Source organism: Oncorhynchus keta, unplaced genomic scaffold (genome assembly GCF_023373465.1).
Source record: "Oncorhynchus keta strain PuntledgeMale-10-30-2019 unplaced genomic scaffold, Oket_V2 Un_scaffold_17573_pilon_pilon, whole genome shotgun sequence".
In the NCBI taxonomy this organism is placed as follows: domain Eukaryota; kingdom Metazoa; phylum Chordata; class Actinopteri; order Salmoniformes; family Salmonidae; genus Oncorhynchus; species Oncorhynchus keta.
Genome location: NW_026290825.1, coordinates 242,237 through 385,337, shown reverse-complemented (window position 1 = coordinate 385,337; position 143,101 = coordinate 242,237). Strand labels below are relative to the sequence as shown.

The 143,101-nt window shown below is 42.0% G+C and overlaps 5 protein-coding genes and 10 long non-coding RNA genes across 29 annotated transcripts in view; 6 read left to right on the top strand and 9 right to left on the bottom strand.

Annotated features, from left to right (window-relative positions):
- Window positions 1-33,864: 33,864 nt before the first annotated feature.
- LOC118383851 (beta-2-microglobulin-like) lies at window positions 33,865-40,975 on the bottom strand. Its single transcript, XM_052514439.1, has 5 exons — window positions 40,785-40,975; window positions 39,902-40,197; window positions 38,061-38,097; window positions 34,718-35,799; window positions 33,865-34,681 (listed from the first exon to the last, which is right to left on the bottom strand). The coding sequence occupies exons 1-3, from the start codon at window positions 40,973-40,975 to the stop codon at window positions 38,084-38,086; spliced, it is 501 nt and encodes a 166-aa protein (XP_052370399.1). The 3' UTR covers window positions 33,865-34,681; window positions 34,718-35,799; window positions 38,061-38,083.
- Window positions 38,160-39,786, top strand: LOC127927717 (uncharacterized). Its single transcript, XR_008128738.1, has 4 exons — window positions 38,160-38,508; window positions 38,624-38,666; window positions 39,004-39,291; window positions 39,763-39,786. It is a non-coding gene; the product is annotated as an uncharacterized LOC127927717 (long non-coding RNA).
- Window positions 40,976-60,073: 19,098 nt separating the features above from the next.
- On the bottom strand, window positions 60,074-63,833 carry LOC118381595 (beta-2-microglobulin-like). The gene is made up of 4 exons (XM_035768520.2): window positions 63,427-63,833; window positions 62,239-62,511; window positions 60,972-61,007; window positions 60,074-60,850 (listed from the first exon to the last, which is right to left on the bottom strand). Exons 1-3 carry the CDS (start codon window positions 63,488-63,490, stop codon window positions 60,994-60,996), a joined length of 351 nt encoding a protein of 116 aa, XP_035624413.2. The 5' UTR covers window positions 63,491-63,833; the 3' UTR covers window positions 60,074-60,850; window positions 60,972-60,993.
- LOC127927718 (uncharacterized) lies at window positions 61,014-62,431 on the top strand. Of its 4 annotated transcripts, none has more exons than XR_008128739.1 (5): window positions 61,014-61,276; window positions 61,356-61,398; window positions 61,440-61,583; window positions 61,824-61,934; window positions 62,172-62,431. It is a non-coding gene; the product is annotated as an uncharacterized LOC127927718 (long non-coding RNA). The 4 variants fall into 4 exon arrangements; XR_008128740.1 differs by having other exon boundaries at window positions 61,320-61,398; XR_008128742.1 differs by having other exon boundaries at window positions 61,223-61,319.
- A 936-nt stretch (window positions 63,834-64,769) lies between the features above and the next one.
- Window positions 64,770-90,936, top strand: tmbim4 (transmembrane BAX inhibitor motif containing 4). The gene is made up of 7 exons (XM_052514429.1): window positions 64,770-65,013; window positions 65,267-65,375; window positions 66,354-66,459; window positions 67,635-67,668; window positions 70,411-70,528; window positions 88,023-88,068; window positions 89,486-90,936. The coding sequence occupies exons 1-7, from the start codon at window positions 64,920-64,922 to the stop codon at window positions 89,690-89,692; spliced, it is 714 nt and encodes a 237-aa protein (XP_052370389.1). The 5' UTR covers window positions 64,770-64,919; the 3' UTR covers window positions 89,693-90,936.
- LOC127927720 (uncharacterized) lies at window positions 70,797-74,956 on the bottom strand. 2 transcript variants are annotated; one of them, XR_008128746.1, is made up of 3 exons: window positions 73,108-73,390; window positions 72,658-72,890; window positions 70,797-70,835 (listed from the first exon to the last, which is right to left on the bottom strand). It is a non-coding gene; the product is annotated as an uncharacterized LOC127927720 (long non-coding RNA). The 2 variants fall into 2 exon arrangements; XR_008128745.1 differs by lacking the exon at window positions 70,797-70,835 and adding an exon at window positions 74,916-74,956 and having other exon boundaries at window positions 72,530-72,890; window positions 73,108-73,262.
- LOC127927722 (uncharacterized) lies at window positions 75,337-82,877 on the bottom strand. Its single transcript, XR_008128748.1, has 3 exons — window positions 82,858-82,877; window positions 81,856-81,948; window positions 75,337-75,598 (listed from the first exon to the last, which is right to left on the bottom strand). It is a non-coding gene; the product is annotated as an uncharacterized LOC127927722 (long non-coding RNA).
- Window positions 83,714-87,422, bottom strand: LOC127927721 (uncharacterized). The gene is made up of 3 exons (XR_008128747.1): window positions 87,035-87,422; window positions 85,932-86,001; window positions 83,714-84,486 (listed from the first exon to the last, which is right to left on the bottom strand). It is a non-coding gene; the product is annotated as an uncharacterized LOC127927721 (long non-coding RNA).
- Window positions 88,130-89,475, top strand: LOC127927719 (uncharacterized). Of its 2 annotated transcripts, none has more exons than XR_008128743.1 (4): window positions 88,130-88,236; window positions 88,273-88,488; window positions 88,561-88,812; window positions 88,875-89,475. It is a non-coding gene; the product is annotated as an uncharacterized LOC127927719 (long non-coding RNA). The 2 variants fall into 2 exon arrangements; XR_008128744.1 differs by having other exon boundaries at window positions 88,143-88,254; window positions 88,309-88,488.
- Window positions 90,937-100,100: 9,164 nt separating the features above from the next.
- On the bottom strand, window positions 100,101-100,701 carry LOC127927729 (uncharacterized). Of its 2 annotated transcripts, none has more exons than XR_008128763.1 (3): window positions 100,551-100,701; window positions 100,335-100,463; window positions 100,101-100,204 (listed from the first exon to the last, which is right to left on the bottom strand). It is a non-coding gene; the product is annotated as an uncharacterized LOC127927729 (long non-coding RNA). The 2 variants fall into 2 exon arrangements; XR_008128762.1 differs by having other exon boundaries at window positions 100,187-100,290.
- A 2,971-nt stretch (window positions 100,702-103,672) lies between these two features.
- Window positions 103,673-110,517, bottom strand: vhll (von Hippel-Lindau tumor suppressor like). Its single transcript, XM_052514432.1, has 3 exons — window positions 110,290-110,517; window positions 109,892-110,032; window positions 103,673-104,164 (listed from the first exon to the last, which is right to left on the bottom strand). The coding sequence occupies exons 1-3, from the start codon at window positions 110,480-110,482 to the stop codon at window positions 104,001-104,003; spliced, it is 498 nt and encodes a 165-aa protein (XP_052370392.1). The 5' UTR covers window positions 110,483-110,517; the 3' UTR covers window positions 103,673-104,000.
- LOC127927726 (uncharacterized) lies at window positions 104,171-106,767 on the bottom strand. Its single transcript, XR_008128755.1, has 3 exons — window positions 106,733-106,767; window positions 104,920-105,930; window positions 104,171-104,733 (listed from the first exon to the last, which is right to left on the bottom strand). It is a non-coding gene; the product is annotated as an uncharacterized LOC127927726 (long non-coding RNA).
- LOC127927727 (uncharacterized) lies at window positions 104,960-106,130 on the top strand. Of its 6 annotated transcripts, XR_008128760.1 has the most exons (4): window positions 104,960-105,059; window positions 105,434-105,705; window positions 105,774-105,909; window positions 106,028-106,123. It is a non-coding gene; the product is annotated as an uncharacterized LOC127927727 (long non-coding RNA). The 6 variants fall into 6 exon arrangements; XR_008128757.1 differs by having other exon boundaries at window positions 105,434-105,875; window positions 106,028-106,130; XR_008128756.1 differs by having other exon boundaries at window positions 105,434-105,909; window positions 106,028-106,121.
- A 24,087-nt stretch (window positions 110,518-134,604) lies between the features above and the next one.
- Window positions 134,605-136,415, top strand: LOC127927724 (uncharacterized). 4 transcript variants are annotated; one of them, XR_008128750.1, is made up of 5 exons: window positions 134,605-134,624; window positions 134,758-134,784; window positions 135,140-135,189; window positions 135,730-135,814; window positions 135,923-136,415. It is a non-coding gene; the product is annotated as an uncharacterized LOC127927724 (long non-coding RNA). The 4 variants fall into 4 exon arrangements; XR_008128751.1 differs by lacking the exon at window positions 135,730-135,814 and adding an exon at window positions 135,599-135,706 and having other exon boundaries at window positions 134,758-134,811; window positions 135,140-135,193; window positions 135,896-136,415; XR_008128752.1 differs by lacking the exons at window positions 134,605-134,624; window positions 134,758-134,784; window positions 135,140-135,189; window positions 135,730-135,814 and adding exons at window positions 135,417-135,517; window positions 135,599-135,706 and having other exon boundaries at window positions 135,896-136,415.
- Window positions 136,416-136,433: 18 nt separating this feature from the next.
- Window positions 136,434-143,101, bottom strand: part of wif1 (wnt inhibitory factor 1) — a 66,651-nt gene continuing 59,983 nt past the window's right edge. Inside the window, exons 9-10 of the mRNA XM_052514431.1 lie at window positions 139,705-139,800; window positions 136,434-136,707 (exon numbers count right to left, since the gene is read on the bottom strand). Coding sequence (XP_052370391.1) covers window positions 136,568-136,707; window positions 139,705-139,800 — 236 coding nt within the window. The 3' untranslated portion in view covers window positions 136,434-136,567. The remainder of the gene's footprint in view (window positions 136,708-139,704; window positions 139,801-143,101) is intronic.

The following is a 143,101-nucleotide window of genomic DNA, read 5'->3' as shown; positions in this document are numbered from 1 at the left end:
AGGTCCTACTACTGTAGGTCCTACTGATAGATTAACACATTACATAGCCCAGGTCCTACTGTATAGATTAACACATTACATAACCCAGGTCCTACTGTATAGATTAACACATTACATAACCCAGGTCCTACTGTATAGATTAACACATTACATAACCCAGGTCCTACTGTATAGATTAACACATTACATAACCCAGGTCCTACTGTATAGATTAACACATTACATAACCCAGGTCCTACTGTATAGATTAACACATTACATAACCCAGGTCCTACTGTATAGATTAACTCATTACATAGCCCAGGTCCTACTGTATAGATTAACACATTACATAACCCAGGTCCTACTGTATAGATTAACACATTACATAACCCAGGTCCTACTGTATAGATTAACACATTACATAACCCAGGTCCTACTGTATAGATTAACACATTACATAACCCAGGTCCTACTGTATAGATTAACACATTACATAACCCAGGTCCTACTGTATAGATTAACACATTACATAACCCAGGTCCTACTGTATAGATTAACACATTACATAACCCAGGTCCTACTGTATTAGGTCCTACTTAACACATTACATAACCCAGGTCCTACTGTATAGATTAACACATTACATAACCCAGGTCCTACTGTATAGATTAACACATTACATAACCCAGGTCCTACTAATAGATTAACACATTACATAACCCAGGTCCTACTGTATAGATTAACACATTACATAACCCAGGTCCTACTGTATAGATTAACACATTACATAACCCAGGTCCTACTGTATAGATTAACACATTACATAACCCAGGTCCTACTGTATAGATTAACACATTACATAACCCAGGTCCTACTGTATAGATTAACACATTACATAACCCAGGTCCTACTGTATAGATTAACACATTACATAACCCAGGTCCTACTGTATAGATTAACACATTACATAACCCAGGTCCTACTGTATAGATTAACACATTACATAGCCCAGGTCCTACTGTATAGATTAACACATTACATAACCCAGGTCCTACTGTATAGATTAACACATTACATAGGTCCAGGTCCTACTGTCCTATGTAGATTAACACATTACATAACCCAGGTCCTACTGTATAGATTAACACATTACATAACCCAGGTCCTACTGTATAGATTAACACATTACATAACCCAGGTCCTACTGTATAGATTAACACATTACATAACCCAGGTCCTACTGTATAGATTAACACATTACATAACCCAGGTCCTACTGTATAGATTAACACATTACATAACCCAGGTCCTACTGTATAGATTAACACATTACATAACCCAGGTCCTACTGTATAGATTAACACATTACATAACCCAGGTCCTACTGTATAGATTAACACATTACATAGCCCAGGTCCTACTGTATAGATTAACACATTACATAACCCAGGTCCTACTGTATAGATTAACACATTACATAACCCAGGTCCTACTGTATAGATTAACACATTACATAACCCAGGTCCTACTGTATAGATTAACACATTACATAACCCAGGTCCTACTGTATAGATTAACACATTACATAGCCCAGGTCCTACTGTATAGATTAACACATTACATAACCCAGGTCCTACTGTATAGATTAACACATTACATAACCCAGGTCCTACTGTATAGATTAACACATTACATAGCCCAGGTCCTACTGTATAGATTAACACATTACTGTATAGATTAACCCAGGTCCTACTGTATAGATTAACACATTACATAACCCAGGTCCTACTGTATAGATTAACATTACATTCCTACAGATTAACCATTACATAACCCAGGTCCTACTGTATAGATTAACACATTACATAACCCAGGTCCTACTGTATAGATTAACACATTACATAACCCAGGTCCTACTGTATAGATTAACACATTACATAGCCCAGGTCCTACTGTATAGATTAACACATTACATAACCCAGGTCCTAGGTCCTACTGTATAGATTAACACATTACATAGCCCAGGTCCTACTGTATAGATTAACACATTACATAACCCAGGTCCTACTGTATAGATTAACACATTACATAACCCAGGTCCTACTGTATAGATTAACACATTACATAGCCCAGGTCCTACTGTATAGATTAACACATTACATAACCCAGGTCCTACTGTATAGATTAACACATTACATAACCCAGGTCCTACTGTATAGATTATTACATAACCCAGGTCCTACACATTACATAACCCAGGTCCTACTGTATAGATTAACACATTACATAACCCAGGTCCTACTGTATAGATTAACACATTACATAACCCAGGTCCTACTGTATAGATTAACACATTACATAACCCAGGTCCTACTGTATAGATTAACACATTACATAACCCAGGTCCTACTGTATAGATTAACACATTACATAACCCAGGTCCTACTGTATAGATTAACACATTACATAACCCAGGTCCTACTGTATAGATTAACACATTACATAACCCAGGTCCTACTGTATAGATTAACACATTACATAACCCAGGTCCTACTGTATAGATTAACACATTACATAACCCAGGTCCTACTGTATAGATTAACACATTACATAGCCCAGGTCCTACTGTATAGATTAACACATTACATAACCCAGGTCCTACTGTATAGATTAACACATTACATAACCCAGGTCCTACTGTATAGATTAACACATTACATAGCCCAGGTCCTACTGTATAGATTAACTCATTACATAGCCCAGGTCCTACTGTATAGATTAACACATTACATAACCCAGGTCCTACTGTATAGGTTAACACATTACATAACCCAGGTCCTACTGTATAGATTAACACATTACATAACCCAGGTCCTACTGTATAGATTAACACATTACATAACCCAGGTCCTACTGTATAGATTAACTCATTACATAGCCCAGGTCCTACTGTATAGATTAACTCATTACATAGCCCAGGTCCTACTGTATAGATTAACACATTACATAACCCAGGTCCTACTGTATAGGTTAACACATTACATAACCCAGGTCCTACTGTATAGATTAACACATTACATAACCCAGGTCCTACTGTATAGATTAACACATTACATAACCCAGGTCCTACTGTATAGGTTAACACATTACATAACCCAGGTCCTACTGTATAGATTAACACATTACATAACCCAGGTCCTACTGTATAGATTAACACATTACATAACCCAGGTCCTACTGTATAGATTAACACATTACATAACCCAGGTCCTACTGTATAGATTAACACATTACATAGCCCAGGTCCTACTGTATAGATTAACACATTACATAGCCCAGGTCCTACTGTATAGGTTAACACATTACATAACCCAGGTCCTACTGTATAGATTAACACATTACATAACCCAGGTCCTACTGTATAGATTAACACATTACATAGCCCAGGTCCTACTGTATAGATTAACACATTACATAACCCAGGTCCTACTGTATAGATTAACACATTACATAGCCCAGGTCCTACTGTATAGATTAACACATTACATAACCCAGGTCCTACTGTATAGATTGACACATTACATAACCCAGGTCCTACTGTATAGATTAACACATTACATAGCCCAGGTCCTACTGTATAGATTAACTCATTACATAGCCCAGGTCCTACTGTATAGATTAACACATTACATAACCCAGGTCCTACTGTATAGATTAACACATTACATAACCCAGGTCCTACTGTATAGATTGACACATTACATAACCCAGGTCCTACTGTATAGATTAACACATTACATAACCCAGGTCCTACTGTATAGGTTAACACATTACATAACCCAGGTCCTACTGTATAGATTAACACATTACATAACCCAGGTCCTACTGTATAGATTAACACATTACATAACCCAGGTCCTACTGTATAGATTAACACATTACCTTACCCAGGTCCTACTGTATAGGTTAACACATTACATAACCCAGGTCCTACTGTATAGATTAACACATTACATAACCCAGGTCCTACTGTATAGATTAACACATTACATAACCCAGGTCCTACTGTATAGATTAACACATTACATAGCCCAGGTCCTACTGTATAGATTAACACATTACATAGCCCAGGTCCTACTGTATAGATTAACACATTACCTAACCCAGGTCCTACTGTATAGATTAACACATTACATAACCCAGGTCCTACTGTATAGGTTAACACATTACATAGCCCAGGTCCTACTGTATAGGTTAACACATTACATAACCCAGGTCCTACTGTATAGGTTAACACATTACATAACCCAGGTCCTACTGTATAGATTAACACATTACATAACCCAGGTCCTACTGTATAGATTAACACATTACATAACCCAGGTCCTACTGTATAGATTAACACATTACCTTACCCAGGCCCTACTGTATAGGTTAACACATTACATAACCCAGGTCCTACTGTATAGATTAACACATTACATAACCCAGGTCCTACTGTATAGATTAACACATTACATAACCCAGGTCCTACTGTATAGATTAACACATTACATAGCCCAGGTCCTACTGTATAGATTAACACATTACATAGCCCAGGTCCTACTGTATAGATTAACACATTACATAGATTAACACATTACATAACCCAGGTCCTACTGTATAGGTTAACACATTACATAACCCAGGTCCTACTGTATAGATTAACACATTACATAACCCAGGTCCTACTGTATAGATTAACACATTACATAGCCCAGGTCCTACTGTATAGGTTAACACATTACATAACCCAGGTCCTACTGTATAGATTAACACATTACATAACCCAGGTCCTACTGTATAGATTAAAACATTACATAACCCAGGTCCTACTGTATAGGTTAACACATTACATAACCCATGTCCTACTGTATAGATTAACACATTACATAACCCAGGTCCTACTGTATAGATTGACACATTACATAGCCCAGGTCCTACTGTATAGGTTAACACATTACATAACCCAGGTCCTACTGTATAGATTAACACATTACATAACCCAGGTCCTACTGTATAGATTGACACATTACATAGCCCAGGACCTACTGTATAGATTAACACATTACATAACCCAGGTCCTACTGTATAGATTAACACATTACATAGCCCAGGTCCTACTGTATAGATTAACACATTACATAACCCAGGTCCTACTGTATAGATTGACACATTACATAACCCAGGTCCTACTGTATAGATTAACACATTACATAGCCCAGGTCCTACTGTATAGATTAACTCATTACATAGCCCAGGTCCTACTGTATAGATTAACACATTACATAACCCAGGTCCTACTGTATAGATTGACACATTACATAACCCAGGTCCTACTGTATAGATTGACACATTACATAACCCAGGTCCTACTGTATAGATTAACACATTACATAACCCAGGTCCTACTGTATAGGTTAACACATTACATAACCCAGGTCCTACTGTATAGATTAACACATTACATAACCCAGGTCCTACTGTATAGTTTAACACATTACATAACCCAGGTCCTACTGTATAGATTAACACATTACCTTACCCAGGTCCTACTGTATAGGTTAACACATTACATAACCCAGGTCCTACTGTATAGATTAACACATTACATAACCCAGGTCCTACTGTATAGATTAACACATTACATAACCCAGGTAATACTGTATAGATTAACACATTACATAGCCCAGGTCCTACTGTATAGATTAACACATTACATAGCCCAGGTCCTACTGTATAGATTAACACATTACCTAACCCAGGTCCTACTGTATAGATTAACACATTACATAACCCAGGTCCTACTGTATAGGTTAACACATTACATAGCCCAGGTCCTACTGTATAGGTTAACACATTACATAACCCAGGTCCTACTGTATAGGTTAACACATTACATAACCCAGGTCCTACTGTATAGATTAACACATTACATAACCCAGGTCCTACTGTATAGATTAACACATTACATAACCCAGGTCCTACTGTATAGATTAACACATTACATAGCCCAGGTCCTACTGTATAGATTAACACATTACATAGCCCAGGTCCTACTGTATAGATTAACACATTACATAGCCCAGGTCCTACTGTATAGGTTAACACATTACATAACCCAGGTCCTACTGTATAGATTAACACATTACATAACCCAGGTCCTACTGTATAGATTAACACATTACATAGCCCAGGTCCTACTGTATAGATTAACACATTACATAACCCAGGTCCTACTGTATAGATTGACACATTACATAACCCAGGTCCTACTGTATAGATTAACACATTACATAGCCCAGGTCCTACTGTATAGATTAACATTACATAGCCCAGGTCCTACTGTATAGATTAACACATTACATAACCCAGGTCCTACTGTATAGATTGACACATTACATAACCCAGGTCCTACTGTATAGATTAACACATTACATAACCCAGGTCCTACTGTATAGATTAACACATTACATAACCCAGGTCCTACTGTATAGGTTAACACATTACATAACCCAGGTCCTACTGTATAGATTAACACATTACATAACCCAGGTCCTACTGTATAGATTAACACATTACATAACCCAGGTCCTACTGTATAGATTAACACATTACATAACCCAGGTCCTACTGTATAGATTAACACATTACATAGCCCAGGTCCTACTGTATAGATTAACACATTACATAACCCAGGTCCTACTGTATAGATTAACACATTACATAACCCAGGTCCTACTGTATAGATTAACACATTACATAACCCAGGTCCTACTGTATAGGTTAACACATTACATAACCCAGGTCCTACTGTATAGATTAACACATTACATAACCCAGGTCCTACTGTATAGATTAACACATTACATAACCCAGGTCCTACTGTATAGATTAACACATTACATAACCCAGGTCCTACTGTATAGATTAACACATTACATAACCCAGGTCCTACTGTATAGATTAACACATTACATAACCCAGGTCCTACTGTATAGGTTAACACATTACATAACCCAGGTCCTACTGTATAGATTAACACATTACATAACCCAGGTCCTACTGTATAGATTAACACATTACATAACCCAGGTCCTACTGTATAGATTAACACATTACATAGCCCAGGTCCTACTGTATAGATTAACACATTACATAGCCCAGGTCCTACTGTATAGATTAACACATTACATAACCCAGGTCCTACTGTATAGATTAACACATTACATAACCCAGGTCCTACTGTATAGATTAACACATTACATAGCCCAGGTCCTACTGTATAGGTTAACACATTACATAACCCAGGTCCTACTGTATAGATTAACACATTACATAGCCCAGGTCCTACTGTATAGATTAACACATTACATAACCCAGGTCCTACTGTATAGATTAACACATTACATAACCCAGGTCCTACTGTATAGATTAACACATTACATAACCCAGGTCCTACTGTATAGGTTAACACATTACATAACCCAGGTCCTACTGTATAGATTAACACATTACATAACCCAGGTCCTACTGTATAGATTAACACATTACATAGCCCAGGTCCTACTGTATAGATTAACACATTACATAACCCAGGTCCTACTGTATAGATTAACACATTACATAACCCAGGTCCTACTGTATAGATTAACACATTACATAACCCAGGTCCTACTGTATAGATTAACACATTACATAACCCAGGTCCTACTGTATAGATTAACACATTACATAACCCAGGTCCTACTGTATAGATTAACACATTACATAACCCAGGTCCTACTGTATAGATTAACACATTACATAACCCAGGTCCTACTGTATAGATTAACACATTACATAACCCAGGTCCTACTGTATAGATTAACACATTACATAACCCAGGTCCTACTGTATAGATTAACACATTACATAGCCCAGGTCCTACTGTATAGATTAACACATTACATAACCCAGGTCCTACTGTATAGATTAACACATTACATAACCCAGGTCCTACTGTATAGGTTAACACATTACATAGCCCAGGTCCTACTGTATAGGTTAACACATTACATAACCCAGGTCCTACTGTATAGGTTAACACATTACATAACCCAGGTCCTACTGTATAGATTAACACATTACATAACCCAGGTCCTACTGTATAGATTAACACATTACATAACCCAGGTCCTACTGTATAGATTAACACATTACATAGCCCAGGTCCTACTGTATAGATTAACACATTACATAGCCCAGGTCCTACTGTATAGATTAACACATTACATAGCCCAGGTCCTACTGTATAGGTTAACACATTACATAACCCAGGTCCTACTGTATAGATTAACACATTACATAACCCAGGTCCTACTGTATAGATTAACACATTACATAGCCCAGGTCCTACTGTATAGATTAACACATTACATAACCCAGGTCCTACTGTATAGATTAACACATTACATAACCCAGGTCCTACTGTATAGATTAACACATTACATAGCCCAGGTCCTACTGTATAGATTAACACATTACATAGCCCAGGTCCTACTGTATAGATTAACACATTACATAACCCAGGTCCTACTGTATAGATTGACACATTACATAACCCAGGTCCTACTGTATAGATTAACTCATTACATAACCCAGGTCCTACTGTATAGATTAACTCATTACATAACCCAGGTCCTACTGTATAGGTTAACACATTACATAACCCAGGTCCTACTGTATAGATTAACACATTACATAACCCAGGTCCTACTGTATAGATTAACACATTACATAACCCAGGTACTACTGTATAGATTAACACATTACATAACCCAGGTCCTACTGTATAGATTAACACATTACATAGCCCAGGTCCTACTGTATATATTAACACATTACATAGCCCAGGTCCTACTGTATAGATTAACACATTACCTAACCCAGGTCCTACTGTATAGATTAACACATTACATAACCCAGGTCCTACTGTATAGGTTAACACATTACATAGCCCAGGTCCTACTGTATAGGTTAACACATTACATAACCCAGGTCCTACTGTATAGGTTAACACATTACATAACCCAGGTCCTACTGTATAGATTAACACATTACATAACCCAGGTCCTACTGTATAGATTAACACATTACATAACCCAGGTCCTACTGTATAGATTAACACATTACATAACCCAGGTCCTACTGTATAGGTTAACACATTACATAACCCAGGTCCTACTGTATAGATTAACACATTACATAACCCAGGTCCTACTGTATAGATTAACACATTACATAACCCAGGTCCTACTGTATAGATTAACACATTACATAGCCCAGGTCCTACTGTATAGATTAACACATTACATAGCCCAGGTCCTACTGTATAGATTAACACATTACCTAACCCAGGTCCTACTGTATAGATTAACACATTACATAACCCAGGTCCTACTGTATAGGTTAACACATTACATAGCCCAGGTCCTACTGTATAGGTTAACACATTACATAACCCAGGTCCTACTGTATAGATTAACACATTACATAGCCCAGGTCCTACTGTATAGGTTAACACATTACATAACCCAGGTCCTACTGTATAGATTAACACATTACATAACCCAGGTCCTACTGTATAGATTAACACATTACATAACCCAGGTCCTACTGTATAGGTTAACACATAACATAACCCATGTCCTACTGTATAGATTAACACATTACATAACCCAGGTCCTACTGTATAGATTAACACATTACATAGCCCAGGTCCTACTGTATAGGTTAACACATTACATAACCCAGGTCCTACTGTATAGATTAACACATTACATAACCCAGGTCCTACTGTATAGATTAACACATTACATAACCCAGGTCCTACTGTATAGATTAACACATTACATAACCCAGGTCCTAGTGTATAGATTAACACATTACATAGCCCAGGTCCTACTGTATAGATTAACACATTACATAACCCAGGTCCTACTGTATAGATTGAACATTACATAACCCAGGTCCTACTGTATAGATTAACACATTACATAACCCAGGTCCTACTGTATAGATTAACACATTACATAGCCCAGGTCCTACTGTATAGATTAACACATTACATAACCCAGGTCCTACTGTATAGATTAACACATTACATAACCCAGGTCCTACTGTATAGATTGACACATTACATAACCCAGGTCCTACTGTATAGATTAACACATTACATAACCCAGGTCCTACTGTATAGGTTAACACATTACATAACCCAGGTCCTACTGTATAGATTAACACATTACATAACCCAGGTCCTACTGTATAGATTAACACATTACATAACCCAGGTCCTACTGTATAGATTAACACATTACATAACCCAGGTCCTACTGTATAGGTTAACACATTACATAACCCAGGTCCTACTGTATAGATTAACACATTACATAACCCAGGTCCTACTGTATAGATTAACACATTACATAACCCAGGTCCTACTGTATAGATTAACACATTACATAGCCCAGGTCCTACTGTATAGATTAACACATTACATAGCCCAGGTCCTACTGTATAGATTAACACATTACATAGCCCAGGTCCTACTGTATAGATTAACACATTACATAACCCAGGACCTACTGTATAGGTTAACACATTACATAGCCCAGGTCCTACTGTATAGATTAACACATTACATAACCCAGGTCCTACTGTATAGATTAACACATTACATAACCCAGGACCTACTGTATAGATTAACACATTACATAACCCAGGTCCTACTGTATAGATTAACACATTACATAACCCAGGTCCTACTGTATAGATTAACACATTACATAGCCCAGGTCCTACTGTATAGATTAACATATTACATAGCCCAGGTCCTACTGTATAGATTAACACATTACATAGCCCAGGTCCTACTGTATAGGTTAACACATTACATAACCCAGGTCCTACTGTATAGATTAACACATTACATAACCCAGGTCCTACTGTATAGATTAACACATTACATAACCCAGGTCCTACTGTATAGGTTAACACATTACATAACCCAGGTCCTACTGTATAGATTAACACATTACATAACCCAGGTCCTACTGTATAGATTAACACATTACATAACCCAGGTCCTACTGTATAGATTAACACATTACATAGCCCAGGTCCTACTGTATAGATTAACACATTACATAGCCCAGGTCCTACTGTATAGATTAACACATTACATAGCCCAGGTCCTACTGTATAGGTTAACACATTACATAACCCAGGTCCTACTGTATAGATTAACACATTACATAACCCAGGTCCTACTGTATAGATTAACACATTACATAGCCCAGGACCTACTGTATAGATTAACACATTACATAACCCAGGTCCTACTGTATAGATTAACACATTACATAGCCCAGGTCCTACTGTATAGATTAACACATTACATAACCCAGGTCCTACTGTATAGATTGACACATTACATAACCCAGGTCCTACTGTATAGATTAACACATTACATAGCCCAGGTCCTACTGTATAGATTAACACATTACATAGCCCAGGTCCTACTGTATAGATTAACACATTACATAACCCAGGTCCTACTGTATAGATTAACACATTACATAACCCAGGTCCTACTGTATAGATTAACACATTACATAACCCAGGTCCTACTGTATAGGTTAACACATTACATAACCCAGGTCCTACTGTATAGATTAACACATTACATAACCCAGGTCCTACTGTATAGATTAACACATTACATAACCCAGGTCCTACTGTATAGATTAACACATTACATAACCCAGGTCCTACTGTATAGATTAACACATTACATAACCCAGGTCCTACTGTATAGATTAACACATTACATAACCCAGGTCCTACTGTATAGATTAACACATTACATAACCCAGGTCCTACTGTATAGATTAACACATTACATAGCCCAGGTCCTACTGTATAGATTAACACATTACATAGCCCAGGTCCTACTGTATAGATTAACACATTACATAACCCAGGTCCTACTGTATAGGTTAACACATTACATAACCCAGATCCTACTGTATAGGTTAACACATTACATAGCCCAGATCCTACTGTATAGGTTAACACATTACATAGCCCAGGTCCTACTGTATAGATTAACACATTACATAGCCCAGGTCCTACTGTATAGGTTAACACATTACATAACCCAGGTCCTACTGTATAGATTAACACATTACATAACCCAGGTCCTACTGTATAGATTAACACATTACATACCCAGGTCCTACTGTATAGGTTAACACATTACATAACCCAGGTCCTACTGTATAGATTAACACATTACATAACCCAGGTCCTACTGTATAGATTAACACATTACATAACCCAGGTCCTACTGTATAGATTAACACATTACATAGCCCAGGTCCTACTGTATAGATTAACACATTACATAGCCCAGGTCCTACTGTATAGATTAACACATTACATAACCCAGGTCCTACTGTATAGATTAACACATTACATAACCCAGGTCCTACTGTATAGATTAACACATTACATAGCCCAGGTCCTACTGTATAGATTAACACATTACATAACCCAGGTCCTACTGTATAGATTAACACATTACATAGCCCAGGTCCTACTGTATAGGTTAACACATTACATAACCCAGGTCCTACTGTATAGATTAACACATTACATAACCCAGGTCCTACTGTATAGATTAAAACATTACATAACCCAGGTCCTACTGTATAGGTTAACACATAACATAACCCATGTCCTACTGTATAGATTAACACATTACATAACCCAGGTCCTACTGTATAGATTGACACATTACATAGCCCAGGTCCTACTGTATAGGTTAACACATTACATAACCCAGGTCCTACTGTATAGATTAACACATTACATAACCCAGGTCCTACTGTATAGATTGACACATTACATAGCCCAGGACCTACTGTATAGATTAACACATTACATAACCCAGGTCCTAGTGTATAGATTAACACATTACATAGCCCAGGTCCTACTGTATAGATTAACACATTACATAACCCAGGTCCTACTGTATAGATTGACACATTACATAACCCAGGTCCTACTGTATAGATTAACACATTACATAGCCCAGGTCCTACTGTATAGATTAACTCATTACATAGCCCAGGTCCTACTGTATAGATTAACACATTACATAACCCAGGTCCTACTGTATAGATTGACACATTACATAACCCAGGTCCTACTGTATAGATGAACACATTACATAACCCAGGTCCTACTGTATAGGTTAACACATTACATAACCCAGGTCCTACTGTATAGATTAACACATTACATAACCCAGGTCCTACTGTATAGATTAACACATTACATAACCCAGGTCCTACTGTATAGATTAACACATTACATAACCCAGGTCCTACTTTATAGATTAACACATTACATAACCCAGGTCCTACTGTATAGGTTAACACATTACATAACCCAGGTCCTACTGTATAGATTAACACATTACATAACCCAGGTCCTACTGTATAGATTAACACATTACATAACCCAGGTCCTACTGTATAGGTTAACACATTACATAACCCAGGTCCTACTGTATAGATTAACACATTACATAACCCAGGTCCTACTGTATAGATTAACACATTAACAGGTCCTACTGTATAGATTAACACATTACATAACCCAGGACCTACTGTATAGGTTAACACATTACATAACCCAGGTCCTACTGTATAGATTAACACATTACATAACCCAGGACCTACTGTATAGGTTAACACATTACATAACCCAGGTCCTACTGTATAGATTAACACATTACATAACCCAGGTCCTACTGTATAGATTAACACATTACATAACCCAGGTCCTACTGTATAGATTAACACATTACATAACCCAGGTCCTACTGTATAGATTAACACATTACATAACCCAGGTCCTACTGTATAGATTAACACATTACATAACCCAGGTCCTACTGTATAGGTTAACACATTACATAACCCAGGTCCTACTGTATAGATTAACACATTACATAACCCAGGTCCTACTGTATAGATTAACACATTACATAACCCAGGTCCTACTGTATAGATTAACACATTACATAACCCAGGTCCTACTGTATAGATTAACACATTACATAGCCCAGGTCCTACTGTATAGATTAACACATTACCTAACCCAGGTCCTACTGTATAGATTAACACATTACATAGCCCAGGTCCTACTGTATAGGTTAACACATTACATAGCCCAGGTCCTACTGTATAGATTAACACATTACCTAACCCAGGTCCTACTGTATAGATTAACACATTACATAACCCAGGTCCTACTGTATAGGTTAACACATTACATAGCCCAGGTCCTACTGTATAGGTTAACACATTACATAACCCAGGTCCTACTGTATAGATTAACACATTACATAGCCCAGGTCCTACTGTATAGATTAACACATTACATAGCCCAGGTCCTACTGTATAGATTAACACATTACATAGCCCAGGTCCTACTGTATAGGTTAACACATTACATAACCCAGGTCCTACTGTATAGATTAACACATTACATAACCCAGGTCCTACTGTATAGATTAACACATTACATAACCCAGGTCCTACTGTATAGATTAACACATTACATAACCCAGGTCCTACTGTATAGATTAACACATTACATAGCCCAGGTCCTACTGTATAGATTAACACATTACATAACCCAGGTCCTACTGTATAGATTGACACATTACATAACCCAGGTCCTACTGTATAGATTGACACATTACATAGCCCAGGTCCTACTGTATAGGTTAACACATTACATAGCCCAGGTCCTACTGTATAGGTTAACACATTACATAACCCAGGTCCTACTGTATAGATTAACACATTACATAGCCCAGGTCCTACTGTATAGATTAACACATTACATAGCCCAGGTCCTACTGTATAGATTAACACATTACATAGCCCAGGTCCTACTGTATAGGTTAACACATTACATAACCCAGGTCCTACTGTATAGATTAACACATTACATAACCCAGGTCCTACTGTATAGATTAACACATTACATAGCCCAGGTCCTACTGTATAGATTAACACATTACATAACCCAGGTCCTACTGTATAGATTAACACATTACATAGCCCAGGTCCTACTGTATAGATTAACACATTACATAACCCAGGTCCTACTGTATAGATTAACACATTACATAACCCAGGTCCTACTGTATAGATTAACACATTACATAGCCCAGGTCCTACTGTATAGATTAACACATTACATAACCCAGGTCCTACTGTATAGATTAACACATTACATAACCCAGGTCCTACTGTATAGATTAACACATTACATAACCCAGGTCCTACTGTATAGATTAACACATTACATAGCCCAGGTCCTACTGTATAGATTAACACATTACATAACCCAGGTCCTACTGTATAGATTGACACATTACATAACCCAGGTCCTACTGTATAGATTGACACATTACATAACCCAGGTCCTACTGTATAGATTGATACATTACATAGCCCAGGTCCTACTGTATAGATTAACACATTACATAACCCAGGTCCTACTGTATAGATTAACACATTACATAACCCAGGTCCTACTGTATAGGTTAACACATTACATAGCCCAGGTCCTACTGTATAGATTAACTCATTACATAACCCAGGTCCTACTGTATAGATTAACACATTACATAGCCCAGGTCCTACTGTATAGATTAACACATTACATAGCCCAGGTCCTACTGTATAGATTAACACATTACATAGCCCAGGTCCTACTGTATAGATTAACACATTACATAGCCCAGGTCCTACTGTATAGATTAACACATTACATAGCCCAGGTCCTACTGTATAGGTTAACACATTACATAACCCAGGTCCTACTGTATAGATTAACACATTACATAACCCAGGTCCTACTGTATAGATTAACACATTACATAGCCCAGGACCTACTGTATAGATTAACACATTACATAACCCAGGTCCTACTGTATAGATTAACACATTACATAGCCCAGGTCCTACTGTATAGATTAACACATTACATAACCCAGGTCCTACTGTATAGATTGACACATTACATAACCCAGGTCCTACTGTATAGATTGACACATTACATAGCCCAGGTCCTACTGTATAGATTGACACATTACATAACCCAGGTCCTACTGTATAGATTGACACATTACATAACCCAGGTCCTACTGTATAGATTGACACATTACATAACCCAGGTCCTACTGTATAGATTAACACATTACATAGCCCAGGTCCTACTGTATAGATTAACACATTACATAACCCAGGTCCTACTGTATAGATTGACACATTACATAACCCAGGTCCTACTGTATAGATTGACACATTACATAACCCAGGTCCTACTGTATAGATTGATACATTACATAGCCCAGGTCCTACTGTATAGATTAACACATTACATAACCCAGGTCCTACTGTATAGATTAACACATTACATAACCCAGGTCCTACTGTATAGGTTAACACATTACATAGCCCAGGACCTACTGTATAGATTAACACATTACATAACCCAGGTCCTACTGTATAGATTAACACATTACATAGCCCAGGTCCTACTGTATAGATTAACACATTACATAACCCAGGTCCTACTGTATAGATTAACACATTACATAGCCCAGGTCCTACTGTATAGATTAACACATTACATAGCCCAGGTCCTACTGTATAGATTAACACATTACATAGCCCAGGTCCTACTGTATAGGTTGATACATTACATAGCCCAGGTCCTACTGTATAGGTAAACACATTACATAGCCCAGATCCTACTGTATAGATAAACACATTACATAGCCCAGGTCCTACTGTATAGATTAACACATTACATAGCCCAGATCCTACTGTATAGATTAACACATTACATAACCCAGGTCCTACTGTATAGATTAACACATTACATAGCCCAGGTCCTACTGTATAGATTAACACATTACATACATAGCCCAGGTCCTACTGTATAGATTAACACATTACCTAACCCAGGTCCTACTGTATAGATTGACACATTACATAGCCCAGGACCTACTGTATAGATTAACACATTACATAACCCAGGTCCTAGTGTATAGATTAACACATTACATAGCCCAGGTCCTACTGTATAGATTAACACATTACATAACCCAGGTCCTACTGTATAGATTGACACATTACATAACCCAGGTCCTACTGTATAGATTAACACATTACATAGCCCAGGTCCTACTGTATAGATTAACACATTACATAACCCAGGTCCTACTGTATAGATTAACACATTACATAACCCAGGTCCTACTGTATAGATTGACACATTACATAACCCAGGTCCTACTGTATAGATTAACACATTACATAACCCAGGTCCTACTGTATAGATTAACACATTACATAACCCAGGTCCTACTGTATAGATTAACACATTACATAACCCAGGTCCTACTGTATAGATTAACACATTACATAACCCAGGTCCTACTGTATAGATTAACACATTACATAACCCAGGTCCTACTTTATAGGTTAACACATTACATAACCCAGGACCTACTGTATAGGTTAACACATTACATAACCCAGGTCCTACTGTATAGATTAACACATTACATAACCCAGGTCCTACTGTATAGATTAACACATTACATAACCCAGGTCCTACTGTATAGGTTAACACATTACATAACCCAGGTCCTACTGTATAGATTAACACATTACATAACCCAGGTCCTACTGTATAGATTAACACATTACATAACCCAGGACCTACTGTATAGATTAACACATTACATAACCCAGGACCTACTGTATAGGTTAACACATTACATAACCCAGGTCCTACTGTATAGATTAACACATTACATAACCCAGGACCTACTGTATAGGTTAACACATTACATAACCCAGGTCCTACTGTATAGATTAACACATTACATAACCCAGGTCCTACTGTATAGATTAACACATTACATAGCCCAGGTCCTACTGTATAGATTAACACATTACATAACCCAGGTCCTACTGTATAGATTAACACATTACATAACCCAGGTCCTACTGTATAGATTAACACATTACCTAACCCAGGTCCTACTGTATAGATTAACACATTACATAACCCAGGTCCTACTGTATAGATTAACACATTACATAACCCAGGTCCTACTGTATAGATTAACACATTACATAGCCCAGGTCCTACTGTATAGATTAACACATTACATAGCCCAGGTCCTACTGTATAGATTAACACATTACATAACCCAGGTCCTACTGTATAGATTAACACATTACATAGCCCAGGTCCTACTGTATAGGTTAACACATTACATAGCCCAGGTCCTACTGTATAGATTAACACATTACCTAACCCAGGTCCTACTGTATAGATTAACACATTACATAACCCAGGTCCTACTGTATAGGTTAACACATTACATAGCCCAGGTCCTACTGTATAGGTTAACACATTACATAACCCAGGTCCTACTGTATAGATTAACACATTACATAGCCCAGGTCCTACTGTATAGATTAACACATTACATAGCCCAGGTCCTACTGTATAGATTAACACATTACATAACCCAGGTCCTACTGTATAGGTTAACACATTACATAACCCAGGTCCTACTGTATAGATTAACACATTACATAACCCAGGTCCTACTGTATAGATTAACACATTACATAACCCAGGTCCTACTGTATAGATTAACACATTACATAACCCAGGTCCTACTGTATAGATTAACACATTACATAACCCAGGTCCTACTGTATAGATTAACACATTACATAACCCAGGTCCTACTGTATAGATTAACACATTACATAACCCAGGTCCTACTGTATAGATTGACACATTACATAGCCCAGGTCCTACTGTATAGATTAACACATTACATAGCCCAGGTCCTACTGTATAGATTAACACATTACATAGCCCAGGTCCTACTGTAGATTAACACATAGATTAACACATTACATAACCCAGGTCCTACTGTATAGATTAACACATTACATAGCCCAGGTCCTACTGTATAGATTAACACATTACCTAACCCAGGTCCTACTGTATAGATTAACACATTACATAACCCAGGTCCTACTGTATAGATTAACACATTACATAGCCCAGGTCCTACTGTATAGATTAACACATTACATAACCCAGGTCCTACTGTATAGATTAACACATTACATAACCCAGGTCCTACTGTATAGATTAACACATTACATAGCCCAGGTCCTACTGTATAGATTAACACATTACATAACCCAGGTCCTACTGTATAGATTAACACATTACATAACCCAGGTCCTACTGTATAGATTAACACATTACATAACCCAGGTCCTACTGTATAGATTGACACATTACATAACCCAGGTCCTACTGTATAGATTAACACATTACATAGCCCAGGTCCTACTGTATAGATTAACACATTACATAGCCCAGGTCCTACTGTATAGATTAACACATTACATAACCCAGGTCCTACTGTATAGATTAACACATTACATAGCCCAGGTCCTACTGTATAGATTAACACATTACATAACCCAGGTCCTACTGTATAGATTAACACATTACATAGCCCAGGTCCTACTGTATAGATTAACACATTACATAACCCAGGTCCTACTGTATAGATTAACTCATTACATAGCCCAGGTCCTACTGTATAGATTAACACATTACATAACCCAGGTCCTACTGTATAGATTAACACATTACATAGCCCAGGTCCTACTGTATAGATTAACACATTACATAGCCCAGGACCTACTGTATAGATAACACACATTAACACATTACATAGCCCAGGTCCTACTGTATAGATTAACACATTACATAGCCCAGGTCCTACTGTATAGATTAACACATTACATAGCCCAGGTCCTACTGTATAGATTAACACATTACATAGCCCAGGTCCTACTGTATAGATTAACACATTACATAGCCCAGGTCCTACTGTATAGATTAACACATTACATAGCCCAGGTCCTACTGTATAGATTAACACATTACATAGCCCAGGTCCTACTGTATAGATTAACACATTACATAGCCCAGGTCCTACTGTATAGATTAACACATTACATAACCCAGGTCCTACTGTATAGATTAACACATTACATAGCCCAGGTCCTACTGTATAGATTAACACATTACATAGCCCAGGTCCTACTGTATAGATTAACACATTACACATTACATAACCCAGGTCCTACTGTATAGATTAACACATTACATAGATTAACACATTACCAGGTCCTACTGTATAGATTAACACATTACACATTACATAACACCCAGGGTCCTACTGTATAGATTAACACATTACATAGCCCAGGTCCTACTGTATAGATTAACACATTACATAACCCAGGTCCTACTGTATAGATTAACACATTACATAGCCCAGGTCCTACTGTATAGGTTAACACATTACATAGCCCAGGTCCTACTGTATAGATTAACACATTACATAACCCAGGTCCTACTGTATAGATTAACACATTACATAGCCCAGGTCCTACTGTATAGATTAACACATTACATAACCCAGGTCCTACTGTATAGATTAACACATTACATAGCCCAGGTCCTACTGTATAGGTTAACACATTACATAACCCAGGTCCTACTGTATAGATTAACACATTACATAACCCAGGTCCTACTGTATAGATTAACACATTACATAGCCCAGGACCTACTGTATAGATTAACACATTACATAACCCAGGTCCTACTGTATAGATTAACACATTACATAGCCCAGGTCCTACTGTATAGATTAACACATTACATAACCCAGGTCCTACTGTATAGATTGACACATTACATAACCCAGGTCCTACTGTATAGATTGACACATTACATAGCCCAGGTCCTACTGTATAGATTGACACATTACATAACCCAGGTCCTACTGTATAGATTGACACATTACATAACCCAGGTCCTACTGTATAGATTGACACATTACATAACCCAGGTCCTACTGTATAGATTAACACATTACATAGCCCAGGTCCTACTGTATAGATTAACACATTACATAGCCCAGGTCCTACTGTATAGATTAACACATTACATAACCCAGGTCCTACTGTATAGATTGACACATTACATAACCCAGGTCCTACTGTATAGATTGACACATTACATAGCCCAGGTCCTACTGTATAGATTAACACATTACATAACCCAGGTCCTACTGTATAGATTAACACATTACATAACCCAGGTCCTACTGTATAGATTAACACATTACATAGCCCAGGTCCTACTGTATAGATTAACACATTACATAACCCAGGTCCTACTGTATAGATTAACACATTACATAGCCCAGGTCCTACTGTATAGATTAACACATTACATAACCCAGGTCCTACTGTATAGATTAACACATTACATAGCCCAGGTCCTACTGTATAGATTAACACATTACATAGCCCAGGTCCTACTGTATAGATTAACACATTACATAGCCCAGGTCCTACTGTATAGATTAACACATTACATAGCCCAGGTCCTACTGTATAGATTAACACATTACATAGCCCAGATCCTACTGTATAGATAAACACATTACATAGCCCAGGTCCTACTGTATAGATTAACACATTACATAGCCCAGATCCTACTGTATAGATTAACACATTACATAGCCCAGGTCCTACTGTATAGATTAACACATTACATAGCCCAGGTCCTACTGTATAGATTAACACATTACATAGCCCAGGTCCTACTGTATAGATTAACACATTACATAGCCCAGGTCCTACTGTATAGATTAACACATTACATAGCCCTGGTTCTACTGTATAGATTAACACATTACATAACCCAGATCCTACTGTATAGGTTAACACATTACATAACCCAGATCCTACTGTATAGGTTAACACATTACATAGCCCAGGTCCTACTGTATAGGTTAACGCATTACATAACCCAGGTCATTACATAGCCCAGGTCCTACTGTATAGATTAACACATTACATATTAACACCAGGTCCTACTGTATAGATTAACACATTACATAGCCCAGGTCCTACTGTATAGATTAACACATTACATAGCCCAGGTCCTACTGTATAGATTAACACATTACATAGCCCAGGTCCTACTGTATAGATTAACACATTACAAACCCAGGTCAAATGTATAGATTGACACATTACATAGCATCCAGGTCCTACTGTAAGATTAACTCATTAAAAGGCCTAAAACCCCAGATTAACACATTACATAACCCAGGTCCTACTGTATAGATTAACACATTACATAACCCAGGTCCTACTGTATAGAAACACATTACATAAGCCCAGGTCCTACTGTATAGATTAACACATTACATAACCAGGTCCTACTGTTAAATTACATGTATAAATTAACACATTACATAGCCAGGTCCTACTGTATAGATTAACACATTACATAACCCAGGTCCTACTGTATAGGTTAGGCCCACACACATTACATAGTCCTATTTACATTAATAGCCCAGATCCTACTGTATAGGTTAACACATTACATAGCCCAGGTCCTACTGTATAGATTAACACATTACATAGCCCAGATCCTACTGTATAGATAAACACATTACATAAATCCTACTGTATAGCATTATATAGGTCCTATGTATAGGTAAGCCCAGGTCACTCAGTGATATTAACAAAGTGCTGTACAGAAACCCAGTATAAAACAGCCCAAACAGCAAGAAATGCAGGTTACATAGCCCAGGTCCTAGGTAGAAACACATTACCTGGGGAAGCAAACCATCATGTCAGGTAGTCCTGGGGCATGGTTAACACATTACATAGCCCAGGTCAAATGTTGAAACTGGTAATGACCAGCATGGCCAGGTGGACTGGGGGTCCTACAGGTTCAAATCAAATCAAATCAAACTGGAGCACATCAGCTGATATCTCAGGTGGACTGGGGACAGCCCAGGTGCATCATGTCAGGTAGTCCTGGGGCATGGTCCTCGGGCTCAGGTCAGTTGAAACTGGAGCAGCAGCATGGCCAGGTGGACTGGGGACAGCAAGGAGCCATCATGTCAGGTAGTCCTGGGGCATGGTCCTCGGGCTCAGGTCAGTTGAAACTGGAGCAGCAGCATGGCCAGGTGGACTGGGGACAGCAAGGAGTCATCATGTCAGGTAGTCCTGGGGCATGGTCATAGGGCTCAGGTCAGTTGAAACTGGAGCAGCAGCATGGCCAGGTGGACTGGGGACAGCAAGGAGTCATCATGTCAGGTAGTCCTGGGGCATGGTCATAGGGCTCCGGTCAGTTGAAACTGGAGCAGCAGCATGGCCAGGTGGACTGGGGACAGCAAGGAGTCATCATGTCAGGTAGTCCTGGGGCATGGTCCTCGGGCTCAGGTCAGTTGAAACTGGAGCAGCAGCATGGCCAGGTGGACTGGGGACAGCAAGGAGTCATCATGTCAGGTAGTCCTGGGGCATGGTCCTAGGGCTCAGGTCAGTTGAAACTGGAGCAGCAGCATGGCCAGGTGGACTGGGGACAGCAAGGAGTCATCATGTCAGGTAGTCCTGGGGCATGGTCCTAGGGCTCAGGTCAGTTGAAACTGGAGCAGCAGCATGGCCAGGTGGACTGGGGACAGCAAGGAGTCATCATGTCAGGTAGTCCTGGGGCACGGTCCTAGGGCTCAGGTCAGTTGAAACTGGAGCAGCAGCATGGCCAGGTGGACTGGGGACAGCAAGGAGTCATCATGTCAGGTAGTCCTGGGGCATGGTCCTAGGGCTCAGGTCAGTTGAAACTGGAGCAGCAGCATGGCCAGGTGGACTGGGGACAGCAAGGAGTCATCATGTCAGGTAGTCCTGGGGCATGGTCCTAGGGCTCAGGCCAGTTGAAACTGGAACAGCAGCACGGCCAGGTGGACTGGGGACAGCAAGGAGTCATCAAGTCAGGTAGTCCTGGGGCATGGTCCTAGGGCTCAGGTCAGTTGAAACTGGAGCAGCAGCATGGCCAGGTGGACTGGGGACAGCAAGGAGTCATCATGTCAGGTAGTCCTGGGGCATGGTCCTAGGGCTCAGGTCAGTTGAAACTGGAACAGCAGCATGGCCAGGTGGACTGGGGACAGCAAGGAGTCATCATGTCAGGTAGTCCTGGGGCATGGTCCTAGGGCTCAGGTCCTCCCGAGAGAGAGAAAGAAAGAGAGGAGAGAATTGGAGAACGCACACTTAGATTCACACAGGACACCGAATAGGACAAGAGAAGTACTCCAGATATAACAAACTGACAACAGCCCCCCGACACATAAACTACTGCAGCATAAATACTGGAGGTTGATACATTACATAGCCCAGGATCTACTGTATAGGTTGACACGTTATAAGCCTGGCTGCAATTAGGGTGTTTCTCCTCTGGTGCAGATTTACAATCCCACAGATATGAGCTTCATTCCTTACACTCATCAAATACCACACAAATCAAGCACTGGTCAAATAAAATACCATTTAAGTTCAATGATCAGTCACAATGTGCAGAGAGTCATTACAGATTTCACCTGCAGTGTTTAGACAGGACAGTGTTGTGGAGATGATTGACAGGACAGTGTTGTGGAGATGATTGACAGGACAGTGTTGTGGAGATGATTGACAGGACAGTGTTGTGGAGATGATTGACAGGACAGTGTTGTGGAGATGATTGACAGGACAGTGTTGTGGAGATGATTGACAGGACAGTGTTGTGGAGATGATTGACAGGACAGTGTTGTGGAGATGATTGACAGGACAGTGTTGTGGAGATGATTGACAGGACAGTGTTGTGGAGATGAGTTTGGACAGGACAGTGTTGTGGAGATGATTGACAGGACAGTGTTGTGGAGATGATTGACAGGACAGTGTTGTGGAGATGATTGACAGGACAGTGTTGTGGAGATGATTGACAGGACAGTGTTGTGGAGATGATTGACAGGACAGTGTTGTGGAGATGATTGACAGGACAGTGTTGTGGAGATGAGTTTGGACAGGACAGTGTTGTGGAGATGATTGACAGGACAGTGTTGTGGAGATGATTGACAGGACAGTGTTGTGGAGATGAGTTTGGACAGGACAGTGTTGTGGAGATGATTGACAGGACAGTGTTGTGGAGATGATTGACAGGACAGTGTTGTGGAGATGAGTTTGGACAGGACAGTGTTGTGGAGATGAGTTTGGACAGGACAGTGTTGTGGAGATGATTGACAGGACAGTGTTATGGAGATGATTTAGACAGGACAGTGTTGTGGAGATGATTGACAGGACAGTGTTGTGGAGATGATTTAGACAGGACAGTGTTGTGGAGATGATTGACAGGACAGTGTTGTGGAGATGATTTAGACAGGACAGTGTTGTGGAGATTATTTAGACAGGACAGTGTTGTGGAGATGATTGACAGGACAGTGTTGTGGAGATGATTCCCAGGACAGTGTTGTGGAGATGATTGACAGGACAGTGTTGTGGAGATGATTTAGACAGGACAGTGTTGTGGAGATGATTGACAGGACAGTGTTGTGGAGATGATTTAGACAGGACAGTGTTGTGGAGATGATTGACAGGACAGTGTTGTGGAGATGATAGACAGGACAGTGTTGTGGAGATGATTGACAGGACAGTGTTGTGGAGATGAGTTTGGACAGGACAGTGTTGTGGAGATGATTAACAGGACAGTGTTGTGGAGATGATTGACAGGACAGTGTTGTGGAGATGAGTTTGGACAGGACAGTGTTGTGGAGATGATTGACAGGACAGTGTTGTGGAGATGATTGACAGGACAGTGGTGTGGAGATGAGGTTGGACAGGACAGTGTTGTGGAGATGAGTTTGGACAGGACAGTGTTGTGGAGATGATTGACAGGACAGTGTTGTGGAGATGAGTTTGGACAGGACAGTGTTGTGGAGATGATTGACAGGACAGTGTTGTGGAGATGAGTTTAGACAGGACAGTGTTGTGGAGATGATTGACAGGACAGTGTTGTGGAGATGAGTTTAGACAGGACAGTGTTGTGGAGATGAGTTTGGACAGGACAGTGTTGAGTTTGGACAGGACAGTGTTGTGAGATGATTGACAGGACAGTGTTGTGGAGATGAGTTTAGACAGGACAGTGTTGTGGAGATGATTGACAGGACAGTGTTGTGGAGATGAGTTTGGACAGGATAGTGTTGTGGAGATGAGTTTAGACAGGACAGTGTTGTGGAGATGAGTTTAGACAGGACAGTGTTGTGGAGATGAGTTTGGACAGGACAGTGTTGTGGAGATGAGTTTGGACAGGATAGTGTTGTGGAGATGAGTTTGGACAGGACAGTGTTGTGGAGATGATTGACAGGACAGTGTTGTGGAGATGATTGACAGGACAGTGTTGTGGAGATGATTGACAGGACAGTGTTGTGGAGATGATTTAGACAGGACAGTGTTGTGGAGATGATTGACAGGACAGTGTTGTGGAGATGATTGACAGGACAGTGTTGTGGAGATGATTGACAGGACAGTGTTGTGGAGATGATTTAGACAGGACAGTGTTGTGGAGATGATTGACAGGACAGTGTTGTGGAGATGATTGACAGGACAGTGTTGTGGAGATGATTGACAGGACAGTGTTGTGGAGATGATTGACAGGACAGTGTTGTGGAGATGATTGACAGGACAGTGTTGTGGAGATGATAGACAGGACAGTGTTGTGGAGATGATTGACAGGACAGTGTTGTGGAGATGATAGACAGGACAGTGTTGTGGAGATGAGTTTGGACAGGACAGTGTTGTGGAGATGATTGACAGGACAGTGTTGTGGAGATGATTGACAGGACAGTGTTGTGGAGATGATTGACAGGACAGTGTTGTGGAGATGAGTTTGGACAGGACAGTGTTGTGGAGATGATTGACAGGACAGTGTTGTGGAGATGATTGACAGGACAGTGTTGTGGAGATGATTGACAGGACAGTGTTGTGGAGATGATTGACAGGACAGTGTTGTGGAGATGATTGACAGGACAGTGTTGTGGAGATGATTGACAGGACAGTGTTGTGGAGATGAGTTTGGACAGGACAGTGTTGTGGAGATGATTGACAGGACAGTGTTGTGGAGATGATTGACAGGACAGTGTTGTGGAGATGAGTTTGGACAGGACAGTGTTGTGGAGATGATTGACAGGACAGTGTTGTGGAGATGATTGACAGGACAGTGTTGTGGAGATGAGTTTGGACAGGACAGTGTTGTGGAGATGAGTTTGGACAGGACAGTGTTGTGGAGATGATTGACAGGACAGTGTTGTGGAGATGATTGACAGGACAGTGTTGTGGAGATGATTGACAGGACAGTGTTGTGGAGATGATTTAGACAGGACAGTGTTGTGGAGATGATTTAGACAGGACAGTGTTGTGGAGATGATTTAGACAGGACAGTGTTGTGGAGATGATTTAGACAGGACAGTGTTGTGGAGATGATTGACAGGACAGTGTTGTGGAGATGATTGACAGGACAGTATTGTGGAGATGATTGACAGGACAGTGTTGTGGAGATGAGTTTGGACAGGACAGTGTTGTGGAGATGATTGACAGGACAGTGTTGTGGAGATGATTGACAGGACAGTGTTGTGGAGATGATTGACAGGACAGTGTTGTGGAGATGATTGACAGGACAGTGTTGTGGAGATGATTGACAGGACAGTGTTGTGGAGATGAGTTTGGACAGGACAGTGTTGTGGAGATGATTGACAGGACAGTGTTGTGGAGATGAGTTTGGACAGGATAGTGTTGTGGAGATGAGTTTAGACAGGACAGTGTTGTGGAGATGATTGACAGGACAGTGTTGTGGAGATGATTGACAGGACAGTGTTGTGGAGATGAGTTTGGACAGGACAGTGTTGTGGAGATGAGTTTGGACAGGACAGTGTTGTGGAGATGATTGACAGGACAGTGTTGTGGAGATGAGTTTAGACAGGACAGTGTTGTGGAGATGATTGACAGGACAGTGTTGTGGAGATGAGTTTAGACAGGACAGTGTTGTGGAGATGATTGACAGGACAGTGTTGTGGAGATGAGTTTAGACAGGACAGTGTTGTGGAGATGAGTTTGGACAGGACAGTGTTGTGGAGATGAGTTTGGACAGGACAGTGTTGTGGAGATGATTGACAGGACAGTGTTGTGGAGATGAGTTTAGACAGGACAGTGTTGTGGAGATGATTGACAGGACAGTGTTGTGGAGATGAGTTTGGACAGGATAGTGTTGTGGAGATGAGTTTAGACAGGACAGTGTTGTGGAGATGAGTTTAGACAGGACAGTGTTGTGGAGATGAGTTTGGACAGGACAGTGTTGTGGAGATGAGTTTGGACAGGATAGTGTTGTGGAGATGAGTTTGGACAGGACAGTGTTGTGGAGATGATTGACAGGACAGTGTTGTGGAGATGATTGACAGGACAGTGTTGTGGAGATGAGTTTGGACAGGACAGTGTTGTGGAGATGATTGACAGGACAGTGTTGTGGAGATGATTGACAGGACAGTATTGTGGAGATGATTGACAGGACAGTGTTGTGGAGATGAGTTTGGACAGGACAGTGTTGTGGAGATGATTGACAGGACAGTGTTGTGGAGATGATTTAGACAGGACAGTGTTGTGGAGATGATTTAGACAGGACAGTGTTGTGGAGATGATTGACAGGACAGTGTTGTGGAGATGATTCCCAGGACAGTGTTGTGGAGATGATTTAGACAGGACAGTGTTGTGGAGATGATTGACAGGACAGTGTTGTGGAGATGATTTAGACAGGACAGTGTTGTGGAGATGATTGACAGGACAGTGTTGTGGAGATGATAGACAGGACAGTGTTGTGGAGATGATTGACAGGACAGTGTTGTGGAGATGAGTTTGGACAGGACAGTGTTGTGGAGATGATTGACAGGACAGTGTTGTGGAGATGATTGACAGGACAGTGTTGTGGAGATGAGTTTGGACAGGACAGTGTTGTGGAGATGATTAACAGGACAGTGTTGTGGAGATGATTGACAGGACAGTGTTGTGGAGATGAGTTTGGACAGGACAGTGTTGTGGAGATGATTGACAGGACAGTGTTGTGGAGATGATTGACAGGACAGTGTTGTGGAGATGAGTTTAGACAGGACAGTGTTGTGGAGATGATTGACAGGACAGTGTTGTGGAGATGAGTTTAGACAGGACAGTGTTGTGGAGATGATTGACAGGACAGTGTTGTGGAGATGAGTTTAGACAGGACAGTGTTGTGGAGATGAGTTTGGACAGGACAGTGTTGTGGAGATGAGTTTGGACAGGACAGTGTTGTGGAGATGATTGACAGGACAGTGTTGTGGAGATGAGTTTAGACAGGACAGTGTTGTGGAGATGATTGACAGGACAGTGTTGTGGAGATGAGTTTGGACAGGATAGTGTTGTGGAGATGAGTTTAGACAGGACAGTGTTGTGGAGATGAGTTTAGACAGGACAGTGTTGTGGAGATGAGTTTGGACAGGACAGTGTTGTGGAGATGAGTTTGGACAGGATAGTGTTGTGGAGATGAGTTTGGACAGGACAGTGTTGTGGAGATGATTGACAGGACAGTGTTGTGAGATGATTGACAGGACAGTGTTGTGGAGATGATTGACAGGACAGTGTTGTGGAGATGATTTAGACAGGACAGTGTTGTGGAGATGATTGACAGGACAGTGTTGTGGAGATGATTGACAGGACAGTGTTGTGGAGATGATTGACAGGACAGTGTTGTGGAGATGATTGACAGGACAGTGTTGTGGAGATGATTGACAGGACAGTGTTGTGGAGATGATAGACAGGACAGTGTTGTGGAGATGATTGACAGGACAGTGTTGTGGAGATGATTGACAGGACAGTGTTGTGGAGATGATTTAGACAGGACAGTGTTGTGGAGATGATTTAGACAGGACAGTGTTGTGGAGATGATTGACAGGACAGTGTTGTGGAGATGATTTAGACAGGACAGTGTTGTGGAGATGATTGACAGGACAGTGTTGTGGAGATGATTGACAGGACAGTGTTGTGGAGATGATTGACAGGACAGTGTTGTGGAGATGATTGACAGGACAGTGTTGTGGAGATGAGTTTGGACAGGACAGTGTTGTGGAGATGATTTGGACAGGACAGTGTTGTGGAGATGAGTTTGGACAGGACAGTGTTGTGGAGATGATTGACAGGACAGTGTTGTGGAGATGAGTTTGGACAGGACAGTGTTGTGGAGATGATTGACAGGACAGTGTTGTGGAGATGATTGACAGGACAGTGTTGTGGAGATGAGTTTGGACAGGACAGTGTTGTGGAGATGATTGACAGGACAGTGTTGTGGAGATGAGTTTGGACAGGACAGTGTTGTGGAGATGATTGACAGGACAGTGTTGTGGAGATGATTGACAGGACAGTGTTGTGGAGATGATTCCCAGGAATATTCGGAGTGGAGATTCTCGGAGGCTGGTGTATTCTGTGGTTGTCAACAACAACAACAACAACAACAACATCAACAAGAAGTCATTCATCTCATCCACATTTAATTTCCACAATGGTTCATGCTTACTCCAGTAAAGAGTATATATTACACAGTATGCAGTACTAGGGCTGGGCGATATACCATATTTGACTATACACCGGTATTGATGCATGGACCAGTTTGGGTTTTTACTTCACCTTCTATAAAAAGGTATTTCAATGTTAGGTTTGTTAAATTACACGCTACTCCGCTGTGTATAGCATCCGTTTTTATAGTTTACTCTGCTACTTGAGTCATCTCTCTCCTCTCCATGCCGCTTTCCACACAGATCTAGCCCCGCCCCCTGTCACTCGGGGAGCGATGTTTCAGATCTAGCCCCGCCCCCTGTCACTCGGGGAGCGATGTTTCAGATCTAGCCCCGCCCCCTGTCACTCGGGGAGCGATGTTTCAGATCTAGCCCCGCCCCCTGTCACTCGGGGAGTGATGTTTCAGATCTAGCCCCGCCCCCTGTCACTCGGGGAGCGATGTTTCAGATCTAGCCCCGCCCCCTGTCACTCGGGGAGCGATGTTTCAGATCTAGCCCCGCCCCCTGTCACTCGGGGAGTGATGTTTCAGATCTAGCCCCGCCCCCTGTCACTCGGGGAGCGATGTTTTGCTCGACCAGGAGACCACCACTTCACACTAGTCTTGTGTTCAAGACTTTGATGACAACTATGCAGCTGTTCTATAACTTTTCATTCATTGTCATGTCAAACAACACCGTAGGATGCCAAACAACACCGTAGGATGCCAAACAACACCGTAGGATGACAAACAACACCGTAGGATGCCAAACAACACCGTAGGATGTCAAACAACACCGTAGGATGCCAAACAACACCGTAGGATGTCAAACAACACCTTAGGATGTCAAACAACACCGTAGGATGCCAAACAACACCGTAGGATGTCAAACAACACCTTAGGATGTCAAACAGATGTCGAACAACACCGTAGGATGCCAAACAACACCGTAGGATGTCAAACAACACCGTAGGATGTCAAACAACACCGTAGGATGTCGAACAACACCGTAGGATGCCAAACAACACCGTAGGATGTCAAACAACACCTTAGGATGTCAAACAACACCGTAGGATGCCAAACAACACCGTAGGATGTCAAACAACACCGTAGGATGCCAAACAACACCGTAGGATGTCAAACAACACCGTAGGATGCCAAACAACACCGTAGGATGACAAACAACACCGTAGGATGTCGAACAACACCGTAGGATGCCAAACAACACCGTAGGATGTCAAACAACACCGTAGGATGCCAAACAACACCGTAGGATGCCAAACAACACCGTAGGATGTCAAACAACACCGTAGGATGCCAAACAACACCGTAGGATGCCAAACAACACCGTAGGATGTCAAACAACACCGTAGGATGTCAAACAACACCGTAGGATGCCAAACAACACCGTAGGATGTCAAACAACACCGTAGGATGTCAAACAACACCGTAGGATGCCAAACAACACCGTAGGATGTCAAACAACACCGTAGGATGCCAAACAACACCGTAGGATGTCAAACAACACCGTAGGATGCCAAACAACACCGTAGGATGCCAAACAACACCGTAGGATGTCAAACAACACCGTAGGATGCCAAACAACACCGTAGGATGTCAAACAACACCATAGGATGACAAACACCGTAGGATGCCAAACAACACCGTAGGATGTCAAACAACACCGTAGGATGCCAAACAACACCGTAGGATGTCAAACAACACCGTAGGATGTCAAACAACACTGTATTCAAAGTGCCCACTATTATATTCTAACTATAGAATTTGAATATTCATTCTAATTCCATGATTCTACCCCAGCCATAGGATGTCAAATCAAACATCACCGTATTAGAATATTCTGATTCTAACAGTTCACCCCAGGTGTTTTGATCTAAATCGCAATTGCAATATTTGGTTAAAAAAAAAACACGGCTGCGATTGTTCGCCCATATCGTGCTGCCCTATTGTGGCAGTGTGGAAATGATCTCAAATTGAGTGCAGGAAATGCAGAAACGTATGAACATGCTAAAGATGGTTATTTTGTTTGAAGTTTTATTGAACAGTTTATTAAACCAATCAGAATGGAGAATGGCCCCATTGAAATCATTTAGAATGTATGTGTTGCCACCCTATGGATGGGCATTTGACATTATTTCACTATTCAAATAATATCATGCTTTCTTTTCAGCTATCCAGATTGCGGTTCTTAGGGTGCTATTCAGATGTGTGTTTTTGGCTAACAGTAGCCTCGGCTAACAGCAACAGTGTTTGGGCTAACAGTAACCTAGGCTAACAGCAACAGTGTTTGGCTAACAGTAACCTGGGCTAACAGCAACAGTGTTTGGGCTAACAGTAACCTAGGCTAACAGCAACAGTGTTTGGCTAACAGTAGCCTAGGCTAACAGCAACAGTGTTTGGCTAACAGTAGCCTAGGCTAACAGCAACAGTGTTTGGGCTAACAGTAACCTAGGCTAACAGCAACAGTGTTTGGCTAACAGTAACCTGGGCTAACAGTAACAGTGTTTGGGCTAACAGTAGCCTAGGCTAACAGTAACAGTGTTTGGGCTAACAGTAGCCTAGGCTAACAGCAACAGTGTTTGGGCTAACAGTAACCTAGGCTAACAGCAACAGTGTTTGGCTAACAGTAACCTGGGCTAACAGCAACAGTGTTTGGGCTAACAGTAACCTAGGCTAACAGCAACAGTGTTTGGCTAACAGTATCCTAGGCTAACAGCAACAGTGTTTGGCTAACAGTAGCCTAGGCTAACAGCAACAGTGTTTGGCTAACAGTAGCCTAGGCTAACAGCAACAGTGTTTGGCTAACAGTAGCCTCGGCTAACAGCAACAGTGTTTGGGCTAACAGTAGCCTAGGCTAACAGCAACAGTGTTTGGGCTAACAGTAACCTAGGCCAACAGCAACAGTGTTTGGCTAACAGTAGCCTCGGCTAACAGCAACAGTGTTTGGCTAACAGTAACCTAGGCCAACAGCAACAGTGTTTGGCTAACAGTAGCCTCGGCTAACAGCAACAGTGTTTGGCTAACAGCAACAGTGTTTGGCTAACAGTAGCCTCGGCTAACAGCAACAGTGTTTGGCTAACAGTAGCCTCGGCTAACAGCAACAGTGTTTGGCTAATGTTAGAGTTGCGTAAATTCAAATCTGGTATCAGGATAAATATAACAATGAGTCACCGATTTTATACTATGTATTTTTTATTAGCTAAGTAATAAATGGCAAATGCAACTTTCGTATATACGGGCTCACTGTAATACCACGCAGGGCAGAACAGAGAACTGACAAGACGTATGTAAAACAGTATTCTTTATACTGTGATAGACAGTTCCAACCCGTCTGTTGGCCTATCACAGTAGAGACTGGGCGTGGTTTAAACTTGCTCAGCCTATTGCAGGCGTTCAGGCGGGTCCCCGCCTCTTGGCGCTTCTGTTGATAGATGTAAATGTTGCTTGTGAAGAACATCCAGGCTCTCATGCTCCATACCGTTATCTCGCACCTGGCTCCTGTTATCTAACAAAAGACCGCTTGTTCTCGCAACACCCTGCTCTGAATGTGCCCCCCTCCCAACTCATTGCACAGTTCCTGTCTTCATGCTACTCTGTATTTTTCCATCATGAGAAAATCCCATGGCCCTGAAACTGTTAACAATGTTTCAAGTCAGCTATGTTGCATAACACATACATACATCCACACAAGCCAACAGCAGATAATATTCAATCATATATATGGTAATGGCTATAATGTAAAATACAGGATCCAACACTAACAATAGCCTCAGCTAACAGCAACAGTGTTTGGCTAACAGTAGCCTCAGCTAACAGCAACAGTGTTTGTCTAACAGTAACAGTGTTTGGGCTAGCAGTAGCCTAGGCTAACAGCAACAGTGTTTATCTAACAGTAACAGTGTTTGGGCTAACAGTAGCCTAGGCTAACAGTAACAGTGTTTGGGCTAGCAGTAGCCTAGGCTAACAGTAACAGTGTTTGGCTAACAGTAGCCTAGGCTAACAGCAACAGTGTTTGGGCTAACATAACCTAGGCTAACAGCAACAGTGTTTGGCTAACAGTAGCCTAGGCTAACAGCAACAGTGTTTGGCTAACAGTAGCCTAGGCTAACAGCAACAGTGTTTGGGCTAACAGTAACCTAGGCTAACAGCAACAGTGTTTGGCTAACAGTAACCTGGGCTAACAGTAACAGTGTTTGGGCTAACAGTAGCCTAGGCTAACAGTAACAGTGTTTGGGCTAACAGTAGCCTAGGCTAACAGCAACAGTGTTTGGGCTAACAGTAACCTAGGCTAACAGCAACAGTGTTTGGCTAACAGTAACCTGGGCTAACAGCAACAGTGTTTGGGCTAACAGTAACCTAGGCTAACAGCAACAGTGTTTGGCTAACAGTATCCTAGGCTAACAGCAACAGTGTTTGGCTAACAGTAGCCTAGGCTAACAGCAACAGTGTTTGGCTAACAGTAGCCTAGGCTAACAGCAACAGTGTTTGGCTAACAGTAGCCTCGGCTAACAGCAACAGTGTTTGGGCTAACAGTAGCCTAGGCTAACAGCAACAGTGTTTGGGCTAACAGTAACCTAGGCCAACAGCAACAGTGTTTGGCTAACAGTAGCCTCGGCTAACAGCAACAGTGTTTGGCTAACAGTAACCTAGGCCAACAGCAACAGTGTTTGGCTAACAGTAGCCTCGGCTAACAGCAACAGTGTTTGGCTAACAGCAACAGTGTTTGGCTAACAGTAGCCTCGGCTAACAGCAACAGTGTTTGGCTAACAGTAGCCTCGGCTAACAGCAACAGTGTTTGGCTAATGTTAGAGTTGCGTAAATTCAAATCTGGTATCAGGATAAATATAACAATGAGTCACCGATTTTATACTATGTATTTTTTATTAGCTAAGTAATAAATGGCAAATGCAACTTTCGTATATACGGGCTCACTGTAATACCACGCAGGGCAGAACAGAGAACTGACAAGACGTATGTAAAACAGTATTCTTTATACTGTGATAGACAGTTCCAACCCGTCTGTTGGCCTATCACAGTAGAGACTGGGCGTGGTTTAAACTTGCTCAGCCTATTGCAGGCGTTCAGGCGGGTCCCCGCCTCTTGGCGCTTCTGTTGATAGATGTAAATGTTGCTTGTGAAGAACATCCAGGCTCTCATGCTCCATACTGTTATCTCGCACCTGGCTCCTGTTATCTAACAAAAGACCGCTTGTTCTCGCAACACCCTGCTCTGAATGTGCCCCCCTCCCAACTCATTGCACAGTTCCTGTCTTCATGCTACTCTGTATTTTTCCATCATGAGAAAATCCCATGGCCCTGAAACTGTTAACAATGTTTCAAGTCAGCTATGTTGCATAACACATACATACGTCCACACAAGCCAACAGCAGATAATATTCAATCATATATATGGTAATGGCTATAATGTAAAATACAGGATCCAACACTAACAATAGCCTCAGCTAACAGCAACAGTGTTTGGCTAACAGTAGCCTCAGCTAACAGCAACAGTGTTTGTCTAACAGTAACAGTGTTTGGGCTAGCAGTAGCCTAGGCTAACAGCAACAGTGTTTATCTAACAGTAACAGTGTTTGGGCTAGCAGTAGCCTCGGCTAACAGCAACAGTGTTTGTCTAACAGTAGCCTAGGCTAACAGTAACAGTGTTTGGCTAACAGTAGCCTAGGCTAACAGTAACAGTGTTTGGCTAACAGTAACAGTGTTTGGCTAACAGTAGCCTAGGCTAACAGCAACAGTGTTTGGCTAACAGTAGCCTAGGCTAACAGCAACAGTGTTTGGGCTAACAGTAGCCTAGGCTAACAGTAACAGTGTTTGGGCTAGCAGTAGCCTAGGCTAACAGTAACAGTGTTTGGCTAACAGTAGCCTAGGCTAACAGCAACAGTGTTTGGCTAACAGTAGCCTAGGCTAACAGCAGCAGTGTTTGTCTAACAGTAGCCTAGGCTAACAGAACAGTGTTTATCTAACAGTAGCCTAGGCTAACAGTAACAGTGTTTATCTGACAGTAGCCTAGGCTAATAGTAACAGTGTTTGGGCTAACAGTAGCCTAGGCTAACAGTAACAGTGTTTGGGCTAACAGTAGCCTCGGCTAACAGTGACAGTGTTTGTCTAACAGTAACAGTGTTTGGGCTAGCAGTAGCCTAGGCTAACAGCAACAGTGTTTGTCTAACAGTAACAGTGTTTGGGCTAGCAGTAGCCTAGGCTAACAGCAACAGTGTTTATCTAACAGTAAAAGTGTTTGGGCTAGCAGTAGCCTCGGCTAACAGTAACAGTGTTTGGGCTAACAGTAGCCTCGGCTAACAGTAACAGTGTTTGGGCTAACAGTAGCCTAGGCTAACAGTAACAGTGAAAGAAGTCATAGAACTGATTGATTCTGATAGACCCTCCATTGGTGCTGTAGGCTCACCGTTATTAGAAGTAGGGAAGACAGCATACCATTGTCAGGGCTGACCAGAGGGCTAAATGCTATGAGAGTAAAACACCTGTTCATGTCAAATGAAACCCCGATAGTCCATGACAGAAACATTAGCTTGAAGATAAAAACAATTACTTTGTCCTCATTTAAAGTGCACAACTTTAAACAATGTGCTGTCAACAATGTAGCCTAGTGGTTAGAGCGTTGGACTAGTAACCGGAAGGTTGTGAGTTCAAACCCCCGAGCTGACAAGGTACAAATCTGTCGTTCTGCCCCTGAACAGGCAGTTAACCCACTGTTCCCAGGCCGTCATTGAAAATAAGAATATGTTCTTAACTGACTTGCCTGGTTAAATAAAGGTAAAAAAAATTATAATAAAAAAAAAAATCATTTATTGTTAAATATCACCCAGCCCTACCCTATCTCCCAGCCCTACCCTATCTCCCAGCCCTACCCTATCTCCCAGCCCTACCATATCTCCCAGCCCTACCATATCTCCCAGCCCTACCCTATCTCCCAGCCCTACCCTATCTCCCAGCCCTACCCTATCTCCCAGCCCTACCATGTCTCCCAGCCCTACCATATCTCCCAGCCCTACCATATCTCCCAGCCCTACCATGTCTCCCAGCCCTACCATGTCTCCCAGCCCTACCATGTCTCCCAGCCCTACCATATCTCCCAGCCCTACCATATCTCCCAGCCCTACCATGTCTCCCAGCCCTACCATATCGCCCAGCCCTACCATATCTCCCAGCCCTACCATATCTCCCAGCCCTACCATATCTCCCAGCCCTACCATATCGCCCAGCCCTACCATATCTCCCAGCCCTATTCAGCTCTCTACAGTATTACAATAACCACCAATTGTTAGTGACCAAAGCTAAAGAACTGCCATCTAAATAGACGGTTTCTCTACAAATGAAATGATCAGACATACACACCTGCAGCGATGAACACCGAAGCCTTACATATCTGATTCTGTAGAGGAAATAGGAAAAGTTGGTTTCTGTCAGTCAATGGCATATTATGATTAACTCTCTATCTCACACACACACACACACACACACACACACACACACACACACACACACACACACACACACACACACACACACACACACACACACACACACACACACACACACACACACACAGAGAGAAGTCAGATTCTGAAAGAGAACTTCGCAACGTGTGGGACTCTGCACCTGTACTTTAACTACTAACTATACCAGTAACTCACCCCAGGTGTACTCCTCTAACTACACTAGTAACTCACCCCAGGTGTACTCCTCTAACTACACTAGTAACTCACCCCAGGTGTACTCCTCTAACTACACTAGTAACTCACCCCAGGTGTACTCCTCTAACTACACTAGTAACTCACCCCAGGTGTACTCCTCTAACTACACTAGTAACTCATCCCAGGTGTACTCCTCTAACTACACTAGTAACTCACCCCAGGTGTACTCCTATAACTACTAACTACACTAGTAACTCACCCCAGGTGTACTCCTCTAACTACTAACTACACTAGTAACTCACCCCAGGTGTACTCCTCTAACTACACTAGTAACTCACCCCAGGTGTACTTCTCTAACTACACTAGTAACTCACCCCAGGTGTAGGTCTTCAGATTCTTCAGGTGGCGGACTCTGCAGGTGTACTTTTCTAACTACACTAGTAACTCACCCCAGGTGTACTCCTCTAACTACACTAGTAACTCACCCCAGGTGTAGGTCTTCAGATTCTTCAGGTGGCGGACTCTGCAGGTGTACTTCTCTAACTACACTAGTAACTCACCCCAGGTGTACTCCTCTAACTACTAACTACATTAGTAACTCACCCCAGGTGTACTCCTCTAACTACACTAGTAACTCACCCCAGGTGTAGTCCTCTAACTACACTAGTAACTCACCCCAGGTGTACTCCTCTAACTACACTAGTAACTCACCCCAGGTGTACTCCTCTAACTACACTAGTAACTCACCCCAGGTGTACTCCTCTAACTACACTAGTAACTCACCCCAGGTGTACTCCTCTAACTACACTAGTAACTCACCCCAGGTGTACTCCTCTAACTACACTAGTAACTCACCCCAGGTGTACTCCTCTAACTACACTAGTAACTCACCCCAGGTGTACTCCTCTAACTACACTAGTAACTCACCCCAGGTGTAGGTCTTCAGATTCTTCAGGTGGCGGACTCTGCAGGTGTACTTCTCTAACTACACTAGTAACTCACCCCAGGTGTACTCCTCTAACTACACTAGTAACTCACCCCAGGTGTACTCCTCTAACTACACTAGTAACTCGACCCAGGTGTACTCCTCTAACTACACTAGTAACTCACCCCAGGTGTACTCCTCTAACTACACTAGTAACTCACCCCAGGTGTACTCCTCTAACTACACTAGTAACTCACCCCAGGTGTACTCCTCTAACTACACTAGTAACTCACCCCAGGTGTACTCCTCTAACTACACTAGTAACTCACCCCAGGTGTACTCCTCTAACTACACTAGTAACTCACCCCAGGTGTACTCCTCTAACTACACTAGTAACTCGACCCAGGTGTACTCCTCTAACTACACTAGTAACTCACCCCAGGTGTACTCCTCTAACTACACTAGTAACTCACCCCAGGTGTACTCCTCTAACTACACTAGTAACTCGACCCAGGTGTACTCCTCTAACTACACTAGTAACTCACCCCAGGTGTACTCCTCTAACTACACTAGTAACTCACCCCAGGTGTACTCCTCTAACTACACTAGTAACTCACCCCAGGTGTAGGTCTTCAGATTCTTCAGGTGACGGACTCTACAGGTGTACTCCTCTTCGCTGGCTGGTGTGAATCCAACACTCTTGGTGAGGTGGAACTGCCATCCCTGTTCGAAGGCCAGGTCTGTCTGCTTGGCGTCGGGGATCTCCATGCCGTTCTTCAGGAGCTGGATGCTGATGTCAGGGGGGTGGAAGCCACTCACGTGACAGATCAGGGAGTTGTCCTTCCCATGTTGCCCTGGGTTACGGCTGTACACCTGCACCTTGGGGGGGGGGGCTACAGGGGGAGGAGGGAATGGTACAGTCACAGGTCACATGATTTTTTTCAACATTCTAAATTTCAATATCTCCTTGGTCATGTGACCTAATGACTTCAAACAAGGTTCAGAATGTCCACCGACTACTCTTCTATATTGCACACCCTTTAGTTTGTCAATTTTCATCTCACATGATTTTACATGATCTTTTCACAAATTTAAAATGTCAATAGCTCCTTGGTCATGTGACCCAACTGACTTCAAACAAGGTTCAGAATGTCCTCTGACTATACCTTCATATCTCACACCCTGATGCTTGTATACTTTCGTCTCACATGCTATTAGACTTAAATATGTAAGCTCTTGCAGGCCTTCATTTTACATGGGTGTTTACAAAAATGTTTTTGAAGTTAAACAAAATGTTCCAGCCTCCCAATAACTATCTTTCACCTGGACACCGAAAAGAGCCGCAAATGGCTGTATGGCTCTGTCACTCTCAGACATGCGCAGAGCAGACCGAAAAGGGGAAGAGTAGCTCTTGACTTGAACCACAGGGGGTTCTCTGTAAATAGAGAGTAATCCTAAAGCCACAGACACACCCCTTGACTTTCAATGGGCACCCTTGACCTGTATGTATTCTCTCCTGATTGGTCTCTGTGGTGCTTAGCCAATGGGAAGTCCATCTCTCCTGATTGGTCTCTGTGGTGCTTAGCCAATGGGAACTCCATCTCTCCTGATTGGTCTCTGTGGTGCTTAGCCAATGGGAACTCCATCTCTCCTGATTGGTCTCTGTGGTGCTTAGCCAATGGGAACTCCATCTCTCCTGATTGGTCTCTGTGGTGCTTAGCCAAACTCCATCTCTCCTGAACTGTGGTGCCATCTCCATCTCTCCTGATTGGTCTCTGTGGTGCTTAGCCAATGGGAACTCCATCTCTCCTGATTGGTCTCTGTGGTGCTTAGCCAATGGGAACTCCATCTCTCCTGATTGGTCTGGTGCTTAGCCAATGGGAACTCCATCTGATTGGTCTGTGGTGCTTAGCCAATGGGAACTCCATCTCTCCTGATTGGTCAATGGGAACTCCATCTGGTGGTCCCTGTGGTGCAAATGGGAACTCCATCTCTCCTGATTGGTCTCTGTGGTGCTTAGCCAATGGGAACTCCATCTCTCTGATTGGTCCCTGTGCTTAGCCAATGGGAACTCCATCTCTCCTGATTGGTCCCTGTGGTGCTTAGCCAATGGGAACTCCATCTCTCCTGATTGGTCTCTGTGGTGCTTAGCCAATGGGAACTCCATCCATTGGTCCCTGTGGTGCCCAATGGGAACTCCATCTCTCCTGATTGGTCCCTGTGGTGCTTAGCCAATGGGAACTCCATCTCTCCTGATTGGTCCCATCTCTCCTGTTGGTGCTTAGCCAATGGGAACTCCATCTCTCCTGATTGGTCTCTGTGGTGCTTAGCCAATGGGAACTCCATCTCTCCTGATTGGTCCCTGTGGTGCTTAGCCAATGGGAACTCCATCTCTCCTGATTGGTCCCTGTGGTGCTTAGCCAATGGGAACTCCATCTCTCCTGATTGGTCTCTGTGGTGCTTAGCCAATGGGAACTCCATCTCTCCTGATTGGTCTCTGTGGTGCTTAGCCAATGGGAACTCCATCTCTCCTGATTGGTCCCTGTGGTGCTTAGCCAATGGGAACTCCATCTCTCCTGATTGGTCCCTGTGGTGCTTAGCCAATGGGAACTCCATCTCTCCTGATTGGTCCCTGTGGTGCTTAGCCAATGGGAACTGGGTCTCTGAACCAATGGGAACTCCATCTCTCCTGATTGGTCTCTGTGGTGCTTAGCCAATGGGAACTCCATCTCTCCTGATTGGTCCCTGTGGTGCTTAGCCAATGGGAACTCCATCTCTCCTGATTGGTCCCTGTGGTGCTTAGCCAATGGGAACTCCATCTCTCCTGATTGGTCCCTGTGGTGCTTAGCCAATGGGCAGGACTCCTTCAGCTGCGGGGTCGTTGTAATGCAGGTTTGATAGTTATATTTTCAATAATGAATGGTTAGCTGTTATGTGACAATCAGGTCAAACACTTCATTTTATTTCTTTAGATGTAGATGGCTAAAGGAAGTTGCACAGAACTTCCCCAACATCCCAAATTGATATAAAACCTTCACAAAAACACATGGAGCAAGTGCAAAAAGAAATGGCTGAGGATATACTAAACATGTCTGGTATGTAATGACATTTAATTCAAAGTAAATGTACATTCTTTATTTTTATGTAGTTGTGTGGGACAGCCATGTGTTCAGTTCATGTCTATGAGTTCAGAGTTCAAACAAAGCCTGCTTCATGTGTGCCACTGATGAAGAACCTGGATGTGGCCCAAAGACTGACTTGGGTTAGTAACTTTATTTAACATGTTTATAATCTTTTGACAACAGTGACGGCAACTAAGACAATTTATAATATAACACAATGGACGGCTAATTTGTCATTGATATTATTTATAACGTGTTACACTTGGTTTTGTTTTTAGATTGAATGTTTTGCCAACGGTGGTTCCGTGTGCTGTAACTAGGAATGAAGATACGAGTTCAACAGATGAAAGAACACAAACAGGAAGTGCAGTCTCTGTTGTTGGAAATGTCTGCTGTACCTCATCCACACTGACGAGGCTCTGACATGTACATCAACCAGGGATAATGTCTGCTGTACCTCATCCACACTGACGAGGCTCTGACATGTACATCAACCAGGGATAATGTCTGCTGTACCTCATCCACACTGACGAGGCTCTGACATGTACATCAACCAGGGATAATGTCTGCTGTACCTCATCCACACTGACGAGGCTCTGACATGTACATCAACCAGGGATAATGTCTGCTGTACCTCATCCACACTGACGAGGCTCTGACATGTACATCAACCAGGGATAATGTCTGCTGTACCTCATCCACACTGACGAGGCTCTGACATGTACATCAACCAGGGATAATGTCTGCTGTACCTCATCCACACTGACGAGGCTCTGACATGTACATCAACCAGGGATAATGTCTGCTGTACCTCATCCACACTGACGAGGCTCTGACATGTACATCAACCAGGGATAATGTCTGCTGTACCTCATCCACACTGACGAGGCTCTGACATGTACATCAACCAGGGATAATGTCTGCTGTACCTCATCCACACTGACGAGGCTCTGACATGTACATCAACCAGGGATAATGTCTGCTGTACCTCATCCACACTGACGAGGCTCTGACATGTACATCAACCAGGGATAATGTCTGCTGTACCTCATCCACACTGACGAGGCTCTGACATGTACATCAACCAGGGATAATGTCTGCTGTTAACCAGGGATAAAGAGGAGGCACTCTGACATGTACATCAACCAGGGATAAAGAGGAAGTTAACCAGGGATAAAGAGGAAGCACTGTGTAATGTACATCAACCAGGGATAAAGAGGAAGTTAACACTGTGTAATGTACATCCACCAGGGATCAACCAGGGATAAAGAGGAAGTTAACACTGTGTAATGTACATCAACCAGGGATAAAGGGATAAAGAGGAAGTTAACACGGTGTAATGTACATCAACCAGGGATAAAGAGGAAGTTAACCAGGGATAAAGAGGAAGTCAACCAGGGATGAAGAGGAAGTTAACCTGGGATAAAGAGGAAGTCAACCAGGGATGAAGAGGAAGTTAACCTGGGATAAAGAGGAAGTCAACCAGGGATGAAGAGGAAGTTAACCTGGGATAAAGAGGAAGTCAACCAGGGATGAAGAGGAAGTTAACCTGGGATAAAGAGGAAGTCAACCAGGGATAAAGAGGAAGTTAACCAGGGATAAAGAGGAAGTCAACCAGGGATAAAGAGGAAGTTAACACTGTGTAATGTACATCAACCAGGGATAAAGAGGAAGTTAACCAGGGATAAAGAGGAAGTTAACACTGTGTAATGTACATCAACCAGGGATAAAGAGGAAGTTAACACTGTGTAATGTACATCAACCAGGGATAAAGAGGAAGTTAACCAGGGATAAAGAGGAAGTTAACCAGGGATAAAGAGGAAGTTAACCAGGGATAAAGAGGAAGTTAACACTGTGTAATGTACATCAACCAGGGATAAAGAGGAAGTTAACCAGGGATAAAGAGGAAGTTAACACTGTGTAATGTACATCAACCAGGGATAAAGAGGAAGTTAACCAGGGATAAAGAGGAAGTTAACACTGTGTAATGTACATCCACCAGGGATAAAGAGGAAGTTAACCAGGGATAAAGAGGAAGTCAACCAGGGATAAAGAGGAAGTTAACACTGTGTAATGTACATCTACCAGGGATAAAGAGGAAGTTAACCAGGGATAAAGAGGAAGTTAACACTGTGTAATGTACATCCACCAGGGATAAAGAGGAAGTTAACACTGTGTAATGTACATCTACCAGGGATAAAGAGGAAGTTAACACTGTGTAATGTACATCCACCAGGGATAAAGAGGAAGTCAACCAGGGATAAAGAGGAAGTTAACCAGGGATAAAGAGGAAGTTAACCAGGGATAAAGAGGAAGTTAACACTGTGTAATGTACATCAACCAGGGATAAAGAGGAAGTTAACCAGGGATAAAGAGGAAGTCAACCAGGGATAAAGAGGAAGTTAACACTGTGTAATGTACATCCACCAGGGATAAAGAGGAAGTTAACCAGGGATAAAGAGGAAGTCAACCAGGGATAAAGAGGAAGTTAACACTGTGTAATGTACATCCACCAGGGATAAAGAGGAAGTTAACCAGGGATAAAGAGGAAGTCAACCAGGGATAAAGAGGAAGTTAACACTGTGTAATGTACATCCACCAGGGATAAAGAGGAAGTCAACCAGGGATAAAGAGGAAGTTAACACTGTGTAATGTACATCCACCAGGGATAAAGAGGAAGTTAACCAGGGATAAAGAGGAAGTCAACCAGGGATAAAGAGGAAGTTAACACTGTGTAATGTACATCCACCAGGGATAAAGAGGAAGTTAACCAGGGATAAAGAGGAAGTCAACCAGGGATAAAGAGGAAGTTAACACTGTGTAATGTACATCAACCAGGGATAAAGAGGAAGTTAACACTGTGTAATGTACATCCACCAGGGATAAAGAGGAAGTTAACCAGGGATAAAGAGGAAGTCAACCAGGGATAAAGAGGAAGTTAACACTGTGTAATGTACATCAACCAGGGATAAAGAGGAAGTCAACCAGGGATAAAGAGGAAGTTAACACTGTGTAATGTACATCCACCAGGGATAAAGAGGAAGTTAACACTGTGTAATGTACATCCACCAGGGATAAAGAGGAAGTTAACCAGGGATAAAGAGGAAGTTAACCAGGGATAAAGAGGAAGTTAACACTGTGTAATGTACATCCACCAGGGATAAAGAGGAAGTTAACCAGGGATAAAGAGGAAGTTAACCAGGGATAAAGAGGAAGTTAACCAGGGATAAAGAGGAAGTTAACCAGGGATAAAGAGGAAGTTAACACTGTGTAATGTACATCCACCAGGGATAAAGAGGAAGTTAACCAGGGATAAAGAGGAAGTTAACACTGTGTAATGTACATCCACCAGGGATAAAGAGGAAGTTAACCAGGGATAAAGAGGAAGTTAACACTGTGTAATGTACATCCACCAGGGATAAAGAGGAAGTTAACCAGGGATAAAGAGGAAGTTAACCAGGGATAAAGAGGAAGTTAACCTGGGATAAAGAGGAAGTCAACCAGGGATGAAGAGGAAGTTAACGCCGCAAAACGTTTCGTACTTATTAGAAGTAAAATGTCTGTTGACATGATGAAAAATATTTAAAGGTCTACAGTTTCTGTTTAATTTGTCAACATTACATTTTTATTCATTGATTTACTGGCCACCATTACTGTGGTTCCCTGTCCAGTATATATATTGTCCAGTCTACCTCACCAGCTCACTCTCCATCCCTGTCCAGTATATATATTGTCCAGTCTACCTCACCAGCTCACTCTCCATCCCTGTCCAGTCTACCTCACCAGCTCACTCTCCATCCCTGTCCAGTCTACCTCACCATCTCACTCTCCATCCCTGTCCAGTATATATATTGTCCAGTCTACCTCACCAGCTCACTCTCCATCCCTGTCCAGTCTACCTCACCAGCTCACTCTCCATCCCTGTCCAGTCTACCTCACCATCTCACTCTCCATCCCTGTCCAGTATATATATTGTCCAGTCTACCTCACCAGCTCACTCTCCATCCCTGTCCAGTCTACCTCACCAGCTCACTCTCCATCCCTGTCCAGTCTACCTCACCATCTCACTCTCCATCCCTGTCCAGTATATATATTGTCCAGTCTACCTCACCAGCTCACTCTCCATCCCTGTCCAGTCTACCTCACCATCTCACTCTCCATCCCTGTCCAGTATATATATTGTCCAGTCTACCTCACCAGCTCACTCTCCATCCCTGTCCAGTATATATATTGTCCAGTCTACCTCACCATCTCACTCTCCATCCCTGTCCAGTATATATATTGTCCAGTCTACCTCACCAGCTCACTCTCCATCCCTGTCCAGTCTACCTCACCATCTCACCCTCCATCCCTGTTCAGTCTACCTCACCAGCTCAATCTCCATCCCTGTCCAGTCTACCTCACCATCTCACTCTCCATCCCTGTCCAGTATATATATTGTCCAGTCTACCTCACCAGCTCACTCTCCATCCCTGTTCAGTCTACCTCACCATCTCACTCTCCATCCCTGTCCAGTATATATATTGTCCAGTCTACCTCACCAGCTCACTCTTCATCCCTGTCCAGTATATATATTGACCAGTCTACCTCACCATCTCACCCTCCATCCCTGTTCAGTCTACCTCACCAGCTCAATCTCCATCCCTGTCCAGTCTACCTCACCATCTCACTCTCCATCCCTGTCCAGTATATATATTGTCCAGTCTACCTCACCAGCTCACTCTCCATCCCTGTCCAGTCTACCTCACCAGCTCACTCTCCATCCCTGTCCAGTCTACCTCACCATCTCACTCTCCATCCCTGTCCAGTATATATATTGTCCAGTCTACCTCACCATCTCACCCTCCATCCCTGTTCAGTCTACCTCACCAGCTCAATCTCCATCCCTGTCCAGTCTACCTCACCATCTCACTCTCCATCCCTGTCCAGTATATATATTGTCCAGTCTACCTCACCAGCTCACTCTCCATCCCTGTTCAGTCTACCTCACCATCTCACTCTCCATCCCTGTCCAGTATATATATTGTCCAGTCTACCTCACCAGCTCACTCTTCATCCCTGTCCAGTATATATATTGACCAGTCTACCTCCCATCTCACTCTCCATCCCTGTCCAGTCTACCTCACCAGGTCACTCTCCATCCCTGTCCAGTCTACCTCACCAGCTCACTCTCCATCCCTGTCCAGTATATATATTGTCCAGTCTACCTCACCAGCTCACTCTCCATCCCTGTCCAGTCTACCTCACCATCTCACCCTCCATCCCTGTTCAGTATAGCTCACTGTCCCTGTCCAGTCTACCTCACCAGCTCACTCTCCATCCCTGTCCAGTCTACCTCACCATCTCACTCTCCATCCCTGTCCAGTCTACCTCACCAGCTCACTCTCCATCCCTGTCCAGTCTACCTCACCAGCTCACTCTCCATCCCTGTCCAGTCTACCTCACCAGCTCACTCTCCATCCCTGTCCAGTCTACCTCACCATCTCACTCTCCATCCCTGTCCAGTCTACCTCACCAGCTCACTCTCCATCCCTGTCCAGTCTACCTCACCAGCTCACTCTCCATCCCTGTCCAGTCTACCTCACCATCTCACTCTCCATCCCTGTCCAGTATATATATGGACCAGTCTACTTCACCAGCTCACTCTCCATCCCTGTCCAGTATATATATTGACCAGTCTACCTCACCAGCTCACTCTCCATCCCTGTCCAGTCTACCTCACCATCTCACTCTCCATCCCTGTCCAGTCTACCTCACCATCTCACTCTCCATCCCTGTCCAGTATATATATTGACCAGTCTACCTCACCAGCTCACTCTCCATCCCTGTCCAGTATATATATTGACCAGTCTACCTCACCAGTTCACTCTCCATCCCTGTCCAGTCTACCTCACCATCTCACTCTCCATCCCTGTCCAGTATATATATTGACCAGTCTACCTCACCAGTTCACTCTCCATCCCTGTCCAGTCTACCTCACCAGTTCACTCTCCATCCCTGTCCAGTCTACCTCACCATCTCCCTCTCCATCCCTGTCCAGTCTACCTCACCAGCTCACTCTCCATCCCTGTCCAGTCTACCTCACCATCTCCCTCTCCATCCCTGTCCAGTCTACCTCACCAGCTCACTCTCCATCCCTGTCCAGTCTACCTCACCATCTCCCTCTCCATCCCTGTCCAGTCTACCTCACCAGCTCACTCTCCATCCCTGTCCAGTCTACCTCACCATCTCACTCTCCATCCCTGTCCAGTCTACCTCACCAGCTCACTCTCCATCCCTGTCCAGTCTACCTCACCATCTCACTCTCCATCCCTGTCCAGTCTACCTCACCAGCTCTCACTCTCCATCCCTGTCCAGTCTACCTCACCAGCTCACTCTCCATCTCCATCCCTGTCCAGTCTACCTCACCATCTCTCCATCCCTGTCCAGTCTCCATCCCCATCCCTGTCCAGTCTACCTCACCAGCTCATCCCTGTCCAGTCTACATCCCTGTCCAGTCTACCTCACCAGCTCACTCTCCATCCCTGTCCAGTCTACCTCACCATCTCACTCTCCATCCCTGTCCAGTATATATATTGTCCAGTCTACCTCACCAGCTCACTCTCCATCCCTGTCCAGTCTACCTCACCAGCTCACTCTCCATCCCTGTCCAGTCTACCTCACCATCTCCCTCTCCATCCCTGTCCAGTCTACCTCACCAGCTCACTCTCCATCCCTGTCCAGTATATATATTGTCCAGTCTACCTCACCAGCTCACTCTCCATCCCTGTCCAGTCTACCTCACCAGCTCACTCTCCATCCCTGTCCAGTCTACCTCACCAGCTCCTCTCCATCCCTGTCCAGTCTACCTCACCAGCTCACTCTCCATCCCTGTCCAGTATATATATTGTCTACCTCACCAGCTCCATCCCTGTCCAGTCCCTATTGACCAGTCTACCTCACCAGCTCACTCTCCATCCCTGTCCAGTATATATATTGACCAGTCTACCTCACCAGCTCACTCTCCATCCCTGTCCAGTCTACCTCACCAGCTCACTCTCCATCCCTGTCCAGTCTACCTCACCAGCTCACTCTCCATCCCTGTCCAGTCTACCTCACCAGCTCACTCTCCATCCCTGTCCAGTCTACCTCACCATCTCCTCTCCATCCCTGTCCAGTCTACCTCACCATCACTCTCCATCCCTGTCCAGTCTACCTCCATCCCTGTCCAGTCACCTCACCAGCTCATCCATCCCTGTCCAGTCTACCTCACCAGCTCACTCTCCATCCCTGTCCAGTCTACCTCACCATCTCACTCTCCATCCCTGTCCAGTCTACCTCACCAGCTCATATCCCTGACCAGTCTACTTCACCAGCTCACTCTCCATCCCTGTCCAGTATATACCAGTCTACCTCACCAGCTCACTCTCCATCCCTGTCCAGTCTACCTCACCATCTCACTCTCCATCCCTGTCCAGTCTACCTCACCATCTCACTCTCCATCCCTGTCCAGTATATATATTGACCAGTCTACCTCACCAGCTCACTCTCCATCCCTGTCCAGTATATATATTGACCAGTCTACCTCACCAGTTCACTCTCCATCCCTGTCCAGTCTACCTCACCATCTCACTCTCCATCCCTGTCCAGTATATATATTGACCAGTCTACCTCACCAGCTCACTCTCCATCCCTGTCCAGTCTACCTCACCAGTTCTCATCCCTGTCCAGTCTACCTCACCATCTCCTCTCCATCCCTGTCCAGTCTACCTCACCAGCTCACTCTCCATCCCTGTCCAGTCTACCTCACCATCTCCCTCTCCATCCCTGTCCAGTCTACCTCACCAGCTCACTCTCCATCCCTGTCCAGTCTACCTCACCATCTCACTCTCCATCCCTGTCCAGTCTACCTCACCAGCTCACTCTCCATCCCTGTCCAGTCTACCTCACCAGCTCACTCTCCATCCCTGTCCAGTCTACCTCACCATCTCACTCTCCATCCCTGTCCAGTCTACCTCACCAGCTCACTCTCCATCCCTGTCCAGTCTACCTCACCATCTCACTCTCCATCCCTGTCCAGTCTACCTCACCATCTCCCTCTCCATCCCTGTCCAGTCTACCTCACCATCTCACTCTCCATCCCTGTCCAGTCTACCTCACCAGCTCACTCTCCATCCCTGTCCAGTCTACCTCACCATCTCACTCCCTGTCCAGTCTACCTCACCCTCCCTGTCCATCCCTGTCCAGTCTACCTCACCAGCTCACTCTCCATCCCTGTCCAGTCTACCTCACCAGCTCACTCTCCATCCCTGTCCAGTCTACCTCACCATCTCCTCTCCATCCCTGTCCAGTCTACCTCACCAGCTCACTCTCCATCCCTGTCCAGTCTACCTCCAGCTCACTCTCCATCCCTGTCCAGTCTACCTCACCATCTCCCTCTCCATCCCTGTCCAGTCTACCTCACCATCTCCCTCTCCATCCCTGTCCAGTCTACCTCACCAGCTCACTCTCCATCCCTGTCCAGTCTACCTCACCATCTCCCTCTCCATCCCTGTCCAGTCTACCTCACCAGCTCACTCCATCCCTGTCCAGTCTACCTCACCAGCTCCATCCCTGTCCAGTCTACCTCACCATCTCCCTCTCCATCCCTGTCCAGTCTACCTCACCATCTCCCTCTCCATCCCTGTTCAGTCTACCTCACCAGCTCACTCTCCATCCCTGTCCAGTCTACCTCACCATCTCCCTCTCCATCCCTGTCCAGTCTACCTCACCAGCTCACTCTCCATCCCTGTCCAGTATATATATTGTCCAGTCTACCTCACCAGCTCACTCTCCATCCCTGTCCAGTCTACCTCACCAGCTCACTCTCCATCCCTGTCCAGTCTACCTCACCATCTCCCTCTCCATCCCTGTCCAGTCTACCTCACCAGCTCACTCTCCATCCCTGTCCAGTATATATATTGTCCAGTCTACCTCACCAGCTCACTCTCCATCCCTGTCCAGTCTACCTCACCAGCTCACTCTCTATCCCTGTCCAGTCTACCTCACCAGCTCACTCTCCATCCCTGTCCAGTCTACCTCACCAGCTCACTCTCCATCCCTGTCCAGTATATATATTGACCAGTCTACCTCACCAGCTCACTCTCCATCCCTGTCCAGTATATATATTGACCAGTCTACCTCACCAGCTCACTCTCCATCCCTGTCCAGTATATATATTGACCAGTCTACCTCACCAGCTCACTCTCCATCCCTGTCCAGTCTACCTCACCAGCTCACTCTCCATCCCTGTCCAGTCTACCTCACCAGCTCACTCTCCATCCCTGTCCAGTCTACCTCACCAGCTCACTCTCCATCCCTGTCCAGTCTACCTCACCATCTCCCTCTCCATCCCTGTCCAGTCTACCTCACCAGCTCACTCTCCATCCCTGTCCAGTCTACCTCACCAGCTCACTCTCCATCCCTGTCCAGTCTACCTCACCAGCTCACTCTCCATCCCTGTCCAGTCTACCTCACCATCTCACTCTCCATCCCTGTCCAGTATATATATGGACCAGTCTACTTCACCAGCTCACTCTCCATCCCTGTCCAGTATATATATTGACCAGTCTACCTCACCAGCTCACTCTCCATCCCTGTCCAGTCTACCTCACCATCTCACTCTCCATCCCTGTCCAGTCTACCTCACCATCTCACTCTCCATCCCTGTCCAGTATATATATTGACCAGTCTACCTCACCAGCTCACTCTCCATCCCTGTCCAGTATATATATTGACCAGTCTACCTCACCAGTTCACTCTCCATCCCTGTCCAGTCTACCTCACCATCTCACTCTCCATCCCTGTCCAGTATATATATTGACCAGTCTACCTCACCAGTTCACTCTCCATCCCTGTCCAGTCTACCTCACCAGTTCACTCTCCATCCCTGTCCAGTCTACCTCACCATCTCCCTCTCCATCCCTGTCCAGTCTACCTCACCAGCTCACTCTCCATCCCTGTCCAGTCTACCTCACCATCTCCCTCTCCATCCCTGTCCAGTCTACCTCACCAGCTCACTCTCCATCCCTGTCCAGTCTACCTCACCATCTCCCTCTCCATCCCTGTCCAGTCTACCTCACCAGCTCACTCTCCATCCCTGTCCAGTCTACCTCACCAGCTCACTCTCCATCCCTGTCCAGTCTACCTCACCATCTCACTCTCCATCCCTGTCCAGTCTACCTCACCAGCTCACTCTCCATCCCTGTCCAGTCTACCTCACCATCTCACTCTCCATCCCTGTCCAGTCTACCTCACCATCTCCCTCTCCATCCCTGTCCAGTCTACCTCACCAGCTCACTCTCCATCCCTGTCCAGTCTACCTCACCAGCTCACTCTCCATCCCTGTCCAGTCTACCTCACCATCTCACTCTCCATCCCTGTCCAGTCTACCTCACCATCTCCCTCTCCATCCCTGTCCAGTCTACCTCACCAGCTCACTCTCCATCCCTGTCCAGTCTACCTCACCAGCTCACTCTCCATCCCTGTCCAGTCTACCTCACCATCTCCCTCTCCATCCCTGTCCAGTCTACCTCACCAGCTCACTCTCCATCCCTGTCCAGTCTACCTCACCAGCTCACTCTCCATCCCTGTCCAGTCTACCTCACCATCTCCCTCTCCATCCCTGTCCAGTCTACCTCACCATCTCCCTCTCCATCCCTGTCCAGTCTACCTCACCAGCTCACTCTCCATCCCTGTCCAGTCTACCTCACCATCTCCCTCTCCATCCCTGTCCAGTCTACCTCACCAGCTCACTCTCCATCCCTGTCCAGTCTACCTCACCAGCTCACTCTCCATCCCTGTCCAGTCTACCTCACCATCTCCCTCTCCATCCCTGTCCAGTCTACCTCACCATCTCCCTCTCCATCCCTGTTCAGTCTACCTCACCAGCTCACTCTCCATCCCTGTCCAGTCTACCTCACCATCTCCCTCTCCATCCCTGTCCAGTCTACCTCACCAGCTCACTCTCCATCCCTGTCCAGTATATATATTGTCCAGTCTACCTCACCAGCTCACTCTCCATCCCTGTCCAGTCTACCTCACCAGCTCACTCTCCATCCCTGTCCAGTCTACCTCACCATCTCCCTCTCCATCCCTGTCCAGTCTACCTCACCAGCTCACTCTCCATCCCTGTCCAGTATATATATTGTCCAGTCTACCTCACCAGCTCACTCTCCATCCCTGTCCAGTCTACCTCACCAGCTCACTCTCTATCCCTGTCCAGTCTACCTCACCAGCTCACTCTCCATCCCTGTCCAGTCTACCTCACCAGCTCACTCTCCATCCCTGTCCAGTATATATATTGACCAGTCTACCTCACCAGCTCACTCTCCATCCCTGTCCAGTATATATATTGACCAGTCTACCTCACCAGCTCACTCTCCATCCCTGTCCAGTATATATATTGACCAGTCTACCTCACTAGCTCACTCTCCATCCCTGTCCAGTCTACCTCACCAGCTCACTCTCCATCCCTGTCCAGTCTACCTCACCAGCTCACTCTCCATCCCTGTCCAGTCTACCTCACCATCTCACTCTCCATCCCTGTCCAGTATATATATGGACCAGTCTACTTCACCAGCTCACTCTCCATCCCTGTCCAGTATATATATTGACCAGTCTACCTCACCAGCTCACTCTCCATCCCTGTCCAGTCTACCTCACCATCTCACTCTCCATCCCTGTCCAGTCTACCTCACCATCTCACTCTCCATCCCTGTCCAGTATATATATTGACCAGTCTACCTCACCAGCTCACTCTCCATCCCTGTCCAGTATATATATTGACCAGTCTACCTCACCAGTTCACTCTCCATCCCTGTCCAGTCTACCTCACCATCTCACTCTCCATCCCTGTCCAGTATATATATTGACCAGTCTACCTCACCAGTTCACTCTCCATCCCTGTCCAGTCTACCTCACCAGTCACTCTCCATCCCTGTCCAGTCTACCTCACCATCTCCCTCTCCATCCCTGTCCAGTCTACCTCACCAGCTCACTCTCCATCCCTGTCCAGTCTACCTCACCATCTCCCTCTCCATCCCTGTCCAGTCTACCTCACCAGCTCACTCTCCATCCCTGTCCAGTCTACCTCATCTCCCTGTCCAGTCTACCTCACCAGCTCACTCTCCATCCCTGTCCAGTCTACCTCACCATCTCACTCTCCATCCCTGTCCAGTCTACCTCACCAGCTCACTCTCCATCCCTGTCCAGTCTACCTCACCATCTCACTCTCCATCCCTGTCCAGTCTACCTCACCAGCTCACTCTCCATCCCTGTCCAGTCTACCTCACCATCTCACTCTCCATCCCTGTCCAGTCTACCTCACCAGCTCACTCTCCATCCCTGTCCAGTCTACCTCACCAGCTCACCCCTGTCCAGTCTACCTCACCAGCTCACTCTCCATCCCTGTCCAGTCTACCTCACCATCTCCCTCTCCATCCCTGTCCAGTCTACCTCACCAGCTCACTCTCCATCCCTGTCCAGTCTACCTCACCAGCTCACTCTCCATCCCTGTCCAGTCTACCTCACCATCTCCTCTCCATCCCTGTCCAGTCTACCTCACCATCTCACTCTCCATCCCTGTCCAGTCTACCTCACCAGCTCACTCTCCATCCCTGTCCAGTCTACCTCACCATCTCCCTCTCCATCCCTGTCCAGTCTACTCACCAGCTCCATCCCTGTCCAGTCTACCTCACCAGCTCACTCTCCATCCCTGTCCAGTCTACCTCACCATCTCACTCTCCATCCCTGTCCAGTCTACCTCACCATCTCCCTCTCCATCCCTGTCCAGTCTACCTCACCAGCTCACTCTCCATCCCTGTCCAGTCTACCTCACCATCTCCTCTCCATCCCTGTCCAGTCTACCTCACCAGCTCCTCTCCATCCCTGTCCAGTCTACCTCACCAGCTCACTCTCCATCCCTGTCCAGTCTACCTCACCAGCTCACTCTCCATCCCTGTCCAGTCTACCTCACCATCTCCCTCTCCATCCCTGTCCAGTCTACCTCACCAGCTCCTCCATCCCTGTCCAGTCTACCTCACCAGCTCACTCTCCATCCCTGTCCAGTCTACCTCACCAGCTCCTCTCCATCCCTGTCCAGTCTACCTCACCAGCTCACTCTCCATCCCTGTCCAGTCTACCTCACCAGCTCACTCTCCATCCCTGTCCAGTCTACCTCACCAGCTCACTCTCCATCCCTGTCCAGTCTACCTCACCAGCTCACTCTCCATCCCTGTCCAGTCTACCTCACCAGCTCACTCTCCATCCCTGTCCAGTCTACCTCACCATCTCTCCTCTCCATCCCTGTCCAGTCTACCTCACCAGCTCACTCTCCATCCCTGTCCAGTCTACCTCACCATCTCCCTCTCCATCCCTGTCCAGTCTACCTCACCAGCTCACTCTCCATCCCTGTCCAGTCTACCTCACCAGCTCATTGTCCAGTCTACCTCACCATCTCCTCTCCATCCCTGTCTCCCTCTCCATCCCTGTTCAGTCTACCAGCTCACTCTCCATCCCTGTCCAGTCTACCTCACCATCTCCCTCTCCATCCCTGTCCAGTCTACCTCACCAGCTCACTCTCCATCCCTGTCCAGTATATATATTGTCCTAGTCTATCCCTCACCAGCTCACTCTCCATCCCTGTCCAGTCTACCTCACCAGCTCACTCTCCATCCCTGTCCAGTCTACCTCACCAGCTCACTCTCCATCCCTGTCCAGTCTACCTCACCAGCTCACTCTCCATCCCTGTCCAGTCTACCTCACCAGCTCATCTCTCCATCCCTGTCCAGTATATATATTGACCAGTCTACCTCACCAGCTCACTCTCCATCCCTGTCCAGTATATATATTGACCAGTCTACCTCACCAGCTCACTCTCCATCCCTGTCCAGTATATATATTGACCAGTCTACCTCACTAGCTCACTCTCCATCCCTGTCCAGTCTACCTCACCAGCTCACTCTCCATCCCTGTCCAGTCTACCTCACCAGCTCACTCTCCATCCCTGTCCAGTATATATATTGACCAGTCTACCTCACTAGCTCACTCTCCATCCCTGCTTTGGACAATTAATAACATGCCTCTTGTACTTTGCCCTTTTCCTTTATGGTTGATATTAACGATGAAAGGAGATATTATCTGTCTCTCTCCTATCGTGTACTGTTGTTAAATACTGTGGAAAAATAAAAAAGAGGGAAAATAAGTACTTAAAAACTACAAATTACTATAGAATATAAGTACTTAAAAACAACCAATTACTATAGAAAATAAGTACTTAAAAACAACCAATTACTATAGAATAAAAGTACTTAAAAACCACCAATTACTATAGAATATAAGTACTTAAAAACAACCAATTACTATAGAATATAAGTACTTAAAAACAACCAATTACTATAGAATATAAGTACTTAAAAACAACCAATTACTATAGAATATAAGTACTTAAAAACAACCAATTACTATAGAATATAAGTACTTAAAAACAACCAATTACTATAGAATATAAGTACTTAAAAACAACCAATTACTATAGAATATAAGTACTTAAAAACAACCAATTACTATAGAATATAAGTACTTAAAAACAACCAATTACTATAGAATATAAGTACTTAAAAACAACCAATTACTATAGAATATAAGTACTTAAAAACAACCAATTACTATAGAATATAAGTACTTAAAAACAACCAATTACTATAGAATATAAGTACTTAAAAACAACCAATTACTATAGAATATAAGTACTTAAAAACAACCAATTACTATAGATAAATAATAAAGAAAAGGGTAAACCCAACACTGGACTGAACCCCCTAATTGTCAAAATAATAATAATGTACAACAATATAGAAGAGACATGACCAGAGGTTATGCAATATGGGTGTATATCTACTGCATGCTTCTTAGGGACCAAGGAGTTATTGCAATTTAAAACTATGAAAAATGTACGTTGCACTGTGTGATTATAGAGTACACAAACAAGAGTGTGCAATATAGAAGGGTAGTCAGTGGACATTCTGCACCTTGCTTGAAATCAGTTGGGTCACATGACCAAGGAGCTATTGACATTTGAAAGTTTGAAAAATTCATGTAAAATCATGTGCCATGAAAATGGACAAACTAAAGGGTGTTCGATATAGAAGAGTAGTCGGTGGACATTCTGAACCTTGTTTGAAATCATTAGGTCACATGACCAAGGAGATATTGAAATTCAAATGTAAAAAAAAGTTTGTACTTTGTTTACGCTCCCTAACTAACTAGGACTACAACATTTTGCTCACATTTCCACATGTTTATTAGCTTTGGAAAGCGAATTCATGTCAAAATCGTGAAAATAAGAACTGTGCAATGTTGTGCTGCAATTTTCTCCAACATCATGACACTTATTTGGAGTCTGTGGCTCAAGTGGTTTGAAAGTTATTGAGGTTTGAAAGCGCGAATATCTGTTGAATATCCAACTTGAGACTGTATTTACCTCTGTAAACTATTATGACCCCTCTATGGAAAGGGGAGACTCTCACAAACACGTTTTGCACCTATTACCCCTCCCCCCCCCATAGGTGTCATGACTCTTCAACACATACAAACGAATGGAAGTATGGAGGTAGTTTTGTGCCTACAAAAATAAGGGGTTAAATGATATATAGGTATAAAACAAACACTTCAAAAACCTTACGATTTATTTTTAGACTTTTTTTTTGCTATTTAAGAATGTTATTCAATGCATATACAGTGCCTTGCGAAAGTATTCGGCCCCCTTGAACTTTGCGACCTTTTGCCACATTTCAGGCTTCAAACATAAAGATATAAAACTGTATTTTTTTGTGAAGAATCAACAACAAGTGGGACACAATCATGAAGTGGAACGACATTTATTGGATATTTCAAACTGTTTTAACAAATCAAAAACTGAAAAATTGGGTGTGCAAAATTATTCAGCCCCCTTAAATTAATACTTTGTAGCGCCACCTTTTGCTGCGATTACAGCTGTAAGTCGCTTGGGGTATGTCTCTATCAGTTTTGCACATCGAGAGACTGAAATTTTTCCCATTCCTCCTTGCAAAACAGCTCGAGCTCAGTGAGCTACTTACATGCGTATATGGGCACTAATAGTAAACATCACATTCAATATTGTATCAAGTAATAATAGCTGCCTAATACTTTGTTTATTGTTTCCTTAAAACAATGTTAAGGAAATATCTAACTGTTTTCACGAAGGTCATGGGTGACAAAGACAATCCCTTCAATAATTATGACAAAGTGATAACTCTTAACCTCTTACATTTTGCGTTTATGAACCCCAGGAAGACGCAGAAAGCGATCACGGACAAAACAAGTTTTCATGATTTCTTTCCAAGGCTGAAAAAAATATAAAACTGCGACAAACAAAACAGACTTTCCAGCCGGTGTCTGAAGCAAGCAAAATATATATTCTTTGTGATATGTAGTGAAGCCGCACCCACTTCGATTAATGCGCCAATTGAAAATCGTACATCACAGTTGCTATGCAGGCTTCACCTCTCGATGTTTCTCTAGGTTGATCCAGGGTCGTCGCTAGTTAATACAGCCACAACGTCATAATTATGGCTAAACCCCACCCATTTCTTTGATTTTAAACCCAACCGTAACCACAGTTGCTATTAACTTTGTGCCTAACCTTAAATTTAGACCCAAAAGGTTACAGGGTTAGAAGAGAATCAGCTTTTGTGAAATGAACGTGAGAATTTACTTTTCATAGCAGGTTATGAGAATTTGGATAAGGTTTGGAAAAGGGTTTGCTGAAACGCGAAAGAAAAAAAAACATGAATTTGACAAAAGCTGTATCCCTTCTAGCCATGGCAGTCTGTTACAAAGTTGACAAAAGCTGTATCCCTTCTAGCCATGGCAGTCTGTTACAAAGTTGACGCAATCTTCCCTTTACCAGTTACAATGCTGGACATGCATTGCATTGAGACAAAGTATGGTAATAAAGTATAGTGTAGGTGTCACACCCTGACCATAGTTTGCTTTGTATGTTTCTATGTTTTGTTTGGTATGGGTGTGATCTGAGTGGGCATTCTGTTATATGTCTAGTTTGTCTATTTCTATGTTTGGCCTGATATGGTTCTCAATCAGAGGCAGGTGTTAGTCATTGTCTCTGATTGGGAACCATATTTAGGTAGCCTGGTTTGTGTTGGGTTTTGTGGGTGGTTGTCTCCTGTGTCAGTGTTTGTCCCACACGGGACTGTTTTGGGTTTTCACGGTTTTTGTAGTTTCATGTATGGTTTCATTATTAAAGAACCATGAATTATAACCACACTGCATTTTGGTCCTCCTCTCCTTCACCAGAAGAAAACTGTTACAGCATGATCTGAAATGTCAACATGGTATCATCACCCATTATAATGCTGTAGACTACAGCTCTGCACACATTGCCTACCTGCCGTGGCAATGTGAGTAGCTTATTACAAGCACATTACCGATTGAATGATTAATATAACTTATCAAAACGGACTTTTGAACATGACTGAGTCGATCACAACAAGTTCTTACAGTTATAAGACATTTAATCAAGAAATATCATAAAAAGTGCAATTTTTTGGTCACAATGATTTTGTATTTCTTTAACTTAAAAAATATTTAGTCAAATAGTTGTCCAATGTCAATAGTTTATAATTTATTTATTTAATCAAACTGAACAGAAAAGTGTTGTATAATACACTGAAAGACAGAACATATCTTTTTATTTTTTAAAGTAATGAAAATACAGTTCTCTACTTGGCAAAATGTGCCTGTAAAAAGACCCCATTTTGTTTTACTGTTGATAATTGGTCATGAATGTTGAAGGATAGACAGAAGATGAGATGTTATATTGATAAATGACTTCAAACCAAAATGAACGTTGTTGACATTTACAGGTCACACAAATGCATATCACATGGGCTTCCTCTGAAATAATTTGGGCTTTAAAAAATAAAATGCGGATCAAATATCATTCTTTACATTACACACTGTTGCTTATAGCTAAAACCACAGTCAAATAGTGCAAGTTATGGAGTTTGTTTATTTATTTCTATTATGAGAAAAAGTGTTCAAATCTAATGGTACCAATTTCAAGGAAATTAAAGTTTTTGTTTTTTAAATCTAAAAATAAAATACCTGATAAAAGCCTTTATTTTTTTGAAAGAAGTGACTTTGATTGAGAATGTTCATCAGAAGCTGTGCCATTTGTCAATTAAAAATATCTTGCCCCCCCAAAAAAAAAAAAATCTTAACAATTTTGTGTGTAAGTGTTTTAGTAATGATTGTCAATTCAAAACCCTTGAAACTGGCACCGTCGCACAAAGTGTTACCAGAAAACGAAAACAAAAACCCAAGTTTGTCATCTCAGCTCTAGTTCAAGGCTGGCACGGATTGGACAACCACAGATGGAAGGTCCGCCTGTTAAGAAAGAAGGGTAAAGATACGAGTTTTATTTCTGATTTAATCTAGTTAGCTACAGTTCATGTAATTAGATACAGGTTCAACAAATAAATCTAAATAAATGAATCTGAATACCTACCATTATGTCCTGCTCCAGATCCTTACATATCTGCCTCTGGAGAACACAACAACAACAGAGACAGCATTGTTATTGTTTTACAGACTTCCACAAACTACATGTCTACATTAAATCAGTCTCTTACTGTAACTAATGGCTCATCAACTGGTATCTAAATCAATGACCACATAATGAACCTAGCTCTCCAGGGCCCTGTCCAGAAAAAAAGCCATGTACTTCCTCCCTAGACACTTGTAGAGATGTGAGAGGATAGGCCAGCCAGGTGTACTCCTCTAACTACTAACTACATTAGTAACTCACCCCAGGTGTACTCATCTAACTACTAACTACACTAGTAACTCACCCCAGGTGTACTCCTCTAACTACACTAGTAACTCACCCCAGGTGTACTCCTCTAACTACTAACTACACTAGTAACTCACCCCAGGTGTACTCCTCTAACTACACTACACTAGTAACTCACCCCAGGTGTACTCCTCTAACTACACTAGTAACTCACCCCAGGTGTACTCCTCTAACTACACTAGTAACTCACCCCAGGTGTACTCCTCTAACTACACTAGTAACTCACCCCAGGTGTACTCCTCTAACTACACTAGTAACTCACCCCAGGTGTACTCCTTACACTAGTAACTCACAGGTGTACCACAGGTGTACTCCTTAACTACACTAGTAACTCAGGTGTACTCCTCTAACTATACTAGTAACTCACCCCAGGTGTACTACACTAGTAACTCACCCCAGGTGTACTCCTCTAACTACACTAGTAACTCAACCCAGGTGTACTCCTCTAACTACACTAGTAACTCACCCCAGGTGTAGTCCTCTGACTACACTAGTAACTCACCCCAGGTGTACTCCTCTAACTACACTAGTAACTCACCCCAGGTGTACTCCTCTAACTACACTAGTAACTCACCCCAGGTGTAGGTCTTCATATACTTCAGGTGGCGGATTCTGCAGGTGTACTCCTCTAACTACTCTCACCCCAGGTGTACTCCTCTACACTTGTAACTACACTAGTAACTCACCCCAGGTGTACTCCTCTAACTATACTACTACACTAGTAACTCACCCCAGGTGTACTCCTCTAACTACACTAGTAACTCACCCCAGGTGTACTCCTCTAACTACACTAGTAACTCACCCCAGGTGTAGGTCTTCACCTGGGTGTAGGTCTACACTAGTAACTCACCCCAGGTGTACTCCTCTAACTACACTAGTAACTCACCCCAGGTGTACTCCTCTAACTACACTAGTAACTCACCCCAGGTGTAGGTCTTCAGATTCTTCAGGTGACGGACTCTACAGGTGTACTCCTCTCCGCTGGCTGGTGTGAATCCAACACTCTTGGTGAGGTGGAACTGCCATCCCTGTTCGAAGGCCAGGTCTGTCTGCTTGGCGTCGGGGATCTCCACGCCGTTCTTCAGGAGCTGGATGCTGATGTCAGGGGGGTGGAAGCCACTCACGTGACAGATCAGGGTGTTCTTATCGCCAAAGTTGCCAGGGTTACGGCTGTACACCTGCACCTTGGGGTGAGCTGGTAGAAATGCGAAAAGAAACGCCATAGGGAGATTCATAGGTTTTCATTCGTTTTAAAAGTTTTATTATTCCATTTGTAGGTATCGGAATACATAAATATATTCCTTTACATTTCACACAGGTAGGTGTAACAGTATAACTTCAGACCGTCCCCTCGCCCATACCCGGGCGCGAACCAGGGACCCTCTGCACACATCAACAACAGTCAACCACGAAGCATCGTTACCCATCGCTCCACAAAAGCCGCGGCCTCACATCCGTTACATAGGCTATATATTTTAACAAAGTTATTTAAAAGTAAAGTACACTTAGGGACAAAGGTCTGTGAGTTATCAGACATGTATTATGGCTCGAGGCAAAACTGTCCGCTAAAGACAGCAGCCATTTCATTAAAAGTGAAAGTAAAATCTGGAGGGGATTACCAGTCATAACAACATGTGGCGTCATGTCAATGTCGCCCTATACCAGGTAGGCTATAATATAACCTATCCACTGAAACAATCACTTAACGTTATATTTTTGATCAGGTTAAAAACGTTACATTTGGTTTACATTACATGAACTTTACATTATGTAACATCACACTTCTCACAAAAATGTACAGGTATGCCAGCGAATAGTTGAGGAAAAATTGCAAAAATGGCAAAAGGTTCATGCAAATTATTTAGCTAGGGCTCGAAGTTGTGGTGTCCTTCCTCCCACATGACATGACAATGCAGGGTTTACAAGAAACAGTATTTAATAAACAAACCAAAAAAAAGCTACAGAAAAGTTATACGTTTGGTATTTAAATATCCTAGTAAAAAAACGTAAAACTAAAATATAAACAGCGTACAAACAAACTGATGGTAAGAACTCGATAAAGACGTGCATTTCCAAACGTTGCGTTGATTTTATAAAACAAGATACTTACATTCTTTGGCCTCCACAGCGCTGTAAATGAGGCCAAGTACAACGATTGACAGAATAGACTTCATATTTGGTGTAATTCGGAATTATTCGTCCTCAAATAAAATAGAGAATGGAAAGATCCGTCTGCCTGTACCTGGCTGTGGAAATAACCTAACTGAAAGTAATAGAAATAGACAGTCATATAAATGCTCTCCAGGACCGCCTCCTCTCTGTTTTTAAAAGCCAATCAAAAATGGTAGATTTCTGTTGTTAGGCTAAAGAAAGCCGCACAGGTTAAACAGTTTATTAGGGAGGACTATAGTCTGGAAATAACCTGAAATCCAGGTGAGTTACCATAATAGCAATTTCGATGTATGTCGTGAGATATTATTATTTGACCATGCTGGTCATTTATGAACATTTTAACATCTTGGCCATGTTCTGTTATAATCTCCACCCGGCACAGCCAGAAGAGGACTGGCCACCCCTCATAGCCTGGTTCCTCTCTAGGTTTCTTCCTAGGTTTTGGCCTTTCTCTGGAGTTTTTAGCCACCGTACTTCTACACCTGCATTGCTTGCTGTTTGGGGGTTTAGGCTGGGTTTCTGTACAGTACTTTAAGATATCAGCTGATGTAAGAAGGGCTTTATAAATACATTTGATTTGAAATTTGATTTCATAATGTCATTTCACCTAGGCATCCATTTTGAGAAAAAAAATAGAATAGAATAGTTGTTTGGCCTTTTCAATATTTTGTGTCTCCATTGATCTAATTGTATTTGTATTTATTTAACTTTTATTTAACTAGGCAAGTCAGTTAAGAACAAATTCTTATTTACAATGATGGCCTACCCCGGACGACGCTGGGTCAATTGTGCGCAGCCCTATGGGATGTGATACAGCCTCGAATCGAACCAGGGACTGTAGTGACGCCTCTTGCACTGAGATGCAGTGCATTAAGACTGCTGCGCCACTCGGGACCACAAATATATGAGTATGAGTAGAGTGAAAAGTTGCTAGAATGGTTACACAACATTACTTGTGTTGTGTAACCATAATACAATATTACAATGCATGTATCTCTTTAAAAATATGTTTATTTATATGCTATTTTCAGATTTTATTGAACAGAGGGAGGATGACCGTGTGGAAAGATAGTTTATATCAGGCAGCATTTGAACCCAGGCCGACACCGTAGACGTGCGGCATAGACCACCTTAGACCACAATACACATACCTCTTTTAAATATGTTTTTTTTTGTTTTGAGTTTTAGCATAAAGTTGAGCATTGTCTACTCAACCGCTTTAATAGTTCCCTGAAAAAAAGACCCTTTATCAACAGTTAGTGGTGTGTTGCGCTATTGCAGGTTTCACAGAAATCACGAGCCATGTCACATGACGAACCAAGCCGGAAGTGGAGTGACGAACTGACGCACGTCAACCGGAACAGCTGTGCAACGGCCCCAAAACAGAAAACATCAAGACAGTATTTTAGTCTGAATTAAAGCTGGATCAAGATGACTACACCTGAAAAATACCCCAGGTCTTCAATTGAAGATGATTTCAACTATGGAACAAATGTTGCGACAGCGAGTGTGCAAATCCGGATGGGTAAGAGAAGACCCGTTGTAGTCTATTTACCTAGCTAGCCTAGCTGATGATGGTTGCTAACTAGCAATCTTTTCAATATGTCTAGATCATGCCTTGCCAAATGAAATAAACTACGTGACATTTATCGTGGTGGCAACTAACTAAATGACCGAATCAAATACATCTGGTGCTATAGAATGTAACTAAATAAATCATGATTTTTCAATAAGCCTACTTCGCTGTCTTATCTATTTATTCTCTCTCCCCGGAAAAGATTTCCTGCGCAAGGTATACACCATCCTGTCTCTTCAGATCATCCTGACCACGGCTACCTCTGCTCTCTTCATGTACTGTGACACCATCAAGGACTTTGTCCATTCAAGGTAAATGGTGAACTATTAGTAGGCCTGCATAAATTGTGAACTATTAGTAGGCCTGCGTAATTCAATGGGCGTATCTGGGAAACACTGTGGTAGAAGGGTAATGAGGGTGGGTTTAATTTGTGGAACGTTCCAACAGGAATCTATTCCAAAAAATACCTTCGTAAATAACATGGTTGCCAACAAACAACGCATAGACAGTTGTATAGCGGTAGAATAAGATACCGGGTAGAGAGGGTGGGCTATTTCATTTAAGTTTTTCACTCGCCACGTTTATTCCGAAAAAATATCTGTCCTCTCTCTGGTAGCCTACGGACAAACATTAAGAATAAGCTGCGTGGTGAGTTGATGCCTATTCGGCAGCTAGTTAGCCAGGTGAATTGATCATGATACTTTGTATGCGCTGTTTGTTTGGCATCCTTGTACTTTACAAAGTTTTTAGATCAGATTCCTGTTGGAACATAACACAAATTATTACCTGGGTAATGATATTGGTATGATATCCAATCCTCCACCCCCCAAATAGCCCTTTACACCAGCATTGTGCATGTATGTATATACTGTAAGGAGACTTGTATTTTGGCTACCCGATGACATCAAATGCCTATTATTCTAATCTCTCCAGCCTGGGTGTCAGTCTGTTTCTGTCATGTTGTCAACTCCTCATGGGACTTTCAATGGAGTATGCAAGGGACAAGAGTCCAACCAGATGTGCAATAGTATAATCTGTCCAACACACTGCTTTTAATGGAGTATGCAAGGGACAGGAGTCCAACCAGATGTGCAATAGTATAATCTGTCCAACACACTGCTTTTAATGGAGTATGCAAGGGACAGGAGTCCAACCAGATGTGCAATAGTATACTCTGTCCAACACACTGCTTTTAATGGAGTATGCAAGGGACAGGAGTCCAACCAGATGTGCTGTCTGGTTGGCTTGGCTTGGTTCTGACTCTCTCATTGGTTCTGTACCCCCTCCAGTCCAGCGGTTGTGTTGGTGTCAGCCATTGGCTCCCTGGTGTTGATCATTGCCCTGGCCTTCTACAGACATCAACATCCCATTAACCTGTACCTGCTTGCCACATTCGTAAGTTCTGGTTTGCACAGATTGTATCCCAAATGGCACCCTATTCCCTACATAGTACACTACTTTTGACCAGGGCCCATAGGGTTCTGGTTGAAAGTAGTGCACTATATAGGGAATAGTGGCCCTGGTTAAAAGTAGTGCACTATATAGGGAATAGTGGCCCTGGTTAAAAGTAGTGCACTATATAGGGAATAGTGGCTCTGGTTTAAAGGAGTGCACTATATAGGGAATAGTGGCTCTGGTTTAAAGGAGTGCACTATATAGGGAATAGTGGCCCTGGTTAAAAGTAGTGCACAATATAGGGAATAGTGGCCCTGGTTAAAAGTAGTGCACTATATAGGGAATAGTGTCCCTGGTTAAAAGTAGTGCACTATATAGGGAATAGGGCCCTGGTTAAAAGTAGTGTACTATATAGGGAATAGGGCCCTGGTTAAAAGTAGTGTACTATATAGGGAATAGGGCCCTGGTTAAAAGTAGTGTACTATATAGGGAATAGGGCCCTGGTTAAAAGTAGTGCACTATATAGGGAATAGGGCCCTGGTTAAAAGTAGTGCACTATATAGGGAATAGTGGCCCTGGTTAAAAGTAGTGCACTATATAGGGAATAGTGGCCCTGGTTAAAAGTAGTGCACTATATAGGGAATAGTGGCCCTGGTTAAAAGTAGTGCACTATATAGGGAATAGTGGCCCTGGTTAAAAGTAGTGCACTATATAGGGAATAGTGGCCCTGGTTAAAAGTAGTGCACTATATAGGGAATAGTGGCCCTGGTTAAAAGTAGTGCACTATATAGGGAATAGTGGCCCTGGTTAAAAGTAGTGCACTATATAGGGAATAGTGGCCCTGGTTAAAAGTAGTGCACTATATAGGGAATAGTGGCCCTGGTTAAAAGTAGTGCACTATATAGGGAATAGTGGCCCTGGTTAAAAGTAGTGCACTATATAGGGAATAGTGGCCCTGGTTAAAAGTAGTGCACTATATAGGGAATAGTGGCCCTGGTTAAAAGTAGTGCACTATATAGGGAATAGTGGCCCTGGTTAAAAGTAGTGCACTATATAGGGAATAGTGGCCCTGGTTAAAAGTAGTGCACTATGTAGGGAATAGTGGCCCTGGTTAAAAGTAGTGCACTATATAATGAGTTTGTTTCAGCGAACATTGTTTTCTTTCTCTCTTTCAGACTCTGCTGGAGTCGGTCTCTGTTGCTACCGCAGGTGAGTTCTGCCTTTGCCAGATGTTGATTCATCTTTTGAGAAGTTTTCTTTTCTTTTTAGTTCAAAATATCCACCGCTTCTATATAAATTATAAATTATATTCATGTCTCAATAAATAGTCAATTGGTTAATCTACTGTGAGACACCTGTGACCTCATTAGTAATATGATTATTCATAGTTTATTATTCCCCTCAGGAAATATTGACCCCCCCCACTGTGTTTCCATAGCAACACCACAGGCTTCACTCCCTGCCTGCATCTGACATGGCATCCTATTCACTATATAGGGAATAAGGTGCACTAATTAGTGCCCTTTGTAGGGAATAGGGTGCACTAATTAGTGCCCTTTGTAGGGAATAGGGTGCACTAATTAGTGCCCTTTATAGGGAATATGGTGCACTAATTACATTTACATTACATTTAAGTCATTTAGCAGACGCTCTTATCCAGAGCGACTTACAAATTGGTGCAAACACCTATGACAACCAGTGGAACAGCCACTTGCATCTAAATCTTGTTGGGGGAGCAGGGGGGTGAGAAGGATTACTTACCCTTACTTACCCTATCCTAGGTATTCCTTGAAGAGGTGGGGTTTCAGGTGTCTCCGGAAGGTGGTGATTGACTCCGCTGTCCTGGCATCGTGAGGGAGTTTGTTCCACCATTGGGGGCCAGAGCAGCGAACAGTTTTGACTGGGCTGAGCGGGAACTGTACTTCCTCAGTGGTAGGGAGGCGAGCAGGCCAGAGGTGGATGAACGCAGTGCCCTTGTTTGGGTGTAGGGCCTGATCAGGGCCTGGAGGTACTGAGGTGCCGTTCCCCTCACAGCTCCGTGGCGAGCACCATGGTCTTGTAGCGGATGCGAGCTTCAACTGGAAGCCAGTGGAGAGAGCGGAGGAGCGGGGTGACGTGAGAGAACTTGGGAAGGTTGAACACCAGACGGGCTGCGGCGTTCTGGATGAGTTGTAGGGGTTTAATGGCACAGGCAGGGAGCCCAGCCAACAGCGAGTTGCAGTAGTCAAGACGGGAGATGACAAGTGCCTGGATTAGGACCTGCGCCGCTTCCTGTGTGAGGCAGGGTCGTACTCTGCGGATGTTGTAGAGCATGAACCTACAGGAACGGGACACCGCCTTGATGTTAGTTGAGAACGTCAGGGTGTTGTCCAGGATCACGCCAAGGTTCTTAGCGCTCTGGGAGGAGGACACAATGGAGTTGTCAACCGTGATGGCGAGATCATGGAACGGGCAGTCCTTCCCGGGAGGAAGAGGAGCTCCGTCTTGCTGAGGTTCAGCTTGAGGTGGTGATCCGTCATCCACACTGATATGTCTGCCAGACATGCAGAGATGCGATTCGCCACCTGGTCATCAGAAGGGGGAAAGGAGAAGATTAATTGTGTGTCGTCTGCATAGCAATGATAGGAGAGACCATGTGAGGTTATGACAGAGCCAAGTGACTTGGTGTATAGCGAGAATAAGAGAGGGCCTAGAACAGAGCCCTGGGGGACACCAGTGGTGAGAGCGCGTGGTGAGGAGACAGATTCTCGCCACGCCACCTGGTAGGAGCGACCTGTCAGGTAGGACGCAACTAAGCGTGGGCCGCGCCGGAGATGCCCAACTCGGAGAGGGTGGAGAGGAGGATCTGGTGGTTCACAGTATCGAAGGCAGCCGATAGGTCTAGAAGGATGAGAGCAGAGGAGAGAGAGTTAGCTTTAGCAGTGCGGAGCGCCTCCGTGATACAGAGAAGAGCAGTCTCAGTTGAATGACTAGTCTTGAAACCTGACTGATTTGGATCAAGAAGGTCATTCTGAGAGAGATAGCGGTAGAGCTGGCCAAGGACGGCACGCTCAAGAGTTTTGGAGAGAAAAGAGAGAAGGGATACTGGTCTGTAGTTGTTGACATCGGAGGGATCGAGTGTAGGTTTTTTCAGAAGGGGTGCAACTCTCGCTCTCTTGAAGACGGGAGGGACGTAGCCAGCGGTCAGGGATGAGTTGATGAGCGAGGTGAGGTAAGGGAGAAGGTCTCCGGAAATGGTCTGGAGAAGAGAGGAGGGGATAGGGTCAAGCGGGCAGGTTGTTGGGCGGCCGGCCGTCACAAGACGCGAGATTTCATCTGGAGAGAGAGGGAGAAAGAGGTCAGAGCATAGGGTAGGGCAGTGTGAGCAGAACCAGCGGTGTCGTTTGACTTAGCAAACGAGGATCGGATGTCATCGACCTTCTTTTCAAAATGGTTGACGAAGTCATCTGCAGAGAGGGAGGAGGGGGGAGGATTCAGGAGGGAGGAGAAGGTGGCAAAGAGCTTCCTAGGGTTAGAGGCAGATGCTTGGAATTTAGAATGGTAGAAAGTGGCTTTAGCAGCAGAGACAGAGGAGGAAAATGTAGAGAGGAGGGAGTGAAAGGATGCCAGGTCCGCAGGGAGGCGAGTTTTCCTCCATTTCCGCTCGGCTGCCCGGAGCCCTGTTCTGTGAGCTCGCAATTAGTGCCCTTTGTAGGGAATAGAGTGCACTAATTAGTGCCCTTTGTAGGGAATAGAGTGCACTAATTAGTGCCCTTTGTAGGGAATAGAGTGCACTAATTAGTGCCCTTTGTAGGGAATAGAGTGCACTAATTAGTGCCCTTTATAGGGAATAGGGTGCACTAATTAGTGCCCTTTATAGGAAATAAGTTTCAATTTCAGACGCAGTCCTCGTTGTTTGTTCCCTCCTATACATTGTGAACCAGGCATGTGTTTGTGTTGTTGTCTCTGTAGTGACCTTCTATGAGTATTCCATCGTGCTCCAGGCCTTCTTCCTCACAGCAGCTGTGTTCCTTGGGCTGACTGCCTACACCTTCCAGTCTAAGAGAGACTTCAGTAAACTGGGAGCTGGGTAAGAGGCCTTAAACTCCTCTCATACACCTGGCTGTGTCTGAAAATAGCACCCTCTTTTTCAACAGTAGTGCACTATGTAGGGAATAGGGTCAGGGCTCCATTTTGGATGCAAACCTACCTGTTAGCTGCTCACTGCTACAGATATATTACCTATTTATTATAGCTGTTACAGATATATTACCTATTTATTATAGCTGTTACAGATATATTACCTATTTATTATAGCTGCTACAGATATATTACCTATTTATTATAGCTGTTACAGATATATTACCTATTTATTACAGCTGTTACAGATATATTACCTATTTATTATAGCTGTTACAGATATATTACCTATTTATTATAGCTGTTACAGATATATTACCTATTTATTATAGCTGCTACAGATATATTACCTATTTATTATAGCTGTTACAGATATATTACCTATTTATTATAGCTCCTACAGATATATTACCTATTTATTATAGCTGCTACAGATATATTACCTATTTGTTATAGCTGTTACAGATATATTACCTATTTATTATAGCTGTTACAGATATATTACCTATTTATTATAGCTGTTACAGATATATTACCTATTTATTATAGCTGTTACAGATATATTACCTATTTATTATAGCTGCTACAGATATATTACCTATTTATTATAGCTGTTACAGATATATTACCTATTTATTATAGCTGTTACACTGTTACAGATATATTACCTATTTATTATAGCTGTTACAGATATATTACCTATTTATTATAGCTGTTACAGATATATTACCTTTTATTATAGCTGTTACAGATATATTACCTATTTATTATAGCTGTTACAGATATATTACCTATTTATTATAGCTGTTACAGATATATTACCTATTTATTATAGCTGTTACAGATATATTACCTATTTATTATAGCTGTTACAGATATATTACCTATTTATTATAGCTGCTACAGATATATTACCTATTTATTATAGCTGCTACAGATATATTACCTATTTATTATAGCTGTTACAGATATATTACCTATTTATTATAGCTGCTACAGATATATTACCTATTTATTATAGCTGTTACAGATATATTACCTATTTATTATAGCTGTTACAGATATATTACCTATTTATTATAGCTGTTACAGATATATTACCTATTTATTATAGCTGCTACAGATATATTACCTATTTATTATAGCTGTTACAGATATATTACCTATTTATTATAGCTGTTACAGATATATTACCTATTTATTATAGCTGTTACAGATATATTACCTATTTATTATAGCTGTTACACTGTTACAGATATATTACCTATTTATTATAGCTGTTACAGATATATTACCTATTTATTATAGCTGTTACAGATATATTACCTATTTATTATAGCTGTTACAGATATATTACCTATTTATTATAGCTGTTACAGATATATTACCTATTTATTATAGCTGTTACACTGCTACAGATATATTACCTATTTATTATAGCTGTTACAGATATATTACCTATTTATTATAGCTGTTACAGATATATTACCTATTTATTATAGCTGTTACACTGCTACAGATATATTACCTATTTATTATAGCTGTTACACTGTTACAGATATATTACCTATTTATTATAGCTGTTACAGATATATTACCTATTTATTATAGCTGTTACAGATATATTACCTATTTATTATAGCTGTTACAGATATATTACCTATTTATTATAGCTGTTACAGATATATTACCTATTTATTATAGCTGTTACAGATATATTACCTATTTATTATAGCTGTTACAGATATATTACCTATTTATTATAGCTGTTACAGATATATTACCTATTTATTATAGCTGTTACAGATATATTACCTATTTATTATAGCTGTTACAGATATATTACCTATTTATTATAGCTGTTACAGATATATTACCTATTTATTATAGCTGTTACACTGCTACAGATATATTACCTATTTATTATAGCTGTTACACTGCTACAGATATATTACCTATTTATTATAGCTGTTACAGATATATTACCTATTTATTATAGCTGTTACAGATATATTACCTATTTATTATAGCTGTTACAGATATATTACCTATTTATTATAGCTGTTACAGATATATTACCTATTTATTATAGCTGTTACACTGCTACAGATATATTACCTATTTATTATAGCTGTTACAGATATATTACCTATTTATTATAGCTGTTACAGATATATTACCTATTTATTACAGCTGTTACACTGTTACAGATATATTACCTATTTATTACAGCTGTTACAGATATATTACCTATTTATTATAGCTGTTACAGATATATTACCTATTTATTATAGCTGTTACAGATATATTACCTATTTATTATAGCTGCTACAGATATATTACCTATTTATTATAGCTGTTACAGATATATTACCTATTTATTATAGCTGTTACAGATATATTACCTGTTTATTATAGCTGTTACAGATATATTACCTATTTATTATAGCTGTTACAGATATATTACCTATTTATTATAGCTGTTACAGATATATTACCTATTTATTATAGCTGCTACAGATATATTACCTATTTATTATAGCTGTTACAGATATATTACCTATTTATTATAGCTGCTACAGATATATTACCTGTTTATTATAGCTGTTACAGATATATTACCTATTTATTATAGCTGCTACAGATATATTACCTATTTATTACAGCTGTTACAGATATATTACCTATTTATTATAGCTGTTACAGATATATTACCTATTTATTATAGCTGTTACAGATATATTACCTATTTATTATAGCTGCTACAGATATATTACCTATTTATTATAGCTGTTACAGATATATTACCTATTTATTATAGCTGCTACAGATATATTACCTATTTATTATAGCTGCTACAGATATATTTCCTATTTATTATAGCTGTTACAGATATATTACCTATTTATTATAGCTGCTACAGATATATTACCTATTTATTATAGCTGCTATACTGTTACAGATATATTACCTATTTATTATAGCTGTTACAGATATATTACCTATTTATTATAGCTGTTACAGATATATTACCTATTTATTATAGCTGTTACACTGTTACAGATATATTACCTATTTATTATAGCTGTTACAGATGTATTACCTATTTATTATAGCTGTTACAGATATATTACCTATTTATTATAGCTGCTACAGATATATTACCTATTTATTATAGCTGCTACAGATGTATTACCTATTTATTATAGCTGTTACAGATGTATTACCTATTTATTATAGCTGCTACAGATATATTACCTATTTATTATAGCTGTTACAGATATATTACCTATTTATTATAGCTGTTACAGATATATTACCTATTTATTATAGCTCCTACAGATATATTACCTATTTATTATAGCTCCTACAGATATATTACCTATTTATTATAGCTCCTACAGATATATTACCTATTTATTATTGCTGTTACAGATATATTACCTATTTATTATAGCTGTTACAGATATATTACCTATTTATTATAGCTGTTACACTGTTACAGATATATTACCTATTTATTATAGCTGCTACAGATATATTACCTATTTATTATAGCTGTTACACTGTTACAGATATATTACCTATTTATTATAGCTGTTACAGATATATTACCTATTTATTATAGCTGTTACAGATATATTACCTATGTATTATAGCTGGTACACTGTTACATATATATTACCTATTTATTATAGCTGCTACAGATATATTACCTATTTATTATAGCTGCTACAGATATATTACCTATTTATTATAGCTGTTACACTGTTACAGATATATTACCTATTTATTATAGCTGTTACAGATGTATTACCTATTTATTATAGCTGTTACAGATATATTACCTATTTATTATAGCTGCTACAGATATATTACCTATTTATTATAGCTGTTACAGATATATTACCTATTTATTATAGCTGTTACAGATGTATTACCTATTTATTATAGCTGTTACAGATATATTACCTATTTATTATAGCTGTTACACTGCTACAGATATATTACCTATTTATTATAGCTGTTACAGATATATTACCTATTTATTATAGCTGTTACAGATATATTACCTATTTATTACAGCTGTTACACTGTTACAGATATATTACCTATTTATTATAGCTGTTACACTGTTACAGATATATTACCTATTTATTATAGCTGCTACAGATATATTACCTATTTATTATAGCTGTTACAGTTATATTACCTATTTATTATAGCTGTTACAGTTATATTACCTATTTATTATAGCTGTTACAGATATATTACCTATTTATTATAGCTGTTACATATATATTACCTATTTATTACAGCTGTTACAGATATATTACCTATTTATTATAGCTGCTACAGATATATTACCTGTTTATTATAGCTGTTACACTGTTACATATATATGACCTATTTATTATAGCTGTTACAGATATATTACCTATTTATTATAGCTCCTACAGATATATTACCTATTTATTATAGCTGTTACACTGTTACAGATATATTACCTATTTATTATAGCTGTTACAGATATATTACCTATTTATTATAGCTGTTACAGATATATTACCTATTTATTATAGCTGTTACAGATATATTACCTATTTATTATAGCTGCTACAGATATATTACCTGTTTATTATAGCTGTTACACTGTTACATATATATGACCTATTTATTATAGCTGTTACAGATATATTACCTATTTATTATAGCTCCTACAGATATATTACCTATTTATTATAGCTGTTACACTGTTACAGATATATTACCTATTTATTATAGCTGTTACAGATATATTACCTATTTATTATAGCTGTTACAGATATATTACCTATTTATTATAGCTGTTACAGATATATTACCTATTTATTATAGCTGTTACAGATATATTACCTATTTATTATAGCTGTTACAGATATATTACCTATTTATTATAGCTGTTACAGATATATTACCTATTTATTATAGCTCCTACAGATATATTACCTATTTATTATAGCTCCTACAGATATATTACCTATTTATTATAGCTGCTACACTGTTACAGATATATTACCTATTTATTATAGCTGTTACAGATATATTACCTATTTATTATAGCTGTTACAGATATATTACCTATTTATTATAGCTGCTACAGATATATTACCTATTTATTATAGCTGCTACAGATATATTACCTATTTATTATAGCTGTTACAGATATATTACCTATTTATTATAGCTGTTACAGATATATTACCTATTTATTATAGCTGTTACACTGTTACAGATATATTACCTATTTATTATAGCTGTTACAGATATATTACCTATTATAGCTCCTACAGATATATTACCTGTTTATTATAGCTGTTACACTGTTACATATATATTACCTATTTATTATAGCTGTTACAGATATATTACCTATTTATTATAGCTGCTACAGATATATTACCTATTTATTATAGCTGTTACACTGTTACAGATATATTACCTATTTATTATAGCTGTTACAGATGTATTACCTATTTATTATAGCTGTTACAGATATATTACCTATTTATTATAGCTGTTACAGATATATTACCTATTTATTATAGCTGTTACAGATATATTACCTATTTATTATAGCTGCTACAGATATATTACCTATTTATTATAGCTGCTACAGATATATTACCTATTTATTATAGCTGTTACAGATATATTACCTATTTATTATAGCTGTTACAGATATATTACCTATTTATTATAGCTGTTACAGATATATTACCTATTTATTATAGCTGTTACAGATATATTACCTTTTATTATAGCTGCTACAGATATATTACCTATTTATTATAGCTGTTACAGATATATTACCTATTTATTATAGCTGTTACAGATATATTACCTATTTATTATAGCTGTTACAGATATATTACCTATTTATTATAGCTGTTACAGATATATTACCTATTTATTATAGCTGCTACAGATATATTACCTATTTATTATAGCTGTTACAGATATATTACCTATTTATTATAGCTGCTGTTACAGATATATTACCTATTTATTATAGCTGCTACAGATATATTACCTATTTATTATAGCTGCTTACAGATATATTACCTATTTATTATAGCTGTTACAGATATATTACCTATTTATTATAGCTGCTACAGATATATTTCCTATTTATTATAGCTGTTACAGATATATTACCTATTTATTATAGCTGCTACAGATATATTACCTATTTATTATAGCTGCTATACTGTTACAGATATATTACCTATTTATTATAGCTGTTACAGATATATTACCTATTTATTATAGCTGTTACAGATATATTACCTATTTATTATAGCTGTTACACTGTTACAGATATATTACCTATTTATTATAGCTGTTACAGATGTATTACCTATTTATTATAGCTGTTACAGATATATTACCTATTTATTATAGCTGCTACAGATATATTACCTATTTATTATAGCTGCTACAGATGTATTACCTATTTATTATAGCTGCTACAGATGTATTACCTATTTATTATAGCTGCTACAGATATATTACCTATTTATTATAGCTGTTACAGATATATTACCTATTTATTATAGCTGTTACAGATATATTACCTATTTATTATAGCTGTTACAGATATATTACCTATTTATTATAGCTGTTACAGATATATTACCTATTTATTATAGCTGTTACAGATATATTACCTATTTATTATAGCTGTTACAGATATATTACCTATTTATTATAGCTGTTACTGTTACAGATATATTACCTATTTATTATAGCTGTTACAGATATATTACCTATTTATTATAGCTGCTACAGATATATTACCTATTTATTATAGCTGTTACACTGTTACATATATTACCTATTTATTATAGCTGTTACAGATATATTACCTATTTATTATAGCTGCTACAGATATATTACCTGTTTATTATAGCTGTTACACTGTTACATATATATTACCTATTTATTATAGCTGTTACAGATATATTACCTGTTTATTATAGCTGTTACAGATATATTACCTATTTATTATAGCTGTTACACTGTTACAGATATATTACCTATTTATTATAGCTGTTACAGATGTATTACCTATTTATTATAGCTGTTACAGATATATTACCTATTTATTATAGCTGCTACAGATATATTACCTATTTATTATAGCTGCTACAGATGTATTACCTATTTATTATAGCTGTTACACTGTTACAGATATATTACCTATTTATTATAGCTGTTACAGATATATTACCTATTTATTATAGCTGTTACACTGCTACAGATATATTACCTATTTATTATAGCTGTTACACTGTTACAGATATATTACCTATTTATTATAGCTGTTACACTGTTACAGATATATTACCTATTTATTATAGCTGTTACACTGTTACAGATATATTACCTATTTATTATAGCTGTTACACTGTTACAGATATATTACCTATTTATTATAGCTGTTACAGATATATTACCTATTTATTATAGCTGTTACAGATATATTACCTATTTATTATAGCTGTTACAGTTATATTACCTATTTATTATAGCTGTTACAGTTATATTACCTATTTATTATAGCTGTTACAGATATATTACCTATTTATTATAGCTGTTACAGATATATTACCTATTTATTATAGCTGTTACAGATATATTACCTATTTATTATAGCTGTTACAGTTATATTACCTATTTATTATAGCTGTTACAGTTATATTACCTATTTATTATAGCTGTTACAGATATATTACCTATTTATTATAGCTGTTACATATATATTACCTATTTATTATAGCTGTTACAGATATATTACCTATTTATTATAGCTGCTACAGATATATTACCTGTTTATTATAGCTGTTACACTGTTACATATATATGACCTATTTATTATAGCTGTTACAGATATATTACCTATTTATTATAGCTGCTACAGATATATTACCTATTTATTATAGCTGTTACACTGTTACAGATATATTACCTATTTATTATAGCTGTTACAGATATATTACCTATTTATTATAGCTGTTACAGATATATTACCTATTTATTATAGCTGTTACAGATATATTACCTATTTATTATAGCTGTTACAGATATATTACCTATTTATTATAGCTGTTACAGATATATTACCTATTTATTATAGCTGTTACAGATATATTACCTATTTATTATAGCTGTTACAGATATATTACCTATTTATTATAGCTGCTACAGATATATTACCTATTTATTATAGCTGTTACACTGTTACAGATATATTACCTATTTATTATAGCTGTTACAGATATATTACCTATTTATTATAGCTGTTACAGATATATTACCTATTTATTATAGCTGTTACAGATATATTACCTATTTATTATAGCTGTTACAGATATATTACCTATTTATTATAGCTGTTACAGATATATTACCTATTTATTATAGCTGTTACAGATATATTACCTATTTATTATAGCTGTTACACTGTTACAGATATATTACCTATTTATTATAGCTGTTACAGATATATTACCTATTATAGCTCCTACAGATATATTACCTGTTTATTATAGCTGTTACACTGTTACATATATATTACCTATTTATTATAGCTGTTACAGATATATTACCTATTTATTATAGCTGTTACAGATATATTACCTATTTATTATAGCTGTTACACTGTTACAGATATATTACCTATTTATTATAGCTGTTACAGATGTATTACCTATTTATTATAGCTGTTACAGATATATTACCTATTTATTATAGCTGTTACAGATATATTACCTATTTATTATAGCTGTTACAGATATATTACCTATTTATTATAGCTGTTACAGATATATTACCTATTTATTATAGCTGTTACAGATATATTACCTATTTATTATAGCTGTTACAGATATATTACCTATTTATTATAGCTGTTACAGATATATTACCTATTTATTATAGCTGTTACACTGTTACAGATATATTACCTATTTATTATAGCTGTTACGCTGTTACAGATATATTACCTATTTATTATAGCTGTTACAGATATATTACCTATTTATTATAGCTGTTACACTGTTACAGATATATTACCTATTTATTATAGCTGTTACAGATATATTACCTATTATAGCTCCTACAGATATATTACCTGTTTATTATAGCTGTTACACTGTTACATATATATTACCTATTTATTATAGCTGTTACAGATATATTACCTATTTATTATAGCTGCTACAGATATATTACCTATTTATTATAGCTGTTACACTGTTACAGATATATTACCTATTTATTATAGCTGTTACAGATATATTACCTATTTATTATAGCTGTTACAGATGTATTACCTATTTATTATAGCTGTTACAGATATATTACCTATTTATTATAGCTGTTACAGATATATTACCTATTTATTATAGCTGTTACAGATATATTACCTATTTATTATAGCTGCTACAGATATATTACCTATTTATTATAGCTGCTACAGATATATTACCTATTTATTATAGCTGTTACAGATATATTACCTATTTATTATAGCTGTTACAGATATATTACCTATTTATTATAGCTGTTACAGATATATTACCTATTTATTATAGCTGCTACAGATATATTACCTATTTATTATAGCTGCTGATATATTACCTATTTATTATAGCTGCTACAGATATATTACCTATTTATTATAGCTGTTACAGATATATTACCTATTTATTATAGCTGTTACAGATATATTACCTATTTATTATAGCTGTTACAGATATATTACCTATTTATTATAGCTGTTACAGATATATTACCTATTTATTATAGCTGTTACAGATATATTACCTATTTATTATAGCTGCTACAGATATATTACCTATTTATTATAGCTGTTACAGATATATTACCTATTTATTATAGCTGCTACAGATATATTACCTATTTATTATAGCTGTTACAGATATATTACCTATTTATTATAGCTGCTACAGATATATTACCTATTTATTATAGCTGCTATACTGTTACAGATATATTACCTATTTATTATAGCTGTTACAGATATATTACCTATTTATTATAGCTGTTACACTGTTACAGATATATTACCTATTTATTATAGCTGTTACAGATATATTACCTATTTATTATAGCTGTTACACTGTTACAGATATATTACCTATTTATTATAGCTGTTACAGATATATTACCTATTTATTATAGCTGCTACAGATATATTACCTATTTATTATAGCTGCTACAGATGTATTACCTATTTATTATAGCTGTTACAGATGTATTACCTATTTATTATAGCTGCTACAGATATATTACCTATTTATTATAGCTGCTACAGATATATTACCTATTTATTATAGCTGTTACAGATATATTACCTATTTATTATAGCTGTTACAGATATATTACCTATTTATTATAGCTGTTACAGATATATTACCTATTTATTATAGCTGTTACAGATATATTACCTATTTATTATAGCTGTTACAGATATATTACCTATTTATTATAGCTGTTACAGATATATTACCTATTTATTATAGCTGTTACACTGTTACAGATATATTACCTATTTATTATAGCTGTTACAGATATATTACCTATTTATTATAGCTGCTACAGATATATTACCTATTTATTATAGCTGTTACAGATATATTACCTATTTATTATAGCTGCTACAGATATATTACCTATTTATTATAGCTGCTACAGATATATTACCTGTTTATTATAGCTGTTACACTGTTACATATATATTACCTATTTATTATAGCTGCTACAGATATATTACCTGTTTATTATAGCTGTTACAGATATATTACCTATTTATTATAGCTGTTACACTGTTACAGATATATTACCTATTTATTATAGCTGTTACAGATGTATTACCTATTTATTATAGCTGTTACAGATATATTACCTATTTATTATAGCTGCTACAGATATATTACCTATTTATTATAGCTGCTACAGATGTATTACCTATTTATTATAGCTGTTACATGTATTACCTATTTATTATAGCTATTTATTATAGCTGTTACAGATATATTACCTATTTATTATAGCTGTTACACTGTTATATATTACCTATTTATTATAGCTGTTACACTGTTACAGATATATTACCTATTTATTATAGCTGCTGTTACAGATATATTACCTATTTATTATAGCTGTTACAGATATATTACCTATTTATTATAGCTGTTACAGTTATATTACCTATTTATTATAGCTGTTACAGATATATTACCTATTTATTATAGCTGTTACAGATATATTACCTATTTATTATAGCTGTTACATATATATTACCTATTTATTACAGCTGTTACAGATATATTACCTATTTATTATAGCTGCTACAGATATATTACCTGTTTATTATAGCTGTTACACTGATATATATATGACCTATTTATTATAGCTGTTACAGATATATTACCTATTTATTATAGCTCCTACAGATATATTACCTATTTATTATAGCTGTTACAGATATATTACCTATTTATTATAGCTGCTACAGATATATTACCTATTTATTATAGCTGTTACAGATATATTACCTATTTATTATAGCTGTTACAGATATATTACCTATTTATTATAGCTGTTACAGATATATTACCTATTTATTATAGCTGTTACAGATATATTACCTATTTATTATAGCTGTTACAGATATATTACCTATTTATTATAGCTGCTACAGATATATTACCTATTTATTATAGCTGTTACACTGTTACAGATATATTACCTATTTATTATAGCTGTTACAGATATATTACCTATTTATTATAGCTGTTACAGATATATTACCTATTTATTATAGCTGTTACAGATATATTACCTATTTATTATAGCTGCTACAGATATATTACCTATTTATTATAGCTGTTACAGATATATTACCTATTTATTATAGCTGTTACAGATATATTACCTATTTATTATAGCTGTTACACTGTTACAGATATATTACCTATTTATTATAGCTGTTACAGATATATTACCTATTACCTATTATAGCTCCTACAGATATATTACCTGTTTATTATAGCTGTTACACTGTTACATATATATTACCTATTTATTATAGCTGTTACAGATATATTACCTATTTATTATAGCTGTTACAGATATATTACCTATTTATTATAGCTGTTACACTGTTACAGATATATTACCTATTTATTATAGCTGTTACAGATGTATTACCTATTTATTATAGCTGTTACAGATATATTACCTATTTATTATAGCTGTTACAGATATATTACCTATTTATTATAGCTGTTACAGATATATTACCTATTTATTATAGCTGTTACAGATATATTACCTATTTATTATAGCTGTTACAGATATATTACCTATTTATTATAGCTGTTACAGATATATTACCTATTTATTATAGCTGTTACAGATATATTACCTATTTATTATAGCTGCTACAGATATATTACCTATTTATTATAGCTGTTACACTGTTACAGATATATTACCTATTTATTATAGCTGTTACACTGTTACAGATATATTACCTATTTATTATAGCTGTTATACTGTTACAGATATATTACCTATTTATTATAGCTGTTACAGATATATTACCTATTTATTATAGCTGTTACACTGTTACAGATATATTACCTATTTATTATAGCTGTTACAGATATATTACCTATTTATTATAGCTGTTACACTGTTACAGATATATTACCTATTTATTATAGCTGTTACAGATATATTACCTATTTATTATAGCTGTTACAGATATATTACCTATTTATTATAGCTGTTACAGATATATTACCTATTTATTATAGCTGTTACAGATATATTACCTATTTATTATAGCTGTTACAGATATATTACCTATTTATTATAGCTGTTACACTGTTACAGATATATTACCTATTTATTATAGCTGTTACAGATATATTACCTATTTATTATAGCTGTTACAGATATATTACCTATTTATTATAGCTGTTACAGATATATTACCTATTTATTATAGCTGTTACGCTGTTACAGATATATTACCTATTTATTATAGCTGTTACAGTTACAGATATATTACCTATTTATTATAGCTGTTACAGATATATTACCTATTTATTATAGCTGTTACAGATATATTACCTATTTATTATAGCTGTTACAGATATATTACCTATTTATTATAGCTGTTACAGATATATTACCTATTTATTATAGCTGCTACAGATATATTACCTATTTATTATAGCTGTTACACTGTTACAGATATATTACCTATTTATTATAGCTGTTACAGATATATTACCTATTTATTATAGCTGTTACACTGTTACAGATATATTACCTATTTATTATAGCTGTTACACTGTTACAGATATATTACCTATTTATTATAGCTGTTACACTGTTACAGATATATTACCTATTTATTATAGCTGTTACAGATATATTACCTATTTATTATAGCTGTTACAGATATATTACCTATTTATTATAGCTGTTACAGATATATTACCTATTTATTATAGCTGTTACAGATATATTACCTATTTATTATAGCTGTTACACTGCTACAGATATATTACCTATTTATTATAGCTCCTACAGATATATTACCTATTTATTATAGCTCCTACAGATATATTACCTATTTATTATAGCTCCTACAGATATATTACCTATTTATTATAGCTGTTACAGATATATTACCTATTTATTATAGCTGTTACAGATATATTACCTATTTATTATAGCTGTTACACTGTTACAGATATATTACCTATTTATTATAGCTGTTACAGATATATTACCTATTTATTATAGCTGTTACAGATATATTACCTATTTATTATAGCTGTTACAGATATATTACCTATTTATTATAGCTGTTACAGATATATTACCTATTTATTATAGCTGTTACAGATATATTACCTATTTATTATAGCTGTTACAGATATATTACCTATTTATTATAGCTGTTACAGATATATTACCTATTTATTATAGCTGTTACAGATATATTACCTATTTATTATAGCTGTTACACTGTTACAGATATATTACCTATTTATTATAGCTGTTACAGATATATTACCTATTTATTATAGCTGTTACACTGTTACAGATATATTACCTATTTATTATAGCTGTTACAGATATATTACCTATTTATTATAGCTGTTACAGATATATTACCTATTTATTATAGCTGTTACAGATATATTACCTATTTATTATAGCTGTTACACTGTTACAGATATATTACCTATTTATTATAGCTGTTACAGATATATTACCTATTTATTATAGCTGTTACAGATATATTACCTATTTATTATAGCTGTTACAGATATATTACCTATTTATTATAGCTGTTACACTGCTACAGATATATTACCTATTTATTATAGCTGTTACACTGCTACAGATATATTACCTATTTATTATTGCTGTTACACTGTTACAGATATATTACCTATTTATTACAGCTGTTACAGATATATTACCTATTTATTACAGCTGTTACACTGTTACATATATATTACCTATTTATTATAGCTGTTACAGATATATTACCTATTTATTATAGCTGCTACACTGTTACAGATATATTACCTATTTATTATAGCTGTTACACTGTTACAGATATATTACCTATTTATTATAGCTGTTACAGATGTATTACCTATTTATTATAGCTGTTACAGATGTATGACCTATTTATTATAGCTGTTACAGATATATTACCTATTTATTATAGCTGCTACACTGTTACAGATATATTACCTATTTATTATAGCTGTTACACTGTTACAGATATATTACCTATTTATTATAGCTGTTACAGATGTATTACCTATTTATTATAGCTGTTACAGATGTATGACCTATTTATTATAGCTGTTACAGATATATTACCTATTTATTATAGCTGTTATAGATATATCACCTATTTATTACAGCTATTACACTGTTACAGATATATTACCTATTTATTATAGCTGCTACACTGTTACAGATATATTACCTATTTATTATAGCTGTTACAGATATATTACCTATTTATTATAGCTGCTACAGATATATTACCTATTTATTATAGCTGTTACAGATATATTACCTATTTATTATAGCTGCTACAGATATATTACCTATTTATTATAGCTGCTACAGATATATTACCTATTTATTATAGCTGCTACACTGTTACAGATATATTACCTATTTATTATAGCTGTTACAGATATATTACCTATTTATTATAGCTGTTACAGATATACTACCTATTTATTATAGCTGGTACAGATATATTACCTATTTATTATAGCTGTTACACTGCTACAGATATATTACCTATTTATTATAGCTGTTACACTGTTACAGATATATTACCTATTTATTATAGCTGTTACACTGTTACAGATATATTACCTATTTATTATAGCTGTTACAGATATATTACCTATTTATTATAGCTGTTACACTGTTACAGATATATTACCTATTTATTATAGCTGTTACACTGTTACAGATATATTACCTATTTATTATAGCTGTTACAGATATATTACCTATTTATTATAGCTGTTACAGATATATTACCTATTTATTATAGCTGTTACACTGTTACAGATATATTACCTATTTATTATAGCTGTTACACTGTTACAGATATATTACCTATTTATTATAGCTGTTACAGATATATTACCTATTTATTATAGCTCCTACAGATATATTACCTATTTATTATAGCTGTTACAGATATATTACCTATTTATTATAGCTGTTACAGATATATTACCTATTTATTATAGCTGTTACAGATATATTACCTATTTATTATAGCTGTTACAGATATATTACCTATTTATTATAGCTGTTACAGATATATTACCTATTTATTATAGCTCCTACAGATATATTACCTATTTATTACAGCTGTTACAGATATATTACCTATTTATTATAGCTGTTACAGATATATTACCTATTTATTATAGCTGCTACAGATATATTACCTATTTATTATAGCTGTTACAGATATATTACCTATTTATTATAGCTGCTACAGATATATTACCTATTTATTACAGCTGTTACAGATATATTACCTATTTATTATAGCTGTTACAGATATATTACCTATTTATTATAGCTGCTACACTGTTACAGATATATTACCTATTTATTATAGCTGCTACACTGTTACAGATATATTACCTATTTATTATAGCTGTTACAGATATATTACCTATTTATTATAGCTCCTACAGATATATTACCTATTTATTATAGCTGTTACAGATATATTACCTATTTATTATAGCTGTTACAGATATATTACCTATTTATTATAGCTGCTACACTGTTACAGATATATTACCTATTTATTATAGCTGTTACAGATATATTACCTATTTATTATAGCTGTTACAGATATATTACCTATTTATTACAGCTGTTACAGATATATTACCTATTTATTATAGCTGTTACAGATATATTACCTATTTATTATAGCTGTTACAGATATATTACCTATTTATTACAGCTGTTACAGATATATTACCTATTTATTACAGCTGTTACAGATATATTACCTATTTATTACAGCTGTTACAGATATATTACCTATTTATTACAGCTGTTACAGATATATTACCTATTTATTATAGCTGTTACACTGCTACAGATATATTACCTATTTATTATAGCTGTTACAGATATATTACCTATTTATTATAGCTGTTACAGATATATTACCTATTTATTATAGCTGTTACAGATATATTACCTATTTATTATAGCTGTTACAGATATATTACCTATTTATTATAGCTGTTACAGATATATTACCTATTTATTACAGCTGTTATATATTACCTGTTTATTATAGCTGTTACAGATATATTACCTATTTATTATAGCTGTTACAGATATATTACCTATTTATTATAGCTGTTACAGATATATTACCTATTTATTATAGCTGCTACAGATATATTACCTATTTATTATAGCTCCTACAGATATATTACCTATTTATTATAGCTGCTACACTGTTACAGATATATTACCTATTTATTATAGCTGTTACAGATATATTACCTATTTATTATAGCTGTTACATATATAGTACCTATTTATTATAGCTGTTACAGATGTATTACCAATGTGTTTTTAGAGGTTATTTGTAAATACTAAGCATGGTCTCAGGTTTGTTAGTGCTGTCTTGATAAAAACGTCCACAGGAGCCACTAACACCCCTCCTTGATAAAGCTTCACCCACAACTGTATGGTTGTCAACTACAGCCAGAGTGTATTAGGGTACCTGCTGGTTGAACAGAATCTGAATCTTCACTGTGTTCCAGACTGTTCTCCGGCCTGTGGATCCTGATCATCGCTGGTTTCATGAAGGTGAGTTTAGTCCTTTTTACAGTTTCTGTTACCTGTTAAAATTCTGTTTTCCTTCAGGTAGTGGTTACTGCGGTAGAGGTGGTTACTGCGGTAGAGGTGGTTACTGCGGTAGAGGTGGTTACTGCGGTAGAGGTGGTTACTGCGGTAGAGGTGGTTACTGCGGTAGAGGTGGTTACGGCGGTAGAGGTGGTTACTGCGGTAGAGGTGGTTACTGCGGTAGAGGTGGTTACGGCGGTAGAGGTGGTTACGGCGGTAGAGGTGGTTACGGCGGTAGAGGTGGTTACGACGGTAGAGGTGGTTACGACGGTAGAGGTGGTTACGACGGTAGAGGTGGTTACGACGGTAGAGGTGGTTACGACGGTAGAGGTGGTTACGACGGTAGAGGTGGTTACGACGGTAGAGGTGGTTACGACGGTAGAGGTGGTTACGGCGGTAGAGGTGGTTACGACGGTAGAGGTGGTTACGACGGTAGAGGTGGTTACGGCGGTAGAGGTGGTTACGACGGTAGAGGTGGTTACGACGGTAGAGGTGGTTACGACGGTAGAGGTGGTTACGACGGTAGAGGTGGTTACGACGGTAGAGGTGGTTACGACGGTAGAGGTGGTTACGACGGTAGAGGTGGTTACGACGGTAGAGGTGGTTACTGCGGTAGAGGTGGATACTACGGTAGAGGTGGATACTACGGTAGAGGTGGATACTACGGTAGAGGTGGATACTACGGTAGAGGTGGATACTACGGTAGAGGTGGTACTACGGTAGAGGTGGTAGAGGCGGTTACTGCGGTAGAGGCGGTTACTGCGGTAGAGGTGGTTACTACGGTAGAGGTGGTTACTATAGTAGAGGTAGGTCATTACCACTCTTTTCAACATCCATTATCGCTTAATTCTGCATTATTTTTCTTATAAGTAGTCATTCCTCATTAACGCCTTGTCAGTCAGTCATCCATCTTTCATCCGTCCATTCAGACATCCTTAATCTATCCGTCAATCAGTCATCCATCTTTCATCCGTCCATTCAGACATCCTTAATCTATCCGTCAATCAGTCATCCATCTTTCATCCGTCCATTCAGACATCCTTAATCTATCCGTCAATCAGTCATCCATCTATCATCCGTCCATTCAGACATCCTTAATCTATCCGTCAATCAATCCATCTATCATCCGTCCATTCAGACATCCTTAATCTATCCGTCAATCAGTCATCCATCTATCATCCGTCCATTCAGACATCCTTAATCTATCCGTCAATCAGTCATCCATCTATCATCCGTCCATTCAGACATCCTTAATCTATCCATCAGTCAATCCATCTATCATCCGTCCATTCAGACATCCTTAATCTATCCATCAGTCAATCCATCTATCCACAGTTTAATCTGAGTCTCCTCTCCCTCCTCCTCCTCTCCTCCCCCCCAGCTCTTCTTCCAGAACGACACAGTGGAGCTGCTGTTTGCTGGTGCGGGAGCTCTGTTGTTCTGTGGCTTCATCATCTACGACACCCACCTCCTGATGCACCAGCTGTCCCCTGAGGAGCACGTCCTGGCCTCCATTAACCTGTACCTGGACATCGTTAACCTCTTCCTGCACATCCTCCGCATGCTGGACTCCATGAAGAAAAACTGACCTTCTATTCCCTCATTTAGTGCACTACACACTATTACCTCATTTAGTGCACTACGTTTTGACCAGGGCCCTGTATGAACGTAGTGCACAGTGAAGGGAATAGTGTGTGGTTTGGGACTCGGCCCCCCGATTTAGGTGATCAGCTGCTTGGCTCACAGGGTGACTTGGGATCGATTCAGTTCTCAATCCAAGTAACATTTTCTTGGAATTATTTATAAAATCCTCATAGAAAAGAAAATGGGCATTTATCGATTCACCTCCATGAATTGAAAACTGATTTGCCCTCCATCTCTGATAGCCAACCCTGCTGTAGATCCTTCCAGTGATTGTGAAACATTAACCCGTCGTCTAAGTTTAACCCCTGGAGATAATATTATATTATAACCTGTGCCATTTTGTTTTTTTAAGCATTTTGGATCTGGCTGTGTTTTGGACTTACTTCTGTTTTTGTTCTTATACTGTTTATTATTCTGAATGTAAAACAAACAACAAAAAATCATATTTAATTGTGGGTAGCTCGCTCAGTGAATGATTCCTTTCTGAATATTCAGGCATACGGATTACATAAGGTTGTTTTGGTGTAAAAATCGTTCTACTTTAGTTTTAACTTCCATCCCCCTCGCTTGCTGGTATACTGAATAAACTGGCCATGATCCTTCTAGAAAGACTTGAATAGTAGTCACAGTAAAGTTTGATAAAATACACTATTCTCCACTATTGACTTCACCAGACAAAATGTATCACATAGCAACCTATTCCCTATATAGTGCACTACTTTTGACCAGGGCCGCATCCCAAATGGGACCCTATTCCCTATATAGCGCACTACTTTTGACCAGAATCTGTGTCCCAAATGGGACCCTATTCCCTATATAGTGCACTACTTTTGACCAAAGCCCTATGGGGCATTTGATGACAGAGATTTGATATGCCAGCAAACAGAGGGATCCTCTGGGACCAGGAAACTACCTGGTGGGCAGAAGAATACTACCACATCAGAGGTCAGGAAAGGGGATCTGAAGAACACTACAGGTCTGAACACCAAGAGGTTTCCATTAGACATCATGTAAATACTAATGAAGAGATTTTACTAGGCTCTATATTCTGTTTCCTCAGTCATTCGTTTATTAACAAACTTGCAAGTTGCCACGTGGAATGTAAAGTAGTTGCACATCTGTTCGGTGAACTGTGAATCAACCGTCAATTGTATATGCTTTGATTTCTTGATTAAATTGTAAAGTGGAGTGTTTTAAATTTTCATGTACTTACGTCTGCTTCCTCTAACTCAGTAGAACCAGTTATACCACTAGACCAGGTGATCACTCACCTGTATAGAACCAGTTATACCACTGGACCAGGTGAACACTCACCTGTATAGAACCAGTTATACCACTAGACCAGGTGAACACTCACCTGTATAGAACCAGTTATACCACTAGACCAGGTGAACACTCACCTGTATAGAACCAGTTATACCACTAGACCAGGTGAACACTCACCTGTATAGAACCAGTTATACCACTAGACCAGGTGAACACTCACCTGTATAGAACCAGTTATACCACTAGACCAGGTGAACACTCACCTGTATAGAACCAGTTATACCACTAGACGAGGTGAACACTCACCTGTATAGAACCAGTTATACCACTAGACCAGGTGAACACTCACCTGTATAGAACCAGTTATACCACTAGACCAGGTGAACACTCACCTGTATAGAACCAGTTATACCACTAGACCAGGTGAACACTCACCTGTATAGAACCAGTTATACCACTAGACCAGGTGAACACTCACCTGTATAGAACCAGTTATACCACTAGACCAGGTGAACACTCACCTGTATAGAACCAGTTATACCACTAGACCAGGTGAACACTCACCTGTATAGAACCAGTTATACCACTAGACCAGGTGAACACTCACCTGTATAGAACCAGTTATACCACTAGACCAGGTGAACACTCACCTGTATAGAACCAGTTATACCACTAGACCAGGTGAACACTCACCTGTATAGAACCAGTTATACCACTAGACCAGGTGAACACTCACCTGTATAGAACCAGTTATACCACTAGACCAGGTGAACACTCACCTGTATAGAACCAGTTATACCACTAGACCAGGTGAACACTCACCTGTATAGAACCAGTTATACCACTAGACCAGGTGAACACTCACCTGTATAGAACCAGTTATACCACTAGACCAGGTGAACACTCACCTGTATAGAACCAGTTATACCACTAGACCAGGTGAACACTCACCTGTATAGAACCAGTTATACCACTAGACCAGGTGAACACTCACCTGTATAGAACCAGTTATACCACTAGACCAGGTGAACACTCACCTGTATAGAACCAGTTATACCACTAGACCAGGTGAACACTCACCTGTATAGAACCAGTTATACCACTAGACCAGGTGAACACTCACCTGTATAGAACCAGTTATACCACTAGACCAGGTGAACACTCACCTGTATAGAACCAGTTATACCACTAGACCAGGTGAACACTCACCTTATACTGAACACTCACCTGAACCAGTTATACCACTAGACCAGGTGAACACTCACCTGTATAGAACCAGTTATACCACTAGACCAGGTGAACACTCACCTGTATAGAACCAGTTATACCACTAGACCAGGTGAACACTCACCTGTATAGAACCAGTTATACCACTAGACCAGGTGAACACTCACCTGTATAGAACCAGTTATACCACTAGACCAGGTGAACACTCACCTGTATAGAACCAGTTATACCACTAGACCAGGTGAACACTCACCTGTATAGAACCAGTTATACCACTAGACCAGGTGAACACTCACCTGTATAGAACCAGTTATACCACTAGACCAGGTGAACACTCACCTGTACCACTAGAACCAGTTATACCACTAGACCAGGTGAACACTCACCTGTATAGAACCAGTTATACCACTAGACCAGGTGAACACTCACCTGTATAGAACCAGTTATACCACTAGACCAGGTGAACACTCACCTGTATAGAACCAGTTATACCACTAGACCAGGTGAACACTCACCTGTATAGAACCAGTTATACCACTAGACCAGGTGAACACTCACCTATACCAGTTATACCACTAGAACCAGTTATACCACTAGACCAGGTGAACACTCACCTGTATAGAACCAGTTATACCACTAGACCAGGTGAACACTCACCTGTATAGAACCAGTTATACCACTAGACCAGGTGAACACTCACCTGTATAGAACCAGTTATACCACTAGACCAGGTGAACACTCACCTGTATAGAACCAGTTATACCACTAGACCAGGTGAACACTCACCTGTATAGAACCAGTTATACCACTAGACCAGGTGAACACTCACCTGAAGAACCAGTTATACCACTAGACCAGGTGAACACTCACCCAGGTGAACACTATAGAACCAGTTATACCACTAGACCAGGTGAACACTCACCTGTATAGAACCAGTTATACCACTAGACCAGGTGAACACTCACCTGTATAGAACCAGTTATACCACTAGACCAGGTGAACACTCACCTGTATAGAACCAGTTATACCACTAGACCAGGTGAACACTCACCTGTATAGAACCAGTTATACCACTAGACCAGGTGAACACTCACCTGTATAGAACCAGTTATACCACTAGAAACCAGTTATACCACTAGACCAGGTGAACACTCACCTGTATAGAACCAGTTATACCACTAGACCAGGTGAACACTCACCTGTATAGAACCAGTTATACCACTAGACCAGGTGAACACTCACCTGTATAGAACCAGTTATACCACTAGACCAGGTGAACACTCACCTGTATAGAACCAGTTATACCACTAGACCAGGTGAACACTCACCTGTATAGAACCAGTTATACCACTAGACCAGGTGAACACTCACCTGTATAGAACCAGTTATACCACTAGACCAGGTGAACACTCACCTGTATAGAACCAGTTATACCACTAGACCAGGTGAACACTCACCTGTATAGAACCAGTTATACCACTAGACCAGGTGAACACTCACCTGTATAGAACCAGTTATCCACTAGACCAGGTGAACACTCACCTGTATAGAACCAGTTATACCACTAGACCAGGTGAACACTCACCTGTATAGAACCAGTTATACCACTAGACCAGGTGAACACTCACCTGTATAGAACCAGTTATACCACTAGACCAGGTGAACACTCACCTGTATAGAACCAGTTATACCACTAGACCAGGTGAACACTCACCTGTATAGAACCAGTTATACCACTAGACCAGGTGAACACTCACCTATAACACTCCACTAGACCAGGTGAACACCAGTTATACCACAGGTGAACTCACCAGTTATAGAACCAGTTATACCACTAGACCAGGTGAACACTCACCTGTATAGAACCAGTTATACCACTAGACCAGGTGAACACTCACCTGTATAGAACCAGTTATACCACTAGACCAGGTGAACACTCACCTGTATAGAACCAGTTATACCACTAGACCAGGTGAACACTCACCTGTATAGAACCAGTTATACCACTAGACCAGGTGAACACTCACCTGTATAGAACCAGTTATACCACTAGACCAGGTGAACACTCACCTGTATAGAACCAGTTATACCACTAGACCAGGTGAACACTCACCTGTATAGAACCAGTTATACCACTAGACCAGGTGAACACTCACCTGTATAGAACCAGTTATACCACTAGACCAGGTGAACACTCACCTGTATAGAACCAGTTATACCACTAGACCAGGTGAACACTCACCTGTATAGAACCAGTTATACCACTAGACCAGGTGAACACTCACCTGTATAGAACCAGTTATACCACTAGACCAGGTGAACACTCACCTGTATAGAACCAGTTATACCACTAGACCAGGTGAACACTCACCTGTATAGAACCAGTTATACCACTAGACCAGGTGAACACTCACCTGTATAGAACCAGTTATACCACTAGACCAGGTGAACACTCACCTGTATAGAACCAGTTATACCACTAGACCAGGTGAACACTCACCTGTATAGAACCAGTTATACCACTAGACCAGGTGAACACTCACCTGTATAGAACCAGTTATACCACTAGACCAGGTGAACACTCACCTGTATAGAACCAGTTATACCACTAGACCAGGTGAACACTCACCTGTATAGAACCAGTTATACCACTAGACCAGGTGAACACTCACCTGTATAGAACCAGTTATACCACTAGACCAGGTGAACACTCACCTGTATAGAACCAGTTATACCACCCAGGTGAACACTCACCTGTATAGAACCAGTTATACCACTAGACCAGGTGAACACTCACCTGTATAGAACCAGTTATACCACTAGACCAGGTGAACACTCACCTGTATAGAACCAGTTATACCACTAGACCAGGTGAACACTCACCTGTATAGAACCAGTTATACCACTAGACCAGGTGAACACTCACCTGTATTGAACCAGTTATACCACTAGACCAGGTGAACACTCACCTGTATAGAACCAGTTATACCACTAGACCAGGTGAACACTCACCTATACTGAACCAGTTATACCACTAGACCAGGTGAACACTCACCCAGTGTATAGAACCAGTTATACCACTAGACCAGGTGAACACTCTCACCTGTATAGAACCAGTTATACCACTAGACCAGGTGAACACTCACCTAGTATCAGAACCAGTTATACCACTAGACCAGGTGAACACTCACCTGTATAGAACCAGTTATACCACTAGACCAGGTGAACACTCACCTGTATAGAACCAGTTATACCACTAGACCAGGTGAACACTCACCTGTATAGAACCAGTTATACCACTAGACCAGGTGAACACTCACCTGTATAGAACCAGTTATACCACTAGACCAGGTGAACACTCACCTGTATAGAACCAGTTATACCACTAGACCAGGTGAACACTCACCTGTATAGAACCAGTTATACCACTAGACCAGGTGAACACTCACCTGTATAGAACCAGTTATACCACTAGACCAGGTGAACACTCACCTGTATAGAACCAGTTATACCACTAGACCAGGTGAACACTCACCTGTATAGAACCAGTTATACCACTAGACCAGGTGAACACTCACCTGTATAGAACCAGTTATACCACTAGACCAGGTGAACACTCACCTGTATAGAACCAGTTATACCACTAGACCAGGTGAACACTCACCTGTATAGAACCAGTTATACCACTAGACCAGGTGAACACTCACCTGTATAGAACCAGTTATTATACCACTAGAACCAGTTATGACTAGACCAGGTGAACACTCACCTGTATAGAACCAGTTATACCACTAGACCAGGTGAACACTCACCTGTATAGAACCAGTTATACCACTAGACCAGGTGAACACTCACCTGTATAGAACCAGTTATACCACTAGACCAGGTGAACACTCACCTGTATAGAACCAGTTATACCACTAGACCAGGTGAACACTCACCTGTATAGAACCAGTTATACCACTAGACCAGGTGAACACTCACCTACCAGTTATACCACTAGACCAGGTGAACACTCACCTGTATAGAACCAGTTATACCACTAGACCAGGTGAACACTCACCTGTATAGAACCAGTTATACCACTAGACCAGGTGAACACTCACCTGTACTAGAACCAGTTATACCACTAGACCAGGTGAACACTCACCTGTATAGAACCAGTTATACCACTAGACCAGGTGAACACTCACCTGTATAACCAGTTATACCACTAGACCAGGTGAACACAGTATAGAACCAGTTATACCACTAGACCAGGTGAACACTCACCTGTATAGAACCAGTTATACCACTAGACCAGGTGAACACTCACCTGTATAGAACCAGTTATACCACTAGACCAGGTGAACACTCACCTGTATTATACCACTAGAACCAGTTATACCACTTAGACCAGGTGAACACTCACCTGTATAGAACCAGTTATACCACTAGACCAGGTGAACACTCACCTGTATAGAACCAGTTATACCACTAGACCAGGTGAACACTCACCTGTATAGAACCAGTTATACCACTAGACCAGGTGAACACTCACCTGTATAGAACCAGTTATACCACTAGACCAGGTGAACACTCACCTGTATAGAACCAGTTATACCACTAGACCAGGTGAACACTCACCTGTATAGAACCAGTTATACCACTAGACCAGGTGAACACTCACCTGTATAGAACCAGTTATACCACTAGACCAGGTGAACACTCACCTTATACCACTAGACCAGGTGAACACTCACCTAGAACCAGTTATACCACTAGACCAGGTGAACACTCACCTGTATAGAACCAGTTATACCACTAGACCAGGTGAACACTCACCTGTATAGAACCAGTTATACCACTAGACCAGGTGAACACTCACCTGTATAGAACCAGTTATACCACTAGACCAGGTGAACACTCACCTGTATAGAACCAGTTATACCACTAGACCAGGTGAACACTCACCTGTATAGAACCAGTTATACCACTAGACCAGGTGAACACTCACCTGTACAGAACCAGTTATACCACTAGACCAGGTGAACACTCACCTGTATAGAACCAGTTATACCACTAGACCAGGTGAACACTCACCTGTATAGAACCAGTTATACCACTAGACCAGGTGAACACTCACCTGTATAGAACCAGTTATACCACTAGACCAGGTGAACACTCACCTGTATAGAACCAGTTATACCACTAGACCAGGTGAACACTCACCAGTTATTCCACTAGACCAGGTGAACACTCACCTAACCAGTTATACCACTAGACCAGGTGAACACTCACCTATACAGAACCAGTTATACCACTAGACCAGGTGAACACTCACCTGTATAGAACCAGTTATACCACTAGACCAGGTGAACACTCACCTGTATAGAACCAGTTATACCACTAGACCAGGTGAACACTCACCTGTATAGAACCAGTTATACCACTAGACCAGGTGAACACTCACCTATATAGAACCAGTTATACCACTAGACCAGGTGAACACTCACCTGTATAGAACCAGTTATACCACTAGACCAGGTGAACACTCACCTGTATAGAACCAGTTATACCACTAGACCAGGTGAACACTCACCTGTATAGAACCAGTTATACCACTAGACCAGGTGAACACTCACCTGTATAGAACCAGTTATACCACTAGACCAGGTGAACACTCACCTGTATAGAACCAGTTATACCACTAGACCAGGTGAACACTCACCTGTATAGAACCAGTTATACCACTAGACCAGGTGAACACTCACCTGTATAGAACCAGTTATAACCACTAGACCAGGTGAACACTCACCTGTATAGAACCAGTTATACCACTAGACCAGGTGAACACTCACCAGTTATACCACTAGTATAGAACCAGTTATACCACTAGACCAGGTGAACACTCACCTGTATAGAACCAGTTATACCACTAGACCAGGTGAACACTCACCTGTATAGAACCAGTTATACCACTAGACCAGGTGAACACTCACCTGTATAGAACCAGTTATACCACTAGACCAGGTGAACACTCACCTGTATAGAACCAGTTAGACCAGGTGAACACTCACCTGTATAGAACCAGTTATACCACTAGACCAGGTGAACACTCACCTGTATAGAACCAGTTATACCACTAGACCAGGTGAACACTCACCTGTATAGAACCAGTTATACCACTAGACCAGGTGAACACTCACCTGTATAGAACCAGTTATACCACTAGACCAGGTGAACACTCACCTGTATAGAACCAGTTATACCACTAGACCAGGTGAACACTCACCTGTATAGAACCAGTTATACCACTAGACCAGGTGAACACTCACCTGTATAGAACCAGTTATACCACTAGACCAGGTGAACACTCACCTGTATAGAACCAGTTATACCACTAGACCAGGTGAACACTCACCTGTATAGAACCAGTTATACCACTAGACCAGGTGAACACTCACCTGTATAGAACCAGTTATACCACTAGACCAGGTGAACACTCACCTGTATAGAACCAGTTATACCACTAGACCAGGTGAACACTCACCTGTATAGAACCAGTTATACCACTAGACCAGGTGAACACTCACCTGTATAGAACCAGTTATACCACTAGACCAGGTGAACACTCACCTGTATAGAACCAGTTATACCACTAGACCAGGTGAACACTCACCTGTATAGAACCAGTTATACCACTAGACCAGGTGAACACTCACCTGTATAGAACCAGTTATACCACTAGACCAGGTGAACACTCACCTGTATAGAACCAGTTATACCACTAGACCAGGTGAACACTCACCTGTATAGAACCAGTTATACCACTAGACCAGGTGAACACTCACCTGTATAGAACCAGTTATACCACTAGACCAGGTGAACACTCACCTGTATAGAACCAGTTATACCACTAGACCAGGTGAACACTCACCTGTATAGAACCAGTTATACCACTAGACCAGGTGAACACTCACCTGTATAGAACCAGTTATACCACTAGACCAGGTGAACACTCACCTGTATAGAACCAGTTATACCACTAGACCAGGTGAACACTCACCTGTATAGAACCAGTTATACCACTAGACCAGGTGAACACTCACCTGTATAGAACCAGTTATACCACTAGACCAGGTGAACACTCACCTCTACAGAACCAGTTATACCACTAGACCAGGTGAACACTCCAGTTATACCTAGACCAGGTGAACCAGTTTATACCACTAGACCAGGTGAACACTCACCTGTTTAGAACCAGTTATACCACTAGACCAGGTGAACACTCACCTGTATAGAACCAGTTATACCACTAGACCAGGTGAACACTCACCTGTTTAGAACCAGTTATACCACTAGACCAGGTGAACACTCACCTGTATAGAACCAGTTATACCACTAGACCAGGTGAACACTCACCTGTATAGAACCAGTTATACCACTAGACCAGGTGAACACTCACCTGTATAGAACCAGTTATACCACTAGACCAGGTGAACACTCACCTATACTGAACCAGTTATACCACTAGACCAGGTGAACACTCACCTGTATAGAACCAGTTATACCACTAGACCAGGTGAACACTCACCTATACTGAACCAGTTATACCACTAGACCAGGTGAACACTCACCTGTATAGAACCAGTTATACCACTAGACCAGGTGAACACTCACCTATACTGAACCAGTTATACCACTAGACCAGGTGAACACTCACCTGTATAGAACCAGTTATACCACTAGACCAGGTGAACACTCACCTATACTGAACCAGTTATACCACTAGACCAGGTGAACACTCACCTGTATAGAACCAGTTATACCACTAGACCAGGTGAACACTCACCTATACTGAACCAGTTATACCACTAGACCAGGTGAACACTCACCTGTATAGAACCAGTTATACCACTAGACCAGGTGAACACTCACCTATACTGAACCAGTTATACCACTAGACCAGGTGAACACTCACCTGTATAGAACCAGTTATACCACTAGACCAGGTGAACACTCACCTATACTGAACCAGTTATACCACTAGACCAGGTGAACACTCACCTGTACTAGAACCAGTTATACCACTAGACCAGGTGAACACTCACCTATACTGAACCAGTTATACCACTAGACCAGGTGAACACTCACCTATACTGAACCAGTTATACCACTAGACCAGGTGAACACTCACCTCTACAGAACCAGTTATACCACTAGACCAGGTGAACACTCACCTGTATAGAACCAGTTATACCACTAGACCAGGTGAACACACTACCACTAGACAACCCAGTATACCACTAGACCAGGTGAACACTCACCTATACTGAACCAGTTATACCACTAGACCAGGTGAACACTCACCTCTACAGAACCAGTTATACCACTAGACCAGGTGAACACTCACCTCTACAGAACCAGTTATACCACTAGACCAGGTGAACACTCACCTGTATAGAACCAGTTATACCACTAGACCAGGTGAACGCACCGACAGTGTTTTGCAAAAGTATTCAGACCCTTTTGGATTATTTTACATTTTATTGTTTTACAAATTGGAATTCAAATGGATTCGTCATTTTTTTAAATCAATAATTTACACAAAATACTCTGCAATGTCAAAGTGGAAGAAAAATAAATGATAAATAACTCAAATATAATCGTTGCATAAGTATTCAGCCACTTTGTTTAAGCAAACGTAATATTAGTTCAGGAGTAAAATGTGGTTTAACAAAACACATCATAATTGACATGGACTCACTGTGTGAAATAATAGAGGTTAACAACTGCTTCCTTGTCTTTAAGCCTGGTGGTGTCTGCATCATGGTATGGGTATGCTTGCCATTGGCAAATACTGTGGAGTTTTTCAGGATAAAAAGAACCGGGATGGAGCTAAGCACAGGCAAAATCCTAGAGGGATAAAAAAACCTTCTTCAGTCTGCTTTACACCAGAGACTGAGAGAGAAATTCAACTTTCAGCAGGACAATAACCTACAACACAAAGCCAAATCTAGACAGGAGTGGCTTACCAAGGAGACGGTGAATGTTCCTGAGTGGCAAAGTTACAGTTTTGACTTACATCTGCTTACGAATCCATGGCAAGACTTGAACATTGCTGTCTAGCCATGATTCCCAACATCTTGACAGAACTTTAATACCTTTTTCAATAATAATGGGCCAATATTGTACAATCCAGGTGTGTTTCAGCTCTTAGAGATGTACCCAGAAAGACTCACAGCTGGAATCAATGCCAAAGGTGTTTCAAACAGGTGTTGACTCAGGGAGCTGAATACTAACACAACAACTATATTTTAGTTATAAAACATTTATTCATCAATTTTTTTATATTTTTTAAATCTTCCACTTTGACCTTAGTGTATTTTGTGTAGATTGTTGACAAAAAAATGGATTAAATCCATTTTAATCCCACTTTGTAGCACCATACAATGTGAAGAAATCCAAGGGGTCTGAATACTTCTGCAAGGCACTGAATATACGGTCTAAACTATGTTTGGCTGATAAGTAGGAGCCCACTGTGTTGCTATGGTAAATAGGCTCTGTTATAATGTTTGGTCACAAGTTCCACTCAACCTGCTCTGAACCTAAATATGTTGTTCATACATTCCATACTTTGAGTGTTTTGAGGAAGGGAAAGGCTAGCCTGATCTCGTCTTGATGACCAAAGGAGTTGGTTAGACAGCACAAATAGATCTGGGACCAGGCTAGGAAAAGGCTACATTTGGTCGACATAAAGCGCTGTGACCAATGAGTTCAGGGTAGGGACAAGTTCCATTCAGATGCTCTAAGCTTCTAGAGTCACCAATGAGTTCAGAGTAGGGACAAGTTCCATTCAGATGCTCTGAGCTTCTAGAGTCACCAATGAGTTCAGAGTAGGGACAAGTTCCATTCAGATGCTCTAAGCTTCTAGAGTCACCAATGAGTTCAGAGTAGGGACAAGTTCCATTCAGATGCTCTAAGCTTCTAGTCACCAATGAGTTCAGAGTAGGGACAAGTTCCATTCAGATGCTCTAAGCTTCTAGAGTCACCAATGAGTTCAGGGTAGGGACAAGTTCCATTCAAATGCTCTGAGCTTCTAGAGTCACCAATGAGTTCAGAATAGGGACAGGTTCCATTCAGATGCTCTAAGCTTCTAGAGTCACCAATGAGTTCAGGGTAGGGACAAGTTCCATTCAAATGCTCTGAGCTTCTAGAGTCACCAATGAGTTCAGGGTAGGGACAAGTTCCATTCAAATGCTCTAAGCTTCTAGAGTCACCAATGAGTTCAGGGTAGGGACAAGTTCCATTCAGATGCTCTAAGCTTCTAGAGTCACCAATGAGTTCAGGGTAGGGACAAGTTCCATTCAGATGCTCTGAGCTTCTAGAATCACCAATGAGTTCAGGGTAGGGACAAGTTCCATTCAGATGCTCTGAGCTTCTAGAGTCACCAATGAGTTCAGGGTAGGGACAAGTTCCATTCAGATGCTCTGAGCTTCTAGAATCACCAATGAGTTCAGGGTAGGGACAAGTTCCATTCAGATACTCTAAGCTTCTAGAGTCACCAATGAGTTCAGGGTAGGGACAAGTTCCATTCAGATGCTCTAAGCTTCTAGAGTCACCAATGAGTTCAGGGTAGGGACAAGTTCCATTCAGATACTCTAAGCTTCTAGAGTCACCAATGAGTTCAGGGTAGGGACAAGTTCCATTCAGATACTCTAAGCTTCTAGAGTCACCAATGAGTTCAGGGTAGGGACAAGTTCCATTCAGATACTCTAAGCTTCTAGAGTCACCAATGAGTTCAGGGTAGGGACAAGTTCCATTCAGATACTCTAAGCTTCTAGAGTCACCAATGAGTTCAGGGTAGGGACAAGTTCCATTCAGATGCTCTAAGCTTCTAGAGTCACCAATGAGTTCAGAGTAGGGACAAGTTCCATTCAGATGCTCTAAGCTTCTAGAGTCACCAATGAGTTCAGGGTAGGGACAAGTTCTATTCAAATGCTCTGAGCTTCTAGAGTCACCAATGAGTTTAGAGTAGGGACAAGTTCCATTCAAATACTCTAAGCTTCTAGTCACCAATGAGTTCAGAATAGGGACAGGTTCCATTCAGATACTCTAAGCTTCAAGAGTCACCAATGAGTTCAGGACAGGGACAAGTTCCATTCAGATGCTCTAAGCTTCTAGAGTCACCAATGAGTTCAGGACAGGGACAAGTTCCATTCAGATACTCTAAGCTTCTAGAGTCACCAATGAGTTCAGGGTAGGGACAAGTTCCATTCAGATACTCTAAGCTTCTAGAGTCACCAATGAGTTCAGGACAGGGAAAAAAATGTTTCAATGGGGACCCCATTTTCTCCTCAAGAATGTATTGCGACCTCACCCCGTACAACCTTAAATTCATTGTGTTTTCACACCCTCATCAAAATGAAAAGAAACAAACAAATACATTTATTCAATAAACATTTTTTTTTTTAAATCTTTATTTAAAAAATATATATATTTGTCCCACACAATAATATGTACTCTTTATAATAATAAGTATTCTTAATTCGCGACCCCATTGCAGTTCCCCGAACCTGACTTTGACTTCCACTGTTCTAGAGCCACTAACGAGTTCAGAGCAAGGGAGGGGGGCTACATTTGGTCAACAGAAAGTCCATTATTCAGTAGCCTGTTATGCATAAAGCTTCTCAGAGTACGAGAGCTGATCTAGGATCAGGTCATCCCCCCCTGTCCATGTAATCTGATTCATTGTGATCTAAATGATACAACTGATCCTAGGTCAACATTCTGAGACGGTTGATGAGTCCCAGCTCCTTCAGTAAGTCAGGCTGTTGTCTGAGGTCTGTCTTCAGTGACTCGGGGATGTCCAGTCTGCCGTAGTCCTCCTCTTCTACCAGATTACGGATTAGCATCAGACAACAGTCCTGTAGAGAGTACACTGGAACACAGAGAGAAACAATGATGTCTGTGAAACCTATCAACAGTCCTGTAGAGAGCACACTGGAACACAGAGAGAAACAATGATGTCTGTGAAACCTATCAACAGTCCTGTAGAGTGTACACTGGAACACAGAGAGAAACAATGATGTCTGTGAAACCTATCAACAGTCCTGTAGAGAGCACACTGGAACACAGAGAGAAACAATGATGTCTGTGAAACCTATCAACAGTCCTGTAGAGTGTACACTGGAACACAGAGAGAAACAATGATGTCTGTGAAACCTATCAACAGTCCTGTAGAGAGCACACTGGAACACAGAGAGAAACAATGATGTCTGTGAAACCTATCAACAGTCCTGTAGAGAGCACACTGGAACACAGAGAGAAACAATGATGTCTGTGAAACACTGGAACACAGAGAGAAACAATGATGTCTGTGAAACCTATCAACAGTCCTGTAGAGAGCACACTGGAACACAGAGAGAAACAATTATGTCTGTGAAACCTATCAACAGTCCTGTAGAGAGCACACTGGAACACAGAGAGAAACAATGATGTCTGTGAAACCTATCAACAGTCCTGTAGAGAGTACACTGGAACACAGAGAGAAACAATGATGTCTGTGAAACCTATCAACAGTCCTGTAGAGAGTACACTGGAACACAGAGAGAAACAATGATGTCTGTGAAACCTATCAACAGTCCTGTAGAGAGTACACTGGAACACAGAGAGAAACAATGATGTCTGTGAAACCTATCAACAGTCCTGTAGAGAGAGCAGACAGAGAGCTGGTCCCAGATCTGTCAATACTCCTGGACAGAGCCGGTCCCAGATCTGTCAATACTCCTGGACAGAGCCGGTCCCAGATCTGTCAATACTCCTGGTCAGAGCTGGTCCCAGATCTGTCAATACTCCTGGTCAGAGCCGGTCCCAGATCTGTCAATACTCCTGGTCAGAGCCGGTCCCAGATCTGTCAATACTCCTGGTCAGAGCCGGTCCCAGATCTGTCAATACTCCTGGACAGAGCCGGTCCCAGATCTGTCAATACTCCTGGACAGAGCCGGTCCCAGATCTGTCAATACTCCTGGACAGAGCCGGTCCCAGATCTGTCAATACTCCTGGACAGAGCCGGTCCCAGATCTGTCAATACTCCTGGACAGAGCCGGTCCCAGATCTGTCAATACTCCTGGACAGAGCCGGTCCCAGATCTGTCAATACTCCTGGACAGAGCCGGTCCCAGATCTGTCAATACTCCTGGACAGAGCAGGTCCCAGATCTGTCAATACTCCTGGACAGAGCTGGTCCCAGATCTGTCAATACTCCTGGACAGAGCTGGTCCCAGATCTGTCAATACTCCTGGACAGAGCTGGTCCCAGATCTGTCAATACTCCTGGACAGAGCTGGTCCCAGATCTGTCAATACTCCTGGACAGAGCAGGTCCCAGATCTGTCAATACTCCTGGACAGAGCAGGTCCCAGATCTGTCAATACTCCTGGACAGAGCAGGTCCCAGATCTGTCAATACTCCTGGACAGAGCTGGTCCCAGATCTGTCAATACTCCTGGACAGAGCTGGTCCCAGATCTGTCAATACTCCTGGACAGAGCAGGTCCCAGATCTGTCAATACTCCTGGACAGAGCAGGTCCCAGATCTGTCAATACTCCTGGACAGAGCAGGTCCCAGATCTGTCAATACTCCTGGACAGAGCTGGTCCCAGATCTGTCAATACTCCTGGACAGAGCAGGTCCCAGATCTGTCAATACTCCTGGATAGAGCAGGTCCCAGACAGAGCTGGTCCCAGATCTGTCAATACTCCTGGACAGAGCTGGTCCCAGATCTGTCAATACTCCTGGACAGAGCAGGTCCCAGATCTGTCAATACTCCTGGACAGAGCCGGTCCCAGATCTGTCAATACTCCTGGACAGAGCTGGTCCCAGATCTGTCAATACTCCTGGACAGAGCCGGTCCCAGATCTGTCAATACTCCTGGACAGAGCTGGTCCCAGATCTGTCAATACTCCTGGACAGAGCTGGTCCCAGATCTGTCAATACTCCTGGTCAGAGCTGGTCCCAGATCTGTCAATACTCCTGGACAGAGCTGGTCCCAGATCTGTCAATACTCCTGGACAGAGCTGGTCCCAGATCTGTCAATACTCCTGGACAGAGCTGGTCCCAGATCTGTCAATACTCCTGGACAGAGCTGGTCCCAGATCTGTCAATACTCCTGGACAGAGCCGGTCCCAGATCTGTCAATACTCCTGGACAGAGCTGGTCCCAGATCTGTCAATACTCCTGGTCAGAGCTGGTCCCAGATCTGTCAATACTCCTGGACAGAGCTGGTCCCAGATCTGTCAATACTCCTGGTCAGAGCTGGTCCCAGATCTGTCAATACTCCTGGACAGAGCTGGTCCCAGATCTGTTGTACTCCTGGTCAGAGCTGGTCCCAGATCTGATTTGTTATACAATTCCACAGAGCTGGTCCCAGATCTGTCAATACCAGGGACAGAGCTGGTCCCAGATCTGTCAATACTCCTGGACAGAGCCAGTCCCAGATCTGTCAATAAAGACCTGGACAGAGCTGGTCCCAGATCTGTCAATACTCCTGGAAAGAGCTGGTCCCAGATCTGTCAATAAAGGACAGAGCTGGTCCCAGATCTGTCAAGACTCCTGGACAGAGCTGGTCCCAGATCTGTCAATAGGCTCCTGGACAGAGCTGGTCCCAGATCTGTCCAGGGACCCAGGCTGGACAGAGCTGGTCCCAGATCTGTCAATACTCCTGGACAGAGCTGGTCCCAGATCTGTCAATACTCCCTGGTCAGAGCTGACCCAGATCTGTCAATAAAGACCTGGACAGAGCCAGGTCCCAGATCTGTCAATACCAGGGACAGGCTGGTCCCAGATCTGTCAATACCCTGGTCAGAGCTCCCAGATCTGTCAATAAAGGACAGAGCTGGTCCCAGGTCTGTCAATACTCCTGGACAGAGCTGGTCCCAGATCTGTCAATACTCCTGGTCAGAGTTGGTCCCAGGTCTGATTGTACTTTTTGTCTACTCCGTCGCAAAGCCAAATGATTTGTTACAACAATTCCATCAGGAGTTGGCCAGATCAGAAAAAGACCAGGGACCCAGGCTGCTATAAAGACCAGGGACCCAGGCTACTATAAAGACCAGGGACCCAGGCTGCTATAAAGACCAGGGACCCAGGCTACTATAAAGACCAGGGACCCAGGCTGCTATAAAACTCCCTAGACCAAAACCTAGGACCCAGGCTGCCTCTATAAAGACCAGGGACCCAGGCTACTATAAAGACCAGGGACCCAGGCTGCTATAAAGACCAGGGACAGGCTGGAGCTATAAGACCAGGGACCCAGGTGGACTATAAAGACCAGGGACCCAGGCTGCAGGTAGTCCTGGGACCCAGGCTACAGTAAACTGACCAGGGACCCAGGCTGGACTATAAAGACCAGGGACCCAGGCTGTATAAAGACCAGGGACAGGTCTATAAAGACCAGGGACCCAGGCTGAGATAAAGACCAGGGACCCAGGCTACTATAAAGACCAGGGACCCAGGCTGCTATAAAGACCAGGGACCCAGGCTAACTATAAAGACCAGGGACCCAGGCTGCTATAAAGACCAGGGACCCGGGCTACTATAAAGACCAGGGACCCAGGCTACTATAAAGACCAGGGACCCAGGCTGCTATAAAGACCAGGGACCCAGGCTGCTATAAAGACCAGGGACCCAGGCTGCTATAAAGACCAGGGACCCAGGCTGCTATAAAGACCAGGGACCCAGGCTACTATAAAGACCAGGGACCCAGGCTGCTATAAAGACCAGGGACCCAGGCTCCTATAAAGACCAGGGACCCAGGCTGCTATAAAGACCAGGGACCCAGGCTACTATAAAGACCAGGGACCCAGGCTACTATAAAGACCAGGGACCCAGGCTACTATAAAGACCAGGGACCCAGGCTACTATAAAGACCAGGGACCCAGGCTGCTATAAAGACCAGGGACCCAGGCTGCTATAAAGACCAGGGACCCAGGCTACTATAAAGACCAGGGACCCAGGCTGCTATAAAGACCAGGGACCCAGGCTGCTATAAAGACCAGGGACCCAGGCTACTATAAAGACCAGGGACCCAGGCTGCTATAAAGACCAGGGACCCAGGCTACTATAAAGACCAGGGACCCGGGCTACTATAAAGACCAGGGACCCAGGCTGCTATAAAGACCAGGGACCCAGGCTGACCCAGGCTATAAAGACCAGGGACCCAGGCTACTATAAAGACCAGGGACCCAGGCTACTATAAAGACCAGGGACCCAGGCTGCTACTATAAAGACCAGGGACCCAGGCTGCTATAAAGACCAGGGACCCAGGCTGCTATAAAGACCAGGGACCCAGGCTGCTATAAAGACCAGGGACCCAGGCTGCTATAAAGACCAGGGACCCAGGCTGCTATAAAGACCAGGGACCCAGGCTGCTATAAAGACCAGGGACCCAGGCTGCTATAAAGACCAGGGACCCAGGCTGCTATAAAGACCAGGGACCCAGGCTACTATAAAGACCAGGGACCCAGGCTGCTATAAAGACCAGGGACCCAGGCTGCTATAAAGACCAGGGACCCAGGCTGCTATAAAGACCAGGGACCCAGGCTGCTATAAAGACCAGGGACCCAGGCTACTATAAAGACCAGGGACCCAGGCTGCTATAAAGACCAGGGACCCAGGCTGCTATAAAGACCAGGGACCCAGGCTGCTATAAAGACCAGGGACCCAGGCTGCTATAAAGACCAGGGACCCAGGCTACTATAAAGACCAGGGACCCAGGCTGCTATAAAGACCAGGGACCCAGGCTACTATAAAGACCAGGGACCCAGGCTGCTATAAAGACCAGGGACCCAGGCTGCTATAAAGACCAGGGACCCAGGCTGCTATAAAGACCAGGGACCCAGGCTACTATAAAGACCAGGGACCCAGGCTACTATAAAGACCAGGGACCCAGGCTACTATAAAGACCAGGGACCCAGGCTACTATAAAGACCAGGGACCCAGGCTCCTATAAAGACCAGGGACCCAGGCTACTATAAAGACCAGGGACCCAGGCTACTATAAAGAGCAAATCACGTTTTGAGGGGTAAAATGCCAAACAAGTAATGCATGTGTGGGTGGTGACATGAACAACAACTTGAGGGGAAGTCTCAATTCATCTCCTTGTCTGTTGCCTAGGCCTACCATTTATTTATTTTTAAACAGCCTATTTAAATGTTTATTTTTTATTTTACCTTTATTTTACTAGGCAAGTCAGTTAAGAACAAATTCTTATTTTCAATGACGGCCTAGGGACACTGTGTTATTGACTTGTTAATTGTTTACTCCATGTGTAACTGTGTTGTCTGTTCACACTGCTATGCTTTATCTTGGCCAGGTCGCAGTTGCAAATGAGAACTTGTTCTCAACTAGCCTACCTGGTTAAATAAAGGTGAAATATATATATATTTTTTAAAATGCCTGTTCAGGGGCAGAACGACAGATTTGTACCTTGTCAGCTCGGGGATTTGAACTTAGTAGCCTGGGACAGGGAACATGTCAATGCTATTATTGGTTTGACTCCTTTATATCGAGGTAGGTGACAACGAGGAAAGGAAACGGCAGCACTAGGAAGTGTAGTGTACAACAGGTGTCTGTCAACGGGGTTGATGGGAAGCAACATAGAGAGGGACACACCTGGGGTAGCTATGACAACATTCAGAAACCTGGGGTCACCGTCCTCTTCATATTCGGTGGCAGCTGTTGGCATATAAACATCTTGCTGATTAGCTAAAAGTTTCGCCCCATTTCGAGAGGCTCTGAAAACCCATGGATGCGCTGCGGAGAGTGGAGTGAGATGGAGGGAAATTAATTATGTCACGAACAATAATAGCTTTAGGCTACAAATCATTCAATTCAACATTTTGCCCATAGCTGAGTAATGCTTTGTTGTGGGGTATAACTGTCATCTTGGTTCAACCCACAGCTGAATTACATTACATGCTAAACTTAATACAGATCAAGTACTTGAGTAACACAATAAATACTAAATAAGGGAAAGATAAACGGCTGTGTTGCATGAGGGAGGGACTCACTCAGAAAAGTATTCATACGTAATGACCCGTTCGTTCGTATATCGCCATAAGAAACTGGATGTCCGGAAAAATCCACCCACCATGCCCGGGCGCTTTGTTTCGACTGATTAATAAAATTAACGTGGGTTTTGACATCAGCATTTAGAGACCGGAGAGCTTTATTTTCCCCTCTCACTACTTCCTGCTCCTCCATGACGACAGTGACACTCAGAATGACACGACGATGTCATTCCCTAAACCAATCACAAGAGGTCGCTGTTGTTCAGCGCTCTGACGAGCCAGACATGGAACGTCATTCTCGGAACAACAGATGCCAATTGTCCAATAGAGTCCAGTAGAGTCCAATATAGTCTAATAGAGTCCAGTAGAGTCCAATATAGTCTAATAGAGTCCAGTAGAGTCCAGTATAGTCCAATAGAGTCTAATAGAGTCCAGTAGAGTCCAATATAGTCTAATAGAGTCCAGTAGAGTCCAGTATAGTCCAATAGAGTCCAGTAGAGTCCAGTATAGTCCAATAGAGTCCAGTAGAGTCCAATATAGTCCAATAGAGTCCAGTAGAGTCCAATAGAGTCCAGTAGAGTCCAATATAGTCCAATAGAGTCCAGTAGAGTCCAATAGAGTCCAGTAGAGTCCAATAGAGTCCAATGGAGTCTAAAATAATCTTATAGAATCCAATTAAAGTCCTCTTAAAGTTCTCTGAGGGAGTCCTGTGATATGCAGTAGTTAATAATGTGTTAACAAGATTAAGGGAGAGTGTGTGTGTGTGTGTGTGTGTGTGTGTGTGTGTGTGTGTGTGTGTGTGTGTGTGTGTGTGTGTGTGTGTGTGTGTGTGTGTGTGTGTGTGTGTGTGTGTGTGTGGCTGTGCTTTAATCACTACTAATGGTCTCTGGCAAGCTACGTTAACACCATACACTGGTGTGTTTATCCTGTTACCACTGGTGTGTTTATCCTGTTAACACTGGTGTGTTTATCCTGTTAACACTGGTGTGTTTATCCTGTTACCACTGGTGTGTTTATCCTGTTAACACTGGTGTGTTTATCCTGTTACCACCCATACACTGGTGTGTTTATCCTGTTAACACTGGTGTGTTTATCCTGTTAACACTGGTGTGTTTATCCTGTTAACACTGGTGTGTTTATCCTGTTACCACCCATACACTGGTGTGTTTATCCTGTTAACACTGGTGTGTTTATCCTGTTAACACTGGTGTGTTTATCCTGTTACCACTGGTGTGTTTATCCTGTTACCACTGGTGTGTTTATCCTGTTAACACTGGTGTGTTTATCCTGTTACCACCCATACACTGGTGTGTTTATCCTGTTAACACTGGTGTGTTTATCCTGTTACCACTGGTGTGTTTATCCTGTTAACACTGGTGTGTTTATCCTGTTACCACCCATACACTGGTGTGTTTATCCTGTTACCACTGGTGTGTTTATCCTGTTAACACTGGTGTGTTTATCCTGTTACCACTGGTGTGTTTATCCTGTTACCACCCATACACTGGTGTGTTTATCCTGTTACCACTGGTGTGTTTATCCTGTTAACACTGGTGTGTTTATCCTGTTACCACTGGTGTGTTTATCCTGTTAACACTGGTGTGTTTATCCTGTTACCACCCATACACTGGTGTGTTTATCCTGTTACCACTGGTGTGTTTATCCTGTTAACACTGGTGTGTTTATCCTGTTACCACTGGTGTGTTTATCCTGTTAACACTGGTGTGTTTATCCTGTTACCACTGGTGTGTTTATCCTGTTACCACTGGTGTGTTTATCCTGTTAACACTGGTGTGTTTATCCTGTTACCACTGGTGTGTTTATCCTGTTACCACCCATACACTGGTGTGTTTATCCTGTTACCACCCATACACTGGTGTGTTTATCCTGTTAACACTGGTGTGTTTATCCTGTTACCACCCATACACTGGTGTGTTTATCCTGTTAACACTGGTGTGTTTATCCTGTTAACACTGGTGTGTTTATCCTGTTAACACTGGTGTGTTTATCCTGTTAACACTGGTGTGTTTATCCTGTTACCACCATACACTGGTGTGTTTATCCTGTTACCACTGGTGTGTTTATCCTGTTACCACTGGTGTGTTTATCCTGTTACCACTGGTGTGTTTATCCTGTTAACACCCATACACTGGTGTGTTTATCCTGTTACCACTGGTGTGTTTATCCTGTTAACACTGGTGTGTTTATCCTGTTACCACTGGTGTGTTTATCCTGTTACCACTGGTGTGTTTATCCTGTTACCACCCATACACTGGTGTGTTTATCCTGTTAACACTGGTGTGTTTATCCTGTTACCACTGGTGTGTTTATCCTGTTAACACTGGTGTGTTTATCCTGTTAACACTGGTGTGTTTATCCTGTTACCACTGGTGTGTTTATCCTGTTACCACCATACACTGGTGTGTTTATCCTGTTAACACTGGTGTGTTTATCCTGTTACCACCATACACTGGTGTGTTTATCCTGTTAACACTGGTGTGTTTATCCTGTTAACACTGGTGTGTTTATCCTGTTAACACTGGTGTGTTTATCCTGTTACCACCATACACTGGTGTGTTTATCCTGTTAACACTGGTGTGTTTATCCTGTTAACACTGGTGTGTTTATCCTGTTAACACTGGTGTGTTTATCCTGTTACCACCCATACACTGGTGTGTTTATCCTGTTAACACTGGTGTGTTTATCCTGTTACCACTGGTGTGTTTATCCTGTTAACACTGGTGTGTTTATCCTGTTAACACTGGTGTGTTTATCCTGTTAACACTGGTGTGTTTATCCTGTTAACACTGGTGTGTTTATCCTGTTAACACTGGTGTGTTTATCCTGTTACCACCATACACTGGTGTGTTTATCCTGTTACCACTGGTGTGTTTATCCTGTTAACACTGGTGTGTTTATCCTGTTAACACTGGTGTGTTTATCCTGTTAACACCATACACTGGTGTGTTTATCCTGTTAACACTGGTGTGTTTATCCTGTTAACACTGGTGTGTTTATCCTGTTAACACCCATACACTGGTGTGTTTATCCTGTTAACACTGGTGTGTTTATCCTGTTACACTGGTGTGTTTATCCTGTTACCACTGGTGTGTTTATCCTGTTACCACCCATACACTGGTGTGTTTATCCTGTTACCACTGGTGTGTTTATCCTGTTAACACTGGTGTGTTTATCCTGTTACCACTGGTGTGTTTATCCTGTTACCACTGGTGTGTTTATCCTGTTACCACTGGTGTGTTTATCCTGTTAACACTGGTGTGTTTATCCTGTTACCACTGGTGTGTTTATCCTGTTAACACTGGTGTGTTTATCCTGTTACCACCCATACACTGGTGTGTTTATCCTGTTACCACTGGTGTGTTTATCCTGTTACATTTACATTACATTTATCCTGTTACCAGACGCTCTTATCCAGAGCGACTTACAAACTGGTGCATTTATCCTGTTGACAACCAGTGGAACAGCCACTTGCATCTAAATCTTGTTGGGGGAGAAGGGGGGTGAGAAGGATTGTTTATCCTGTTACCACTATCCTGGTTTATCCTTGAAGAGGTGGGGTTATCAGGTGTCTCCGGAAGGTGGTGATTGACTCCGCTGTCCTGGTGTGTTTATCCTGTTCCACCATTGGGGGCCAGAGCAGCCAGTTTTGACTGGGCTGAGCGACTTATCCTGTGGTAGGGACCCATAGGCCACTGGTGGATTTAGTGCCCTTGTTTGGGTGTAGGGCCTGATCAGAGCCTGGAGTGTTTATCCTGTTAACCCCATCACAGCTCCGTGGCGTTTACCATGGTCTTGTAGCGGATGCGTTTATCCTGTTACCAGTGGAGAGAGCGGAGGAGCGGGTGTGTTTATCCTGTTAACACCCAGACGGGCTGCGTGTGTTGGATGATTGTAGTTTAATGGCACAGGCAGGGAGCCCAGCCAACAGCGGTGTGTTTATCCTGTTGACAACTGCCTGGTTATCCCTGCGCCGCTTCCTGTGTGAGGCATCGTACACTGGTGTGTTTATCCTGGAACGGGACACCGCCTTGATGTTAGTTGAGAACGTCAGGGTGTTGTCCAGGATCACGCCAAGGTTCTTAGCGCTCTGGGAGGAGGACACAATGGAGTGTTTATCCTGATGGCGAGATCATGGAACGTGTTTATCCTGTTACCCCCAGGAACTGGTGTGTTTGCTGAGGTTCACTGAGGTGGTGTTTATCCACACTGATTGTCTGCCAGACATGCAGGTGTGTTTACCTGGTCATCAGAAGGGGGTGGAGAAGATTAATTGTGTGTCGTCTGCATAGCAATGATAGGAGAGACCATGGTGTGTTTATCCTGAGCCAAGTGACTTGGTGTGTTTATCCTAGAACAGAGCCCTGGGGTGTTTACCAGTGGTGAGAGCGCGTGGTGAGGAGACAGATTTACCACGCCACCTGGTGGAGTTTACCTGTCAGGTAGGACGCAATCTGCGTGTGTTTATCCTGGAGAGGGTGGAGAGGAGGATCTGATGGTTCACAGTATCGAAGGCAGCCGATGGTCTATCCTGATGAGAGCAGAGGAGAGTTTAGCTTTATCAGTGCGGAGCGCCTCCATACAGAGAAGAGCAGTCTCAGTTGAATGACTAGTGACTGATTTGGATCAAGAAGGTCATTCTGAGAGAGATAGCCTGTAGACTGGCCATACGGCACGCTGGAGTTTTGGATCCTGAGAGAAGGGATACTGGTCTGTAGTTGTTGACATCGGAGGGTTTATCCTTTACAGAAGGGTGTGCAACTCTCCTCTCTTGAAGACGGGAGGGTTTATCCTGTTACCAGCGGTGGGATGAGTTGATGAGCACTGGGTGTGTTTATCCTGGTCTGGAGAAGACTGGTGGGTTTATCCTTGTTACCACCGTGGTGTGTTTCATCTGGAGAGAGAGGGGAGAAAGAGGTCAGAGCATAGGGTAGGGCAGTGTATCAGAACCACTGGTGTGTTTGACTGTTAGCAAACGAGGATCGCATCGACCTTCTTTTCAAAATGGTTGACCATCTGCAGTGTGTTTAGGGAGGGGGGAGGATTCAGGACTGAGGAGAAGGTGGCAAAGAGCTTCCTAGGGTTACCAGATGCTTGGAATTTAGTTGGTAGAAAGTGGCTTTAGCAGCAGAGACAGAGGAGGAAAATGTTTATCCTGGTCCCACTGGTGTGTTTTCCTCCATTTCCACTGGTGCCTGTTGTTCTGTGATCCAATGAGTCGTAGCCACGGAGCGGGTGTGTTTATCCTGTTACCACCTGGAGGATGTTTATCAAAGGATGCACTGGTGTGTTTGATCCAGAATCACCAGATGGTGTGTTTATCCTGGATTACCACTGGTGTGTTTATCCTGTTACCACCGAGTAGGGCACTGGGGAAGTGTTTATGAGAGCGAGAGGGAAAAGGATACAAGGTAGTGGTCGGAGACTTGGAGGGAGTTTGAGGTTAGTGGAAGAACAGCATCTGGTGATGAGGTCAAGCGTGTGCCTGCCTTGTGAGTGGGGGGAGGGTGAGAGGGTGAGGTCAAAAGAGTTAAAGACAGAGTGGAATGAGTCAAAGGTAGACGTGGGGTGTTTATCCCCAGAACTGTGAGAGGTGAGCCGTCCTCAGGAAAGGACTTATCAAGGCATCAAGCTCATTGACTCTCCGAGGAACCTGGAGGGCGATAAATGATAAGGATGTTATCCTTGAAACTGGTAACTGTGACAGCATGGAATTCAAAGGAGGCAATAGACAGATGGGTAAGGGGAGAAAGAGAAAAGACCACTGGGAGAGATGAGGATCCTGTTACCACCCCGCTGACCAGAAGCTCTCGGGGTGTGTAACACGTGGGCGGACGAGGAGACCACCAGTAGGACTAGTGTGTTATCTGTGGTGATCCATGTTTCCGTCAGTGCCAAGAAGTCAAGGGACTGGAGGGAGGCATAGGCTGAGATGAACTCTGCCTTGTTGGCCGCAGATTGGCAGTTCCAGAGGCTACCAGAGACCTGGAACTCCACGTGGTGTGTTTATCCTGGGACCACCAGGTTAGGGTGGTGTGTGGAGCGTTTGTATGGTCTGTGCAGACTGGAGAGAACAGGGATAGACAGACACATAGTTGACAGGCTATCCTGGCTACGCTAATGCAAGGAAATTGGAATGACAAGTGGACTACCTGTCTCGAATGTTCAGAAAGTTAACACTGGAATCTTTTGACTAAAATGATACAGTACTGCTAAAGTAGGCTATCTGGCAGTACTGCGTTGTTGACACTACACTAATCACTCGTTCCGTGAGTGTAATAATTTTATCTACAGTGCTGCTTACCTAGCTGGCTAGCTACTGGTGTGTTTACGTTACGTTGAGTTAAAAGAACGACAATGGCTGGCTTATCCTGTTAACGGTCTAGACTACACAATTATCTTTGAAACAAAGTGTGTTTATCCAGTTAGCCACCAAATCAAACCGCTGTGTTTATCCTGTTAAACCACCTGACACGGGTTGTTTAATTCAAAACAGCAGACGTTGGCTAGCTGTTAGCAGTTAGCTGTTGGCTAGCTAGTTTCTCCTGTTAAGGACACAAATAGCTGGTTTATCCTGAACCTCAGTGAATTAAGATAATCACTCCAAGGCTACACACACTAAACTACACAATTATCTTGTTAACAAAGACAGCTATGTAGCTAGTTAACACTGAACTAATCAAGTGTGTTGAGTGAATAGCACTACAGTGATGCTAATCTGTGTCGTTAGCTAGCTCCTGGGCGAATAGCAGTGAAGGCTACGTTAGGGCGACGAAATGGTGTGTTTATCCTGATACAAGGACGGCTATGTAGCTACTGGTGTGATTAGACAAATCAACTGTTGTACTATAATGAAATGTAATGAAAAAGTTATCCTGTTACCACCTGGTGTGTTTATCCTGTTAACCGGAACCGTACACTGGTGTGTTTATCCTGTTAACACTGGTGTGTTTATCCTGTTAACACTGGTGTGTTTATCCTGTTACCACTGGTGTGTTTATCCTGTTAACACCATACACTGGTGTGTTTATCCTGTTAACACTGGTGTGTTTATCCTGTTAACACTGGTGTGTTTATCCTGTTACCACCCATACACTGGTGTGTTTATCCTGTTAACACTGGTGTGTTTATCCTGTTACCACCATACACTGGTGTGTTTATCCTGTTAACACTGGTGTGTTTATCCTGTTAACACTGGTGTGTTTATCCTGTTACCACCATACACTGGTGTGTTTATCCTGTTACCACTGGTGTGTTTATCCTGTTACCACTGGTGTGTTTATCCTGTTACCACTGGTGTGTTTATCCTGTTAACACTGGTGTGTTTATCCTGTTACCACTGGTGTGTTTATCCTGTTACCACTGGTGTGTTTATCCTGTTACCACTGGTGTGTTTATCCTGTTACCACTGGTGTGTTTATCCTGTTAACACTGGTGTGTTTATCCTGTTACCACTGGTGTGTTTATCCTGTTACCACCCATACACTGGTGTGTTTATCCTGTTAACACTGGTGTGTTTATCCTGTTACCACTGGTGTGTTTATCCTGTTAACACTGGTGTGTTTATCCTGTTAACACTGGTGTGTTTATCCTGTTACCACCCATACACTGGTGTGTTTATCCTGTTACCACTGGTGTGTTTATCCTGTTACCACCCATACACTGGTGTGTATCCTGTTAACACTGGTGTGTTTATCCTGTTACCACTGGTGTGTTTATCCTGTTACCACTGGTGTGTTTATCCTGTTATCCTGTACACTGGTGTGTTTATCCTGTTAACACTGGTGTGTTTATCCTGTTAACCACTGGTGTGTTTATCCTGTTACCACCCATACACTGGTGTGTTTATCCTGTTACCACCATCCTGTTACACTGGTGTGTTTATCCTGTTACCACCCATACACTGGTGTGTTTATCCTGTTAACACTGGTGTGTTTATCCTGTTAACACTGGTGTGTTTATCCTGTTACCACCCATACACTGGTGTGTTTATCCTGTTAACACCCTGTACACTGGTGTGTTTATCCTGTTACCACCCATGGTGTGTTTATCCTGTTACCACCCATACACTGGTGTGTTTATCCTGTTAACACTGGTGTGTTTATCCTGTTACCACTGGTGTGTTTATCCTGTTACCACTGGTGTGTTTATCCTGTTACCACTGGTGTGTTTATCCTGTTACCACTGGTGTGTTTATCCTGTTACCACTGGTGTGTTTATCCTGTTACCACTGGTGTGTTTATCCTGTTACCACTGGTGTGTTTATCCTGTTACCACTGGTGTGTTTATCCTGTTACCACCCATACTGGTGTGTTTATCCTGTTACCACTGGTGTGTTTATCCTGTACACTGGTGTGTTTATCCTGTTAACACCATACACTGGTGTGTTTATCCTGTTAACACTGGTGTGTTTATCCTGTTACCACTGGTGTGTTTATCCTGTTACCACTGGTGTGTTTATCCTGTTACCACTGGTGTGTTTATCCTGTTACCACTGGTGTGTTTATCCTGTTAACACTGGTGTGTTTATCCTGTTAACACTGGTGTGTTTATCCTGTTACCACCATACACTGGTGTGTTTATCCTGTTAACACTGGTGTGTTTATCCTGTTAACACTGGTGTGTTTATCCTGTTACCACCATACACTGGTGTGTTTATCCTGTTAACACTGGTGTGTTTATCCTGTTAACACTGGTGTGTTTATCCTGTTACCACCATACACTGGTGTGTTTATCCTGTTAACACTGGTGTGTTTATCCTGTTACCACTGGTGTGTTTATCCTGTTACCACTGGTGTGTTTATCCTGTTACCACTGGTGTGTTTATCCTGTTAACACTGGTGTGTTTATCCTGTTAACACTGGTGTGTTTATCCTGTTAACACTGGTGTGTTTATCCTGTTACCACTGGTGTGTTTATCCTGTTACCACTGGTGTGTTTATCCTGTTACCACTGGTGTGTTTATCCTGTTACCACCATACACTGGTGTGTTTATCCTGTTAACACTGGTGTGTTTATCCTGTTACCACCCATACACTGGTGTGTTTATCCTGTTAACACTGGTGTGTTTATCCTGTTACCACTGGTGTGTTTATCCTGTTAACACTGGTGTGTTTATCCTGTTAACACTGGTGTGTTTATCCTGTTACCACCATACACTGGTGTGTTTATCCTGTTAACACTGGTGTGTTTATCCTGTTACCACTGGTGTGTTTATCCTGTTACCACTGGTGTGTTTATCCTGTTACCACCCATACACTGGTGTGTTTATCCTGTTAACACTGGTGTGTTTATCCTGTTACACTGGTGTGTTTATCCTGTTAACACTGGTGTGTTTATCCTGTTACCACCATTTACCTGTTACTGGTGTGTTTATCCTGTTACCACTGGTGTGTTTATCCTGTTACCACTGGTGTGTTTATCCTGTTACCACCATACACTGGTGTGTTTATCCTGTTACCACTGGTGTGTTTATCCTGTTACCACCATATTTATCTGGTGTGTTTATCCTGTTACCACACTGGTGTGTTTATCCTGTTACCACTGGTACACTGGTGTGTTTATCCTGTTACCACTGGTGTGTTTATCCTGTTACCACTGGTGTGTTTATCCTGTTACACTGGTGTGTTTATCCTGTTAACACTGGTGTGTTTATCCTGTTACCACTGGTGTGTTTATCCTGTTACCACTGGTGTGTTTATCCTGTTAACACTGGTGTGTTTATCCTGTTAACACTGGTGTGTTTATCCTGTTACCACCCATACACTGGTGTGTTTATCCTGTTACCACTGGTGTGTTTATCCTGTTAACACTGGTGTGTTTATCCTGTTAACACTGGTGTGTTTATCCTGTTAACACTGGTGTGTTTATCCTGTTACCACCCATACACTGGTGTGTTTATCCTGTTAACACTGGTGTGTTTATCCTGTTACCACCCATACACTGGTGTGTTTATCCTGTTAACACTGGTGTGTTTATCCTGTTAACACTGGTGTGTTTATCCTGTTACCACTGGTGTGTTTATCCTGTTAACACTGGTGTGTTTATCCTGTTACCACTGGTGTGTTTATCCTGTTACCACTGGTGTGTTTATCCTGTTAACACTGGTGTGTTTATCCTGTTAACACTGGTGTGTTTATCCTGTTACCACTGGTGTGTTTATCCTGTTACCACTGGTGTGTTTATCCTGTTACCACTGGTGTGTTTATCCTGTTACCACCCATACACTGGTGTGTTTATCCTGTTACCACTGGTGTGTTTATCCTGTTAACACTGGTGTGTTTATCCTGTTAACACTGGTGTGTTTATCCTGTTAACACTGGTGTGTTTATCCTGTTACCACTGGTGTGTTTATCCTGTTACCACTGGTGTGTTTATCCTGTTACCACTGGTGTGTTTATCCTGTTAACACTGGTGTGTTTATCCTGTTAACACTGGTGTGTTTATCCTGTTACCACTGGTCCTTTATCCTGTTAACACCATACACTGGTGTGTTTATCCTGTTAACACTGGTGTGTTTATCCTGTTAACACTGGTGTGTTTATCCTGTTACCACCCATACACTGGTGTGTTTATCCTGTTACCACTGGTGTGTTTATCCTGTTACACTGGTGTGTTTATCCTGTTAACATCCATACACTGGTGTGTTTATCCTGTTAACACTGGTGTGTTTATCCTGTTACCACTGGTGTGTTTATCCTGTTACCACTGGTGTGTTTATCCTGTTACCACTGGTGTGTTTATCCTGTTACCACCATACACTGGTGTGTTTATCCTGTTAACACTGGTGTGTTTATCCTGTTACCACCCATACACTGGTGTGTTTATCCTGTTAACACTGGTGTGTTTATCCTGTTACCACTGGTGTGTTTATCCTGTTAACACTGGTGTGTTTATCCTGTTAACACTGGTGTGTTTATCCTGTTACCATCCCATACACTGGTGTGTTTATCCTGTTACACATCCACTACTGGTGTGTTTATCCTGTTACCACCCATACACTGGTGTGTTTATCCTGTTACCACTGGTGTGTTTATCCTGTTACCACTGGTGTGTTTATCCTGTTACCACTGGTGTGTTTATCCTGTTACCACCATCCTGTTACACCATGGTGTGTTTATCCTGTTAACACTGGTGTGTTTATCCTGTTACCACTGGTGTGTTTATCCTGTTACCACCATACACTGGTGTGTTTATCCTGTTACCACCACTGGTGTGTTTATCCTGTTAACACCATATACTGGTGTGTTTATCCTGTTACCACTGGTGTGTTTATCCTGTTACCTCCATACACTGGTGTGTTTATCCTGTTAACACTGGTGTGTTTATCCTGTTACCACTGGTGTGTTTATCCTGTTGTTTATCCACCACTGGTGTGTTTATCCTGTTACCACTGGTGTGTTTATCCTGTTACACACTGGTGTGTTTATCCTGTTACCACCATACACTGGTGTGTTTATCCTGTTACCACCTGTTACATACACTGGTGTGTTTATCCTGTTACCACCCATACACTGGTGTGTTTATCCTGTTACCACCCATACACTGGTGTGTTTATCCTGTTACCACCCATACACTGGTGTGTTTATCCTGTTACCACCCATACACTGGTGTGTTTATCCTGTTACCACCCTGTACACTGGTGTGTTTATCCTGTTACCACTGGTGTGTTTATCCTGTTAACACTGGTGTGTTTATCCTGTTAACACTGGTGTGTTTATCCTGTTAACACCAACACTGGTGTGTTTATCCTGTTACCACTGGTGTGTTTATCCTGTTACCACTGGTGTGTTTATCCTGTTACCACTGGTGTGTTTATCCTGTTACCACCCCTGTTACCACTGGTGTGTTTATCCTGTTACCACTGGTGTGTTTATCCTGTTACCACTGGTGTGTTTATCCTGTTACCACTCATACACTGGTGGTGTGTTTATCCTGTTACCACCCATACACTGGTGTGTTTATCCTGTTACCACCCATACACTGGTGTGTTTATCCTGTTACCACCCATACACTGGTGTGTTTATCCTGTTACCACCCATACACTGGTGTGTTTATCCTGTTAACACTGGTGTGTTTATCCTGTTAACACTGGTGTGTTTATCCTGTTACCACTGGTGTGTTTATCCTGTTACCACTGGTGTGTTTATCCTGTTACCACCACTGGTGTGTTTATCCTGTTACCACTGGTGTGTTTATCCTGTTACCACCCTGTTATACACTGGTGTGTTTATCCTGTTACCACTGGTGTGTTTATCCTGTGTGGTTGTTTATCCTGTTACCACTGGTGTGTTTATCCTGTTACCACCATCCTGTTACACTGGTGTGTTTATCCTGTTACCACCCATACACTGGTGTGTTTATCCTGTTACCACCCTGTTACCACTGGTGTGTTTATCCTGTTACCACTGGTGTGTTTATCCTGTTACCACTGGTGTGTTTATCCTGTTACCACCCATACACTGGTGTCCTGTTATCCTTTATCCTGTTACCACCCATGGTGTGTTTACACTGGTGTGTTTATCCTGTTAACACCCATACACTGGTGTGTTTATCCTGTTAACACTGGTGTGTTTATCCTGTTAACACTGGTGTGTTTATCCTGTTAACACTGGTGCGTTTATCCTGTTACCACTGGTGTGTTTATCCTGTTACCACTGGTGTGTTTATCCTGTTACCACCCATACACTGGTGTGTTTATCCTGTTACCACCCATACACTGGTTCGTGTACAATGCCTCTGCATTGCTCAACAAACACACACACACACACACACACACACACACACACACACACACACACACACACACACACACACACACACACACACACACACACACACACACACACACACACACACACACACACACACACACATACACATCCCGCCTCCCCTGATCCAACCCACTCTTCTTCTACCCCTTAGTCTGTTTTCCATCCCTCCAGACAGACAGAGATGACTTATATAGACTCTGTTAATTCTCTGATCTTTAGACAGACAGACAGACGGACGGACGGACGGACGGACGGACGGACGGACGGACGGACGGACGGACGGACGGACGGACGGTGGACAGACGGAGGACAGACAGACAGACAGACAGACAGACAGACAGACAGAGATTACCTATACAGACTGTTGATTCTCTGATCTTTAGACAGACGGACATATTTTTCACCAAGTCGGCCTTTAGGTTACGAGCCCAACGCTCTTAATCGCTCGTCTATCTGTCTATCTATCTTTGATGTGTAGTTATATTTACCATCTACTGGTCTCTACAGCTCCATCCTCTACAGCTCCATCCTCTACAGCTCCATCCTCTACAGCTCCATCCTCTACAGCTCCATCCTCTACAGCTCCATCCACTACAGCTCCATCCTCTACAGCTCCATCCACTACAGCTCCATCCTCTACAGCTCCATCCTCTACAGCTCCATCCTCTACAGCTCCATCCACTACAGCTCCATCCTCTACAGCTCCATCCACTACAGCTCCATCCACTACAGCTCCATCCTCTACAGCTCCATCCTCTACAGCTTCATCCTCTACAGCTCCATCCTCTACAGCTCCATCCTCTACAGCTCCATCCTCTACAGCTTCATCCTCTACAGCTCCATCCACTACAGCTCCATCCAATTCAGCTCCATCCTCTACAGCTCCATCCTCTACAGCTCCATCCACTACAGCTCCATCCTCTACAGCTCCATCCTCTACAGCTCCATCCTCTACAGCTCCATCCACTACAGCTCCATCCTCTACAGCTCCATCCTCTACAGCTCCATCCTCTACAGCTCCATCCTCTACAGCTTCATCCTCTACAGCTCCATCCTCTACAGCTCCATCCTCTACAGCTCCATCCACTACAGCTCCATCCTCTACAGCTCCATCCTCTACAGCTTCATCCTCTACAGCTCCATCCTCTACAGCTCCATCCTCTACAGCTCCATCCACTACAGCTCCATCCTCTACAGCTCCATCCACTACAGCTCCATCCTCTACAGCTCCATCCTCTACAGCTCCATCCACTACAGCTCCATCCTCTACAGCTCCATCCACTACAGCTCCATCCACTACAGCTCCATCCTCTACAACTCCATCCTCTACAGCTCCATCCTCTACAGCTCCATCCTCTACAGCTCCATTCTCTACAGCTCTGGTCTCTACAGCTCTGGTCTCTACAGCTCCATCCTCTACAACTCCATCCTCCATAACTCCATCCTCTACAACTCCATCCACTACAGCTCCATCCACTACAGCTCCATCCTCTACAGCTCCATCCTCTACAGCTCCATCCTCTACAGCTCCATCCTCTACAGCTCCATCCTCTACAGCTCCATCCTCTACAGCTCCATCCTCTACAGCTTCATCCTCTACAGCTCCATCCACTACAGCTCCATCCTCTACAGCTTCATCCTCTACAGCTCCATCCTCTACAGCTCCATCCACTACAGCTCCATCCACTACAGCTCTGATCTCTACAGCTCTGGTCTCTACAGCTCCATCCTCTACAACTCCATCCTCTACAACTCCACCCTCTACAACTTCATCCTCTACAGCTCCACCCTCTACAACTCCATCCCTCTACAACTCCACCCTCTACAACTCCATCCTCTACAGCTCCATCCCTCTACAACTCCATCCTCTACAACTCCATCCCCTATAACTCCACCCTCTACAACTCCATCCCCTACAACTCCACAACTCCATCCTCTACAGCTCCATTCACTACAGTTCCATCCTCTACAGCTCCATCCTCTACAGCTCCATCCTCTACAGTTCCATCCTCTACAGCTCCATCCTCTACAGCTCCATCCTCTACAACTCCACCCTCTACAACTCCACCCTCTACAACTCCACCCTCTACAACTCCATCCTCTACAACTCCACCCTCTACAACTCCATCCTCTACAACTCCATCCCCTATAACTCCACCCTCTACAACTCCATCCCCTACAACTCCACAACTCCATCCTCTACAGCTCCATTCACTACAGTTCCATCCTCTACAGCTCCATCCTCTATAGCTCCATCCTCTACAGTTCCATCCTCTACAGCTCCATCCTCTATAGCTCCATCCTCTACAGCTCCATCCACTACAGCTCCATCCTCTACAGCTCCATCCTCTACAGCTCCATCCTCTACAGCTCCATCCTCTACAGCTTCATCCTCTACAGCTCCATCCTCTACAGCTCCATCCTCTACAGCTCCATCCTCTACAGCTCCATCCTCTACAGCTCCATCCTCTACAGCTCCATCCTCTACAGCTCCATCCTCTACAGCTTCATCCTCTACAGCTCCATCCTCTACAGCTCCATCCTCTACAGCTCCATCCTCTACAGCTCCATCCTCTACAGCTCCATCCTCTACAGCTCCATCCTCTACAGCTCCATCCTCTACAGCTCCATCCTCTACAGCTCCATCCTCTACAGCTCCATCCACTACAGCTCCATCCACTACAGCTCCATCCACTACAGCTCCATCCTCTACAGCTCCATCCTCTACAGCTCCATCCTCTACAGCTCCATCCTCTACAGCTCCATCCTCTACAGCTCCATCCTCTACAGCTCCATCCACTACAGCTCTGATCCACCTCTACAGCTCTGGTCTCTACAGCTCCATCCTCTACAGCTCCATCCACTACAGCTCCATCCACTACAGCTCCATCCTCTACAGCTCTGATCTCTACAGCTCTGGTCTCTACAGCTCCATCCTCTACAACTCCATCCTCCATAACTCCATCCTCTACAGCTCCATCCTCTACAGCTCCATCCACTACAGCTCTGTTCTCTACAGCTCCATCCACTACAGCTCCATCCTCTACAGCTCCATCCACTACAGCTCCATCCTCTACAGCTCCATCCTCTACAGCTCCATCCACTACAACTCCATCCCCTACAGCTCCATCCTCTACAGCTCTGGTCTCTACAGCTCTGGTCTCTACAGCTCCATCCACTACAACTCCATCCTCTACAACTCCACCCTCTACAACTCCGTCCTCTACAACTCCATCCCCTATAACTCCACCCTCTACAACTCCACCCTCTACAACTCCATCCTCTACAACTCCACCCTCTACAACTCCATCCTCTACAACTTCATCCTCTACAACTCCACCCTCTACAACTCCACCCTCTACAACTCCACCCTCTACAACTCCACCCTCTACAACTCCATCCTCTACAACTCCACCCTCTACAACTCCATCCTCTACAACTCCATCCCCAACTATAACTCCACCCTCTACAACTCCATCCCTACAACTCCACAACTCCATCCTCTACAGCTCCATCCACTACAACTCCATCCCTACAGCTCCATCCTCTACAGCTCCATCCCTACAACTCCATCCTCTACAACTCCATCCCCTACAACTCCACACTCTACAACTCCATCCTCTACAACTCCACCCTCTACAACTCCATCCTCTACAGCTCCACCCTCTACAGCTCCATCCTCTACAACTCCATCCTCTACAACTCCATCCTCTACAGCTCCATCCACTACAACTCCATCCCCTACAGCTCCATCCTCTACAGCTCCATCCTCTACAGCTCCATCCTCTACAGCTCCATCCACTACAACTCCATCCCCTACAGCTCCATCCTCTACAACTCCATCCTCTACAACTCCACCCTCTACAACTCCATCCTCTACAACTCCATCCCCTATAACTCCACCCTCTACAACTCCACCCTCTACAACTCCATCCTCTACAACTCCACCCTCTACAACTCCATCCTCTACAACTTCATCCTCTACAACTCCACCCTCTACAACTCCACCCTCTACAGCTCCATCCACTACAGCTCCATCCTCTACAGCTTCATCCTCTACAGCTCCATCCTCTACAGCTCCATCCACTACAGCTCCATCCTCTACAGCTCTGGTCTCTACAGCTCTGGTCTCTACAGCTCCATCCACTACAACTCCATCCTCTACAACTCCACCCTCTACAACTCCATCCTCTACAACTCCATCCCCTACTTCTCCACCCTCTACAACTCCACCCTCTACAACTCCATCCTCTACAACTCCACCCTCTACAACTCCATCCTCTACAACTCCATCCTCTACAACTCCACCCTCTACAACTCCATCCTCTACAACTCCACCCTCTACAACTCCATCCTCTACAACTCCATCCACTACAACTCCATCCTCTACAACTCCATCCCCTACAACTCCACCCTCTACAACTCCATCCCCTACAACTCCATCACAACTCCATCCTCTACAGCTCCATCCTCTACAACTCCATCCTCTACAACTCCATCCTCTACAACTCCATCCCCTACAACTCCATCCTCTACAACTCCATCCCCTACAACTCCACCCTCTACAACTCCATCCTCTACAACTCCACCCTCTACAACTCCATCCTCTACAACTCCACCCTCTACAACTCCATCCTCTACAACTCCATCCTCTACAACTCCATCCACTACAGCTCCATCCACTACAACTCCATCCTCTACAGCTCCATCCTCTACAGCTCCATCCACTACAGCTCCATCCTCTACAGCTCTGGTCTCTACAGCTCTGGTCTCTACAGCTCCATCCACTACAACTCCATCCTCTACAACTCCACCCTCTACAACTCCATCCTCTACAACTCCATCCCCTATAACTCCACCCTCTACAACTCCACCCTCTACAACTCCATCCTCTACAACTCCACCCTCTACAACTCCATCCTCTACAACTTCATCCTCTACAACTCCACCCTCTACAACTCCACCCTCTACAACTCCACCCTCTACAACTCCATCCTCTACAACTCCACCCTCTACAACTCCATCCTCTACAACTCCATCCCCTATAACTCCACCCTCTACAACTCCATCCCCTACAACTCCACAACTCCATCCTCTACAGCTCCATCCACTACAACTCCATCCCCTACAGCTCCATCCTCTACAACTCCATCCCCTACAACTCCATCCTCTACAACTCCATCCCCTACAACTCCACACTCTACAACTCTATCCTCTACAACTCCATCCTCTACAGCTCCACCCTCTACAACTCCATCCTCTACAACTCCATCCTCTACAGCTCCATCCTCTACAGCTCCATCCACTACAGCTCCATCCACTACAGCTCCATCCTCTACAGCTCCATCCACTACAGCTCCATCCTCTACAGCTCCATCCTCTACAGCTCCATCCACTACAACTCCATCCCCTACAGCTCCATCCTCTACAACTCCATCCCCTACAGCTTTAGCCTCTATGTGTGTTTAGTACAGTTCAAAACCAAGTGAATACCTGGTCTGGTGTCTAGACCTGTTTAATAGTGTGTGTGTGTGTGTGTGTGTGTGTGTGTGTGTGTGTGTGTGTGTGTGTGTGTGTGTGTGTGTGTTCTCTCTGATGTAACAGTGTGATCTGGCTAGGCTGGGCACAGTGAGCCCACAGGCCTTTGTTGGCATAGACAGGGATTTACTAGGCTGGTACTTTACCGGCTCACAGACATGGGATCAGATACCATTTCAAATCCCCTCAGACCTGGGTTCAGATACTATTTACAATCCCCTCAGACCTGGGTTCAGATACTATTTACAATCCCCTCAGACCTGGGTTCAGATACTATTTACAATCCCCTCAGACCTGGGTTCAGATACTATTTACAATCCCCTCAGACCTGGGTTCAGATACTATTTACAATCCCCTCAGACCTGGGTTCAGATACTATTTACAATCCCCTCAGACCTGGGTTCAGATACTATTTAAAATCCCCTCAGACCTGGGTTCAGATACTATTTACAATCCCCTCAGACCTGGGTTCAGATACTATTTAAAATCCCCTCAGACCTGGGTTCAGATACTATTTAAAATCCCCTCAGACCTGGGTTCAGATACTATTTAAAATCCCCTCAGACCTGGGTTCAGATACTATTTACAATCCCCTCAGACCTGGGTTCAGATACTATTTAAAATCCCCTCAGAAAAGGACCAATGAACAGCTGTCTTTTCATTCAGTATAACATCCACCTGATGATTACTCATCACACAAAAATGACCAATTAACAGCTACAGAGTAGAAGCATATAACATCCACACGATCATCTAGTAAGGCTATCCATCTGGAGCGTAGCATGCTAGTAAGGCTATCCATCTGGAGCGTAGCATGCTAGTAAGGCCATCCATCTGGAGTGTAGCATGCTAGTAAGGCTATCCATCTGGAGCATAGCATGCTAGTAAGGCTATCCATCTGGAGCGTAGCATGCTAGTAAGGCTATCCATCTGGAGCGTAGCATGCTAGTAAGGCTATCCATCTGGAGCGTAGCATGCTAGTAAGGCTATCCATCTGGAGCGTAGCATGCTAGTAAGGCTATCCATCTGGAGCGTAGCATGCTAGTAAGGCTATCCATCTGGAGCGTAGCATGCTAGTAAGGCTATCCATCTGGAGCGTAGCATGCTAGTAAGGCTATCCATCTGGAGCGTAGCATGCTAGTAAGGCTATCCATCTAGTAAGGCCATCCATCTGGAGCGTAGCATGCTAGTAAGGCTATCCATCTGGAGCGTAGCATGCTAGTAAGGCTATCCATCTGGAGCGTAGCATGCTAGTAAGGCTATCCATCTGGAGCGTAGCATGGTAGTAAGGCTATCCATCTGGAGCGTAGCATGCTAGTAAGGCTATCCATCTGGAGCGTAATATAACCAGGTAAAGACCTCGACAAGTAAAATCACAATCATGAAACCAAACGTAGCATTTACAAACTGTTTATTTAAATAATACATTACATAAACAACAACAACAACAACAACAACGTTACTTTAAAGGTTTAGTTACGATATATTAGATAGCTCATGTAGCGTCATCATGTTATAAACTAAATATAAAATAAAAACACTAAATACTAAAGTTTTTTTATTTTTTTAAAGACAAATGTACTTGTTGTTTAATACTACTTAATTATGTCATCTAAAATAAAACGACCAGATAAATACTCAACGAAAAAGTGGTTCACAACAAGAAAAAAGTGTATTTAATCTGAATGTAAAATAAACGGATTACATCATATTTATCTGGGAAACTTTAAAGATTTGAATAGGATTTACACCGGAGATCAAGTCAGGGGGTAGAGATTACAGTTTCAACTGAAGACAGTAGAGATTCTTCTATATATTAATACATTTAGAGTTGAGGTTTGTATTTCTTATTGCTTTCTTTGGCTTTCTTTCTTTCAGGAAGAGTGTTGCTGGTTTGGTGATATAGTGTTGCTGGTATGGTGATATAGTGTTGCTGGTATGGTGATATAGTGTTGCTGGTATGGTGACATAGTGTTGCTGGTATGGTGATATAGTGTTGCTGGTATGGTGACATAGTGTTGCTGGGCTGGTATGGTGACATAGTGTTGCTGGGCTGGTATGGTGACATAGTGTTGCTGGTATGGTGACATAGTGTTGCTGGTATGGTGACATAGTGTTGCTGGTATGGTGACATAGTGTTGCTGGTATGGTGACATAGTGTTGCTGGGCTGGTATGGTGATATAGTGTTGCTGGTATGGTGACATAGTGTTGCTGGTATGGTGACATAGTGTTGCTGGTATGGTGACATAGTGTTGCTGGTATGGTGATATAGTGTTGCTGGGCTGGTATGGTGACATAGTGTTGCTGGTATGGTGATATAGTGTTGCTGGTATGGTGATATAGTGTTGCTGGGCTGGTATGGTGACATAGTGTTGCTGGTATGGTGACATAGTGTTGCTGGTATGGTGACATAGTGTTGCTGGTATGGTGACATAGTGTTGCTGGTATGGTGACATAGTGTTGCTGGTATGGTGATATAGTGTTGCTGGTATGGTGATATAGTGTTGCTGGTATGGTGATATAGTGTTGCTGGGCTGGTATGGTGACATAGTGTTGCTGGTATGGTGATATAGGGTTGCTGGTATGGTGACATACTGTTGCTGATATGGTGATATAGTGTTGCTGGTATGGTGATATAGTGTTGCTGGGCTGGTATGGTGATATAGTGTTGCTGGGCTGGTATGGTGATAAATTGTTGCTGGTATGGTGACATAGTGTTGCTGGTATGGTGATATAGTGTTGCTGGTATGGTGACATAGTGTTGCTGGTATGGTGACATAGTGTTGCTGGTATGGTGACATAGTGTTGCTGGTATGGTGATGTGTTGCTGGTATGGTGACATAGTGTTGCTGGTATGGTGATATAGTGTTGCTGGGCTGGTATGGTGACATAGTGTTGCTGGTATGGTGATATAGTGTTGCTGGTATGGTGATATAGTGTTGCTGGTATGGTGATATTTGCTGGCTGGTATGGTGACATAGTGTTGCTGGTATGGTGACATAGTGTTGCTGGTATGGTGACATAGTGTTGCTGGTATGGTGACATAGTGTTGCTGGTATGGTGACATAGTGTTGCTGGTATGGTGACATAGTGTTGCTGGTATGGTGATATAGTGTTGCTGGTATGGTGATATAGTGTTGCTGGTATGGTGATATAGTGTTGCTGGTATGGTGATATAGTGTTGCTGGGCTGGTATGGTGACATAGTGTTGCTGGTATGGTGATATAGGGTTGCTGGTATGGTGACATACTGTTGCTGATATGGTGATATAGTGTTGCTGGTATGGTGATATAGTGTTGCTGGGCTGGTATGGTGATATAGTGTTGCTGGGCTGGTATGGTGATAAATTGTTGCTGGTATGGTGACATAGTGTTGCTGGTATGGTGATATAGTGTTGCTGGTATGGTGACATAGTGTTGCTGGTATGGTGACATAGTGTTGCTGGTATGGTGACATAGTGTTGCTGGTATGGTGACATAGTGTTGCTGGTATGGTGACATAGTGTTGCTGGTATGGTGATATAGTGTTGCTGGTAGGAGAAGGAGAAGCACAGAAAATAGTATGGTGACATAGTGTTGCTGGTATGGTGATATAGTGTTGCTGGTATGGTGATATAGTGTTGCTGGTATGGTGATATAGTGTTGCTGGTATGGTGATATAGTGTTGCTGGTATGGTGATATAGTGTTGCTGGTATGGTGACATAGTGTTGCTGGTATGGTGACATAGTGTTGCTGGTATGGTGATATAGTGTTGCTGGTATGGTGACATAGTGTTGCTGGTATGGTGACATAGTGTTGCTGGTATGGTGACATAGTGTTGCTGGTATGGTGACATAGTGTTGCTGGTATGGTGATATAGTGTTGCTGGTATGGTGATATAGTGTTGCTGGTATGGTGATATAGTGTTGCTGGTATGGTGATATAGTGTTGCTGGGCTGGTATGGTGACATAGTGTTGCTGGTATGGTGATATAGGGTTGCTGGTATGGTGACATACTGTTGCTGATATGGTGATATAGTGTTGCTGGTATGGTGATATAGTGTTGCTGGGCTGGTATGGTGATATAGTGTTGCTGGGCTGGTATGGTGATAAATTGTTGCTGGTATGGTGACATAGTGTTGCTGGTATGGTGATATAGTGTTGCTGGTATGGTGACATAGTGTTGCTGGTATGGTGACATAGTGTTGCTGGTATGGTGATATAGTGTTGCTGGTATGGTGACATAGTGTTGCTGGTATGGTGACATAGTGTTGCTGGTATGGTGACATAGTGTTGCTGGTATGGTGACATAGTGTTGCTGGTATGGTGATATAGTGTTGCTGGTAGGAGAAGGAGAAGCACAGAAAATAGTATGGTGACATAGTGTTGCTGGTATGGTGATATAGTGTTGCTGGTATGGTGACATAGTGTTGCTGGTATGGTGACATAGTGTTGCTGGTATGGTGATATAGTGTTGCTGGTATGGTGATATAGTGTTGCTGGTATGGTGATATAGTGTTGCTGGGCTGGTATGGTGACATAGTGTTGCTGGTATGGTGATATAGGGTTGCTGGTATGGTGACATACTGTTGCTGATATGGTGATATAGTGTTGCTGGTATGGTGACATAGTGTTGCTGGTATGGTGATATAGTGTTGCTGGTAGGAGAAGGAGAAGCACAGAAAATAGTATGGCGATATAGTGTTGCTGGGCTGGTATGGTGATAAATTGTTGCTGGTATGGTGACATAGTGTTGCTGGTATGGTGATATAGTGTTGCTGGTATGGTGACATAGTGTTGCTGGTATGGTGACATAGTGTTGCTGGTATGGTGACATAGTGTTGCTGGTATGGTGATATAGTGTTGCTGGTAGGAGAAGGAGAAGCACAGAAAATAGTATGGTGATATAGTGTTGCTGGGCTGGTATGGTGACATAGTGTTGCTGGTATGGTGATATAGTGTTGCTGGTAGGAGAAGGAGAAGCACAGAAAATAGTGCACAAAGGGTTACGGTGACTCAGGTGATTTAGAGCCATTGTGAAGCATTGGTGACTGTACTGACAACAGCCACCAGAATTCCTCCGCAGACTAAAGACTTCAGAGATATCTGAAAGAAGACTAGTTGCGTTGTAGGATGACCGAGTGAAAGAATTTACACAGGAGAACAAAAACACACCAAAACAAAAACGACCAATGGATTCCTACTCTCTTATCTAAGAACCTAACAAGGGTTCTTCGGCTGTCCCCATAGGAGAACCCTTGTTGGTTGGCCTTTTGGTTTCGAGCAGAGCCGTCTTGGGTTTCATGTAGAAATGGTACTACATGTAACCAAAAATAGTTTTACCTGGAACTGGAAATGGTTCACACAGCCGGGTAACCCTTTAGGAACCCTCTATCTAAGAGAGTAAGAAAATGAGATGAGTGTGTGTGTGTGTGTGTGTGTGTGTGTGTGTGTGTGTGTGTGTGTGTGTGTGTGTGTGTGTGTGTGTGTGTGTGTGTGTGTGTGTGTGTGTGTGTGTGTGTGTGTGTGTGTGTGTGTAGGAGCAGCTGACCATGTAGATTGGTCTAGGGTAGGTAGGTAGTGGGAGGGGATGAGGGTAGGTATCTAAGGTAGCTAGGTAGTGGGAGGGGATGAAAATAATTATCTAAGATAGCTAGGTAGTGGGAGGGGCTGAGGATAGGTATCTAAGTAGAACATGAGATGAGTGTGTGTGTCTGTAGGAGCAGCTGACCATGTAGATTGGTCTAGGGTAGGTAGGTAGTGGGAGGGGATGAGGATAGGTAGGTAGTGGGAGGGGATGAGGATAGGTAGGTAGTGAGAGGGGATGAGGGTAGGTAGGTAGTCGGAGGGGATGAGGATAGGTAGGTAGTCGGAGGGGATGAGAATAGGTAGGTAGTCGGAGGGGATGAGAATAGGTAGGTAGTGGGAGGGGATGAGGATAGGTAGGTAGTGGGAGGGATGAGGATAGGTAGGTAGTCGGAGGGGATGAGAATAGGTAGGTAGTCGGAGGGGATGAGGATAGGTAGGTAGTGGGAGGGGATGAGGATAGGTAGGTAGTGGGAGGATGTGGATAGGTAGGTAGTCGGAGGGGATGAGGATAGGTAGGTAGTTTTTAGGGGATGAGAATAGGTAGGTAGTGGGGGGGATGTGGATAGGTAGGTAGTGGGAGGGGATGTGGATAGGTAGGTAGTCGGAGGGGATGAGGATAGGTAGGTAGTGGGAGGGGATGAGGATAGGTAGGTAGTGGGAGGGGCTGAGGATGGTAGTAGAACATGAGATGAGTGTGTGTGTCTGTAGGTAGCTGACCATGTAGATTGGTCTAGGGTAGGTAGGTAGTCGGAGGGATGAGGATAGGTAGGTAGTGGGAGGGGATGAGGGTAGGTAGGTAGTCAGAGGGGATGAGGAGGTAGTGGGAGGGGATGAGGGTAGGTAGGTAGTGGGAGGGGATGAGGGTAGGTAGGTAGTGGGAGGGGATGAGGATAGCTAGGTAGTGGGAGGGGATGAGGATAGGTAGGTAGTGGGAGGGGATGAGGATAGGTAGGTAGTCGGAGGGGATGAGAATAGGTAGGTAGTCGGAGGGGATGAGGATAGGTAGGTAGTGGGAGGGGATGAGGATAGGTAGGTAGTGGGAGGGGATGTGGATAGGTAGGTAGTCGGAGGGATGAGGATAGGTAGGTAGTTTTTAGGGGATGAGAATAGGTAGGTAGTCGGAGGGGATGAGGATAGGTAGGTAGTGGGAGGGGATGTGGATAGGTAGGTAGTCGGAGGGGATGAGGATAGGTAGGTAGTGGGAGGGGATGAGGATAGGTAGGTAGTGGGAGGGGATGAGGATAGGTAGGTAGTCGGAGGGGATGAGGATAGGTAGGTAGTCGGAGGGGATGAGGATAGGTAGGTAGTGGGAGGGGATGAGGATAGGTAGGTAGTGGGAGGGGATGAGGATAGGTAGGTAGTCGGAGGGGATGAGGATAGGTAGGTAGTCGGAGGGGATGAGGATAGGTAGGTAGTCGGAGGGGATGAGGATAGGTAGGTAGTCGGAGGGGATGAGGATAGGTAGGTAGTGGGAGGGGATGAGGATAGGTAGGTAGTCGGAGGGGATGAGGATAGGTAGGTAGTCGGAGGGGATGAGGATAGCTAGGTAGTCGGAGGGGATGAGGATAGCTAGGTAGTCAGAGGGGATGAGGATAGGTAGGTAGTCGGAGGGGATGAGGATAGGTAGGTAGTCGGAGGGGATGAGGATAGGTAGGTAGTCGGAGGGGATGAGGATAGGTAGGTAGTCGGAGGGGATGAGGATAGGTAGGTAGTCGGAGGGGATGAGGATAGGTAGGTAGTGGGAGGGGATGAGGATAGCTAGGTAGTCAGAGGGGATGAGGATAGCTAGGTAGTCAGAGGGGATGAGGATAGCTAGGTAGTCGGAGGGGATGAGGATAGCTAGGTAGTCAGAGGGGATGAGGATAGCTAGGTAGTCAGAGGGGATGAGGATAGCTAGGTAGTCAGAGGGGATGAGGATAGCTAGGTAGTCAGAGGGGATGAGGATAGCTAGGTAGTCAGAGGGGATGAGGATAGCTAGGTAGTCAGAGGGGATGAGGATAGCTAGGGGTGGTAATAATGGTGTATAACATCACGTATGGGGATCAGTAGTCTACCACAGAGGAGAGGAGGTCCTGGGTGACTGGTCTGCAGACCTGGGTTCAAACTACTTTAAATAGTTAAACATGCTTAATATATTGTTGATTGAGATTGTCTGGCTTAACAGACCAGTAGCACAGTCCTAAAACCGCAAAATCCACCCATCAGACCCCGCCCACCAGGCCGCTCCCACCAGACCCCGCCCATCAGACCCCACCCATCAAACCCCTCCCACCAGGCCGCACCCATCAGGCGCCGCCAACCGGACTAGAGCAGATGCTGAAAGTATCTGAAAGATGTTGAATAGTGCTTGAACCCAGGTGTGGTTGTCTGGACCCGGCTCTTATACCACGTAATTGGTCTCTGCTGGGATGTCGGCATCGGGGACGTCTTTCACCTCCTTGGCAGAGGAGGAGTGCTGCTGAGGCTTGTGTTTAGGGCCTGATGAGAGACGATGGGTGTTAGAGGCACCTCCTCTGTATCCTGAGAGAGAGAGAGAGAGAGAGAGAGAGAGAGAGAGAGAGAGAGAGAGAGAGAGAGAGAGAGAGAGAGAGAGGGGGTGAGTAGAGAGAGGGAGAGAAAGGGAGGGAAAGAGGGGGTGAGTAGAGAGAGAGGAGAGAGAAAGGGAGGGAGGGAGGGAAAGTAGAGAAAGGAGAGAGAAAGGGAGGGAGGGAGGGAAAGAGAGGGGTGAGTAGAGAGAGAGGAGAGAGAAAGGGAGGGAGGGAAAGTAGAGAGAGGAGAGAGAGAGGAGAGGGAGGGGAGGGAGGGAGGGAGGGAGGGAGGGAGGGAGGGAGGGAGGGAGGGGGGAGGGAGGGAGGGAGGGAGGGAGGGAGGGAGGGAGGGAGGGAGGGAGGGAGGGAAAGAGAGGGGTGAGTAGAGAGGAGAGAGAAGAGGGAGGGAGGGAAAGTAGAGAGGGAGGAGAGAGAGAGGGGTGAGAGAGAGAGAGGGAGGGGGAGGGGGAGGGAAAGAGAGGGGTGAGTAGAGAGAGAGGAGAGAGAAGGGAGGGAGGGAAAGTAGAGAGGAGAGAGAGGAGAGAGAAAGGGAGGGAGGGAGGGAAAGAGAGGGGTGAGTAGAGAGAGAGGAGAGAGAAAGGGAGGGAGGGAGGGAGGGAGGGGGAGAGAGGGGTGAGTAGAGAGAGAGGAGAGAGAAAGGGAGGGAGGGAAAGTAGAGAGAGGAGAGAGAGAGAGAGGGAGGGAGGGAGGGAAAGAGAGGAGAGAGAGAGAGAGAGAGGGAGGGAGGGAGGGAGGGAAAGTAGAGAGAGGAGAGAGAGAGAGAGGAAGGGAGGGAGGGAAAGTAGAGAGAGGAGAGAGAGAGAGAGAAAGGGAGGGAGGGAAAGTAGAGAGAGGAGAGAGAGAGAGAGAGAAAGGGAGGGAGGGAAAGTAGAGAGAGGAGAGAGAGAGAGAGGAAGGTGGAAGGTAAAGGTGATGAAAGGCATGTGTAGAGGTCCTGAGGGGAGCACCACTCACCACTAGTCATGTTTTCCTATTGTTTCTAGTGTTTATAAGCCTCTGTTCTGATCTGGAACCAAATCAACGAGACTAATGACCGCTAATGACCTAACACCGAACAAACACCAAGAAGTAGCCTTTGTGTGTGTGTGTGTGTGTGTGTGTGTGTGTGTGTGTGTGTGTGTGTGTGTGTGTGTGTGTGTGTGTGTGTGTGTGTGTGTGTGTGTGTGTGTGTGTGTGTGTGTGTGTGTGTGTGTGTGTGTGTGTGTGTGTGTGTGTGTGTGTGTGTGAGACCGTGATCTGATATGTTGCAGATGTGTTTATTTTTTATTTAACCTTTTATTTAACTAGGAAAGTCAGTTAAGAATTCTTATTTAATAATGACGGCCTACATCGGGCCAGACCCGATCGAGAGCAGCCCTATGGGACTCCCAATCATGGCCGGTTGTGATACAGCCTGGATTCGAACCAGGGTGTCTGTAGTGACAGCTCCTAGCACTGAGACGCAGTGCCTTTAGAGAGGGAGCCCCAACATCTGGCCTGGTGTTTTCCTCAGAGGCTCAACGAACAGCAGAGAAACTAACAACTCAAAGTGTAGAGTGGAGTTGAGCTTCTCAGAGGCCAAGCCTCTTCTTCTTCATTCAATGCTTCTATGAGCTGAGCCCAAGTCAGCGTGGTGTTGAGTTACCCTATACCCTGGCCATGGTACACTAATTACCACCAGGCCTCATACAGCTCTGGTCGAACGTGGTGCGCTATATATAGGGAATAGGGTGCCATTTGGGACAGCCTAAATCACTGTGGTGTTGCGTTACCGTGGGATTACATGTGATCCATCACCCTACAGGTGGCAGTCGACTGCCAGGTCTACATACCAAATGGAATCATATTCCCTACATGGCGCACTACCAGAGCACTATTAACCCTCATCAAAAGTACTGAACTATGTAGGGAGTAGGGTGCTATTTGGGATGCCGCCTTGGGAAAGTGGCTTTATGAGGGGGGTGTATTAGGGACGCAGCTTTGTAATGTGATTGTGTTACTAAACCACTAAACTCACTCTATTACAGTGTTACTACACCACTAAACTCACTCTACTACAGTGTTACTAAACCACTAAACTCACTCTACTACAGTGTTACTAAACCCCTAAACTCACTCTACTACAGTGTTAATAAACCACTAAACTCACTCTACTACAGTGTTACTAAACCACTAAACTCACTCTACTACAGTGTCACTAAACTCACTCTACTACAGTGTTACTAAACTCACTCTACTACAGTGCCACTAAACTCACTCTACTACAGTGTTACTAAACTCACTCTACTACAGTGTTACTAAACTCACTCTACTACAGTGTTACTAAACTCACTCTACTACAGTGTCACTAAACTCACTCTACTACAGTGTTACTAAACTCACTCTACTACAGTGTTACTAAACCACTAAACTCACTCTACTACAGTGTTACTAAACTCACTCTACTACAGTGTTACTAAACTCACTCTACTACAGTGTTACTAAACTCACTCTACTACAGTGTTACTAAACTCACTCTACTACAGTGTTACTAAACTCACTCTACTACAGTGTTACTAAACTCACTCTACTACAGTGTTACTAAACCACTAAACTCACTCTACTACAGTGTTACTAAACTCACTCTACTACAGTGTTACTAAACTCACTCTACTACAGTGTTACTAAACTCACTCTACTACAGTGTTACTAAACTCACTCTACTACAGTGTTACTAAACTCACTCTACTACAGTGTTACTAAACTCACTCTACTACAGTGTTACTAAACTCACTCTACTACAGTGTTACTAAACTCACTCTACTACAGTGTTACTAAACTCACTCTACTACAGTGTTACTAAACCACTAAACTCACTCTACTACAGTGTTACTAAACCACTAAACTCACTCTACTACAGTGTTACTAAACTCACTCTACTACAGTGTTACTAAACTCACTCTACTACAGTGTTACTAAACTCACTCTACTACAGTGTTACTATACTCACTCTTGTTACAGTGGCGTCCGTGCCAGCCCTCCTTACACAGGCACTTGTTGGGTTCCACACAGGTCCCATGGGCTCCACAGCTGGGCTCACAGACAGCTGCATACACACACACACACACACACACACACACACACACACACACACACACACACACACACACACACACACACACACACACACACACACACACACACACACACACACACACACACACACACAGTCAGGATACACACACGGTCAGACATACACAGACATACACACATTATCAGAGAGACATATTGTCAGAGACACATTATCAGAGACACATATTATCAGAGACACATATTGTCAGAGACACATATTGTCAGAGACACATATTGTCAGAGACATATTGTCAGGGACACATATTGTCAGAGACACATATTATCAGAGACACACATTATCAGAGACACACATTATCAGAGACACATATTGTCAGAGACACATATTGTCAGAGACACATTATCAGAGACACATATTGTCAGACACACATTATCAGAGACACATATTGTCAGAGACACATATTGTCAGACACATATTGTCAGAGACACATATTGTCAGAGACACATATTGTCAGAGACACATATTGTCAGAGACACATTATCAGAGAGACATATTGTCAGAGACACATTATCAGAGACACATATTATCAGAGACACATATTGTCAGAGACACATATTGTCAGAGACACATATTGTCAGAGACATATTGTCAGGGACACATATTGTCAGAGACACATATTATCAGAGACACACATTATCAGAGACACACATTATCAGAGACACACATTATCAGAGACACATATTGTCAGAGACACACATTATCAGAGACACACATTATCAGAGACACATATTGTCAGAGACACACATTATCAGAGACACACATTATCAGAGACACACATTATCAGAGACACACATTATCAGAGACACACATTATCAGAGACACATATTGTCAGACACACATTATCAGAGACACACATTATCAGAGACACATATTGTCAGAGACACATATTGTCAGAGACACATATTGTCAGAGACACATATTGTCAGAGACACATATTGTCAGAGACACATATTGTCAGAGACACATATTGTCAGAGACACATTATCAGAGACACATATTGTCAGAGACATATTGTCAGGGACACATATTGTCAGAGGCACACATTATCAGAGACACATATTGTCAGAGACACACATTATCAGAGACACATATTGTCAGAGACACACATTATCAGAGACACATATTGTCAGAGACACATATTGTCAGGGACACATTATCAGAGACATATTGTCAGAGACACACATTATCAGAGGCACATATTGTCAGAGACACACATTATCAGAGACACATATTGTCAGAGACACATATTGTCAGGGACACATTATCAGACACATATTGTCAGAGACACATATTGTCAGGGACACATTATCAGAGACATATTGTCAGAGACACACATTATCAGAGACACATATTGTCAGAGACACACATTATCAGAGACACATATTGTCAGAGACACACATTATCAGAGACACATATTGTCAGAGACACATATTGTCAGAGACACATATTGTCAGAGACACACATTGTCAGAGACATATTGTCAGGGACACATATTGTCAGAGACACACATTGTCAGATACATATTGTCAGGGACACATATTGTCAGGGACACATTATCAGAGACATATTGTCAGAGACACATATTGCCAGAGACACATTATCAGAGACACATATTGTCAGGGACACTATCAGAGACATATTGTCAGAGACACATATTGTCAGAGACACACATTGTCAGAGACATATTGTCAGGGACACTATCAGAGACATATTGTCAGAGACACATATTGTCAGAGACACATATTGTCAGAGACACACATTATCAGAGACACATATTGTCAGGGACACTATCAGAGACATATTGTCAGAGACACATATTGTCAGAGACACACATTGTCAGAGACATATTGTCAGGGACACTATCAGAGACATATTGTCAGAGACACATATTGTCAGGGACACACATTATCAGAGACACATATTGTCAGAGACACACATTATCAGAGACACATATTGTCAGACACACATTATCAGAGACACATATTGTCAGACACACATTATCAGAGACACATATTGTCAGAGACACACATTATCAGAGACACATATTGTCAGGGACACATTGTCAGAGACACATATTATCAGAGACACATATTGTCAGAGACACATATTATCAGAGACACATATTATCAGAGACACATATTGTCAGAGACACATATTGTCAGAGACACATATTATCAGAGACACATATTATCAGAGACACATATTATCAGAGACACATATTGTCAGAGACACATCATTATCAGAGACACATATTGTCAGACACTATTATCAGACACATATTGTCAGAGACACATATTGTCAGAGACACATTATCAGAGACACATATTGTCAGAGACACATATTATCAGAGACACATATTGTCAGAGACACATATTGTCAGAGACACATTATCAGAGACACATATTGTCAGGGACACATATCAGAGACACATATTGTCAGAGACACATATTGTCAGAGACACATTATCAGAGACACATATTGTCAGAGACACTATTATCAGAGACACATATTGTCAGAGACACATATTGTCAGAGGACACATTATCAGAGACACATATTGTCAGAGACACATTATCAGAGACACATATTGTCAGAGACACACATTATCAGAGACACATATTGTCAGACACACATTATCAGAGACACATATTGTCAGACACACATTATCAGAGACACATATTGTCAGAGACACACATTATCAGAGACACATATTGTCAGGGACACATTATCAGAGACACATATTGTCAGAGACACATATTGTCAGAGACACACATTGTCAGACACACATTATCAGAGACACATATTGTCAGAGACACACATTATCAGAGACACATATTGTCAGGGACACATTATCAGAGACACATATTGTCAGAGACACACATTATCAGAGACACATATTGTCAGGGACACATTATCAGAGACACATATTGTCAGAGACACATATTGTCAGAGACATATTGTCAGAGACACATATTGTCAGAGACACATATTGTCAGAGACACATATTGTCAGGGACACATTATCAGAGACACATATTGTCAGAGACACATATTGTCAGGGACACATTATCAGACACATATTGTCAGAGACACATTGTCAGAGACACATATTGTCAGGGACACATTATCAGAGACATATTGTCAGGGACACATATTGTCAGGGACACATATTGTCAGGGACACATATTGTCAGACACACATACATATTCTAACACATGATAACATGACTTTATGATACAAAACACAACATGGCACTGT

Bases quoted from the DNA above. Each gene is read 5' to 3' on its own strand.
- LOC118381595 (XM_035768520.2), bottom strand. From the start codon at position 63,490: ATGAAGTCTATTCTGTCAATCGTTGTACTTGGCCTCATTTACAGCGCT. The intron at 62,512-63,426 runs GTAAGTATCTTG...CATTTCTACCAG, and splicing joins CGCTGTGGAGGCCAAAGAAT to CTCACCCCAAGGTGCAGGTG.
- LOC118383851 (XM_052514439.1), bottom strand. From the start codon at position 40,975: ATGGAGTTCCCATTGGCTAAGCACCACAGAGACCAATCAGGAGAGATG. The intron at 40,198-40,784 runs GTCAAGGGTGCC...TGTGACTGTACC, and splicing joins TCAGGAGAGAATACATACAG to ATTCCCTCCTCCCCCTGTAG.
- tmbim4 (XM_052514429.1), top strand. From the start codon at position 64,920: ATGACTACACCTGAAAAATACCCCAGGTCTTCAATTGAAGATGATTTC. The intron at 65,014-65,266 runs GTAAGAGAAGAC...TCCCCGGAAAAG, and splicing joins GAGTGTGCAAATCCGGATGG to ATTTCCTGCGCAAGGTATAC. The intron at 88,069-89,485 runs GTGAGTTTAGTC...CCTCCCCCCCAG, and splicing joins TCATCGCTGGTTTCATGAAG to CTCTTCTTCCAGAACGACAC.
- vhll (XM_052514432.1), bottom strand. From the start codon at position 110,482: ATGGAGGAGCAGGAAGTAGTGAGAGGGGAAAATAAAGCTCTCCGGTCT. The intron at 110,033-110,289 runs GTGAGTCCCTCC...CACTCTCCGCAG, and splicing joins ACGTATGAATACTTTTCTGA to CGCATCCATGGGTTTTCAGA. The intron at 104,165-109,891 runs GTGTGTCCCTCT...TCTGTGTTCCAG, and splicing joins TGTTGTCATAGCTACCCCAG to TGTACTCTCTACAGGACTGT.